Source organism: Pagrus major, chromosome 9 (genome assembly GCF_040436345.1).
Source record: "Pagrus major chromosome 9, Pma_NU_1.0".
NCBI classification, from domain to species: Eukaryota; Metazoa; Chordata; class Actinopteri; order Spariformes; family Sparidae; genus Pagrus; species Pagrus major.
Window position 1 is genome coordinate 12,183,178 of NC_133223.1, and position 142,510 is coordinate 12,325,687.

The 142,510-nt window shown below is 41.1% G+C and overlaps 11 protein-coding genes across 19 annotated transcripts in view; 7 read left to right on the top strand and 4 right to left on the bottom strand.

Annotated features, from left to right (window-relative positions):
* Positions 1–4,717: 4,717 nt before the first annotated feature.
* Positions 4,718–5,647, bottom strand: kctd12.1 (potassium channel tetramerisation domain containing 12.1). Its single transcript, XM_073474146.1, has one exon. The coding sequence runs from the start codon at positions 5,645–5,647 to the stop codon at positions 4,781–4,783; it is 867 nt and encodes a 288-aa protein (XP_073330247.1). The 3' UTR covers positions 4,718–4,780.
* A 2,690-nt stretch (positions 5,648–8,337) lies between these two features.
* acod1 (aconitate decarboxylase 1) lies at positions 8,338–12,428 on the top strand. Its single transcript, XM_073474145.1, has 5 exons — positions 8,338–8,372; positions 8,561–8,722; positions 9,070–9,159; positions 9,264–9,463; positions 10,649–12,428. Exons 1-5 carry the CDS (start codon positions 8,361–8,363, stop codon positions 11,604–11,606), a joined length of 1,422 nt encoding a protein of 473 aa, XP_073330246.1. The 5' UTR covers positions 8,338–8,360; the 3' UTR covers positions 11,607–12,428.
* On the bottom strand, positions 11,728–14,655 carry LOC141002756 (glutamine amidotransferase-like class 1 domain-containing protein 3, mitochondrial). Its single transcript, XM_073474147.1, has 4 exons — positions 14,426–14,655; positions 13,290–13,461; positions 12,920–13,118; positions 11,728–12,241 (listed from the first exon to the last, which is right to left on the bottom strand). The coding sequence occupies exons 1-4, from the start codon at positions 14,618–14,620 to the stop codon at positions 12,046–12,048; spliced, it is 762 nt and encodes a 253-aa protein (XP_073330248.1). The 5' UTR covers positions 14,621–14,655; the 3' UTR covers positions 11,728–12,045.
* A 552-nt stretch (positions 14,656–15,207) lies between these two features.
* cln5 (CLN5 intracellular trafficking protein) lies at positions 15,208–18,665 on the top strand. The gene is made up of 4 exons (XM_073473553.1): positions 15,208–15,436; positions 16,281–16,455; positions 17,417–17,642; positions 18,016–18,665. The coding sequence occupies exons 1-4, from the start codon at positions 15,333–15,335 to the stop codon at positions 18,501–18,503; spliced, it is 993 nt and encodes a 330-aa protein (XP_073329654.1). The 5' UTR covers positions 15,208–15,332; the 3' UTR covers positions 18,504–18,665.
* A 1,273-nt stretch (positions 18,666–19,938) lies between these two features.
* fbxl3a (F-box and leucine-rich repeat protein 3a) lies at positions 19,939–27,297 on the bottom strand. The gene is made up of 5 exons (XM_073473449.1): positions 27,062–27,297; positions 25,572–25,950; positions 25,337–25,459; positions 24,164–24,335; positions 19,939–23,639 (listed from the first exon to the last, which is right to left on the bottom strand). The coding sequence occupies exons 2-5, from the start codon at positions 25,947–25,949 to the stop codon at positions 22,999–23,001; spliced, it is 1,314 nt and encodes a 437-aa protein (XP_073329550.1). The 5' UTR covers position 25,950; positions 27,062–27,297; the 3' UTR covers positions 19,939–22,998.
* A 690-nt stretch (positions 27,298–27,987) lies between these two features.
* mycbp2 (MYC binding protein 2) lies at positions 27,988–92,644 on the bottom strand. 8 transcript variants are annotated; one of them, XM_073473424.1, is made up of 84 exons: positions 91,992–92,644; positions 89,648–89,723; positions 82,199–82,414; positions 80,375–80,528; positions 79,995–80,191; positions 78,473–78,715; positions 76,959–77,030; positions 76,605–76,701; positions 76,419–76,492; positions 74,555–74,693; positions 74,294–74,370; positions 72,505–72,709; positions 72,220–72,384; positions 71,868–72,026; positions 71,554–71,758; positions 70,766–70,911; positions 70,151–70,261; positions 69,697–69,801; positions 66,550–66,669; positions 65,957–66,038; positions 65,456–65,573; positions 64,903–65,261; positions 64,524–64,696; positions 63,823–63,948; positions 63,436–63,563; positions 62,938–63,029; positions 62,680–62,814; positions 62,422–62,505; positions 62,222–62,318; positions 61,938–62,130; positions 61,473–61,747; positions 60,959–61,180; positions 60,625–60,816; positions 58,711–58,917; positions 58,469–58,606; positions 58,127–58,305; positions 57,880–58,022; positions 57,685–57,785; positions 57,368–57,586; positions 57,017–57,239; positions 55,873–55,991; positions 55,577–55,664; positions 55,401–55,450; positions 55,125–55,297; positions 54,829–54,973; positions 54,439–54,645; positions 53,788–53,843; positions 53,597–53,712; positions 53,399–53,496; positions 52,133–52,249; positions 51,337–51,477; positions 48,352–48,576; positions 47,196–47,328; positions 46,987–47,112; positions 43,002–43,181; positions 41,151–41,255; positions 38,804–40,441; positions 38,096–38,265; positions 37,719–37,966; positions 37,439–37,606; positions 36,761–36,918; positions 36,464–36,663; positions 36,068–36,217; positions 35,812–35,972; positions 35,366–35,522; positions 35,028–35,252; positions 34,804–34,869; positions 34,122–34,361; positions 33,902–33,991; positions 33,719–33,799; positions 33,372–33,638; positions 32,898–33,181; positions 32,685–32,781; positions 32,410–32,529; positions 32,196–32,297; positions 31,964–32,092; positions 31,737–31,869; positions 31,548–31,651; positions 30,903–31,091; positions 30,697–30,804; positions 30,230–30,439; positions 30,045–30,152; positions 29,481–29,646; positions 27,988–29,342 (listed from the first exon to the last, which is right to left on the bottom strand). In XM_073473424.1, the coding sequence occupies exons 1-84, from the start codon at positions 92,261–92,263 to the stop codon at positions 29,227–29,229; spliced, it is 14,283 nt and encodes a 4,760-aa protein (XP_073329525.1). In that variant the 5' UTR covers positions 92,264–92,644; the 3' UTR covers positions 27,988–29,226. The 8 variants fall into 8 exon arrangements, with proteins under 8 accessions (XP_073329525.1, XP_073329518.1, XP_073329522.1 ...); XM_073473417.1 differs by lacking the exon at positions 41,151–41,255; XM_073473421.1 differs by lacking the exon at positions 41,151–41,255 and having other exon boundaries at positions 48,541–48,576; positions 61,893–62,130.
* Positions 92,645–107,661: 15,017 nt separating this feature from the next.
* slain1a (SLAIN motif family, member 1a) lies at positions 107,662–118,935 on the top strand. Its single transcript, XM_073474104.1, has 9 exons — positions 107,662–108,190; positions 109,725–109,861; positions 112,694–112,810; positions 114,596–114,706; positions 114,933–115,082; positions 116,123–116,452; positions 117,740–117,928; positions 118,105–118,441; positions 118,841–118,935. The coding sequence occupies exons 1-9, from the start codon at positions 107,736–107,738 to the stop codon at positions 118,914–118,916; spliced, it is 1,902 nt and encodes a 633-aa protein (XP_073330205.1). The 5' UTR covers positions 107,662–107,735; the 3' UTR covers positions 118,917–118,935.
* Positions 118,936–121,150: 2,215 nt separating this feature from the next.
* On the top strand, positions 121,151–121,892 carry LOC141001956 (p53-induced death domain-containing protein 1). Its single transcript, XM_073473120.1, has 3 exons — positions 121,151–121,171; positions 121,254–121,417; positions 121,658–121,892. The coding sequence occupies exons 1-3, from the start codon at positions 121,151–121,153 to the stop codon at positions 121,890–121,892; spliced, it is 420 nt and encodes a 139-aa protein (XP_073329221.1).
* A 1,692-nt stretch (positions 121,893–123,584) lies between these two features.
* kbtbd7 (kelch repeat and BTB (POZ) domain containing 7) lies at positions 123,585–128,326 on the top strand. The gene has a single exon (XM_073474353.1). The coding sequence runs from the start codon at positions 123,932–123,934 to the stop codon at positions 125,801–125,803; it is 1,872 nt and encodes a 623-aa protein (XP_073330454.1). The 5' UTR covers positions 123,585–123,931; the 3' UTR covers positions 125,804–128,326.
* Positions 128,327–129,712: 1,386 nt separating this feature from the next.
* On the top strand, positions 129,713–132,865 carry LOC141002341 (ras-related protein Rab-33B). 2 transcript variants are annotated; one of them, XM_073473641.1, is made up of 2 exons: positions 129,713–129,996; positions 131,562–132,865. In XM_073473641.1, the coding sequence occupies exons 1-2, from the start codon at positions 129,739–129,741 to the stop codon at positions 132,000–132,002; spliced, it is 699 nt and encodes a 232-aa protein (XP_073329742.1). In that variant the 5' UTR covers positions 129,713–129,738; the 3' UTR covers positions 132,003–132,865. The 2 variants fall into 2 exon arrangements, with proteins under 2 accessions (XP_073329742.1, XP_073329743.1); XM_073473642.1 differs by having other exon boundaries at positions 131,568–132,865.
* Positions 132,866–134,807: 1,942 nt separating this feature from the next.
* katnal1 (katanin p60 subunit A-like 1) overlaps positions 134,808–142,510 on the top strand; it is a 13,161-nt gene continuing 5,458 nt past the window's right edge. Inside the window, exons 1-7 of the mRNA XM_073473035.1 lie at positions 134,808–134,871; positions 135,399–135,572; positions 136,586–136,746; positions 137,513–137,681; positions 137,777–137,904; positions 138,010–138,115; positions 142,460–142,510. The exon at positions 142,460–142,510 is cut by the window's right edge and continues 108 nt beyond it. Coding sequence (XP_073329136.1) covers positions 134,866–134,871; positions 135,399–135,572; positions 136,586–136,746; positions 137,513–137,681; positions 137,777–137,904; positions 138,010–138,115; positions 142,460–142,510 — 795 coding nt within the window. The 5' untranslated portion in view covers positions 134,808–134,865. The remainder of the gene's footprint in view (positions 134,872–135,398; positions 135,573–136,585; positions 136,747–137,512; positions 137,682–137,776; positions 137,905–138,009; positions 138,116–142,459) is intronic.

Sequence of the window (142,510 nt, forward strand, 5' to 3'; positions counted from 1 at the left end):
CAAACAGTCCTGATCCACTAAGGTTCATGTCGGGGAGCTCGATGTGGAGCATGCGCACAGAGAGTACAAATAGTACAAATAGAGATAAGAATATGAGAAAGGAACAAACAGTGACTATCAAAAGTCAATATTCTCTCAGTCTTGCTATTTCCCTCCAGTCCTTGATTCACTTTGTCTCAGAGCTTCCTTCTTTTGTTCTTTGTTATCCCAAAATCACTCACACTGAAAAACCTGACAACCCATTTATTGCATTTCCTGAAAGGTTACACAGTCACAGGAATTTCAAGTAATTGTCAGTAATTTGTTTGTGTTTAGGTTACGACAGTATCATTTTATAACATTCACATTACTCCTTTGTTTCTTTTCCCAATTAGCAGTTTCAATACCAATTACATTCATATTGCTTGTTCTGTTTTCTTTCTATTTTTCCTCATATATATTCAGTAACAGGCCAATTAAATAATACATGCACAGTCAGAACAATACACTCACTCACACTCACTAGTATATGCAAATAATTGCCTTTTAAATATCTGTGACTAAACAACAGACAAGTATAGCCTGAATGAAGATAAAAATGTATAAAATTACACTGGAGTTTGTAATTACAAAATGCCTTGAATCCAAGCAGGCTCTCATTCTGAATTTTTTTATCACTTCATTCAAATTATAGATAACAAGCGTCCCGAGGGAGGTATGAAATCCTGCTCTCTCTTAACTGCCTCAAATGTATTCATTTCTACAAGTGCACAATGGGATTTCGAATGCATGTGCTGCAACAGCTTGAACAATTTGTTCAGCAATGAAAGACAGCCCTCGCTGCCAATGTTCGAGTGGGTTTCCTCCCACAGTCCACAGACATGCATTGCTTGTGCGGTACTGTGTGTAAATGTGGGTGTGAGTCAGTGATTGTTGATCATCTGTGATGGACCGATGACTGATCTAGTCCTGCGTTCGGTCCAATGGAAGCTGGTGCAGACAACAACAGAGTAATTATTACTGTCTCGTGTGTAAACATCAAAGACATTTAATAGAAGCTCCTGGGCCTGTTTTCAGATTTTAATATTATCAAAGTCTGGAGAGAACTGGATCATACCTCGGTTTGGCTCGGCAGTTATTCAAATTCAAATCTCAAGATCACTAAATGTATTAATCCTTTGAACACAGTAAGAAACGTAATCCATCACAAAATGGATTGTTTGGACATATTTTATGAGACAGCTTGTGTTTGAGCTGATTGACTCATCTTCTGATTATTGTCTCTCTTTTCAAGGATTTAACACATTTATTTAAAGCAAAAAGATCAGCTTGTCGAACATGTAACTTCGAACTCAACAAAGAATAATTTACATATGTGAAGGCGTGTGACAATGTCTTGGAGATTGATTTATAATGCCAGACACATTTGAGTCTACAGTATCGAGAGTAATATTACTGTGAGGACTCATCTCAGTTACTGCAGCAGTGTGTCATCCGTCTGGATTATGCAGCGTCAACCTGCATTGTCATTTAGATTGACACAAGTTTTCCTGTTTCATCTGTACATCCCACTCAAAGAAGCCACCAGTGAATCTGAGCCTTTGTTGAAATACTGAAACAAATGTTAGGTCTTAATAGAACATGCCTCCCTAATGCTCGCGCTTGACACAAGGTGAGTGCCAAGAAATCAACATCAACACAAAGTTGCAGTGTATAAACTCCTGCTTAACTTAATAGTCCTAAAACCATTTTGATAGTATACTGAGTTGTAATAGGGAAAACAGTTCCTCTATAATTTTGAACCATCTCAAGAGCCAGTGGTAAGAGGAAACACGCAACCAGGGAACAGACTTTGGCACCGGAGCGCTCTCCATTGAGTGAATGGCTGTTGTTCACTCTTGTTTTACCTTGGTTTCTATCACTCTGACTCTTTGCCGTCTTTGCCGCCGAGTTTCCACAGTTATTTTCACTTGTTCCACCAAAACAATGCCTCTTCCTGTTTCGGTTGCCAAGTGCAGACTTGCTTCCTCTGTGCCATAATACAACCTTCATTTTTGCAGGCAATGTCAAGCCCGGTGGGCAGGCCGTGGAAGTGAGGTTTATAGGGAACCAACCTATATGCGAATGGTGTCTTTTTTTCTTTTTTTTTTTACAACCATTACACTGTGCAATTAGTATTGACTTCAGAATGATAAGTAGAAGCAAAAAAGTTGTCTATTACCAGTTTAGGTGCTAACTAACTGCTAGCTAGCCCTGCAGCAAGCTGGACTGGGAGTTTGGAGCATTGTCAGGGGTGTGTTCGTGTTTACGCTGCTAGCACAGGTGCTTTAGACCGCTGGAAGGACGAGGTTTTCTGGCCCAGAACGGGGAATGCTAGCGGGGAGCGTCGTTGGAACGGGAACCAGAACTGGAGCTGGGCGAGCGAGCAACCGTACCAGCTTCAACAGCCTCAACAGATATCATAGCAAATGGAAGGGACAGAAGGACGCTGACAGTGGAAGCTAAGAAGAGTAAAGTAGGAACGACAAGTAGTAAGAGGTCGAACGAGAGTAAATCTCAGACTGGCTTTTAATCGTTTTCAGTCGCAACATAAAAGGCTGATGGACAGATGACGAGCTGGGCTTCTCCTGTTGGAGTAGCAGCTAATATTAGCTGGCTTACTACATCTTGCGTTGTTGCACTTGCTTGATGCTGTATTAGCAAAATTGTGGACCCCACGGCCACACATAGTGTAGCTCGTGCCAAGGACAAGATGATCTCCAAAGGCCCCCCAGCAGATTATTTTAAGGGTTAGAGGGCACCTCGCCCCATCATGACCCAGTTTTAGATCATATGTAACACAAACGCACATGTACAGCTGTCCATATTTACAACAGTGGTGTATAAGTAATTCTTCTCGATCCACTAATGTATTATTTTTAAATGAACTTGTCAGAGTGGCTCAAGCCCGAGTTTACAGCGTTTTTATGTCCAGACTCAGTCAAAGTTGTGCCATGTCCATTTCTAAGTTACTTGTTGAAGTATTCTTAGTGTGCAGCCTATTTAAAGGGAGCCAAGTTAACTTTTTTGGAAAAGCTTACCAGTTAGGCATTTTTCACTCCAGATATTGTGACTTGCCAAACACAGAAAAGCACGGTGTCATTAACTATGGCTCTGTTGTTTTCAAGTCTCCCATGACAGTGTCATAGAGCCAGCATGCACAATACCAGGACAGAGAAACTGGAGCATCTAAATGGAATCCAGCCATCGTTACATTTATTATTGTGGATTGTCAAAATTGTCTTCAATCTAGATATTTGCCTGTTATTAAACATATTTTGAGTCATGTATGATCCCCAAACAGATCACTGTCCAAAACATATTTAGTGTTCCTGTCCCATCAGCGCACTCCAAGCCAAACTGAACCAGCCTGATGTGTTCAGCATGTGAAACCTGAAGATGTTCCCTCTGGGAGGATGTCCCCGGACCCCTACAGTGGTTACATCACTGCCTCTGGTCAATCAGCCCCTTGATGTGCTATAATCCCACCAATGGCTCTAAATGTGAAGCCTTATTTCATGTGTGTTTTTAATCCAGGGCTGGCTGGCTGTACACTATGCAGTCAAATGATTCTGCTCTCCCAGCAGAGGTGCACCAATCCGCTCTCCATTCATCCCGAGTCCCTGGCAGACTGGACCCTCCTATTTGTGTGCAGCTGGACCCTTTCATTATTTACACTTGAAATGATAATGACATCATGTGTGCACAGCTGCACTATTTGCATCCACGCAGCATGCAGCTGAATTCGTGTGACAAAATGGATATGCGGAAGCCGTTCCTCCGACAATATTTACATGCTCACTATATCCAGACGTGGAGGTTTTCTGCTTGTGTGATTTAATAACAGGGCGACGCTGAATAGAAAATAGACAGGATGCTTTAAAATGACAGTGCACAGGAGCGATAGATTAAGTCAGAGCCAAGGAAAGTTTGTGGTCAGGACTTTATAAGTCAGTGAGGAGTATAGACACATTACCGCCATTCACATTTCACTTCTGTGTAGCTCCTCCTGGGTAAAAACAGTGTGACAGATTTTTTGTTTCAGTGCCATGATGGGCTGAGGTTTCCCTGGTAGGGCCTCTCTCTTTGATTCCCCGCTGAGTAAAGTTTAAAAGGCTGGAGGCAGATGAATGCCACTATTTTGTCATTCTGTTCACTTTGTGCAGATGTGAGGCAGATGATAGGATGATTGGCAAAAGGGCTGAGAATAATAGAGAGATTTTATTTCATCTGAACAGGTTTAACAAATACAACTCTACCAAGCAAGCACATACACTTACAATCATGTCAGTGATAGAACTGCTCATAAGAACCTATTATAGATAATACAAAACCTGGCCGAACATGTGAAGCCTAGAAGTCACAATGACACTGAATACTGGTTGCTGCTTGTCTCTTCTCGGATCCCGCTCCATCCACACAGCACTGAGTCAGATATGACTGAAACATTGACATGCACAGCTATGAGATGGCATCTTGTTGGTGGTCTCCACGCAGTAGGACTTTGGATGATGCTCTTCGCAATTTGAACATCACATTTTCATGATCTTCTCACGACAGAAGAAGAAGAAGAAGTAGAATATGTTCAGGGGCATTTAGACACTGCTGTTATCTGACTATTCTTAGAATAATGGGTCCACATTTTGCAGTGGCTCCTGGCCACTGGCAACCACTCAACACAGCAAATGCAATACTGTTTAAAGACATTCCCCTCTAGATTATGAAATGTCTATTTACATCAACGTGACATGTTTGCTGTTTGTTATTCCCGACAGAAGACGTACTCAGTGTAGCTTGTCCATATTTTGTCCTCGTTGGGATCATTGCTGGTGTAGGCGCAGGTGCCTGTGGAGCTGCAGGCCACCATGTGGAAGCCCGCCTCTGTCAGCTTGTCAAAAGCCTGCTCTAGAAAATTATACTTGAGATAGTACCGGGATGTGTATCTCTCCGGTGGCCTGTCCGGGTCTCTGCTCTCGTTCAGCGTGTCTCCAAACACTTCTTTGGCGAGAGACGTCTTCCCGCAAACCGTGATGCGCGCCACTCTCCTGAATTTGGCGTCGGTCTGGATGTCTCTGCCAATGGTGTACGAGCCGCGGTATCCCACCGTGATGTAGCCCGACTTTCTGGAGTCCAGTGATGGGGAGCGCATGGCCCCGCTGACCGACATGGTGCGTAAAGTCTCCACGGCGCCGGAGGAGCCGCACTGCAGCGCGCCTTCCTCCGTGTCACTCTGGCTGATCTCCTCGCTGATTGAATTGTCCTTACTCACACGGGGGCTGAGGCGTTTGGCGAGGTCCCGCAGCTGGAAAAAGTCCGCCTCCCTCTGCAGTCGACTCTTCTCGGGGAAGTAGTCCGGGAGCACCAAGTTCAGGTCTCGGAGATAGTCTAGGATGTAGCGGAACAAGAAGCCGTCCCTGTCCAAGAAGAAGCGCCCCTTGCTGTCTCTCGCCAACTCCTTGGGTGTCTTCTTGCTGAACATGGTCCACAGCAGCGAGTCTGGGACGGCGATGAGAGTTTTGTGTCTGGTCACATAAACCTGTCCGCCGACATTCAGCTCGATAATCTCTGAAAACGGAGAACAAGAGTCGCCGCAGTTGGACCCTCCGCGCTCTGTGTCGGCCAGTGCCATCTTCCTCTGAGAGCCGCTGCACTGATGTGGGATCAGTGGGAGCACTGAGCAGCCAAGTGGCAGCGGCTTGTTTATGAAGCCTGGACTCACCACGTGCGTGAGTGCGCGTGCGTGACGGGGGGGAGGGGGGGGGGTGGTGACCGTTAAATTGACATTCAACTATAACATGACTGTGTTGCCTAAAACATAGGCACACTGTCTCTGTACAGCGCTCTCTCTCTATGTATCTGCCTGTGTGTGTGTGTGTGTGTGTGTGTGTGTGTGTGTGTGTGTGTGTGTGTGTGTAGAGAGAGAGAGAGAGAGAGAGAGAGGGAGAGATGGGGAGCAAATCCATATGTTCTCCTCCAGCATCACTTAAAGCAAGCACCCACGTTCGATTATGTGTCATTTGTTTTGTTTGTTTTTTTGTCATGTCTGTCATCAGTATAAATGTAGCCCACCCCCTGATGAGTATTTAATTAATCAAATGTGATGAAAACCAACTATATTTAGATTTGTTTTAACATAGCCCATAGGGAGACACACAACCAGAAAACATACAGCTGGACAGGGTGAATGTTTGAATCAGGAAATGGTTGGAAAATATGGAAAGAGTGACACCCATTGCAACTGTGATGGAAATGCAGCCATCTACCACACACTCTCTCTCTCTCACACACGCACACACACACACAGAGAGAGAGAGAGAGAGAGAGAGAGAGAGAGAGAGAGTCTTAACTCTGAAAGAGCCCTTTGAAGAAATGAGGACTGGCAACAAAGGCTCTCTCTTTAAATCAAACTGGTGCTCACAGTTAGTTTGAGGTACAAAGGGAGGGAGGGAGGGAGTATTTCTACTTTGTACTTCTGCATGACATCCATTCCCTGAACGAACTAACTAACTAACTAGAAAGGTAATTCGACCAAGTCTACACATTAAAGTATCTTTACAGGTCTTGAGGAGTACTGCTGCATATGTGGAAAAACGCAGCGTAAAGTATTTAGTGGCTTCAGAGGAAGCTGCATGTGATATGCATCTAAATCTAAATTGCCTCCAGTGATGTCCCTCAGTGACCAAGTTGCCTTGTTGTAATGTAGGCACCAGGATTTGAAAGGCCTAACACTGTTGGACTCGTTATGGACAGTTTAAAAACAAATCCTTGTGAGGACAGGCCTCATGTCCACATTTTAGAAGAAGACTTTGGTGAGATAGGGTGATTCTGGGACAAAACAAGTTTTAGATGTTAAAAAAATAAAGAATCTTGATTAAATATATTTATTTTTATTTGAAATGCCACACAATGTTGTGGATACGAATGATACACACGCACACACACAGTCAGATAACCGACACACAATGATGTATCATCTCTACTGCCCTATAAATTACTTTGCATCCAGTGAGGTGATTTGCATCTGCAGTTTGTGGTTTATTACTGTACTTTAATATAATCTGTATAACGTGTCATTAACAACAGTAAGTTGGGGAAGTTGGGGAACGTTACTAAGGTGAAACCTAAACCTAAGGTGAATAAAACTACAAAACATGACCACTCTGTGAACATTTCTGCCTGAGTAATGTAGATAGTTTTTTTTTAATTTGTCATGGTGGTTGTTTTACAATGAGCAAAGCAACTCCCATGATCCCATAGTACTTCTGTCTTTTGTTTTGTTTTGATTGAGAGGTCCCCGAGCAGACTAAAAAAACCATAGACCACTGGAGAGGAGGCGTCTCGACAATATCTATTGAGGCTATAGAGCACATAAATTAAAGAAAAAATCAGAAAAAGCTAAAGGTTCTTTATTTCTCTATCTGTATTCTTGGAAGGCCAGCATTTTGTTAATAAGAGCAAATGGGGTGCTCCTTTAGTTGCCAGGGGTTGCTTGTAAAAGCTTATTAATTATCTCAACTAAACTAACCTAAACGATAAAAATCGACATGCTAAGGAGGAAACTAGACAGCCACATAGGATTGTAAGAGTGTGTGATGCTGACAGTCAGTCAATCAGCTGTTGCCACATCTGTCGGAGTTGTGTGGGTGCATCTGACATTAAAGGTCAGTAACCATGTGTTGTTGAGTTGCCAAGTTGTTTTCATTATTTTCCCAGCTGTTGAGGGACAGACATCCATCAAGTGATTGTCGCGAGTGATTTGTTTGAGACTTGTGTCATCCTGTTCAAAACTTCCAATAGCGAGGAGCAGAATTTCCATCATCTCAAAAAGAAACCGATTGTGAAAGACAGAAGATAATTGCTTTGTCTGAGTCAGTGATTTGACCCTCATACTGTTATATAAAATAAATTCTCACAGTCCCACAGGCTTAGAATGACCAACAAAAATACAGCAAGGGTTCACTGTGATGCTTTTTATTTTTAATTATGTGGTTTCCCTTATAACACACAGGTCTATTCTTTTTTAATAACTTTTCTGTCTCAAAGAGAACCAACATAGGTTGTTTTATACTTATTTGATACCTGAAGCTGCATTTAGCTTTCAAGCTCAAGCATGTGTAATTAAAACAATGTATAAACAGGAGATTTTGCAAATTTGCCAGAATGAGCAAGAGAAGAGAAAGTGAAAGACGAAGTCCAGTCATTGTGAAACTCCTGACTCCTCATCACAATGTTTTTTTGCCACTATGGAAATTTGGAAAAAAGGCCTTCAGATGGTGAAATGTCCTATAAAAGGCTCTTGAACTACAATGTTTTGCCACTCGAAGACATTGTTGAGCTGCAACATGCTACGCAAGGTATCACTGTTTTCTATTCATACTTGAATACAATTTTTTTCGGTATATGAGATTAAATTTAGATGCCTTTTGGAGAGTATTTTTGCGTTTAAAGACAAATCTCTAGTAACCCTTTAACTCCTCAGCCTGGTTATATAGGCCTACTGTCTCTGTCTTTTAGACTGACTGGCCCTGTTTCACCTTTCCAGGGTATTACAGAGAGCTTTGGAGCTGCTATCCATGGCCTCAGCACCACTCAGCTGACAGATGGTGTGATTAACAGGAGCAAAAGGATGATGCTGGACAACCTGGGTGTTGGTCTGTTAGGAACCAGGACAGCTGTCTTCAACAAGGTTCTCAAGTACAGCCAGGTAAGGTAGAATACCGGAGTGGAGTGGAGGTATATACTCAGTATCTCTTTTTATTAGTGTTGATTTGTGATCATCATCAAATCCATATTTCTTTGGCCTCATCAGAAGTTGTCTGTGCTGATCTGAAAACTAAAGTACTTAGCGACTAATTGAATAAGTATGACCCACTGTTGTGCATTAATTTCCTTGTTTACATTATTAGTCTGCTTCCTGTGTTTCTTCAATAAGCCAATTAGTTGATATAATCTCTTTCATGCTGCTATTTGTTCATAATTGTGTTTGTGATAATTGGCTTGTATTCATAATGAGTTGCACACTTATCCTCATATGAATCTGTCTGATTGCAGATGTTTTCGTCAGAGGAGAGGAGCAGTGTTTGGGGTAAATCAGAGATAACTCTTCCTCCTCCTTATGCTGCATTTGTCAATGGCGTTGCGGTAAGCTTGGTCAAAAAATGCTTCATATTACATAGAAACCATAAAGAACACATGGTGGTGGTTGGACCTCTGATTATCTGTTCTGACACATTGTTTGGTAATAGGTTCACTCCATGGATTTTGACGACACTTGGCACCCTGCGACTCATCCCTCAGGAGCTGTGTTGCCGGCCCTGCTGGCCCTGGCAGAGTCACTGCCCAGCCGGCCCTCTGGTCTGGACCTGCTGCTGGCCTTCAACGTTGGCATCGAGGTGCAGGGCAGACTCATGAGGTTCTCCAAAGAGGCCTACAATATCCCTGAAAGGTGAGATATATGAACCAACATCAGACTGTTCTGGATAATGTGCACATTTTGTGTCCAATTGTAAATTAATGTAGTGGGAAATATTACAGTGTTAAAGGGTTGTTTCACCCAAATTACAAAAAGTAAAACACCTACCTCTTGTGGCACCTAGCCATGTAGATAGTCTTGGTTTTATCTGAGGTTTTAGAGGTGGAGTGGGTCAATAGATTCGAGACTGTGGTATTCACAGTACTGGAAAATTACATTTAAAGGTATAATATGTAACATTGTAACAACAAATGTCCACAAATGACTAGATGGTGGTTGTTCATCAATATAGGATCCCATGATCATACGCTACTTCACATCATCAAAGTACACTACTCAAAATTAGTTCGGAATATTTTAGTGTTTAACTTTAGTGTTTATTCTGTGACTGACATTTTATTTTGTGTTATGTGAATATTCTTGGTCCCCAAAAATAATGCGACACATTTAATTTGACTTTCCCATATCCCAATAACCCTAACTAATTTTGAGTGGGGTACTTTTGTTACTGTTTGCATTGAGAGCTGCAAAATATATAAACATATAAATATGTCTCCATTCTGACTTTCCACTGTCAACAGTTTTCTTAGAGATTTTCAATAGAAAGTAGTTCCGATAAAAAAAAAATATATAGTCACGGTGGATATGGATTATACCAAAAAAGACAAGCTGGTGTTTTTCAAGTTGTTCTAATATAATTTCATTATGCTGTGTGCACTACAAGCAATGCAAGTAGAAATAGAAAGATAAATGTCTCAAAATCTGGACAGAAAGTATGTGGAAAAAAGTTGTGTAATACATTATTTTTTTGTTATGACCCCTTTAATGTCCAAAAGCTCTGAGTAGTGGTTATTCTCAATTAACCTACCTGAAAAAATGTCCATTACAAGTTCTGTCAGACCCAAGGTGATGTCCTCAAACTGCTTGTTTCGTTGTCTAAACCCAACAGTCTATTATCACATAAGACAAAGAAAAATAAAAGCCCACACTCACCTTTGAGAAACTGGAGCCAGTAAAGGTTGGCATTTGTTTATAATATAACATAATTAATGTGTAATCATTTCGGCTCTTTAACAGAACCTCAAACAATCTGTTATTAAACTCCAGTAGAAACTAATGTTTTTGGTCATCTTTCCTCCTCTTTCCCGACACTCTCAGATTCCACCCTCCCAGTGTTGTTGGTGTGATGGGCAGTGCTGCAGCCTCAGCTAAGCTCCTGGCTCTGTCTCCTGCACAGTGTTGTCATGCTCTGGCTATTGCAGCCTCCTCAGCTGGAGCTCCTTTGGCCAACGCTGCCACACAAACCAAACCTCTCCATATTGGAAACGCTGCTCGGAGAGGCCTGGAGGCCGCTCAGCTGGCTCAGCTGGGCCTGGAGGGGAATCCGGCCATTCTGGATATGGACCGTGGGTTTGGGGTTTACTATAAGGACTACAGTCCTTCAGTGATGGCAGATTTAGCTCCTGGTGACTTTAAATGGATTCTGGAGGATCAGGATGTGGCCTTCAAACGCATCCCTGCTCATCTGGGGATGCACTGGGTTGTGGATGCTGCACTGGCAGCCCGCACAAAGCTTGAAAATACAGTCGGGAACTTTGACCTGAACCAGATCAGGCAGGTCACGCTTCGAGTGCCTCCATCCAAGTACGTTGACTGCCCCTTGCCTGCCACAGAGCACCAAGCCAGGCACTCGTTCCAGTTCAACGCCTGCTCAGCCCTGCTGGACAACAAAGTGACAGTGTCTTCCTACAATGAAGCTCAGATTAACCGCCCTGCTCTGAAGGAGCTCCTGTCAAAAGTCAGGGTGGAGACCCCTGAAGTTAACACACCCAGCTTTGACAAGATGTACTGTGAGGTGGAGCTGGAAACACAGGGGCAGAGTTTTATGGCCAGATGTGATACCTTTTATGGCCACTGGAGGAAGCCACTGAGTCAGAGGGACCTGGTGGAGAAGTTCAGTGTTAATGCTTCCTCAGTGTTGTGCACAGAGGGGGTGGAGGGTGTGATTGATGTGATAGGAGACATTGAGAGAGTGAGAGAAAGCTCTATCTTGAGTTCATATCTGAGAATGACGAGTAGTGAACACAAGCAGTTTTACAGCTCAAGGATGTTGTGATTATACAGTGTCTGATGAAGCCAGAGTACAGAGTGTGTTTATCCGTGTGAAGCCATTTCATATTTTAAACTTTCACAAGAATGTAAATATTTTATACTCAAAATAAAGTGGACTGAAAGAGTGAACTTTAACTTTTTATTGCACTTTTTTGTACAATACCATACCTGCTGTTGTTTTTCTAAAATGTGATCAACAATGACACTGATCCACTGCATCAGAACATAATCCAGTAAGATTGAGCTAAACAGAGATTATTGCAAAATAAATCAGACCATATGATGCAAACTTCTACTACAAACATGTATAACTGGAAGTGCTTTTGATCAAACAGTTACTGTCACATCATTTAGTTCAGCAGGCAGCTACGATCAAGCTCACTGAAGCGGCAGTCCCTCATTCTTTTCTTTCTGTTTCCACCATCTTTTGAGCATCAGTGGAATCAAGCGAGCTTCAGCACGTCCTTCACCATCGCTCCGATTCCGTCAAATATCTCGTGTATCGGAGCGTTGCACATGAAGGCCGAGGTGGTGACCAGCTTGTTCTTCTCGTCCACGTGGCTCTCGCTGACGCTCTTACTCACGTGCTTGCAGCCCAACTGGTTGATGGCGTCTGCAGTGCCAGTAGTATCGGGGTACCTGAGAGGAAAAGAAAGAGGCACCACATAATGATTCGCTGCTTGAAGAGACTCAGAGGTTTATTTCTCACGTACACAAACAGTAGAGAGCAGTGACATTAGTAATTCACTGTAAATTAAAGATGATAAACCATAGATATGTTAAAATCACAATTTTAAGTCTAACCATACAATAAAATGATTTTATTCCGAATGTGTTGGCTCTTCTCATTCTGTTGACACGTAAACGATAATTAAAGTTTGTTACAAAATTTCAGGCTACGAAAATAAAGATCCAGCAGTTTAGACAAATAACTTTATTTGGAAATAAAACAGAAAGTAAGTACAACTAATCTCTCATTACACAGGAAAACTATAATAAGCTCTGTAGGACTTCTTGGCCTTGTTGTCATCTTAACAATTAACTTGGTGTGAACACTTCAGTCCGAGATACGGGTTTGCACTATGCTAGGAGTGGCTAATGTAGCCTGGAGCCCTCAGCCTCAAGCACAGACGAGGTGCAGGCTACATAGAACTTTTTCATTTTCAAACTTGTTGTCAAACTCGGACTCAAATGACATTACTTCATACTTCACCAGATTTTGTTCAGCTCCAAAAGGCTTTATACAACTGCTTTTACAAATGCAAAGTACTCCCCAAGACCTGCAAACTCATATCTGTAGTGCTCAATTAGACTCACTTGTCATCCTTCTCGACACCGACAGTGACCTCACAGCCGGGAAACACCTTGGCAGCCAGAACAGGTGAGATGCAGCAGAGGCCGATGGGTTTACCCTCAGTGTGGAACGCCTGCAGGGCGGCCTTGACCTCGTCATTAACAGAGCAGTCCTTCCCCTGCACTGCCCAGGTACAGAGGTTCTTCGCTGCCCCAAAACCGCCTACAAGACGTGGGAGAAATAAGATGAATTTATTCAATGATCACATGGACAAAAGTGTAAGTTTAGTAATGAAGTTTAAGTTGTTCAAGCATTCCTAGGTGGATTAAGGGGCAAATAATTTTGGTCAGGAAAATCAATGGTTAAATGGCTATGGTGTTGTTGAGTCCAAACCTGGGAATATAACAGCATCGTGGTCTTTGACACTGAGTTCAGACAGATCCTGAATGTTTCCACGGGCCAGTCGAGCACTTTCCACCAGCACGTTTCTCTTCTCCTCAGACGGTTCTCCTTTCAGGTGGTTCACCACGTGCATCTGGTCAATGTTGGGGGCAAACATGTTTACCTGCAGACGATAAAGAAGAAGGTGAGGACTCAGTTCATGATACACAAAAACAAAAACACCATACACCCATTAGGACAGCAACTAATGATACGTTTGAACATCTTTTGTTGATAAAATGGCCATCATAACATGACTTTACAAACTGGACAAAGTTGCCTGGTTTCTTATTGGACAGCTGTAACCAGAGAATGTTTAAATACATTTACTTCAAAAATAATCACCAACATTCTTTTCAATTACTTAACAACATTGATTAACTGATAAATCACCTTATTGTTTAGGCAGAAGACTCAAGAGCTCTGCTTAATGCACACATATCCATACGTTATATGCTTCATTTTACACATCACAGATATAGAAAACAGCTGTGACACACAGGCATCGCAGAGCTATGACGGGATAGAATATCTTTTATGGTAATCCTTGCAATAAGTCTCAGTTAGTCCATTCAAATGTGGTTATATTGCAAAGTTGCAGTCTTTTCAGTATAAACTCCACCTTTGGTTTTGCTGGAAAGTTTCCTTGCTCAGCTGCAGCAGAGGGATGGTAACACTTCATAATGAAACCCCACTAAATACCTACTGGGTTTGTCTAACTCAGACTGCTGAAGCTGCTTACCTTAAGATAAATTTAAGATATTCCCTCAAAATGTACATACAGTGTGGGCAGGTGGATACTGTTGTAAACTCATCCTTTAAAGGCCTTACAGCCGTGCACAATGTGTGTAACTTCACTGATCAGACTCAGAGTCAAACAATGTGGAAGTCAGTTCTCAAGTTCCCCAAAAAATGAATTTATATTTACTTATACTATATTTGCATCCTACAGTTTTATTGTATCAGACCACATTAAGAGCTAACTTCCTGATCATGAGGTTGTGGGGTGTATCTCTCTCTCACACACAACTACAAACACACACACACTATACGCAGCACTTGTAGACCTAAGCTGTGTGTGGACTTACACTCGCACCTCCTCTGCTCAGGTGGACCAGAACAGCGGAGGCCTCGTGGATCTCACTGCCGTCATACACTCCGCAGCCCGCCAACACCACAGCCACGCGCTTCCCCATCTGTGTGGAGTAGTAACTGAGCCTGACTGCCTGAGCTGTCCTGGATGTCAGCAGTGTACGTCCGCTGTGGTGCAGCAGGGTGAGCATGGCGGACTGTCAGCGGAGAGGACGGCGTCTTCTTCTTCTGCGTTCACGGCGCTTTGATTCAGGCTCGTCGGTGCTTCAGCGCCATCTTGTGTGTGAACCTGAGCACTGCAGCGAGGCCTGCTGATGTTTCTGACATTAGATATTAAGTAAGATATAAGTAGTAATAACTAGTTTAAATTATTTCAATTTCAGTTACAGATGATACTCTTCAATCTGTTAAATTAGTTATCCATCTATTTAGCCAATTTTTTATTTAAAATAAAAAATAAGTCCTTATTATGTATTATTATATAATTATATACTTATTATTATGTACTGTACATGTGACAAAATCATATAGATAGTCAGCCAAGTAAATACACTAAGTAAATTATTAAAATAATTTAATATTTATAATCATTAGTATACAAAACATAAGATAGTAAAAACAAATTTTTTTTCAGTTGAAAAATGAAAATCAATCTGATTTGAAATCTGATTTATTCGTTCATTAACCATCATGTACGTATTTTTTTATTGACTTATTTACTTATATTTATTTCCTCATAAGGCTCGATGTCTTTCACATGAATAACTCCCCTCATGTGATTTCGTCTCATCAACAAAAGCACGTGACCAGCAATGAGGAAGTCAGCGCAGAGAGGAAGGATCATGGGCGGAGGACTGTCTCTGTAACGTCTGCTGCTCTGTCGTCTGTGTCCGAGGCTTCAGCATGACTCACATGGAGGCTGCTCTGTGTTTAAGCCTGCTCCTGTTTCTTCATGTCGTGGCTCAGTTCAGGAGTTATGGACAGCAGCAGTGGCCCGTCCCCTACAGGTATGAAGACAGACAGTAAACAAACTTCTCCATGCTGAGTCTGCTCTGTAACTTGAAGTCATGTGAGAGACTCCTGCCCTAACTTCAGACTGACTGAGTCTTAAAACGTTATTGTTTTCTCATGTTTTATTATCGTTCTTTGTTTTCCTCCAAATCAGCCAGTGTTACGGATGCTTCAACTTCCCTGAACTGTTAATCAGACAGTGAATGTCAGACACAATCTGTGTACTGTCCCTTTAATTAACAGATCTTTAGCTGATCTGAGCACAGTTTACTAAGTTATGGCCGGTGCGTTCACATGACTCCTGGAACTTTGGAAATCTACTTTTCTTGTTATCTAGTTTTGAATTTCATAGAAGTGTTTTGTACAACACCAGTGAAGAATTAAGAGCACAACTGTAGGCATTGATCATGACTTTTGATGAAATGACAGTCATGATTGATTGACACAAGGCAGACACGTCACATGACACAACCATAGACATTTCCCGATCTACACAATAAATAAAGAAAAAGAGACATAATCTTCTGTTGTGGGTGTGTGGGATTCGTCTTTCGTCTTCTATTAGTCTTATCTGTAAAAAACAATATGCTGGGACTGATTAAACCTGAACTAACATGGACAAATTCTTGCCATTTGTCAGATTTACAAACCCTTTTACCTGTTTCTTTTTATTTTAAGACCTCATTGGACATGGTCTAGATTGTCAGTGCACTAAAGCTGGGCAAATCTGAACTGAACAGGACCCCTGTGACTTAATGCTGACTAACCATGTAACAAAAAAGTGGGTGTAGTGGTATAAACTCTCCCCGGTGCTGTCTGCATCCCTTATGTCATCCACAGGCGGTTTGATCGTCGCCCTGACGTGGACTCTTACTGTGAAGCTCTCTTCCCGTTCTGTCCCACTGGAGACCGAGACGGACGGATTCCCTACATGAGAGACAGCGACGTCATCTCAGTTTATCGACTGCAAACGCCTGTGTGGGAATTCAAGTATGGAGATTTGTTGGGGAAATTTGTAAGTACATTTATCTCCTTATTGTGAATTAGGGCTGCAACAAGTGATTATTTTCACAATTGATTGATTAAATGTTTAGTCTATAAAATGTTAAACAATTGTGAAAAATGCTGATTACAATTTCCCAGAGCCCAAAGTGACGTCTTCAAACAGCCCACAACCCCCAAATTATTTACTGTCATAAATGAACTACATAAATGAAATAAAAAACAGCAAATCCTCACATTTAAGAAGCTGGAACCAGCACGTTTGACATTTTTCCTTAAATAACGATGGAGAGATTAATCAATTATCAAAATACTTGCCTATGAATTTACTCTCTACTGGTAAAAATAAAATGGTAATTCTGTTGTTAGATACATAATCTTTGTGTTGACTGATAAAGTCTGAATTATATTGGCTTTGCGTATATTGTACTTCAGGATAAAATTACAAAAAATGTTTAACATTTTTGTACTTTTTTGGCTGTTTTGATGAAATACATTGTTGAATGGGTTTTAAAAAATCATAATTGAGTATTTCATCCTGTGGTCACTATAGTTTTTGTCACTTAAAAAAAAAAGATAAAATCTTCAGAACTAAATGTGCTCTCCAAGGAGTAAAACAGCCATCATTAGCGCAAAGAGTCTTTGTGTTAATAATTCTGAGATTAAGATGACTATACTACTATGCTGCTGCAGGTGGTTGAACAGGTTATATCTGACAAAGATGTGTAATTAAATATAGTAAGGCTGTTAATATGGAAGTGCAACTTACGACTGTATTCATAGAGTCACAGCTGTACACCCCTCTGCATGTCCACACACTGAGGCTGCGGTTACAGTATTTCTTAGATTAAATCACCTGGTCCTGGTGGCCCCCTGCCCTGCAGGTTTTGGACCCTTCTCGTCTAAATTTGGCATACATCTTTCCATGTAAACACAGCTTGAGAGTAAATATTATGTCTGTGTTTGATTCACAGCATATCATGCATGATGCCGTTGGGTTCAGCAGTTCAGAGACGGGCGCCAACTTCACCATGGAGTGGTATGAGCTGTTTCAGCTGGGTAACTGCACCTTCCCTCACCTCAGACCTGAGGAGAACGCACCGTTCTGGTGCAACCAGGGGGCTGCCTGCTTCTTTGAAGGCATCGATGACTTACACTGGTCACAAAATGGCACCTTGGAGAAACTGGGAGAGATCACAGGTAAGGCTTTACAGGTACAGTTTTGTATTTTTACTCATAGAGGTCAACAGAAAGTATAAATACAGTATGAGTGGATTTGTTTCAGAGCTTATGCTCTGTCATCTTGGCTTGTGATATTACAGATGGGAAGCGTTTCCTGTGTAGCTTCAGTCTGTTATAGTTTTGCTGTACATCCCATTGTTGTCCTTAAACTAATAAAAACACTTCAATGAGCGACACTTCACTATTTTTATCGCGTCTTTGTCTCCACACAGCAGTATTGTGACTTCTTTAATCTCAGCCAGAAAAAACATTTTCACCCTCCCTTTGTTGGATTTCCTCGGATCGACACTTGCCAGTTCTGGTACATAATTGTTTTTCTTTCCTTCTCCAGGGAACCAATTTAATGACATGGCCCAGTGGGTCCAGGACGACAACGAGACAGGGATCTACTACGAGACATGGACAGTTCGCTCTGACCCCAGCCCTAACGCCACAGTGTGGTTCGAGTCTTACGACTGCTCCCAGTTTGTCCACCGCACATACAGGAAACTGACTGAGCTCGGAGCCAAACTGTCCAGCAGAACTCAAACAAACTACACCAAGATCTACCTGTTCAGCGGGGAACCCACCTACCTGGGCAACGACAGCGCCATATTTGGACAGCCTGCCCTGAAGAATCTGGCAACGGACATCCGGAAATTTTACCACCCGTTCAGACCGCACCAGTCATTTAAAGACTTTGCCTTCAGTCTGTTGGAGGCGTACAAGAAGGTGGTGTTGGACAAGAGCTTCTACCTCTACTACAACTTTGAGTACTGGCATCTGCCGATGAAGCCTCCGTACGTGCAGATTACATATGAAGAGGTGCCTTTGCCCTAAAATCAAACTTTAATTACAGTGTTTTCATCAAGGCCTGCAAATTTTCATTAATAATTAATCTGTTTTGTTTTGTTTTGTTGTTTTTCTTTATGATTAAAGGATTGTCCAAAAGCCAGACATGAACATAAATAAAAATATAATAATAATAATAATAAAAAAAAAGTCAGGGTGTGAATTTCATTCTATACACTGAGAAAACACTCATCACAAGGTCCATTTAGTACCGATTCTGGGGCTTTCAACCACATCACATACACTTAAAGGTGCCCTGTGTGGTCTTCTTGTAAACAAAGTTCTGTTTACATGTAGTGTTTCTCACCTAAATGCAATGTGATCATCCTCGAGGCATGTCAAACATGTTTAATGCATTCCCTTCCTTATAAAACATTTGTGATGCTATTTTTCAAAATATTTTCAGCTGTGCATCGTTTACATGTTTTTTTAGCTTGCAGTCTTCTTCCCGGCCTTTGTTGGTGAATTCCTGCATTTGAACCTTTTATTACAAAATGGACAAGAAGTCATCAGGGTGCTCTCTGCTCTTTTTGTTGATCATTCTTTCCAGGGATGTGATCTGAGTCTATATCCATCAAATAGCCCGTGGCTATAGCCTATAGATAGTTAGGCCAATATTTGGCCCATCCCACATTGAAAGGGGTGAATGGATGAATTAGTCATAAGTAAAATGATTAAATAGATGTAAGTTGTCTTACCTACACGCACGATTATTGTAAAACTCACGAGCAGCTCACATCTGCAGCTGTTTGTCTCTGTTCAGTGGTCTACTGAGGGCCATTTTCAAGCTCCGGTTTTCTACAGTAATCCAGTGATCCAATAGTTTTTCAACAAGATCAGTTTTCCAGAAACGCTTTCCAGCAATTTAATTCTCCAAGAGTTAGCTTTCCAGAGTTTTGGGTTTTCAACAGGTCAACTCTTCGTCCAAGTCCAAGTGGAAAGTGAGATATCAGAATGTCTGCAGCCCTCAAATGACCTCTGCTGAGTCATCATTCTGTCTCCATGACATTTACTTATACACATGCTGCATGTTAGTGAGCAAGTCACAGAAAATATTCAGTTTTACTCATACTTGTGAAATATATTTTCATTTTGTTTATACTTGTATGTTTTTTTTTCTTTCAGCGATTTGTTTCCAACTGTTTGTTTTTCCGTTTGTTACAGTTGAGCTGCTGTGTAGCAACATGGAAACCATTAGGCTAGTTTCTGTTTTCTTACACTCTGAGTCATAATTACACTGACTCAGCAATACTCATTCCAAAACAGACCTGTCTGTGACATTAAAAACACAATTGAGAGAGACACAGAGAGTGCGGCGAGAGATTAAATACACTAACAAAAGATATCAGTTGACCAACTTCGTTCCACTCATTCCATCTCAGAAAAAGAGTTGTAGATTTGCAGAAATGAAAGATGCAAAGAGTACATTCACAAGTTTTTATTACCGGTATAAGATCACAAGTCTAAAACAATAATCTTAATTTCAAGACAGGTGACCAGTAAAGCAAAGTAGACAAAGCATTTGCCATACAGAAGCAAAACTAAAGGACAGTATTGTCACCACCAGTTAACTCCTAATAAAACTCACTGGAGGACTCTCTGAACAAATGAGGTTAAAACAGCTGCATTTCAGTGAAACACCTTGAACTCATCCAGCTGAATTTTCCAATAAAGACAACAGGAAAATGATTCAAACCAGTATTGAGACACAACCTTCACTTTAGAGCTGCGGCCACTGCAACCGTTTAATGCACTGCACAAATCATGAAAAATAATCAGGAGATATGTTACTGTACCACTGAGATGCTAATGTACATGAGCACAGACTATCAGCACAGGACTGTACCTCAGTGATAAGAGACCGAGACCATCGGTAGACCATGTTAGTTCAGTCCAATCAGAAGAAGAGTTTGCACTTCCTGCAGTAAGTGTGACAGTTTAAGTCTACATGAAATGTCTCAATACAACATGAATAAAAGGAATCAGGTCTGAGTTATCTACAGATCCTGTTGGCATGCAAGGTTGTCCAAAAGTTTTTCCACCACCGATAACTTGTGGAAATACATATTTTGTCAATTTATGTCTTAAACACAGATATATAGCTTTTAATGACTTACGTCAAAAGATTTGATCATGATTTTGCTAACAATTAGTCATTATGTAGCACACCTTTAAAACATTTCTGCATATTTTTACAATCTATCTTATTCTAGCTTTTTAAAATTGATCCCAGTTATGTCTTCTGATGTTAAATCAACTTTCATATTAGATTTTTTTTTATTATTATATAAAGCTGGTCAGTAAGATTTAGGCTTTTTGTTAAAATCTCTCCTTTGCATTGATTAATGATTGCAGAAGTGGACTGAAAACTTTTGGACCCCCTGCACGCAACAAACCCATAGTGACCGAGGTGGAAGCGTCCTTATCTTGCTGCTGGTCTGCTTGCTGGTTATAGTGATTGCTTCTTTTGCATAACTGAAACACACAAATTCATTACAAAAGCAGTATCCATATCAATAAATTACACAGCTCATCTTCTTTAGTAACTACAGTATGAAAAAGATCCATCTAGTAAAGGATAACTCGCACTCTGGTTTTATAAAAGACACGAGCCGTCGGTTAAGGAAACTTCAAACCCTGACAGAGGGCGAAATAAAGAAATAAGTACATTTCTATTCGTAATAATCAAACACACAGCGTTTTATATACAGATGCATTTGACTTCCTTCTTAAAGGAAAAAAGTTTGTTTCACTCGTCTGACTTGCCAAATCTCTCACGGCTGACATGAATGGATGTGTTGAACAGGAGGGCGAGCGGTTTCTGCAAAGATGTGTTTGTAATGACAAGATGAATATTGCTTCCTTTCCTGTTTATGTACGATGTGGTGACACAATACAGAGGAAACGTGGGCTAATAGGAGGGCAGATATTCACGATGGGTTTAGAGCTTGAACAGGCAAATAGCAGAAGATACAAATGAAACCTATTTAGGAAATATAATTTATTGCACCTGAGACACAAAGTGTTCCCGACGTGCATTGTAAGCTAACAGCTGCAGAGACTAGTCTATAGATTTATTATTAAGCATTCTGATCACGAAGGTTGGATACTTTCCAATATCCTCCTCCAAATTCAGATATTTCTGTGCACTATCTATATTTACAGTTATTTCTCTTTTTGTAATCAGTAATTATAGCTTTATTACTTCAATATGCTGTCCTCGGTATCTGATTCAACAGAGCCTCAGTACAGTGTAAATAATCGGCATTAGAATCTCGGTCCAACTGAAAAAAGTATTATAGTATTATAAAGATTGTTTCGTTGCTTTCATGAGGGCAGAAGAACTTAGTTCGTCCTGACTGTCATTTGGTTTTCATTTAAGGTGCTAATGAGATCTGTGACTGTACACAAACCTTATTTATACAAAAGACTGAGAAATTGTCAAGCCAATTGATGCGTGATGCAGGAAAGAAAAATATCCGCATGACTTGGAGAAAATACAAATCAATGACGTTAATCAACACTGTACAAGTTCACATCACAAAGATAGAGACCTATATACACATTTATGGTTCTCTCCTGGCGAACTTCAAACATTTCCCACAATCACGATTTTATGTTTTTCGATGCTTGATTGAGGTCTGGCGAGGAGGAAAAGCAACATGACGTCAACTCTACTGCTGCTCTTTGTGTTTAAATTAGTTTAAAATTAGGTGGAGGACCCAGCCACTCTCCTGCAAAATTTAAGTGAATCCCCCCACCCCCCTCCCCTTGACAATACCTGACAAAACATCTTCTGTCACATACTATATACAAATAACATTGCAGCGGTTCGGAAACTTCCAATGTTGTATTTTGTTAGAGTGCAGAGCTGCTATCTCAAACTGGATTTAAGTAGGCCAAGTGGTAGTGTAACAACATGCAATTGTGCATCTAATCGTCCCAAATTACTCCACCATGTTAAAAAGCATTAAAACACACACTCACATCTGCATACGTGTATACACACAAACATACACACCCACAATCGCACACACACCTCTCATCATAATATAGATTATCATTACCAGGCTACAATGTCCATATAACTCTATAAGCAATTATAAAAACATCACTTTTCAGTCAAATATTTCCACCTGCGCTGGTCTGTGAGGGGATTGTTAAATATGTGAAGAAGCTGGCCTGGCGAGTTCTGTCTCCGGATTAGGCAAAGCAGGAATCCACAGTCCAGTTTGAAGAGAACAGGCAGAGATTTCTGCGGTGTTTGCATGACATGTTAACATTGTGTCGCACTCAGGTGCCACATTACATCCCGGCTCTGCCCTGCACGCAGGAGTTCAGCAAGTTTATGCCCCCCATGTTGGCACCACACATTCCACTACAGCTGAGCATTTAAAGGCTTTTCAAAGCAAACATGGTGGCCATGAAAGTTCCACGCCTCAAACTTGACAGACTGAACTCCATGTGCCCCTTTGGCTTCACTTTACCAGGTCGGCATCATGTCTGGGAACCATACTCGGCCTAGGTGCTTTGAAACCTCCCAGTGGATCTCATCCAGGGTGTATTTGTGATCTGGGATCAGCACCTCCTCCATGATGGACAGCTGGGAGAGCCTCCGGCCACACATCTTGACAAACTCCACAAAAGCACTACAGGAAACCTCGCACTCGCCCAGGCCGATGGCTGACAGCTGGTTGCAGTGCTTTGCGATGCGGATCAGCTCCTCATCCAGAGGACGCAGGCCATTGGCGCACACCACCAGCTCCACCAGACGAGGGCAGTGGAGGCCAACGCGGCCCAACACCTCCTTACTGACCGAGCGACCAAAGTAGAGGTGTGTGACGGGGATCTCGTCGTTAAAGAAAGGGCCAAACTCGTCCTCATAGAGGAAGAAGTACATAACCAGGTTGAATTTAGGCGAGTGTCGCACCATGGCATCCCAGCTGCTCTTCTTGATGGTGTGGAAGTGCTGGCCAGGATTCTCGCTCACCACATCAATCCGCAGGTGTTCCAGGTGGACGTGTTTCTCAGAGGAGAGGGCCAGCAGGAGTTCATCACTCAGGAGGTGGTAGTTCAATGCGAGCTCTCTCAGCCCGTGACACTGGTCTGCCACACACAGGATCCCTGCAAACATGGACAGATTTTTTATTTTTTTTAAAATCCAACTAATCATGAAATCCAGTCTTTTATTTTCTAAAAAGGATTTAAAAAATCCTGGAAACATGCTCCTAAGAAATTGAAAGTCTACTATAATCGCCAGTTGCAGCTGAATCATTATCATAGCTAATGATTGAAACAGTTCCAGGAAAATGCATGCAAGAAACAGCCACATAACAGTTCATTCATAATATATCATGCAATGTCTGACAGTCCACTACATGAAATAAATTCACTGTATGAGGACAGACAAGAAAATTACAGGCAGTAAATAAGCCACTGGATGGAAACACTAACTGCCTCGTGACACAGAAAAAGAAATCGAAAACATTTGACTGAAAAGGCAAAAATAGACATGGCTTGAAAATATTTTTGTTTTGAATATTATCCCACAATAATAATCAAAACAAAAGTAAGAAAAAAACATGACCAGGCTGCTTCCTCTTAGCTTAAACAATGACCACGTTCTAGAGTCTTTCCACCCATTTTACCTGCTGGGGAGACGTGAGGGCAGCTGCTCATCTTCAGCAGCTTCAGGGTGTCACTGTTATTGGCCACCAGCACCTTCAGAGATGGATCATCCACTGGCGTGTCGTCAATCTTCAGCGAAGACAATGATTTGGAGTTGACGAACACTACAGTCAGAGCTGAGATGAAATGAGACTGTGGAAGGACAAAGATGATACAATGAATTAAAATGCTGTCAGAAGACCTTCTGAAGTGGCTACCAGGATGGCAGGTCTCAGCTTTGAATGTTTAGCCTTTATGAGTTACCTTTCGTTGGCATTTTTCCTGGCAACATAGTTTTGAATACCTAGTTAAAAAAGGATTCATAAAGTAATTATATTTTCTATATTACAGCACTACTGCAGCCATTTTGCCTTTTTGTTTGTTTTTGCTTTCTACTTTGTAAGGGGAACAGCGGGATAATGTTTCATCTTAGTCCAAACTACACTACAGCGGTGGTGAACTGAGATAATTAGCAGACCAGTCTGCGTTTTCCACTAAAGATGCGCCAGTGTTTCCAGTCCGAAGTTCCAGAGCAAGTGAGGTGGAGGCTACGTGACTCTCTAGTGTGGTATTATTATCCAATTCAGTCATAGGACACTTTTGTGCTTGAGAGTCTGTGAAGGATATTGAGTAGCGGAGAGAGAATCCTCCTGCATTTTGAACAGCACATCTGCAGTGTTGGGTCCCTTCAGCCTGGCAGCTTCTGGACATTTTTCCTTTTGTTTACATGCTTTTGGTGTTGAACATGGCAGGATGTAACGTCACGAGCGGTTGTGGTGGTTTCTTGCTATCTCCTGTGTTTTACATGTTAATAGCTAGGTATTTCTGTGGTATTTCATCCTATCTCAGACTGCAGCCAGAGAGACAAAATAACATCCTGTGCCCTTCGGAGGCCTGAAAAGTAATAACATCCTTGGCTATGCATGCGAACAAAGACTTCTGCTTTTCAGTCCCATCCTCAGATGGGAAGAGAATTTAAAAACTATGCTATTAGTTTAACCAATTATTAACACGCTTAGCCACAGTTTTAAGGATAGAAATGTGCAAAGGCATTAGAAACATGTTATTAAATTAAATAGATCCTAATTTCCTTGTAAATCTGAAGAACAGGATGCTATAAAGACCCAGAGCCCTCAGGTTTATGTTAATTATACCTTTGGAACCTCCATGAAGCTGGGCCTGGCTGTAGAGATGAGCCCCAAGGTCTTCAGCGAGCAATTCACCAACTGTGAAAGAATGTCACATGCTGCCTCTGCAGACTCTGTACTACTGTCCACCTGGCAAGTACAAACAAAGACTCAATGTCATTTGAGGAACATAAAATAACATTTTTAACCAGATGGTGCTAAGCATATTTTGACACAGACAAAACAGCTTTTCCACCCCTACCTTGAAGCTGACATACTGCAGGTGGTTGGAGTGCCTCTTTATGATCTGTTTGATGAGGTCTGGATGTGTGGCTTTCAGGTAAGAGCTGGCTGGCTGGTTAAGCTCAAACTCAAAGCACCTCCACAGCTCCGGCATGTGGAAAGCCTGGTTCCACCCACGGCACACTTGAGAGGCATAAGCCCGATCCAGCAGTGGAAGGTACTGGAAGATGTGTAGCAGGAGTTCCTGAGGCAGTCTTGCCCATTCACTGTCTGGGGACCCGCTGGCCACCCCTGCCTCAGAGTCCTCGGTCTGCTTCCGCACCTTCTTGCAAACCTCCGGTGAGCTGTTACTGGAGGAGCTGTTGCCTCCCTCCTCTCCTCCTTTCATACGCTTCATCCTGAGAAAGAGATAACAAGCTTGTTATGGCCAAACAATACAAAACACAGAGATATTTAATTAAGCATCAAAATTATTTGACTTGTGATAAATGGCTTTCAATGACGTGATCTGAGATCTAGAACAGGTCCTAACGGTCGCTTGGCTATGGTTTGTCTGCTCTAAACACCAGTCCTCTCTTAATCGATCCCCCCTTTCAAGAATAGATACACATTAACTCATCCTGGTAAAGGGTTTGTATTGCTTGATCTCTCCCAACCTTGATAAATCTAGCACTACCCCAGTTAAACTACTGGTTGATGTGTTTTTAAAGACTTTATTTCACAAAATGACCAAATATTCAGCCTTTTAATGAGAAAGTTACAACTTTAGAAACCCCTACACTTTGATTATAATCAAACCTTATATGTCTTTTATAATTGAGACCATACTTTCGCTTGTAACCTGAATGTATGCAGGTCTGTGTGTTCCCTTGCTGCATTTAAATGTAATATACTGCAGCACTGTATCAACTGTATGACAAAACTTAGGTGAAGTTATTTTGTTTTTGTAATTGTTTTCCTTGAGTGTGTACGTATCCCTCTCTGGTGGTTAGGCGTATATATTTTAAAAGACAAAAGAGGGAATGATCAATATGAGTTATTCCTTTCTCTCAGTAAACATAGGGTTATTAAATTACACTGTATGGTCATATTTGCCATTGAATCGTGTCTGTTATTTGATACGACGTTAACTTATATTAGCCGGAGGCCACACTAAACCATTAATATATCGGTATTACAAGCAGGACAAGTCACTTAATTCAGTATTAATTAGCCGACGTTGCATCTTGTCTTGCTCGGGTAACACTGAATGAACAAGAAACTACTTACATTACTCGCTAAGTTAGCTAACGCGTTGACAGCGTCACTTAAGGTAAGCGTTAGCTTAGCTAGCGAGGTTTCACGTTAAATTTACAAGAACGTGTAGCAAATGCTAGCTATCAAGCAAACTCGTGGTAGAAATATGTTAATATTCAAGACTTTATTTATAGAATGACCCAAAGCTCATTTCATACTCTGATATTTGCTAGTTTGACAACCACAGCTAGCAAGTTCGGCCACCCACCGTACCTTGTTGTTTACACTCAGCTAGCTAACTAGCTGTTAGCAGGAAAATCCGACAACTGATATGACACTTCAGCCCGGGCCCACGCTGGAAAAGCTCATTCGCACCAACAAAATAATACGCATCGGAGAACAATAACCAATCCGTCTGACGATAGAGAAGATATGAGAGAGGTTTTCAATGAAGAAACAGCCACAGTCTGGTACCTTCGCTCGGCTGACCCAATTCTTTCGCGGGAGTTACTGCCCCCCTAAACCTGAAATGGCGAAGTGTTGTTGTGACAGCAGCGGTGCACCATGGGAAATGCAATGCGAAATGGCTGTTGGTAAAGATCGTCCGTGATAGAAGGATGCCTCACACGACAGTCAAAAAACTGAATGCACAGATCACGTCCTGAATTGAAAGACTCAACTTTGCTGATTTGCTGATTTTCTCTGACTCAGTTTTCTTTTTGACCTTTTTATGATTTGTACATTTTCTTTGATTATGGTGTATCAACTTTATATATAAATTATATATATAAGAATCTGTTTATGAATGCACTAATATTCTCTTGTACTAGAATACATTTCAGCTATAAGTCTCTCCCGTTCAAAATTGTTCTTAACGAAACAAAAAACAAAAACACATTGCTGTCAAGCCTTGCACACACATTGTAGACCAATCACAGGGTTTATTTTGCAATTTAGTGTGACCTGACTGAATTTGTTATCAGTTTGGAACCAGGAAATAAATGGGAGAGTAACACATCGTTGTATTTTTATAGTCTCTGGTGAAATGCACTCGAAATTTTAACTTTCGATTTAAGTGTTTACAGAAACTACATGCATCACTTAAGTCTCGATTTGACACCACCATCATCGTCGTCAATCTAAAGTTATCAGAGGTCAACAGCTACAATTTCACCACTCATTGAAAAATGACACGTGTATACTTTGCGAAACAGAGAACCTGGTTTATTACCATTCAACTCCATCCACCACAGATATTACAGAGCAGATTCACAAGTATTAAGCTTTTTTTATATAACAGCAGCTGCTTTTTTTCCACACTCTGTTCCCCTGACCCCCAAATCCCCCTGCCTCCTAATAGGGAAAAGCATTACAGGTGCACAATTTATTTGGTGTGAAGACTGGCCCCTCCAATCATTCAGCTGTAATCAGTCTCACTGCGAGGTTTTTTGTTTGTTTTTGTATTCATGTAGGATTTGGTACTCTTTTTTTTTTTTTGACTGAGCTGCTAACAGGATTTACATCCACCTTCATTCACTGCAGGCGCCAGGCTCCTCCTTCTCATTTCCAGACAACAGAAGAGATCTGACATTTAGAAGAGGGGGAATTACGACTGTCTACTGTATAAAAATGTACAGTGGCTTTATTGACATACATTCCATAGGTTAAACAGCTGCAAAATAGGAGGCACACCCAGTATTGCACTTCATTAAAAGTTCTGGCTCAAAACATAACCCAGAATATCAAACAAAACTGAAGTGAAGAGTAGCAACTTCGGAATACAGCTATTTTGAATAGTATTATATATACAAGATTAGATAAATCGTACACTATTTTCCTCCCAAACATAATATTCTTAACAGTCTTATCCACCAACTTGTCTTTTTTTGTCCGTCAACCCATGATGCACTTGACAGTGGAGAATACTGTACAAGATTACGAAAAAAAGTTTACATACAACAATATTTTAAATTCATAGTTAGGAAGCTGGAAATACGGCCTGTTCCTTTTTTTCTTTTTTTTAAAACCCACGCTGATCCACAGTTGCTTTTAAGCAAATTTATTTCCTATTCAATGTTTAATCAGTTACACTTCAGTGATCAGGAGGTGTGCAACGTCTATAGAAGCCGAGGGAATACAACGGCCGCATGCAAACACGTCACAAGTTATTTTCTTTTTTTTCTTCTTTTTTAAAATTCTATTGTTCTTTTTTCCCATTCAGGTTTCTCTGAATCCAAAAAAGCCTCAGCTTGTTTTCGTTGCAGAGCCTGGATACCGATGTTGGTAGAAGAGCAGACCTGAGGACTCTTGGCGTAGAGCAGAAACCCGGTCCAGTGTCCAGGAGACTTGACGATGCAAGAGTCGAGTTTCATGGCTGGGCCTCAGCAGCAGCCAGAAATCACAGTAGACAAACTGGTTTTCAGTGAAAGTTTTGTTGTTTAGAAGGTGTGGGCATTTCTGCACACCCCACAGCCAAGGGCAAACTCCTCCCCTGTTGGTGGGTGAACTACATGCAAAGGGCACTCAGTACCCTCCAGCTGTTTGCCTTTGGGCCCTGTGATAGAAAGGACAAAAACAACATATCACTTATGTTTTTCCTGTAGTTATTTCTGGCTGGTATTTCCTGTCAGTCATGCACTCTGAATAATTTAACATTTTCCAGTAGAGTGGAGTCAGTAGAATGGTTAAGCACCTGCAGGACAATGGGGCAGCTCCTCTTTGGGGACACTGGTCATCCTCTGGAAGTCATCATGGCAGGCGTTGCAGAAGTGTGTGGTGCCAAAGCAGAAGAAAACAGCCACCGAGCAGCAGTACCGGCATTTATACTCCAGGAAGTCTGTGCCATGCTTGGAGCACATCTGGTGAGAAATATAGTTTCAACATCATCATCATTTTTGTGTTAATAGTTCAGATAATCACCATTTTTAAAGGATCAGTTAATGCATATTGGGACATATTCTCATTTACTTTCTTGCCCAAAGTGAGATGAGAAGATGTATACCTCACAGTGATGACAAGACTCAGGGAAGTCACTGCTCCCGGTCAAGAAACTAACATTAAACATGTTTTGTAACCTTCAGACAGAGTTAGGCTAGCCATTTCCAGCCAGTGTGCTGTGCTGTGCTAAGCTAATTGGCTGCTAATTCCATTTTCATATTTAGCATACAGCAAGAAACAGAATATGTGTATTCCCCAAAATTATTGCTGTAAACTGTCCATAGTAATGTCAGGATCCCCACAGTCATCATTTACCCACCTGAGCCCTGGAGACATCTGAGCATGCTCCACAGATCAGCTCACTGGGGTCGTAGTCATCTCCCTGTCCTGCCTCAGCATCACAGCGTGCCTCGCCCCCAAAATAGGCCTGGAAATAAGGCCAATCATTAATTCTCAAACCCCTAAACAACATTTGAATGAAAAATGACTTTGTTTATATGGTACCTTCTTGCACTTGTAGCAGACATAGTATGCATATCTGTTCATGGCAAAGCCTGCAGGGTCATTGTGGAAACGTGCTCCTGGTGTAGTTATTGCCTCACTCTTATGCAGACCCTCATACTCCAGCCTCATCAGAGCCTTCCTTCTCACATCTTCGTAGAGCTCCTTAATCGGGTCGAGCAGGTCTTTGATCACTGAGTGATTGATTTTGTTCTGGAGACAGACAATGGAACAAACAAACCACGTTTATAAATAAAGTGCTGTTGAGGGACTGTTGGTGTATGTGTCATTTCACAAAGATGACAGTAAACAAAACAGTCAGTCTGTGTGGGAAATGCACACGGTAGACAGAGCTTCTTGAACAAAGCATTTAGTCAAACTGAGCTCAATCAACTTCAAGGCGTGGTGGAAACGGTTTTCAGCCTCTTTGTTGCCAGCTTAATCTGTTAAATCAGAGGTTCAGGTCTTACCTTGCAAATGGGACACAGCATAAACCCAAACGTGATCCGGGGCCCAAGCCAGCGATTTTCAAGAACACGACGAGTACACTGAAGGTGGAACACATGAGTGCAGTCCAGCTGAGAAAAGAACAAAGAGTTGGACATTAAATGATTAAAATCTGAAGTGAAACGCTTTCTGTTAATGGACAACACTTCTATTTTTAGAGCTAGTGTACCTGTACTGCAGGGGCAGCAGAGAGAGCCTCTGTGAAGCAGATCATACACATGTCATCTGCGTCCTGTTTCAGACAGCCGGTGTTCTTGTCACAGCCGTGCAGACATGGCAGGCAGCTCTCCTCATTCTTGACTCCTCCACAGGGGTGTCCACAAGGATGAGTTTTACTGCAGGCCAGTTTAGCATATTCCTGAGGGACACAACATGAGGGACACTGATGAGGATTTGGAACCACAGTGAAATACATACTTTACTACACAACTCTACATTGCTTGTGTAAGTATTTGTTCCTCTCTGCAGTGGGTGGTCAACACCTCATCCATTATTTGAGGCTCAGCACAGACTACTCTTTTTGAAGCAATCAAGGAAGTTTCTCAAAGGAGGAGATGCTTCATCTCAGCAAATATTATAAATATTCTAGAAAAATGTTTCCACTCAGCAGAACAACAAATAAAAAAATCCTTAGGTCCAAGAATAGAATCTATGCATCTGCCTTTTGAATTATAGCAAAACGGTAAAGCATAAAATATATTTTGAATTGATAAACTTTGTTCTTATTGTGTTTGTATAGTCTGATATTGTCTTTGTATACTAGTGTATATGCTGTATGTATTTTGGTAAAACAAAAAATGATGATGGTAAGTACCTGGCAGTCTGGGTCTGAGCAGACACTGCCCACTGCAGACAGCTCGGTTCCATTCCTCGTACCACAGAACCTACAGGCGTCTGAGCTGCTGGAGGCTGGTTTACCTGCAAAAACAATAGATGTGTCAGAGTAGAAATAATTGCATCAGGAGAAGCCATGAAGCCCTTTGGTAAAATCCAAAAATTTTACCTGTGTGCTCTCTGAACTCCACCATAGCCTTCATCGTCTTAGAGTCTGCCAGAGCCATGAGCCAGAATAGCTTGGTCCTCCCACAGCCTTCATGGAGATCCACCTTTATGGCTTCCTCCTCCTCCTTGAACACCTGAAAGCAGCCACGAAGAGAAGATTAAACACCAGTTCACCAGGAAAAGAACCATCATGCTAACAAAATGGAATGTGTGTCGACCAACACTAACCTGTCTCTGGTGAGAGCGTGTGCGTCGGTGGAGGTGAAGGAAGCGGTCACAGTCGGTGCAGAGGTTGCCACACATGTTGCACAGGATGATGGCTGCGGTCTCACCATCATCATGGTTGTCACACATGGGCTGTGGTGAGAAGAAAAGGAAATACATTTATTGATTCTTATTTATTCTTTTAAATATCAGTTATTTATTTATATACATTATCACTCTTTTATATCATACTCACCATCTGCTTCTGCTGTCCATCTTTGCCCATCCAGCGACCAGAGGACAGCCTGTCCACATGGTCCTGGTCCAGCACACACAGTGAAGCTAAGGCCAGCCACAGCTAAGAGACAGACAGAAAGGGATATAGTATAAGAATAATTAATAACCACAATCTGTAAACATAGATACCAGATATAGATAGGCGTTGTGTATGATGATAGTTGAATCCATACCCTTGTGGTGGCAATACAGCGTACAGGAGACCGATGCTCCTCCTCCATTTTGGTTAGGGCTATGATGGTCTCAGCTATCGCATTTTTGGTGACTCTGGACCAAGAATCTGAAAGGTGGCCCTAAACACAGCAAATGACCGTCTTAGAGGTATTTTCCAACGCATACAACACATGAACGCATGGAATTTATGACAAAGATGACAAATGTGGCTCCATTTCAAATTAGGCTCGCAGAGAGTTTAAAGAAAAGACAGTTTAAAAAAATGGGAACTTACAGCTGCCATGTCTTTAACCAGCTTAATGATGATCTCTGCTATCTGAGGAGGAGTGGAGCCTTTCATCCACCAGTGGCTCTCCCCTCTGCGGATGTAGCTGAGCACGACAGAGAGGGGGTAAGAAGTATAAGGATCAAAGAAAACTGCCATTTACCACAAACTGAATCTATGCAAATTTGTTTTATAACTTTGTCTTAGCAGGAACTAACTCACCTGGAGTTGAAGATCATGGGTAGGGTGACAGTGGTGACCCCTTTACCAGCGGCCATGCCTGCAGTGCCAGAGATGGTGGTGCCTTTGGCTTTCAGCTGCACAGTGAGGGCTTTTGCGATGCAGCCCAGGAACATGTCAAGGATGCAGAGCTTGTTCCAGTCACCCTTTTCTGTGGAGTGGATGATGTCACTGATGTCTGCTGGCGGCAGAGCCTTCACCCCGATGATGCTGGCAAGTCGCACTGGTGTAACCTCTGGAAGGACGCGTCTGAGCAATGATGTGACCTGAGGTGAGGTAAGATGAGATAGCAAACAGGAACATAATTTGTACAGTGTCATGTTTATACATGCACTCAAACCACATATTTATTTAAATGGATGAGTCTTGGCAAGAAAACTCCACGTGGTACCATTAATTACTCAACTGTACATGACTAAAACTCTGAGTTGAGCGTGTGTGTGTTCCCTTGCTCACCTGTCTCTGTACTCTGGGGGAAGCCGTGTGCAGCAGAGAAAACAGGTCTTGCATTAGTGTTAGCTGCTGAGCGAGGTATTGGCGGCCGACATTGGAGCCACTGAGAGCCAGGACCATGGACAGGAGCTCAAAGCAGTAGGCGTCTGACGAGGCATCATCGTCACTGGGCTGCGAGTTAGCATTCTCTTTGCTGGAGATGGCGTGCTCCCATTCCTCCCTCACACGTGTGGCCTCCATACGGATGGCCTGGACGATGTGCGCACACACCTGGAAATGAAAACACGCATAAGGTTAGAGGGCTGCAATTGTAATACCTCATCCTGTTAAATGCTATGAGGACTATTTACCTGTTTCTGGAGGTTGGTCAGTTTGCTCCTGCTGAAAATGATTCCCACCATGTGCTCTTTAAGGTCTGCATCAGATGGCACCTATTCATAAAAAAATGTAAAAAAGGTAAAACATTAGGTTAAAGGTCACTTTATATTTGAGTCAGTTAAACTGAACATTTTTCACAGTGTGACAGTGCAGACCTTGTCTTCTCCCTCGGGTGATGAAAGCAGGTTTTTCTCCTCCTGTTCTGGAGTCGGCTCTGCATCTCCACAGATAAGTTTTCCAAAGACCTTAATGAACAAAACAAAGTAGAAATATTAAAACTTCCAAGAGACTCCAGCTTTTTGCACCAAATATGTGAAATGTGTAAATTGTAAAGGTTTCAAACAGACAGTACAGTATGGTAACAGTTAGACAGACCTGTGAGGTGATGAGGCGAAACACTCGGAGAGTCTCGGCCTCACAGTTCTTCTGCTGGGCCATGCTGGCTGAGATCTGTCCCAGAATCTTGATGCTCTCACCCTCTTTCCAGCCGAGGACCTTCACCTGACGCACCCTCAGGGTGTTCTCCGGACCTTTCAGTTCCACCTTGATCACATGATGATCCCCTCCAGGGAGCTCACTTGTCACCCAGCCCATGTGACGTGAGTCGAGGTCAACCTTGAAAAATCATTTGGATGTTCACACTGTTCACCACATGTAAATCTGAAGTGTATTGTAATGCTAGATCAACCAAGGTGCACTCTATTAAAACAATGCATTAATTGAATACCTTTTGATATTTTGATACTATTGTTTCTCCACAAAATGTAACCATTAACCACATTTAACCATAACAATTATGATTTGGAGAGGAGAAAAAGGTGTGTAAATATAAAGAGCTTTAGATGGCACAGAACACAGACAGCACAGAAAGGCCACAGACCATCTGTGATGTGTTTTGTAAATAGCTTTGATGAAAGTGGATCAGATTTGGTTGCATTCAAATGCTCAAGACCTAGTGTGTTAATATTTAACAGACTCTTTAAATAGCACACTTTACAGCACAAAGTATACTGATTAAACTGTTGTCTGACACCACTGCTGAAGAAGCTGATCATACCTGTTTGATTCTGCAGAGATCCTCTATTGCTTTTCCACACAGGAATGTCACTGATGTGACTTTGTTCTGTAGATATGACAGAGGAAGACATTAATTTACTGAAATCCATCAGACAACGCTTATAAATACATTACAATTATCAATTTGATTAATGCATTTATACTATGACAAGCAGTGTTTTATCCCCCACACAATCTAAATGCCTGGTTTGCTGATGCCCTTACCCCGATGTCTCTGGAGTTGTCCACATGAACAGACACGTTGGAGGCGTTAATGCCTTTCACACAGCTGATGGTGATGCTCTTGGTTTTGTTCTTGTCTTCGTCTCCAGATTCCCAGAAGGTCTCCGTGGAGCCGTCTGTTAAGCTGCCAATCATGGCAGGACGGCTGGATGTCTTGATGTCTACTACACTGGTCAGGTCTTTTAGACAGGTCACCAGGCACAGATCCTGTCATCACACAGAGATATATCAGGTTAGTGCATGTCATATACACAGGTCCAAACTGTATTTACCAACAGAAGACAGATGTGATTTGTAAATGAATGTGGATGTATTCTTGCCTGGCTAATTGCTTCGTAGCCTGACTGCACACTGATGTTGAAGCTCTCCTCGCTGTCTCCATCATCTGACTTAGACAAGATGTTGTTGATGTGATGGAAAACATTGCTCTGGTGGAGGAACTGGTGGTCGGACTGCTTGAACTTGAGACTCCAGCACCTGAAAGAATACGTCGGCAAGTTACAATCCCATTATATACACATGAAGCTCACAAAAGGCAAAAGTGCAAAAGAGGTCGTGACAATTTCAATTATGATGTAAATTATTACTTGCCAACTTATTGTTCACATTGTAACATCACAATGAGCAGTACTTTAATTAAGAAAACATGTCAAAGCTGAAACCTAGGACACGATCCCTAACACGAATTAGTATAAATTGAAGTCAATCCATCTAAAAATGTTGGTAAAGGGGTAGGTATAATTTTTCAGTCATTCAGAAACTGTACCTGAGCGCCATCTGCTGAAGTGAGCTGCCACTAGGAAGTGACATCATTAGGTCAGAGATGGTCTGAAGGAGGCGGTGGAAGGTGTGGGGTAGAGGATGAGCCGCCTCCCCGGCAATTACAATGTCTGACAGAGGGTGCTCACAAACGCCAAGGTCTCTCTCCTGTAGGATGCAGAGTGGAGATGTTCATGAGAAAAAGATGCAACAACAAAGCAAACATAATGCTGCATGCTTCTTGACATTTAACCACTTATTACCTGTTCCACGATTTCTTTGTTTCCCTTGTTCTCATCTTCTTCTTCATCCTCAGGCTCAAAGGGTGATGGGGTGAGAGATGCTACAAAATGCCAAAGGATGTCGTGCAGGGAGGTGGTCTGGATCACATTGCACAGCAGCCAGTTGAATGCCTGACGGAGACATCAAGGGAAAAAAACATTCTAATTAGTCTAACCTTTATTATACACAAACAATGCAAGAGTGCAACTTAAGTCTTGAAGCTAATTAGGTCCAAAAAAATGTTATAAATTATTTAGCAATATCCAGACAACTATTTGCCTATAACCCCGAGTCACTGCTCTATAAATAACAATAATTAGCTGAGACTGAGCTCTGAGTTTCAGGGAGAGACTGTATTACAGGCTAATCATCAGTACCTCCATGGCAAACACCCTGCAGGCAGACTTCCTCAGTGCGTGCCTCATGGCCACCTCGAGGCCCTCCAGGTCGTGGTGCTGGATAACAAAAGCCAGGACAGGCCACTGGAAGTTCCTCTCCCCCTTACTGAGAGAGCCGTGGGCTGAGATCAGCCTGGAGAGCTCAGGAGATGGGTGTCGTAGCAGGGAAGACCCCACCTCTGTATGAGGGACAGAGCAGGTTGGTATTACAGATGATGCATCACTTACCCTGAAGTATCACTAATCACTTCTCAGATGATGACTACATGTGCTTACCTGCATCACCACTGTGGACCCTGCGTCTGGGGACGGCTTTGACCCGGGCTGGAGAAGGTGAGTGTTGCTTGTCGTACTCAGATGCTACGACCGAGTAAGACCTCTGAAACACCGTACGCTTCGCCGTGTCGCTGTCTGTGATTGGACTGGTCTCGAGACTAAATGAGAGCCCATAGACAACAAACCATCACAGTTTAAATAGAGTGCCAGAATAAGGGATTTTTCTTCTGTAGCAAATGCGGAAATATGTTTGCTGACAAAACAACGGCCCATATGTTTTCATACCACTGAGAGGACTTTATGTTATGTAACAGCAAAAGGGACACAATCAACCACTTAAATACTTCATACCAGTTACATTTTATTGGTTTGAAAAAGCACTTAGACCAAATCAATGGTATTTTATGGTACCCTGTACTGTATAAGATGAGGCTGGTGATAATAACAAGGCAAAACAAGCCACATTATCAGAACTAAATGCTTGCTGTCAAACTTGCTCTGCCATGAACATTCATAAGTGTGGAAAAAGAACTTCAACATATGAAAAAGTAATGGCAACCTGATCTGCCAGGGCTCAAGCTTAAATTGTGTCTGAAAAATATCAGTAACTACAAGTAACAGCTGCAATTTGTAAGCATGCAATTAAGGGAAAGTCGAAGTAACTAAAACACGTGTTACCTGGGGGGCATTGATTTCATGTTGCTCTCTGGTTCCTCAAACACATTGGGACAGGCGTCGGGGGTGACTGAAATGTAGGGCGCAGGAACAGATGTTGAGCGCAAATACCTCATTTCATCTTGGAAGAGGTTATCGTCCTGGTAGCCTCCAAAGTTCTCAGTGTGTTGCCTGAGAAATGAGAAGAGAGTGGGAGTGGCTCAAATCATTGTTCCAGCACATGTTACTGTAAGGTTTTATTGCCTATGAAAGACAACCTGTTATTAACTGAGCTGTTAGCTACCTGGCTAGAGTCTGAAGGTAGAGGCAGCCCATTTTATTGGGGAGTTCGTCCGACACACCCTCCTTGAGGCTGGGAAGCAGCTGGGAGTGCAGGGGCCGGGGAGGGTGGTGGCACAGCATGCTGGGCTCGGCAGCACTGCTGAGGGACAGCAGGAACAAAGCGTTGGCCCGAATCACCTGGTGGGCCTCCATAGTGGGCAGCGCTCGGGGAGTCTTCACCTGCAGGGGTTTCTTCCTGGATTGCTTCACCTGGCAAGGAACATACAAATTGTTTTTTAACTGAAGTCTAAGAAATCAGAATGACGTAAAAAAAAAAAAAAAAAAAAATTGCTTCGCGAACACATATTCCAGCACTAAAGCCTTGCAGCAGGAGGCTACCTTTTCCCTGGCGGCAGTCTGTTTCTCTCTCAGGTATTTCTCCCTGCAGCGATCACACACCAGGTACCAGGTGCTGCCTCCAATGCCTCCATCTCCACAGTTCCCAGCCCAACCACCACAGAAGTGGCCAATGCTGTTGTAGCCCTGGCCTCCAGCATAGCGGCCACAACCTGCCAAGGAAATGCCAAGGAGGGATGTTTAAGGCACAAATTATATTTTGGAAGGTTATAAGTCACTTTAATCAAAATGTCAAGTAAAACATACTTAAAGGGGCGGGCAATCTGGTAAAAAAAAATCATAACATCACAATCTATTTGATCACAATCATGATCTAAATTGTGATCATGATCTTTTTCACAATTTTGAATTTTCCTGTAGATTGTAGCCAGACTTGAAATCTCTTGGCACATCCTCCTCATCCGCCATTCCACTAGCGATAAAATCAAGTTGTATTATTTATTTACTAAATGTCACCCAAGGAAGAGCCACATGAACCATTTTGTCCAATCAGCATAGAGGACAGGTAAGAGTAAGAGGACATTAAATACCACAATCTCTATATAATCTCTATAATTGGCCTGAAGAGTAGATTGTTGATGCCTTCAAGATCAATCACAATCTAAAATCGTCAGATTGCCCACCCCCCTACTGATATACAAAGAGATTTTTCAAAATGACAGAACTAACCAGAACCTCCTGTATTCTTACCTGGGTGAGCCTGTCTCATATGGTAGGTGACAGGGTAAGGGTGAGACTCCCCACATAGCTCACAGATGGTGTCTTTCTCAGGTCCACCCATGGCGAGCTGTGCCATCTCTCCAAACAGATTCCCTCTTGGACGCACCTCTGCCTTCTCCCTTTTCTTCTTCTCCTTCTTCGCCTTTTTATTGTCTTTCTCATGTTCCTTCTTTTTCAGGATGGCACTGGAGCCCGGGCTGGGGAAGATCATGTTCTGAGTCGCTGCCTTGATGGTGGCCATAGAAATGTCCTCCCAGAATGCCACCAGGTGTTGTAACGTTAACGGCAAGATTGACTTTGCCCTCATAGAGGGATGAGAAGTCGTCTCATAGGAAATGGCATCTCCTTTGCCGTCCTCACACTTCTCTGGCAGTGGAGGTTCTTTCAGCATGGAGAGCACCTTGTTTTTGTTGATGCTTCCCATTTTGGAGATGTCTGGCCCATGTGGAGCAATATTAAACATGTTAAGTGCAGAGGAAATCTCTAAGGAGTGGCGGTTCTTCAACTTGCTCTCCTTCTCCTCAGCACCCTGTCCTCCCAGGGAGCTGCGGATGGGGGCGTGCTCTTTGGTTAAGTCTGGGTTGAACTTGAGGAAGGAGGAGCAGGCCATGGCATCATGGACAATACCTTCATGCCACAGGAATGCAGCAAAGACTGCTCGCGCACATTCAGCTACGGAGGGTGACATGGCCTGTTTGGCAGGTTCCGTGACCCGTGATGTACTCTCACCTTTAAACAGAGGCCCAGATTTGTCCTTCTTAGGGCGTGTGTGTCGACTGGAGGTTTTGCGGCTGACTTTGGGTGACGAGCGGCCCTCTATTTCCTCTTTGACAGGGGCTTTGCCAATGCTAAAGTGCACCTTGCATGATCCTTCCTCAGCATTACGTACCTCCACATTCTCATCATTGCCATCCTCATTGGTTAGGAGAGCACTGGAGGTGCACACCTCCACTACTTCACTGTGGAGGTTCTCTTGGGTCACATGTGGAGAGGGAACACGGTTCTCTGCATTATTGCTCACTCCTTTATTTGGATCTTTAGGAGACAGTTTAGGTTTGGGAGAGGTAGACCTGCCCCTGAGTGGCTCTGTAAGTGGAACCTTCTTCTTTCTAAGCGTGTCTGGGTCCAGAGTGTATGAATCTGATTTGGACCTTTCTCTGGGAGGGTCCAGCCGGGCTTTGGAGGAAGGGCTAACTTTAGGTGGCAGGTTTTTGTCATGGTGGGTCGACGACGAGTGCTGGGACGAGGTGCTGGAGGGGCTAGACCTGCCTGAAGAGGATACGCCTTTCTGTTTGGGAGAGGAGGAGCGAGAGCCAGGGTTCGGGGAGTCAGCCCGAAGTCCAGGGGTTCTCCCATCGGCCTTTAGGGCCTGCAGGGTGTTGTGATTGGGCGAGTGAGAGCGGCTGTGCGAGTCGGACCTCAGTTTGGCCGTGTCTGAGCGCAGGATGAGGGCTTCACTGGCTGAGAGTCCACCCTCCCCTGTCTTGACCCGGCTCTGTTCAGATGAGCGGCTTCCCCGACTCTCTTGTTTTGGCAAGCGATTCTCCTGGCGGTGTTTGGAGGCTGGGGACATGGGGCGTGCGCCGGGCATCAGGTTCCCTCGCTCACCTAAACGTTAATCATTTTAAACACAGTTACACTACAGAAAAGGACTAAATCAGTGGTAAGAGTGTAACCATTTAACTCTAGGCACAACATTCAAGACCTGAGTGAAATAAAAAATGTAATGTTAAAAATATAAGGTAAAATGAAATGAAGGGCAGAAAAGACAGAAGTCTCAAAGGTGAAGGATGTTAAATGTTGTAAAGCTAATGCCGGTGAGTGATATATTTTCTTAAAAAGCAAACTTTGCCTTTACTAGCTGGGTGTTTCTCCCACAGCTTTGTCTGTCTTTTACCAGACAAACTCTGACATGAATGAAAACAGCTTGTGGACCATGGAAGAGCTGATGACAAATGGATTCCAGCCCAGTCCTGACCTCTCCTACCAACACTGGATCTAGTGGTAGTGGTAACTACCACTAGAGTCACCCTTGGAGTCAAGAGCATTGAATGTCCACCTACTGTTAAACTGAACATTAAATTAATGCTCATATGTGTCAATCATCAACCTTTCATCAAACTATAATATTGTGTTTAGCCATGTCCTACTTTAGTACACAGTTTTAAGGTTAGCTCTAACACAAGATGCCCAAAATGTTTTCCACAAGTTACCATACAAATACTCTTTGTTCATCACAGAACAGGCTGTTTTTTTATTGACTTCCTACCCACCCTCTCTTCAGTCTGAGGGAGGCATGCATGCTGTGATTACCCACCCTTTTGCCTTAGAGCGACAGATGAGAGAGCAGTACCATGCCCAGCCACGGACACACTGCTTTTGTGCACACGCTCGCGAGAAGCAAGGCTGCGCGATGAACCATCTACAGCGGAGCAGGTAAACGAACAAGGCATGGAATGCAAGGGGGGGCCACCACAGAGAGAAAGAAAGGAAGCATAAAGAGGCAATGGGGTCAAGAATTTGAAGTAGAAAGAAGCAAAAGGACATGTTAAAGTGATGGGAAGATCAACAGAGAGGCAGAAAAACTCAGAGACATGAAGACATGAACACTTAGATTAGAAAAGAGAATTACTGAGCCCTGGAGGTGTTCTATGCACTACGTGGTATTTTGTGCTCTCAAAATGTTTTGGCAGAAATAGAAAAAAATATTCATAATTATGTTTTCATTAATGTGTTATATCCTTAAACTAAGAATCATCATATTTTTATTACCTTAGAATGAGCCTTTTATATCTACAAAGGGAGCGGTCCACAGTGTTGCACCACCATGTTTCTACAGTAGCCCAGAATGGACAAAACAAACTGCCATGGAGAGGGGTATTGAGTTGGTTGCAATCTGCTACCTCACCACTGGATGCAACTGAATCTTACACACTGGACATTTACTATCATGTGTATTTTGCCGCCCTCTCATCGTGTAGAGGGCGGCAAACACCTTTGGCATGCTGCATTCAGTCAGCTGGAGATTTAAAGAAGACTGCAAAGAAAACATCTATGAAAAACTCCAGAACCCTCAGTCTCATCAAGGGTTTTATGGCAAAACAGTGTGTTATTCTGTAAAATAGGTTTATAAGTCCTCAGAGATAACACAGGGTTGTTATAACAGCCAAATTCCAAACAGCCAAGTGTATCCACATATCTCAGCCCAAGATAAAAAAAAAAAAGAACTGTGTAAAATCCCAGTGATCCATTGTGAGTGTGAAAGATACATGCACGTCGCGACTGATAGCATTAAAGGAGGTGTGCTTACGTGAGAGCAAAAATTTTTTATTTTTTATTTTTTTCCAAGACACCTCCCGGGCTCCACAAGACATAGACAAACAGGTACAAAATATAACATGTAGAGAGAGTAGCAATACAGACGAAAAGACCAACAGAAAGAAAGAGAGCTTTACAGGCTGAAACATTGACAAACATAGAAACAGATACTTTGGTTCCCGTTCTGAGTTAATCTCTTTTAAAATGTGGCATTTTGTATTTGAATTATCCAGTGAAAGTACGTACTATTAGTAGGTGTTACGTGTATTATTGTGACTTGGATGATATTTCTAGAAGACTACTATTTAGACTACTGTTTATATTTGCAGTGAAGCTCTGGGCTGGTTGAGGCAGAAAATGAAACAAGTTGTTAATAAAAAAGGATGAAAATGCAGATCTAAAGTTAAAGCAGCAAGGAAGATGATGAGGAAGAGAAGAAAAAGCTGACTTAACAAGAGAGCAAGCAAAAAATTAAGCAAATCAGCTTATTACTTAGCACATGGCAAAATATACCTTTTAACAAGACGTTTAGTCTAGTATTTAAGTTTGAAATCTTGTTTTCAAAAACAAATTAATGTGTATCAATGCGTACATTTTTTAAGGTGATATCACCTGATTTGTTTTTTAGAAACAAGATTTAAACATTGAATAAAAGATATGTTGGCTTGTTAAGGATATTTCAGCACCGTAGAACATAACTGCACTGTTATGTGTCACACGTCACTCCTGCCCTCCTCACAAAATCCAAAAAGTAGTATGAATACAGAACAAATTAGAAAAACAAAAAGTTGGGAGGAAAAGGATCAACACCTGTGCAAGCAAGCGCTGTCAGAAAGCAGGACAGACTTACTCAGAAGCTGTGGTTGTGGCTGAGACAGTTGGGAGGGGGATTGTCCAAACACAAATGGGCTGTGGACAAGGGAGGAGGAGGGAGGAGGTTGGGCGGCTTGCTCAAATACGGAGGAGGAGGGAGCTGCTGAGAGGAAGGGCCCAGACTGAATGGAATTCAGTATGGCACTCAACCGGTCACCTGCAAACATGGAGACAGAGGATGGGGAGAAACTACAGCTTATGCTATGGTTTGAGGTTTCCAAAGGGGGGGAGGATCATTCAGAGTTTAATTTCTATCAGTCATTTTGTCATCTCCCACAATGTCACAGCTGTGCGAAATGGGAGGAGCTGTTTTGAGCCATCAGGGTCCCAGAAGTTTGGTAATCATTTTCTGTATTGACAGTGCTAGAAGATTAGCAGTAGGAGCACTCCAAATGCTTGGATGGGCATCCCAAAGGTGAGCAATGGAGTCAGAGACCCTCTGGTCCTACTGTATGATTAAAAAGTCCAAAGGTACAGCAACTCCCAAGAAACGTCTGGTACGAAATATTATATTTTTTATTATTTCAAAAATAGGTAATTTTACTCTTATCTATAGTGTTATTAAGTTTTAGAGGACTGAATCAGCTGTAGCGAAAAATACATTTGAAAAATTCAACAGCAGTGTCTCTTTCCAGAAATCATGACCCAGTTACTCAAGATAATCCACAGACCTTGCTATGAGCAGTTTCATGCAGGAACTATTATCTTTCTGTATCACTGCGCAGGAAAAAAACGTGCATCTACTCATGGATGAGAAGCTAGCTAACTAAGCTAATTTAGCATGCAAACATTACAACTCAGCCGAGGAGGATGCCATAAATGTCTACATCCAGCGCTGTCATAAGTATAAGCCTCTCGTCCATGACAGAGAGATCCTTGAGATGCACGTTTCCTTCTGTATGGTAGAAAGAACGCAGTTCCCACATGAAACTGCACACAACAAGAGCTGTGGATTATGTTGAGTAACCAGGCCATGATTTCTGGAAAGAGACATTGCTTTTGAGTTTTTCAAATGTATTTTTTTGGTGCTTTGAGCATCAAAAGCCGAGTGCCATTTAGTTCTATTATATTCAAGAGAAGGCTGCTATCTCCAAAAGTCTGCAACTCATACCAAAACAATAGAAATGGATAAATAGTACTACAGTTAAATAGAGAAACGTGTATTTTTGTCAATACATTAAGCTGTTAAAAATAGATTCCTTTTAGATCATGTGTCAATGGTAGACAAATCCAGTAGCTATGGTGTAGTAGTGTTTTGTCTTCATTTGCGATGACAAAGCGTGCTGCTACAGCTCTGACTGGCACCTCTGACTGGCTTTATCCTCGGAGCAATGTCAGCTGAGGCTCATGGGTAGTGTACTATTTTTAGTGATTCGACATATACTGACAAAAAAAAGCAGAGTTATTTTCCCAGGTGAATGTTTGCTTGGATGCTCATTCAACAAGCTAAGGTAAAGGAAAAGACATGTGTTCATGTTTGCACGTTAGATAAGAAAACTTTAGCAGGAAAGCTAATATGAGTTGCTCAAAGTTTGTATATGTATAAATTTCTCACTTTAATTTCTTTTCTTTATTTTCTTAAAGGGGACAGGTATTTACAGAGTACATTCATCTGCTGTAGCAGACAAAAATGTTGTTATTTTACTTCAGTTGGAGTTTAATACTACTCTTTATTATTGTTAACTTATCTAAGAAAGTCTTGAGTTTCTATGTTGAGGAGCAATGACAATATCATAACCAGAAAAAAACAGGGTGTCGAAAAATACTTCATAGAACCAGCGGCTCCTCCCATTTCGCAACTCTATTTGGGGAAAGGATGTACAGAGGGAGGGGCAGAGAGGGGTCTCTATCAAGAGTCACTCTTTAAAAAAGCCTGTGTGGCCTCATCAGACGTCTCAAAAACTTTTGCTGGGAGAAATTTGACCTTTCTCTACATACTGTATATTGAGCTGACACTGTATCAGTCATCATTCAAAAATCTCCCACCGTCTTGACATAACCAGATGCAAAACCCAGTCATTATGTCATTTTGAGAGAATATAAAATATAAAATGTAGGTTTCTGAGGAGACATTTTGAAGTCTGGAGTTTACGTCCATTTTATCAGTTGTTGGAGCCAGAAATGGGAGGCTGCCTCAGGGAAGGCAAGATGGAAAAAAATCAACCACCACGGCTGAATACTGAAGTCTGAGAGACCTGTCAATGAGGCTGCTCTCCAAGCTGCTCAAAGAGCTTTGGCACACATTGGCATATCAAGCTGACCAGTCTGAAGGTGAGCCATTTATAATGCTGCCTCACAGCATGATGTATCCATCACACAGGTGGCAAGTGATGCATGAGCTTGAGTTGCAAAGGCCTGCAACCTCCTAAGGGGACTTGCAAACATTCACCATGCTTGTGGTAGTTCAGTGTTCAGAGGGGTTCCCATTCAGGATACATGTGCTTAACATCTTGCAAAATGTATGCACTCTGGGGCAGAGAGGTCATCTGGTATAAAAAGAACCTTGCTTTGATGCAACCAAGAAGCATTTGAGATGGACTGCTACCTGGTTGCTTAAAGGAGGAGGTGCAGAAAAGGTATAAATGAATCCATCTCTCCATGTCAGAAACATAGACTTTACTTCTCCCAAGTGTAACCACATCAATGAGTGGTCTGTGGAAGAAGCCACCTACAGGGTCTATCTGTGTTGTTGCCAGCCAAAGTGACAATGAAATGAATCATTGTTCTTCTTGTCAGAGATGTCTGCAGTCATACAGAAGGCTAAAAAGCCAGTAACATTCTGTGTAGCAAACAGATTCAGGTGCACTTTCATCACCCTCCGGAATGGAGAAGGCACAGCTTAGCATTTGGTGCATTTGAAGACATTTGGAGGCCATCAGATTTGTGTTCTGCCCAACAAAGACACATTCTTTGTCTTCTACAGTAGCAGGAAGCCCTGTGATAGCAAGAGAGACAACTTTACAGCTTTACCATGGTCCTCTGATTAGCATGGCCGAATGTCTCAACAGGTCAGCCTCCTTTTTCAAGTAGTGAGAAAGAGTTAAGCCGTTTGAAAGACAATTGACACAGCATCAGCATGATATTCAGGCAGAAAGATACACAGACACATTTGGGGCCAGCCAATCTTTGATGGTTGAGCAGAACTGATGAGTTCATTCAGGTGATGTTTTCAGTATACAACCATATTTTTAAGAAAACAATGATTATGTAAATGATTCAATGTGTTTTCTAGAGGACTAAATTAAGGCAACAAAGGGTAAAGGGTGAAATCACAGACATGTAATCAGGGCCAGTTATCAGTGTTGGACTAGCCCACAGTACCCCAACTAAATGCACTCCATTATAGTCCAAATGAACCAAAGCACATCGACTGGCCCACGCACGCACACACACACACACACACACACATACACACACAGAGGCATATGCCTGACATTGCAAAGATGTTAGGCATGAAATAACAATAGTAGACACAATAAAAAGCATGCATAAATAAAAAGAGATGAGAGATAAGTGACTGATGGCAACTGTGATTCTAAAGAGATTGACTGACCCATACTGGATCACATATACCTGGATGCAGTGGATGCACTGCTATTAAAAAGGTCAAGAGATTTGTAATTCCCTATAGTTTTGAATAAAAGAAGAAATTGGGTGTGCTATATTGACGTAACTGCATAACCAAAGATGTGAAAATGTCTACACTTATCAGTCCAAAGCATGTGGAGATGTCAAATAGAGTGTATATAAAATAAAAGCACGGAAGAGTCAAGACAAAGGTGCAGAGTGGAGTCAGTGGTGAGGTATACATCAGTAACCTTTGACTAAAGCCTGAGGACTCAAATGAACAGCACAAAGTGGATGTTGTAAGCAAAGTGATATGCAGATTAGGGATATGGTTATTATGTTATTATTGTGTTATTTTATCTCTTCAAACCTACTCTACGCCACGTTAACCTCACCTTTGTTGTTGGAAATGCCATAGTCAAAGCCCTGCGCTCCATTTGAAGTTGTGGCTCTGTTGAAGGCCTGCACAGAGAAAGGGCTGGGTGGTGGGGTCTGCGCCCCATGTTCAAGCAGTACTTGTTCTATGAGAGCAAATTAAATTATGTTATCTTACAATTTATCACATTTTGATGTTCACAAATGTTCCCCATTGAGCGTGGCTTACCGTCATCATGGCGAAGGTACTGATTCCCACCACGGTCTCTGGCCAATGACCAGGCTTCTCCTTCATCACTCTCACAGAACTCCACTACACTGTTCTTATCCAGCTGTACCCAGGTCCCCTCTGAGTTGACCACCTGATACACAAACAACACTCTTTATCCATACTCACACACACTCAACACATGTCACACACTGCACATTCACAAAACCCTCAACTATCAGAAAAACAGTCATTTTCCATATCAACCCCAGTCGATCCATGTTATTACCGCACAGACAAAACCATGACACAAACTCTACTACAGTAGATCACTAACATGCAAACATTCAATTCATCTGATTAACACATACAGTATCCACAGCAGTAGATCACATGAATTTGATTTTGTGCATCAGCAGACACTGCGGGACAAAACTGATGTAGCTAAAATAAAATAAAAACTTACTATAAGAAAGTCTTATTGAAAGGTAAATGCATTGGGGGTTGTTTTGTCTCAATTCCCTGAAATATTATCGTTTTGGAAAAACAGACATATAGATGTAAGTATTAGTATGTGCAGGCTGCACCTCTCAGATCCAGACAAGGCATTCCAGTACAGGCTCAGAGAGGAAAACTATTGAACAGCATGACACACCACAGCAGCCAAAGATGGGTCTTATCCAAAAGAAGGAGGGCTCCACTCATCACCAGGCCAAAGTACAAAGTATCAAAGTACCAAGTTATTAAAAGTGCAAGAAAGATACAGTCAAGGCAAAGAAAGGCTCCAGCATGGTGTGATCAGACTTCCACTGAGAAGCCTTGAGGCAGCTGAATATGACATCCTGAAACTGCAATGGATTTGTAAAACTTGAATTAGTAAGTCAGGAAGCACGCAAAAATGTTGCAGCCACAGGAGTTGATAAGACCTCAGCGAGCGGAAAGACACAGAACACACCCACACCCAGAAGCACCTGATGTATTTTCCCATTAGAGAAAGAGATTACATCCTTTACATTCAAAATCAGATCAGTTTAGGAAAAAAAGAGGGAACTCTAATCTCTGAGAATTAAGGCCAAAATCTACTAACATTCGCTAAATTACATTATGTGATCTAAACAGACTGATTTATCAAATCCTGCCACAAAAAAACATTGCATTATTTGGGGTGAGTGCGTACCTCGCCTATGGCCTTGACCTTGTTGCCAAGTACTAACATTCCAATGGGGATACCCCTAAGGTTTGGGCAGCTTCTGATGTTGTGACCAGAGGGGCCGGTCTTCACTACCTTATAAAGCCCCGGGCCGCCGCCCTGCCCTGCCCTGTTCTGCACCCGAATGGGGGCCTCGTGGGAAGGGCAGCTGCTCACCTCCTTAACGTTCTCCTCCGACTGGCCCCTGACCTCCTGCAAGAGGTAAGAGCATGGATTAGAGCCAGAGTACAGTAACACGGCAAAAGGCTGCAAAAATTTAAAAGACCAGGACCAGGCTCACACCACTAAGTCCTGAAATATTACGGTGAAGTACTAGCAGTATCACAGGGAGATGTCATAAAAGAGAATGTATGCTTTGGCAACAGACCCTGTATAAATAAAATCTGAATAAATATGCCTAATCTTCATATTAACAGAAGATTGGGCCTTTATCCAAAATGGACCCTTGCTCATTTATGATATCAAGCATTTATGGATAAAGAGGCCCCTGGACATGTGTTATTCAAATCCTTAAAGCATTAGACATTTAGGGAATTACTTACTTTCTCCCCAAGAGTTAAATGAGAAGATTGATACCACTCATATGTATTTCTTTGCTGGGTGTGTAAATTACTTGAGCCTTGTTGTTACTGTTCCTAACAAATAAACAGTCCAGCATGAAAACCCCACAAAACCACAGCCTGATAGTTCTACATTTTTTTTGTTTTTTTGTGCAGGTAAAACAAGCAAGATATAATGTTTTAATCAGTGAACTTTAGGGGTGCTGGACTTTGTTATGAAACAGAGTCAACCTAGCTTTTTATCTGGGTTTTCAGTCTCAGTTAATACAGCTAGCTGGTTAGATCAGCTAAGCATATTTATATTTACTCTTCACTTACTTAATATCTACTGGACAGATATGACAGTGGTATCAACCTTATCTGACTCTTGGCAGAAGGAAAATAAGCATTATTTCCTAAAACTTTAAAACTATTCCTGTAGACTACTTTGAGAGGCTGTGTCGTGCTCAGATGACATACTCTTGTTTTACAATTACTAGATATCACCTGACACAGATAACTGTAAACCTATATAGACTTCCATCCTCTTAAGTTCAACATCCATTCAACATTGTAGTGATGCAGTTAAATGACCAATACATAATGGACCTACTCATAATAAGTAGAATGGCTGGTTCGTTTCATACAGTCTGAAGGGAGGCATGCTATGAAACACAAGGATACAGGACTATACTGTATACCACAAGCCTTATAAACAGGACCTCATGCAACAGACTGCTGGACATTAGTATTTCAACCCCATGCAACATACAAGCTTGAACAGCAATTACTTAAAAACTCCAAAATGTGATCACTGCAGGAGTCTATGGGACAATAGCGGCTGATATACTACCATCAAAATTAAACAAAACAGACATCCATGCAACTGTGGTTCGACCTCTTATGTCTGATGTAACACTGTGGGAGGACTACATAGTCACAAGGGGTTCAAGAGGACAAGTAGAGTAACAAATGGATGATAAACTATGGGGCATTCAAGCTATTTATCCCTCCTTCATACAACTCACCTGTGGCGGGAATATAGTTAAGGGAGTCCATGACAAAAAGCCGATATCCCTGACTCCTTGGCTAGCGTTAAAGACATTCTGAGCAACAGATCGTGAGACAGTCAAGAAACAGTAGACGACTCGAGTGAGGAGAGAAAACAGAATGGGGGAATACGCTCATGTATTTTTTTGGAAGAAAAAAAAAATGTTTTGGCTTGGCTCCTCTGGAATTTCCAGCATCAGAGGTTATTTGAGAAGGTGAGAAAGAGAAGACAGAATCTGACTGGTGTCAGACAGGCCAGTTAGAGAAATCGTGGAGCACTGATAAAAGGGGGCCATGACGAACTGCGAATACAGGCAAAGCCTGTCAAATGCTTGAACACTTTACAGAAAGTGTAAGATCAAATGTATCAAAATATACAAAACCCAGTTGCAGGGGCAAAACAAAAAAGAATTGATAGTTCACTCCAAACACCACAGGGTCATTTTTTCCAAATCTATGACCACATGAGAGACATATAAAGAAGAAACTTCCAAAAAAATTCTGCACTTGGATGATGTAGTGTGTCATGCTGTTCAGACAGAGACCTTACATGGAAGCCTTGTAGCACCTAAAGCATCCCAATGCATAGGTGGAATTGTAGAGCAATAGAGGTACAATTTCCCATTAAACTTTTTGTGGACCTGTGATTGCTTCATGACAGAAAACCACCTGGAGATTAACATCCGATCGTTGAGATACTTTCCCTGTTACTGCAATATTCATGTCTTAAATTACACCCGGTCACAGTCCTAATTTGATTCTGCATGTAATGGCGGTTTTTGTGGCATGGAGCAAAATGCAAGAGGAACCCTTATCATCACATGCTGGGGTGTGTGAGTGTTCATGAATTGTGAGTGAGGGACAATGAGGAAAAGAAGACTGAACAGTGCAGACTAACCAACTTTACCACAGGTTGAAATTGCTCCTTTACTACTTTTTTCATTGTCTGTCAATTCCTGCATTGGGGTTCATGTGAAGGCACTAAACATAAACTACCTAGGCGTGTAAGCATTTACAAGTGTTGCTGGTCACGTCATGGTGAACCTTTTTTCTTTAAACATGAGTTAATGCATGCACGCTCCCATCTGCTGTTCCGTTGCACAGCGTGTTAGTGAAAGTTTCATACTCAGTGTAGCTCAAATAGATGTTTCATGCAAGAAAACACCCCAACAGTTAATGAAGTTCTCAGTTTACCATGCTTCGAGTGCATTTGGGGAGCAGGTGCCAAACACTAGAATCCTCAAAAAACCATTACTGTACACAACAAAGATGATCTCTGAGCTTTTTCCCCAAATGAACAGCACAGGAGCCTCTGTCATTATTAAACTGGGACAGACTGCTCAGCAGGCCGCCTTCTACTTACGTCGGCTGGGACCAGGAGGCTCCTGCCCAGGTGCTGGTTAAAAGAGAGGCACCAGGCTTCAGTGTACCCATTCATGCTGGGAACATACTTCTTTACTGTTTCATCATTGAGCCTGAGCCACACACCATCATCATTGTGGATCTACGGGAAAACAAGCAACAGAGCAGAGCCATGCCGTCCTGTTACTATGGAAACAGGATGGGCAGCGCCCTCACACACACACACACACACACAACACCTCTGAGGCTGCAGGAAAGTCTCAACTCTAATTAGAGGAGGGTAAATTTGGGTAACAGCAGCTAAGACATGTCAGAAATGTCACTAGTGCTGTTACTTAAGGGCAGATAGTGTGCAATACTATACTGAATATGGTTTGCATTACAGAACAACCATTGAGTAAATGCTTCAAGTGCTACAATTTAAATTTTGGATTTAAATGCATTACATCTTTCCAATTTATGGTGCAGGCATTCAAGCCTTTCGTGTAGCCTCAAAGTGTCTTGCAAGAGTATGAAGCAAAATAAAGTAAGAGCAACAAATTTATAAGCTTTGAAAGTAAGTAGTTATTATTTAGAGAGGTTATAACATATAATACAAAGGATCAATCAAAGAGGACTCAGAACTACTTAAAACTATTAATCTAGACAAAAAAAAATATAGGATTACGAAGTTTATGATTATATCTTACTGATTTAAAGAACAGACAAGGAAATAGAGTAAAAGTGGATAGTGCTCTAGCTAGTATACTTATATAGCGTAACATAAGCATAATTCTTCCTGGTCTAGAGTCAATTACCTCGTCAATGAAAGTGATGGTGCCATTGACATGCACTATGCCTATCTGTTCGCTCTGCAGGGAGGGGTGACTACGCACACGCAGGCCTGCGCTGTCCTTGGACACAAATTTGCGGACCTGAGAGAAGCAGAGGGGAGATGGAGACCGTGAGCGGCAGGAGCAAAGAATAGAAAGAAAATGAAGACAAGAAGTGCAGCAGGAGTTGAAAGAAGAAGAAGCAGGACACGTTGACAGTGGGAGATTGCTTGCGTTAACCCACACAGAGCCTGCTTTCAAGTACACGCATAGAAAGAGCGAAAGATGAGGAAACTTTAGGAGCCCTGTTTTCTGCAGCACCAGCTGGATGAAGTTAGTCATGATCTTGCTGTCTTCATCTAAATTTATACTGGTGCATGGAAAACATTGAGCTCTATAGGCAGTGCTAACCTAAAGCACGTTTGCTTGTTTCCCCATTATGGATTACAAAATAAGAAATTCCACAAGTTTCACAAAAATGATGATGACTCCAACCTTCCTTATGTCAGTTTGATGCATTATCTCCATTTGAAGTCATTTCCAATCACTCTTTTGATGACCCTTACTCATATTAAAAAAATAATCAATGCAGTTTGAATAGATGACAGGGCTAACATACAGTATCTGCACTAAGTCTCAAAATGACTCATAAACAAACTAACCACGATCAGCCTTAGCACAATATGTGACCTCATCATATTATGTGCAACGCGTTCACAAACAGCTGCTTATTTATGCATTCAACAAAGTAAAGCAACATCACACTGTCCTCTGTCTTACCACCTGACAAACCTAAAGGAGGTCAAAGCCTGGTACTGCTACTCTTTGTCTCCCCAAAAAACGTCTGAATTTGTTTCCTTTTTTATTTTAAATGCCCATCGTGTTGCACTGGAGAGAAGCTGACAATCAGTTTATGCTTTCTATCGACGAATGCTTGTTCTGTTTGTCAGACCAGCAAACCAAATCAAGGAGGTGAAAAAGCTAAAAGCAGCATTAAGTTGTAAATGAGATGTCTATTCTCAATGAGAAGCTTTTTGTTTCTGTGTTCGTGTCCAAAGACTGTTTAATGTAGCTTTTAGGATCAAGTTTATTTGAGTGGTTATAGTTACAAATCGGTGTTGACAGGACAGGACAAATTATCTCTGGTCTCTGTTGAGTTGTATTTGATGGGTGATTGCAAGCATGCATGCAGTTCATAGGTGTGTTTATGTGCATGTTCATGCCCCTGTTGGTTATTCAAAAAGAGCTCACCTTGCTAGGCTGAGGTTCAGCCTTTGGTTTGACCATCTGAGTGCCAGGTGGAATCATGCCTTTGGGGGGGTCTTTGACTTCTACCTCCAAACCAGCATCTAAAAGAAAATAACATTTCCAGCTTAGCTCACTTGTTCATACTGAGGCCTTTACATTACTGAGGACAAGTGTGTTGTTCCTCAAATGCTTTTGAAATACCTATTTCAATGCCATCAATGGTGACGTGGATTGTATAGAGGCCCACAGCTCCTGGAGTCCAGTTGGCGCTGTAGGTTCCATCAGTGTTGGCACGAATCAGCATGTTCTCACTGGGTCTGTGAGGGAAATGATCAGTAGGTAGATTGTATTGCACTGGAAAATGTGTTTTGTGTCTGCATGACGTCACTTACCTCTTTGGGGTGGGGGAAGCAAAGCGCAGTTCTTCAAATGAGTAGTTCTCATATGCCTGAAAAAAACAAACAAACAAAAAAAAAACAGCACACGTATTAATCAACAAAAACATTGTCTACCAAAATATAGTACAATTTTACAATTACAGAAAGGGCAAGCATTGTGATGTTCCCTAAATAAACACTGTACTTATTACCAGGTCTATAACGTTTATCACAGTCCTATGGAATAGATTCTGTTTCTACATAATTCTGCCATTTTTTTCACTTGTCTTGTATCTTCCTCAGTGTTACCTCACTGCTATTCAATTCATTTGTTCTCCATGACTTCATTCAGTTGATTTAATCTCCTTTTTGTCCTTTCTGATTAAATTTTAAATTATTCCATTTCACCAAGTTCAACACACAAAAGAAACAGCTATAAACCAGCTATTAAAAATGCGAACGGCTCACATGTTAGTATCGTTAAATACAACCAAAGAGAAGAATAGTAACTGTACTATTGACATGTCTACACTGCATTTCCTTTAAGGCCCACAGGTTGGCATGCACGCAACAGATCTGATAATGAACAGCTCCCCCTTGTGGAACATCTGCAGTCCTCTAAATGAATAAACAAGTGAGCTTGTCAGTCAGTTACATGAGGCTGACCTTCATCATGGTGATAGCAATGTATCGAGCCTCTTTCACAATCATGGGCTCGTACGTGGCCTCCAGTTTGGGCATTGGCAATCCTCCGAAGGTTAGGTCAGGGCCAGAAGATGATGGTGAGGAGCTTCCAGGTAGCCGCTGCAGCTTTTTCACATTCTCAGGCTGCATCGACTTCTTCTGTGACACAGGAACAGCCTTCACCTCCACCTGGACACGTAGGCAATAAGAAACACAAGTCAGAGGCTTTGGCTGGCAAGTAAGAACTTAGAAACTACTTTGAAATAGTCAAAATAATTTCATGTTCATTCAATGTCATTTCATTTCTGTAAAATATTTATCTTTTTATCTTTATTATTTTATCTTGGAAGTAGAAAAGCCAGTTATCTTGACCTTCATGTTAGGAACATGCACCACATCTCCATACTGGTCTTTGGTCTGTACGACCACAGTGGCTGGCCATCCACAGCGTATGTCATCTTTGTTCAGGATCAGAGATGTTTTCTGGGGGTCTGCGTAGGAGTCTGGCTGCAGCCACCTAGATGGGAGCAAGGTCAAATGGAGAGAGACAGGTTGGAAAATCACTTATTGTAATGCAATCCTCAACTGCAGGGACAAAGCTAAAAGAAGATTTACAACCAACAGATATTTCAAAATGGAAAATGCTCAGTTGTATTAGTAGCATTCACCTGGCAAGACGTCCTCCACTAGAGCTCTGTACACAGGTGATGAAGTCCTCAAGGAAAGAGTGCTCATTGGTTTGAAGGTGCAGGGGCAGATTTCCCTCCAGGGCCTCTAGGATGGTGGGGGAGTGAGACAAGGCCAGGCCCTTCCCCAGGATCCCTGAGTGGGACTTACACACCTGGGTGAGATCAAAGGAGATAAGAATCAATGAAGGAACATTTCTGGAGTGATATAAAGACCAAAATGAGTGAGGACATCTCTGAATTTAAGATATGCCTCACCTGAAGAGAGGCTTCCTCAAGAATCTCGAGATCTTCCTCCAGTTCATTACCTTAAATTAAAAAAAGATCGAAATAACAGATGAATGGTTTACTCAAGAGGTTATACAGTCTTAATTTGCCTTTAGCACACAACTTGTATCATGGATTCATAGAAAAGCAGATTTGCTCGTCCATACCTATAGGGAGGGCCAGGTCTTTCTTCATCAGAGCTGCAGCACACACACTGCCCAGGTAGGCTAATTCTTTCTCAAGCAAGATGAGACCCTGAAATGTCCATACTGCTATGTCAGGAAGGTAATGTAACATTCAACATTTATTCTGCCTGGACCAAGTCACAAACTTAACATTTACATATTACATTCAGAATTCATTACAGCCACGAGATCTAACAAATCTCAGACACAAACACTAAGACAGGTGGAAGGCCTGGCTGTTACACAACTAACAAAATAATATATAAGTGTTTCTGTACCTCATCAGGACCAGGGTTGAATTCATATCCCACAGCCACACACTTGAAGCCATAAAAGCAAGCTTTCTCATCTTTAACGTAGTCTGAGGCTGTTTCCAGTGAGAACAAAACCTCATTTCCTGAAAGTAGAGAGGACAGAAACATAGAAGATGTAAAGAGTAACAGGCGGTCAGAGTTCTGCGGGCAAACATTGGTAAACTAATGGCAGTCTGCTTTGGTAAGTGGCTCAGTAAAGCATCATTAAGGTGATTAATGCACATATGAGAACATTTAAGATCAATGAAGTAGAACTTGGCTGCAATAATAACTATTGGGTTTAGAATAGTTTGCTGCTCATTCACACCTGATTTAATCTACACCATACTACACGTTTTATCATAAATAATGCTAGTGATGTCATATTTAACACATTAATGTATTGGCAGAAGAAAGGTCTTCGTCTGCTTTTCTTGTTTGTCACAGATTCTGCCTTTCTTGGCTTTCTGTCACCACAGTGCAGGCAACTTTGGGTATTTTGTTCCCTCAGTTCCACCTTGAGGTGTGTAGCACATTATCCCGGACTGTGTGTGCTTTTCATTTTGCTAACGTGTCTCCTTGCTTTCCAAACTTGCGTCTCTGCTCCTCCCAGCAAGGATTTGTGAGATGTGAGGAAGAGACACACATGAGGGAAGCAAGGAGACACCCGTGTTTCCTCGCTCTATGCTATAGAGCCTAAGAAGAAGTGCTGCTGCCTTACAGGCCTCATGTGGGCATGTAAGTTGTATGGGACATGCTAGACAAATATATGATCTTCATTGCAGAGCTATAAGGTAATAGACGAAGCCACTGAAATACATGCTCACATTTCTGACTCTGTGCTGAGTCTCAATCAAATGTGATGGGCATTCAGGTATTCAAGCTAATGTCATGATTGGCAGGGCATTGAGATTAATCAAAAACAGCTGTAATAGCAATCTTTTCTAGTTAAAGTTTTTTTTCTTTTTTTACTCCAACTATAGCATATTGCGTCATCTTAGTCCCTTGGCTTTTGGAAGTTGAGGATTTATTTTGATTCTGTTTTCTGTCAAAACAACACTGTCAACACACTGGAACACTGTAACGTTTGTAACTGTCGATAAATGTCCAACTGCTCAGCCTCTCGTACCTGGCAGCACTAGCACAGTGGTTGGCCAGCCTGTGGAGCCTGAGAACTTCTTGAGCTCAGTCCAGGTGTTGATGGTGTCATGGATCAAAGGTTTGCCCCCCAGGCTAGACAGGTGGAGGGTACGGCTGGGGATGAGCAGACGAAGGACATCCTCTGGTTGTGCAGTCCCACACTGTGGATCAAACTCGATGGTGGTCCAGCGGACACAGTCTGGGAAAGTTACCTGAGGCAAGGTGAGATGGAGCACGAATAGTTTAGACTTTTATATTTATAATTATATTTGTGTCTCTCTGTCACTTTTTCAGATGTAAGTTACTCACTCAGAAGTTAGCTTTCCAAAGGATAACTTACCCTGTATTGTGTGACGCCAGCTTGTTTATAAGGGTGGTCACTCTCAATTACTGCGTAGTGGTTTGAGGTGGTACAGGCTGACAGGCCCTGCTCAGGCTGGTTGCCAGTCGTGCTGTCTGTTGACTGGTTGGGATTGAAGGTGGGTGGGGCGTATTTTTGGTTGAGGGCAGAAACAGCAGGTAGCAGCTCCTGAACGAGCACAAAAACCTCTACAGCAGCCTGTATGAGAGGAGACATTTCACCACAATGCTACATCAGGGAAAGACCATTTACAAAGAATAAATGAAGATGAAGGGTTTGATGGTTTAATGTCTTACCTTTGGGACAGACGCAGCCACAGGGCCGATGTAGGCCAGGATAAGGGGCAAGAGCATGGAGAACAGGCTGGAGGAACTCAACAGCTCAGGAATATCATCGACTGGAGATAATTAAGGACAGGTTAAATGCATATGATTAAATACAAATGGATCCACAGGAGTTTTGCAATACAGCTACAAGTTTGTTGTGCTTACCATCGACAGCAAAAGCTCTGTGGAGAAGGTCCTTTGCAGCTCTGACCACAGCACTGACCACAGACAGAGCCCTGCTACAGTTCTTGTCCTCCTCATTGGCTTTGCTCAGGAGCTGAGACTGGAGATCCCCATCGTACTCACTCCTTCAGCCACAAGAAAAAAACAAAAAAATAAAATATAGAATAAGAATAAGAAAAAAGAAATACTTTAGAGATTGGATGTTACAAAATGCTGATTTTGTGTTTACCTGTAGTATAGAATCTGTGGGATCTGTCCTCTGGTCTGGTTGGTCCCATTGCTACTCAAGCTGCAGGTGCTGAAGGTGAAGGACACACCATCAGAGCACTGCACTGTGGTCATCCCTCCATCGCCATTGGCTGTCCGGCTGCCGTAGTTTCGCAATCGCACAGCATATTTGACCCCCTCCTGCAACAGAATACATTCATCAGTGAGACTACATGCATTTTAACCAATCCAGCACACAGTTGTATAAAGACACTAAAGAAAATAGTTACAGCATGTCACATCCTAGCATTTGTATCCAACAAAAAATCATATGCATATATTATTGTCTTGAGACCCTGTGTACCTTGAGTGGCACGGCCTTGTCCAGGCGAATCTCAGCAATATCACTGGGAGAATCATCAGTGCTGTAGGTGCCCTTCACCAACTCTAGTGACGTCCACCTGTGAGAATGTGCTGAGTCCCCTGGGTGCTCTGTCTGTGCCTGAAGGTTGAGGGATAAAAAGTTTGTAAAAATGTAATGAAATTGAAAATAAATTTTTAAAAATCCAATCAAATATGAGCTGAAAATTATTTATATTTACTTACGTCATCAGCCAGAACCTCTAGTTCATACTCATGGATTCCCCCTCCTCCGTAGACACAGACGCCCACCAGCACAACGCCTGGCTTGTCCACTGTCAGACAGATGGCATCCGGAGAGCCATTGCCTGTGTTCCAACTCCGGCCCTGGCTTGTTTTGGTGAAACGGTTAGGAGATGCTTTCACTGAATGGAGTGAGTTCAGCCCATCAACCTAATAAGCAAAAACACAACAACAGATGTAGCCAAACAGCTCAAACCTATTACATAACCACATGGGGCTTATTAACACATTTGAGGAGGAAGACTGCAAAGTTTTGCAGCAAATATTAGCAAACGACAAACGTTCTACATCCTCTAAATAATGATTGTCCTAAGTCAAAAGCAGTATGCAGGCCATCAGGTGGCAATCTTGAGCACAAAGCGTAAAACAGCAATTCATTTCAAACACTTCTGTACAAGTAATGCAATGTCATTTAATGTGAAGGTCAGTAATGTCTTTTAATTAGAGACAAAATAAAAACAATTATCTGAGATTTGGGATGCAACGGATCACAAAAGACACAGTTTGGATAGTTATCATGGTTTTGAGTCACGGACCAGCACATTTTCGAAACAACCAAAAAAATAGTAATAAATACATTTTAAAATGTGCTACTTTGGTTGTAATGTAGCCGCCTGTCTCTGTCTGTATTCACCACTCTGTAGTCTCACTCATATCCCACCCACAGCACTATCTTATTGGTTACATGTTACAAATAGCCTTTCAACATGTAGAACTACTGTGCCACAGATGGGCAAAGAAATTGAGCTGCTCGAGTAAGCGAGCAGAGTTCTGTCGAAGAAAAGGCAGCAGATACTGCTGAAATTGAAGTAAACGTCACAATCTTATGATCTGTTTTTATGATGACAAGCAGGCCCAGTTTCCCAGTTACACCACTGGAAATGACCATGGTTACAGCCTATAGGATTTCACTTCAAACTGACAGCTTTTAAAGCGCTAATTTCACTATAGAGTAAAACACAGCACACATCTGCTATCTTTGCACTGCGAGTCTGCATTGAGATTTAGGTAATTATTACTTGAAAAAGTAACAGTGGCAGTAAAACTGTATTTCACACTGTGATGGTTAGATTTGCAAATGAATCCACGGTTCACATGCGTGCCAAACTGGGGGGGGTCGATGTGAATCAAGAATCACCTACACTTAGTTACACCACTATCTGAAATAAGAACATCTTGTGTTTGGAGCGTGTTAATACAAACTGTTACTATTTATATCAGCCTGCTGACTAAAGAGAGCCAGACACAACTGCAGAGGGACCTATCCAGGTGCTCTGGGGAGGAAGAGCTGTTTCCCTGACAGCAGACTGGAGAGAAAAAAAGTGCCCAGTGTCGGTCACTATGGCAACGAGAGCTTGAAGTCCTGACTGCAGTACATGAGTATGCGTGTGAACAGAGAGAGTGATGATAATTAAATGAAGAGTGTGGCGGGGGGGGTGACGGGTGACGGATATCTCTCCCATCCACTCAATGACTCAGCATACTATACAAAAACAACAAAGAAAATCCATTTTCCTCCTTTGTGCTGCTGATTCTTTTGGCAACAGTAAAAACACCAGCTTGTTCCAAGCAAAAGCATGAAAAAGCAGGAAAGACATGTTATCTCGTCAACAGATCTCATCTACAACTTATAGGCCTGTACTCTGATGAATCTGATTTTAAAGGAATTTGAAGCGAGACAACAGAGACAACAGAGGTCAACAACAAAGACACCGCAGGTGACAATTTTTTTTACATTCCTGAAACAAAAAGCTCCATAAGAGCACCTCAGGACACTAAACCCTGAGGCCCTACACACATGTCTTATGTGTGTTTGTTTGTTTGGATGCATGCCAATATTAGTGGGAGTGAAGTTACCTCGGAGCCCAGGGCAGATGCAGTGAGCTCAGAGACAATGGAGGCCAGCAGACCACAGGTGTTGGAGACCAGGTGTGGCGAGAATAGCTCCACCTCCTTCCTCAAACTCTTTCTCACCGGCAGCACCACAATCACCAGCATCTTCTCCAGCACCTCCCGGAAACTGGTCATTCCCATCAGGTTCTCCTCCGTCTATGGGAGTAATAAATGGGAAAAATACATGCCAACATGTTCTCCGTCTGTCATACATTTCCTGGGTCGCAGGCTGCACCCATGTCCACCATTTTTGAAGTGATGACACCTGATGTAAAATTTATGACATGAAAAAACTCACATGGCTTAGCTTCTCCATATGGGCCACCAGGAGGGGGAAGCGGTGAGCAAGGGCAGAGTCATTCTCTGTGCTGACTTGCTTGACCAGTGAACGCAACAGCACCTCCCCATCGTACGCAATGGGCAGGATGGATGTCAGCTTGACAGAGGTGTTGCAGAGAGCGGACATGACAGCCGCCAACAGACGACTGCTGGATGTTCGAAAGTTGGCCTCAGCAATGTCCTAAAAAATACAGAGGAATACAGAGAAATTAATCTCTTATTATTTGAACATTTTCTACAATTTTCATTTAACAACGTAAGTCTAAGACTTCTTAGGAAGTTATGGATTTGAAACATGTGAACTGAATTTTAAAACTCTCTTGACCATCTTTGTAGCTTAAATAACTGGTGGATAACTATAAAGAAAATTATCAACTATTTTGATAATAAATGCTCATTGACTTTTTATACATTAAACCAAACTACACGTATTTATAACTTCTTCTACAATGACACGGTCTGCTGTCACTGACCTGGTCCAGGCAGTTGAGCAGGTCACAGAGGCAGGCCCACTGCAGAGCCGGGGTTGGGTAGAAAGAGTGGAAGCAGGCAGTGAAGGTGTTGTGGCACTCCTGCAGCACAGCTTCCAGCAGGGTTAAAGGCTGAGACAAGTAGCCCTGGGGGTCATTGTCCAGCTTGGTCAGGCAGTTGTCCATCCCTTCTGACAGGATCTTCTTCAACAGGCTGCGTGTCTTTCCCACGCATTCTGCCAGCTTGCTTGACTCCTCCACTACAGCTTTAGTGCTGGCTGGAAATCAAAGAAAAAGGGAGATAACTATTTGAGACATAGAAGTATCGAACAACACATACATGTTTCATTCTCAAATAAATGTAAGGATGAATATTGTCAACAGTTTTTCACCAAGATACTGTAGTTACTTTTTGCAACTCACTATATTGCCATTGACTGACTGCTGAGAACTTCTCTGTGTTCCTACCGGCAATGGGGAAGATCTCACAGATGTAGACCCTGAGCAGGCGGAGGCAGCACGTGCCAACAAAGCGCAGTCTCTCCAGGTCCAGCAGAGTGGCTGTGTACTGAAAGCCCTTCAGCCCTCGCAGCTCCTCCACACCCAAAACCAAGGTGGTCCAGCTCCAGTGGAGGATACTCAGCAGAGACTCAAAACACTCCTACAGAGAGACAGACGAAGACAGGAAACACATAGTACTGTAAAAATCAGAGCAGGTAAAACACTATTCAAAACACAGAAACAATACTCACCACTGAGACTGTTCGAGCGAATGAGCGTTTAAGAATATGGACTGGTTCACTGGTCTGCTGTTTCCCTTTAGATGCATTGCCATCATTTGAGGGAAGCCTAAAGTTAAAATATAAAGAAGCAATTAGAACAATTTATTTGAAAAGCATAAATATAAAATAGCTAGCATCACTGATTATAAAATGCAAGAAATGTTCCTTACCTGTAAAGTAGCTGTGGTATTTGACCCGCATTAACATCTGTACCGTTGTTTGACTTCTTAGAGCTTTTGAACTGAAAGACCACACTGAAAGGGAAAAACAAAAAGACAAGTTAATGGGTTGTAACTATTATTCAAATCAAAACATTATATACATTATATAACATCAAACATGACCAAATGACACATCAAAATTTGTAAGCAGTAATAATTTATTATTTATAATTTAGAGTACTATCTATATTGTGAAATCAGTTTTACCCATCATCAGTAGTAATGGTAGCCTGTCCATGGGAGCCACAGTCACTGCTGGGACCAGACACTCGAGCCCACGCCACATACCACCAGCCCAGCTGCAGTAGCACTGGCTCATCAAACATCATGGCATATTTCTCCCTACAATTAAAAAAAGAAATATAAGATAATAGCCATGAATATGGAGACCATATAATTGCAGAAGTTCTTTGCAAGCAATAGTTGTGATAACTATGGGCAAACACAGAAATCTATAAAACTCACCTGGCAGCACAGTCATAGGCCAGAACGTCTGTCTCTGCCAATAGATCACCATCTGTCTCATGGTCACCACCGTCAGGTCCCAGCTCAAAAAGCTGCACAACAACAGAACAGAGTTAACAGATTGTTAACACCTGTAATTTGAGGCCACGATTCCATTTAAACAATTAGTGGTACTTGATTAGTTTTAGGAAATGTATGTATTACAATGCAATTAATTCAAGCTTTGCTTTGTTTATGGTCAGAAAACTTTGTTTAACTTGTTCTGTAATGTTTTTGGTGAGATACTTTGTAAGATTTCCAGCAAAAAACTGAGTAATATTCCAATTCATAACCCAGGTGCAACTATAACTTGGTTCATTAGATATACCTGTGTAGATATTTGCAGCAGCACATTAACTATTGATTAAGTGTCACTCATGGCACAAAGCAAGTGACTCAAATTATGGCCATGACAGAAAAAGAAAAATGCCTGAAATGGAGCATCACCGGACGGCTCACCTTGATCTTAGCAGTGTATTCCCCTCGTCCCCCGAACAGGCCCAGCCCACCCAGCAGGATGTCTGCATCAGCACAGAAGCGGATGGCCTCCACAGAGTGGGCCGAGTAGCCCCAGCCACCACCGTGACCTACAACATCACACATGGGATCAATACACATGTGCAAGGAACACAAAAGTTGTTTTAACCACTTTGGTTGTTTGTAAAGAGGATGTTAACTGATCTGAACTGATTATTTATGTTTCACATATTCTGCAGCTTTGACTTTAAAGAAAACAATTTAGTCTAGGTTAATCTAATCACAGGCCAAAACACATAAATGCCAAATGTTTCCCCTGGTTACTTCATACATCATTTACTATGTATGCTGTACAAAGAACCCACTTACTCTCAAAGCGGTTCACCACACTGTAGTCCTCCTTGGAGTAGACCTTCATCACTGCCTGGGTTTCTTCCTCGGCGCTGGCTACACCCATCTTCAGCTCTTGCATGGCTGCCAGCGTATCTAGGCAACCTAAGTGGATAACCCAGTATACTTCCTCTTAGTATTTCTCCTTGATTGAAATTCATAACTTAGCATTCCTATAGACAATTAATCACATGGAAGACTAAAATCCAAGAGAAAATCTGTCTCTCAATTTTCCCAAGAATGAAAGAGAACTGATGAGAGAATGGAAAGTATTAAATTTGTGCTTCCCAAGAAAGAATATAAGAATTATTTGAATTTCACCTTTGGCACAGCAAAATGAAAAATGTATAATTACTATTTAAGTTGAAGGCTCCACAGAACCTTTCCATATGTCAACATATGGTAATTGTATAAACATTGACAAAAACACAAGTTTTAAAATAAATAATAAAAATAAATAATCTTTCAAACAGGGCTCAGAATGATGAGCTACAGATGATTCAATGAACAGCAATGAAATTAAATTACTGACATTACACATCTGCCCTGAAGAGACACAGATATCTGCATTGTCCATCTTCATTTGTTGTGCAATTATGTACATATTCATAAGACACCAAGACATTCATAAAAAATTAATATGACCAAAGACTGCAGACAGGCTGATGCAGGAGGGTTACCAAGAATGTGGAGGGCTCCATGAGAGCGAGTAGTGGTTGCATGTGATCCTGAGGGCAATGCAAGTTCTGGACTGAGGATGCTACAGCGAGCCTGTAGATCTGTAGCAGAGGGCATCCTGGCATCAGCTATCACTGCATTGTAGCACAGCATCTCTCTTGAGATTGGCAAGAACCTATAAGCATGAAGAGGACCACAGGACACAGGGAAGGTGTTAAAAATCAAAAGTGACAAGTCACAAGCTTAACTGTAGGTTATTTTAACTCAGTCTTAAAACTTGGGGTTAACAGTGCACAATTTAGTACATGGTTACATGGCAGGTTAACCAAAGTTAAACCAAACTGTGTGCATTTTATTGTTCTGTATAAACCTTGAACTGACCTCCATATGACATCATACACAGGGTCCAGACACAGGCCAAATCCTTGCAGGTCCTCTTGTTCAGAGTCATTGAAGGTCCTGCAGCTTCCATCCATTTTGTTGATAAGCAAGCATTTAAATGGAGGCGGTTCAGACACAGAGGAGGGCACAAGGCCAATGATGTGTTTGCTGGCAAAGATCTCTGAAGTAGCTAGGACATGAGAGTTGATAAGAGCCTCATCGATCCGCAGAAACGTTTGGTCTCCGCTGGCACCAATCCAGGTAGCCTTTCGTCCATATTTGGCACCAATGTTAGGCATGGGAGATGGCTTGGCATTCCAGTAGGGCATGTCTAGGATGGGCCGGCCAAGCTGCCCTTTCTGAAAAACAAGGAGATACATATTCACTCTCTGGAGCAGTTTATGGCCAGTTATATCAAAACAGGTGTAAAGCAATGAACATTTAAAGCATCACTGTGAGGGTAAATAATGACGTTTCAGATTTCAACAAGAATTCTGTGCCTTTTAGAAAAGCAACTGATTACATATTGCATCATGGACAATGTTTTTCTTACCGAGAAGCTGCCAAATGTAAACACCTGCCCATCCACGAGGAGAACAGCTGTGTGGTTACTGCCTGCCGTCACCTGTACACTGGGACCTGGAAGTGCCTGCACCAGAGTTGGAGAACCCCTAGCAGGTAGAAACATCTAGTTTAGGTTGTGTGTCCACGTACCGTATGGTCTATTTATGTTTACAATTAAATTCAAAATGATAAAGTAATACTTTGGCCTCACATTTCTCTCATCTTACTCGAAAAACTGGGCTGAATTACTATAACAAATGCTGGCTTGTAGTACCCACAACAAGTAGCTAGCCTTCCTAAACACACATCTAACATCAACAAACATTGCGTTGCCCCTTCCTGGTCGTTAGAATTATGGGTATTGCAGTATGTCACATAGTCTTTCACACTAGGCATTTAGACTGATCTGTCACTCTTGTTAGCATCACTTAATGTGTATAAGACAGTAAAATGCCTGTATTTTATTTCAACATAAACAGTAATGAAGTACCTGGAGTTGACATCTCCGTGTCCGAGCTGCCCATGTTGACCGTAACCAAACGTGTAGACATCTCCATTCTCCATCAGTACCACTGTAATGCAACATAATCATGAATACTATTTTCATATTCTTTTTACTTCTACATCAGTTGCTCGTTAGAAGTTTCAAAAGGTTGTCTACAGGTATAAGACACTTTAATTTTATATTTTTAAGACCTTTTCAAGACAATCTTTAACCAAATTTAAGACTGACAAATCATCATTTTTCTTATTCAAGCAGTAGTATAAATGTGATCCTGTGCAAAGGTAGGTTATAAGTAGAAATATGGTTTTAGAGTAAGTTAGGTTAATACACATTTTGCCAAGAGGTGAGTGCAATTATGAAGAAAAAAGACAGTATTAGGTTCAGTGGTAGGTAAAGATTTTAACATCCGAGGATGTCTTTCACTCAGAGGAGCTTGACTCATTTTGAGAAAAAAGAAATTATAAGATGGATAAATTAAATAAGATAAACTGCTTTTGGCAATTCAAACCTCACAAATTACATTTTAACAATTTTTAAGGTCTTATATTTATAAAATTTAATTTAAGAAATGAACCTACCCGAGTGGTGAAAACCGCAGCTGACCTGCACAGCTCGCAGTTCGCAGTCAAATCTCACTGCCCCTGGAGGGTAGGTGGTGATTTTGCTGGCATCCTTCTCTCCACGCTCGCTGCTACCGTCTACAAGGCAAACACTCAAGTCAGCACATTTGACTCGAAAACAGGGAGAGAGAGTGAGGTTAACTGTCAACTTCAGACCGCAGAGGTGGACGTCTCTGCACAGTCCTGGAAAACGGAGCTGGAGGGAAAAGAGGATTCAAAAGAAACAGGGAGAAGGGGGAAAAGCATGCGAAACAGAAACAAGGGAAAAACACCTCTACAACAGAAAGGCTTTTGGCAACCAGTCCCATTACAGATGGACAGATGGTTTGTTTAGCATATAATTTGATTTTCATTTTATCATCCGTCTGTGTTCAATGAGGAAGAGGAAAACTGGTTTACCCTGAGCCCTGTTTAAGAGGTCACGGCTGTGGTGTGTGAGTGGACAAAGTTGGATAGAGACCCATGCATTGCAGCAAATATAATGACTGTCAATACCTTTTTGGACCAGGAACCAGCTCATTGTGGTTTACCTCTGTAACTGAGGCCAGCCAGATGAGCTTAAGGTTTCAATACTTCACAGAAAATGGCTCATGGTCCAAACATTCACAAGGGAGGGTTGAAAGTTAAGCTCAATGTCAGTGAAAAAACAGAAGTGCTCTAAAAAGACATCCAAAGCACACTTAGTTTATCTGGAGGTCACAGACGGAAACACCAGTATTGTCGCTGAGAGGACTTGGAGCAGCCTTTCATCCTCATTAGTGTAAACGCATAAAAACGGAGGCTCAGGGGAGGTACCCCAATAACCTAGTCCTACGACTTTGTGTCAGTCACAATGAATGGTTCCGCAAAATGAAAATTATTCAGCAAAGTAGAACAGCCTCAATGTCTGACTAGGAAACCACTCATGCTCTGAAATAGAGTACACTGCATCACTGTTTCCACGAATAACAGTGGAACAATAAAACAAGCCACTTATCCTTAACAATGAGTTTCTATGAGGAAGGTGATTAAATATTACATGTTAAATGGATGCTTAGTATCATCAAGGGCACAATACTAGACCCCCAAACTGAGGACTAGCCAAAATTATCCACCAGCAGTTTCAGACCTGCAATTCCACTTCAACCGGCACTAACAATCGGCGAGAAATGCAGCAGCAGCCAAGACAGGCAGATGTGCACAATGTACAGACAGAAACACCAGCTGTTTTTGTAGATTTTTGCAGGCAAATACAATTTATTTTTTAAAGAGACTGAGTGTTTGAAATTTTATATTTTATATTTTTGTTAACCTAAATGGTGTAATTTGTAGGAAATGGCCAAATCCTAAGATGGCTCCAAAACTACAGGGGACAGCATAACCGCTTACTGCTTCTCAGTTTACTGGTCAGTGTGGCTATCTTTGGCTGGCGCGACAACCTGCCATTAGCAAGTAGCTCTGTTAGCCATGGACCTAAGTGGTCCTATAGAGTGGTGTAGCTATGACATATTTTTCTAGGCTAACTAGATAGTTAGCATCGGCCTTGTTCCCTTGACAAAAAGCTTATGAGATTTCTTTTCTTAAAAATTGGAATATCGCAGAAAATAAGCTCCGTGGCAAACACAAATTTATGATGGTTACAGGTTTTGTTCAGCAAGATGATGTATTTTATGTTGTGGAAAAAAATGTGTAAATATCTTAAGCCCGTGGTAACCACAGACCTTATTTCAGGCATTTAACCAAAAACCAATAAAAAAAAACTCAGACTTCGAGACATGCAATAATCGATTTGATTTGATTTCTAGGCTCTAGAACTACAAACTACGCCACTCTGTTAGCTGACAGGGTTCATCGCAGGCAATGAGGTTCAGCAGCCTCCCAGTGAACATGGCTGGACAACAGACTGGGACTGAATATAGCCTCTGTCACTGATGGTTGCCAGTTTGAAGACAGGGGATACACTACAAAAAAAACTACAAACTATGAGGCCTAGGCTCATATTATTCCCTCTTACAGTACAGAGTGGTATTATATGAAAGGAAAGGATGGGCTGGGGTTAGCTGACTTCAGTAGATGTCTCTGCAACACTGTACACAAAAGTCTTTGACATCATGTCCATAGTGTTGTTTCTTCACATTCTGTTGATAATGTGGGCTAATTTTCTAATGTTTTAAACTATTCTGGCCATATCTTACAAATTTCTCCTTTAAATTATTTTGTTCTGAATATTGTTAATTGTACAGAAAGAGTTCAGAAGGCATCATCGTCATCGTGTTTCCCCCTTCTGGTTTCTTTGGAAAGAAATAAGCTTGGCTGGGCTGAGATTCTGTGGACAAAACAAAAGAAGTAACCTACAAATACAGGTTGACTGTGTTCTGTTGTTGCTGAATCATAAATGTGAAACTGATATTATTTAGATATCAGATGTTCATTGATTAAATAGTTAGCTTCATAAAAGTAACTGCAGACAATGAACACGTGGCCTGAAAAACTTCACAGATGTTTAAATGTTTATGAGTGATTTCTAAGCACCAAGGGAAGCTTCACATCTAAAATATGTATTTTAAAAATAACAATCCTGCTTCCTTCCACCTGAGTCATATCTGTCAGCTTGTCATTTATCAAATCTTGCTCTCCCCAGTGTCGCTCGCTGTTTCGTCTGCTTGAAATGCTGCTGTGTGACAAAATCAGCTGCTATGGGAGTGATCCAGTTAGACAAGGACATGGATTTCTGTTTAGGTGTAAACAATAGCAGTGGGTAGAGCAGGCATCCTACTCACATAATTAGAACTGTTAAACTGGAAAATGAGTCAGCATAGCAGACCAAATCTTAATTGTAACCTCAGCATTTGCTATGCTCACAACGCAACATTAAATTAATCAAATGGAACCAGCCTGTTGAGATTGTTCTTTGACCCGGCCTAAAGGTTCACAGTCATTTCCCCACTGTGAGTCACAGCGAGTCCTTCTTGCCAACAGGCTACACTGATTGTTACCATGAGACCTGGTGACGGCATAAGAATCCTGCCGTCAAAGAGTGAGAGAGGAGGTGGACGGGACAGCCAGACTGGGAGATGAGTCAAAGGGGTGTCTCTGCACCCGTTGAGTTAGTGAAGACCATAGTACCTTTGTGCTTGTCCCGTTTATGCCTTAGTGCCTGAAGGGGTCTTATTCTGGCTAGGGCCTGCTCACGCTGGTTCATAAAAATGGGACCAGGAAAAACAAGGGGGCCTGGGGGAGAAAGAAACTTTCACATGCATGCACAATGCTGACAAATGGGAAAGAACACATGATAATACTACACCACAACAATGCACACACGCTGGAAAATAATTACGACACAAGCAAGGGGGAAGTCACCAAGGCACAACACCCAAGCTCACTCAGCGCCTGAAAGTTATTCAAAACTAAAAAAGAGATGGACATTCTGTTTGTAGCTTCACCCTATTCATTAACCTCCACTCCCACCTCTCACTCTCCCTGAGCCTGTGTTTGAGTCTCTATCACAGAAACTTAACTTCAATAAGCAGGAAAAAAACAGCTATTTCCTGGACACACTCAGTTTAGCCCTGCTCCATACCTCTGCCCTCCTCCAGCCTGTGTCGCCGATTGATCCTCTGTCGTTTCTCCTCCTGGCGGATCTGAATGTGCTCCTCAATGTTCACTCCTGGAGGGGGAGGGACAGGCACAGCTGAAAACACATAAGGCCCCAGGTACAGGCAGCCCAGACAGGATGATGGAGGAGGAGGGAAGACGGAGCAGAGCAGAACAAAACAAGACACACATCAATGAATGATGGAGAGACGTGATGGAGAAGCAATGACTCTGCACAATACGAGAATAAAACAAAAGGATGAGCAATGACAATTGTGCGAAACACTGCATCCAAGCAAATGCGACAGACAGTGTGATATGTGTGGCACAAGCAGCACACTGGCATAGCTGAGAAGGACATAAACTGCAGCCTGCACACATCCCTGCTCAAGACATTCATGAATTCTGCTCAAATATTGAGTATCCAACACACTGCAAACCACTGAAATTTGGAATTTCACATATAGGCATGAGATTTTTACTTTGGCTTTCAGCAAAATTAAAACAATGTGAGTGGTGACACAGGTGAGATGTTAATATTGTATGAATGACAGCGCAAAACAAGGTAGCATGAAGTCATTTAAGACATCAGTTGTCATACCTAGCAGGAGGTCCAGTGGAATCATCTCCTTCACAGCATCAAAGATGCCTCTCTGTCTAGCCTCTTGACCATCCAGCTCCCTGGCACAGGCCTTGCAACAGCCACACGCTGAGCAGCCAGACTCTCCAGACCCACAGCCACAGATACTGGTTGGTAGACGCAAACACACAGACAGAAAAAATATTCACATTACATTCACATAAGCCAGGTTTCCATCTAGAAAGTATCAAGATTTTAACAAAAAAATTAGAAAATCAGCAAAAGAAATGTGAATGAGAGCTTGTTCCCATCCACTACCTTTATGTGATTTGGTGTGAGTGATATGAGTTGGTTAATCGAGGTAATTGAGATAGGCAGTAGGTGGTGCCAATTCTAACTAAGACAGGGACAGTCAAACCTCAAATGGTGTAAAGTAGGGAAAAACTACGGAAATATGACATTTCAGTCAGGTTACGTCAGATCTGTGTGGTTTCTTTTTTTGCCTCCTCAGTGGATCAAAAACAGCTGATCAGTCATGTGTGTTAAATCTTGCTACGTCAGAACTTATCCAGAAGACGTGCTTCAATCGTCCACTAAGTGCATCAACTTTATAAAAAAAATGTAAAAAAGAAGAAAAAAAAAGAAAGCAAAAATGATCTCAGGCGGAAAAACTTTTTTCCAAAATTGAGGGAATTTTTGGTTTTCATTTATGTTGTTTCCATCAACCTTTTGTAATGCGATGATAAACAGAAGTGCTGCAGATATTGTCATGACCACCTTCACCTCTTCCAGAGTTTGTGTAGTCTTACCCTCCTGGTACTCTGTCCGGCCGTCCACTGCTGACACAGCTGGCACCGTAGCCAGTGCAGTCTCCACACACTGTGCACACCATGCACTGGTCCAGCTTCCACTTGTGCATGCCTGGCTGGCACATCATGCTCTTTTCTTCCTTCTCTTCTAGCTCATCCTCCAGGTCTTCATCCATGGCTGTGGCCATGCTCTCCACACCAAAAGCTACAAAAAACAAACACAATGCCATCAGACTGAGCAATAGCACAAAAGACAATGTAAGTGTAGATAAGACAGTATGTTGTTACGTGTTTTTGTTTGTCCATCTGCTCACCTTTCCCTGCCTGGCTCATAGATCCAGTGTCTCTGCCACACTGGCCTTTGTTATTCACCCCAAATGTCCACACTTCACCGCTCTTGGTCAGAACACATGTATGGGCCTTGCCCATGGCAACCTGAGTTACAAAGTGACCTTTTAGGTCTGTCACCTGGCCTGTGGAGAAGAAAGTAGGATTATGATCAAAGTGAATAACATGGCTTCAAACTGTGAAATATTTATAGACAAATAAATGTTTCTTCTTAAAAGTGTTTCATCTGTCATTTTCAAAGGAATGAAACTACTGAAATATCTCAGAAAAATTCCCTCAAGTTGAGAATTTGAAATAGCCCTGTCCCAGTTAACTCACAGGTGCTGTCACTGTAAATAGCATCTTTGCCAAACATGTAGAGCTCCCCATCCTTGGTGACAATGCTGCTGCTGCCATTGTTACAGGCAGTATACACCGCTGTCTTGGTCTCCAATTTGATCATCTTCTTGGGCTTGTAAGGTTTGGGCTGTCTGCGACTTTTAGCTGCAACGGAAAATAACAGACATGACCTTCATAACTGAGGTGGCTTTGATTTCAGAGTGAGACAAAGGTCAAATAGAATCAATTGTTGAGTTGTTTTCAGACAGTTTGAAATCATCTTACTGGACTCTCCATCCTCTCCCTTGCTGGCAGAGCCTGTAAAGAACACACTTCCATCTTCAGCCACTAGCAATGCATGAGAACCATCATGGCCGACTGAGAACTGAGCGATCTTGGGCGACTTTGTAACGGGCAATTCCACCCATTTCCCTGCTGACGGGCCACCCTGCTTTATACCCAGGCTCTGGTACTTTCCTGTGTAGTAAATCTGTGAGGGTAAGATGAGGAAAGATGATCAACACAACAGTTTTCTCATAGTGGTCATTTCTGAGGAACTAAGGATCTATAGTTTTTCCATTTTGTGGCAAAAGCTTAGCAAGGGTTAATTTGTTTCGTTCTGTGGCAGCCAACAACCCTGCTACACCAACACAGTGTTCCTAGTGAAACAAATAAGGACCCTCTGTTTATTGACAGTATTTTAGTCTGAACACAGCCTTGTCCCATGTGCACGGCACTTTAGCAATTCAAACAGCAACTTGTGATGGTACATGCACAAAGGCTGCTTCTGGAGGTGAGAGAGTTTTTATAACTCAAATCATTTGACATGCACTTTACAAATTACACAATTGCACAGCATTGTATGCAGAGACAACAGTAGCTTCTAAACCACTAACAGATGGTCTTTGACTCCTTTCCTAGTATCACATGTCTGGCATAATGTCCAGCCCAACTGATGAGTGAACTTTGTGCCAAGATACAGGTCATCTGCTCCTATTTTTACCCATCCAGCCGGCCTGGGTTAGGGTAATCTGCAGATAAAGAGTGCTGTGAGATTAGGGCCTCTACACAGACTCAGAAATGTGCAACAAGCAACTGCCCTGGACTGTTATCTATAAAAGAAGCACACTGCACCACACCTACAGTACCTTCGCACACACAACCACACCCTCCACACACCCAAACAAAGCACATAGTGAGCATTCTCATCTTACTAACACAGCTTGGATAAAAATGTGAAATGTGCGTCCTAACAGTGATTTGACCGACTTTGATCGATTACAAACACCCTGCAATCTAACTCTGAGTCAAGTAATATACAGAGTTGATTCCTCCAAAAGCCTCCCTATGCAGACAAACATAACATCTATGTGGTTTACTCTACCACCATTCAGATTTGTTAGCACTTTATACACTTTGTGTATGTTCCCCTATATTACTTGATTAACAACAACTCTTCACTCTCAGTGGGCCCTGGTGGGTTTTCCTGGAGGTAGACATTATACTGCAGGCCAGAGCCACTGCTTAGCTGGGTGAAATACTCTAATCACTTCCAGTTAGTTAAGCACGTACGTCCCTTTACAAGCTCGGGGTGCATATAACCACTAACAAGAGTAGGGTCCAGAGCACAATAAACAGTGCAAAGACATTAAGAGATACAAAAAAAACATAAAAAACAGCTCCCTCGTTCTGTATTAATTTTTTTTTTTAAAGACGATTTAGCTCAGAGGGTCATCAAATGTTTCCAAAACAACAAGACAAGTCTTATTGTTATGCTTATTATAGCCTGATCCAAGGAAAATCTGACTAGCTAACGACACACAGATGTTATGAACTAACTAAGGGAATGTAAATTTAGTACAATGGGCTTCATGTGGCCAGTGTGACACAGAAGGAAGAAAAATCATGGCTTAACGCAATTAATTTAGAGCCTTTTCCCTAGGTTCACCCTCTAAAGTGTAGGGCCTATCATTAGCAAGACAAAAGCTGTTAGAGCTCAGCGGTCGAATCTGTTCCAACTTTCATTTTTCTTCAACATCTTAGGCACAAAAACAGAGATGATGTTCGCTCTCACCTTTCCCGAGGCAGTTTTCATCAGAGCAAACTCCCTGCCTGCTCCGAGCAATGCTGCCTCTTCATCAAAGCCTGTGCCTGAGAGAACAACATAGTATTTAGAGACAAATACGCAATGAGACAAGGTTGTAAAGTATGCTTGTTTTTTTTATACCTTTTTGTGTTTGAACAAATTCCAACCTTGTCTTTACATACAAAATGATCTTGTAGCAGGTGTATGTATGCATATGAAGACATCATGCACATATTTTATACCACTCACTGATGATGTGCAGATCCTTCTCGAGGTCAAAGAGAGAGATGCCGCAGGCGTGCAGACATTTCCTTGCCAGCTTTAGCTGCAGTTCCTGCTGCAGGGCCGGGTCTGAGCTCATAGTATAGATCCGCACCACAAAACCATCCTGCAGGAGTCAGGGCCAACAGGAGGAATTGCTGTTTAGTTTCATGATACCTAACAATGTTAGGACGCAAAAAGCCCCCAATTTATTGAAAACATTTCCCCACTTCACCTATGAATAAATCAAGCGCTTAAAGGAGCAGTTCAAACTTTAAAGACATACAGTTATTCACATTTTTGCCTGTGTAAGTGCATGTGCATGTTTTGGTATAATTGGGAATAAAGTAAGTCATTACAAATGGGCCTCACATCCCAACAACTGTTGCCGCAATATGTTTGGGGGTGTGGGGTGTTTTTTATATTAGTGGCTATAGTAATTTAAAACCCAGCCATGTCAGTGTAAATAGCATATCCATTTATCTTAACAACACCAAGAAGGATGTGACACCTATCGACAACTCGTGCTCAATGCAGAGCACATGACAGATGATGAAACAGTCTGAGATATAGGTTAGTCAGACTGCAGTGGATGTGGCTGAGAGGGACAATTTACAGGATAGGAACAAACTGGTATATAAAAAAAGGATGAAGGGTAGCATGGTGTTGGTCTGGTTTCTACTGCGTGGTAATGATGACACTGTAATGACACTCTAGAGCAGCTGAGCACATGTGCCACTCAAATCATTTATTAAGTCCCTCTATTCTCTGGCCAGTACCACCCCCGACTTTTCCGCCTTACATGGTACTTTCTTTATCTGACTATCCCCTTAACCTCGTCTAGTTTACTGACACCATCATCTTCTTCCCAGCATCTGAAACCCCCACATTGTGCATCTCAAGTGGTTTCCCTCAACCGTTAAGTGGTCTGTGCAGTGGTTGCATTTGCTTGCTGCTCACTTAAAATGCATGCAACTTCTTAGGTCTCCCCAATCACCCACACACACAGTGTCCCACCCCCTTGATTAGCCTAGAAACTGCTATTCGGGAGGAAGGCGAGCTGCAACGGCAGATATATGGATTTCACATCTCCCCCTCCCCCACTGACATTACAGAGTGCTTATGCAGATAACTGCTTGAGAGATTAAGCTCTCGGGAGAATACCCACATCTGGTGCCACTGCCCTCACTGCCACGCCCACATATACACAACACACTCACACACATATAAACATAGACAGAGTCGCCCCCCACCCCTCTGTGGCACAGCTGGTGATCAGCTGAGGACCCTTCAAAGTGAGACTGGGGCCTCAGCAGCAGGGGCAGTGACAGATGCTTCACTGGGCACGACTACCCTCATTTTAACTAACAAAAGATTTGGTTTTCATGAAAGAAACAACACATTTTAGAAGAGATCTTATTTAGTTGCACTAGATAAAAAATAAGACAAATGAGCAGGAGATTGTTTAATTGTACTGGTGTGTGTGTATAAATGACTGATGACAAGTGAGATGACCACACACAAACATGGTCTGCATTTCTTTCAGCTCACAAAAGCTCACTGACAAACACCTCTGAGACTGAAATTGACAGTCCAGTATGAAATGAAATTTAACAGCACTATAATCTCATATATAAAGATAAATGAGTAATGATGAATCTCCATTGTCTTTCCAGCAGACATAGGCAGTACAGCATAGTTTTTTTCTTAGTTCAGCTTTACACATAGGGGAGACCCTGAAAACATTGAGGATTTTCCCCTCTGGCGCCCATTTAATATCAAAATTTCAGTTTAAGAGCGATGTGGTTATTGTCATGATGATGAGGAGCTTTAGCCTCAAAATTAAACTTACATCTTTGCAGGCTGCAATCTGGTTGATATACTCTCCGTCTGTGAAGATGATGTTTTGTCCATCTGAATGTTGACCTGGAAAGAGCAGCAAAGTGAATATACTCAATATTTTGTTTGTTGGAATATTGATGACTTATCTTCCGTGAGATGTTTTTAAACAAGGCAACAAGAAGTGTTTTCTTTGCACCTGGCATGATGACAGTTCCCTCAGGCTCCAGAGTCTCGGGGTTGATCTTGATGGCCGACATAGTGTGGTTACTTGTGTCCCGATACAACAAGTATCCCTGAGGAGACAACACAAACACTGAAGGACTCTCTTCAAGCCTTACAGCTCACTTAGACATAATTTTCATAATGATGAAGATGACACTGTATTTAAACAATTTATTAATACTCTCAATGTTAAACTAAGCAGTGATGACAAATAACCAACATCACTGGAGTCATATGGAGGTCTAAGTTTATATGTGACCTGAAGATTTTACATAATCAAAGCCACTTCACTGTAATGTATGTGAGGAGCATCTTGATGGAGACCTACCTGAGCAAAGCCCAGCCATGATCTCTTCTCCTTTCGATTCCTGATACGAGATGTTGAGTTGTACACATGGCCCTGTGAGGCGTTGATAACACAAGAAGACAATTATAAACACTGACAAACTTTAATTTAATGTTGGCAGATGAAAATCAGCAGACGACTACAAACACTGGCATTTGATTTTGGCAATTAATCTCTTAAAAGCAAGAGTATTCTGTTTTACAGCAAAATCGTGGCTGTTTACTAGCATGCTTCTCTAATGCAAACACAGAACTACTACTGTTGCTTGCTGCCTACATTGAATTGAGAAATGCTGTGCTGTAAATTGTGTCTTTATGTTTAAACTTGATTTCATCACATGATCCCATGCAAAAAAGTCCATTCAGATTTAAAAATCTAATCTGAGCAGACAAGAGCTACTGAGCTACTAGAGCCTATTGATAGCAAGTGTCCTGCTTTCTTGCATACATCAGCTGCCAGTCTATCAGGTACACCTAGCAGAGAGGTGATTATACAGACAGGTGCTTTTGTTCTTAAGTCTACCATCATTGATATGAATGGGTTGGACAGAATAATAGAAACACCTGTCAGTAGAATGTGGCACAGTTCAACAGCAACACAAACTCCATTTTAAAATAGTTTCATCAAAAAAAAAGGAACATTATAACCTTCATGATGTGAGGATTTACGTAGGACTGTTCTATTAGACTGCATTAGTTTTAGCTCAGCATTCATAAACAACTGGCGTCTGAGAGTATACATAGTTGGTGTCCTGTGATAACTATGCATTTCTTAATCGTCAACTATGCCTGAGCCAAGAAAAACCTGTCCTTGAAGCATTCTGACAGTACAATTTTACATAATTAACTTTAACTGTTTATTTATCTAGAATATTTTCCCAACCCATATAGGAGCACTTAATCCTTCAGTTTATCTGAAAATGTCTATGTCACTGAACTTGGAGATATGTGGTTATCACTCGACAGCAGAGTATGTGACCTGTGCAGAAGGATTTTGGATGGATCCCAGACCAGATTTTTTTTTTTTCTCATCTACTGCTCCATCTCGCCCCAGTTTCACTCCACTCACACCATGAGATGGAACTTGAAGAATGCCAAACCCAAAATGCATCTGTGTATTGTCACAAGCTGCTGCAAGCTCAACAACTAAGGTTTACAAGAGAAGTCATACAGGTGTACTACTCCTGTTACACTAAAAGATGAATCTGTTGAGCTCATGTTTTATTTTGCAGATTAGTCCAGCTAGTGTTTAAACTGAAATTAAAATGCAATGTAGATTTCTTTTAGGGGGGAGTGAGCGGTGACTGATTTGAGTGGAGCGTGATGAAATCTGAGTTAAGCACAGAGCGATATTAAGCAGAGCAGCCTGGAGCTGATTTGAGCAGGGGAGCGGTCAGGACGAACAGCTCCGTGAGCAAGGAGGGGACATTCTCATGGCTCCACTCGCCAACATTCTCTGCTCAACAGTGACAACATGCATCTTTCTGTGCTACATACCCTAACAGTGCCACTGTATCCAGAGCCCACTTTGTAGAGTCCATCCTTGCAGAGCAAGTACAGGAAGGAACCATCAGTCTGCAGGAGACAGCGCTCGTCCTCGTCAATGGCCACCTCTTTCAGGACCCACTTGTTCATCAGGGCTGCACGTTTGATGCCATTCCCAAACCAATCCTGGATTTGAATCTTTCCAACCAGGACAGCTTGTACACTCCTCTGTAGTGCGTTCAGTATGGTGGGCACCTGGTGAGATTGTGGAAGACAAAGAGGGTGCTGAAAGAGTGCAGGACTGCCAACTTCTAATATTACATAATGGAGTATATATTGAGAAGTAGATCACGCATGGGGGGAACTGGCTACCGAGTTTCTTTGTTGCTAATCAAGTCAACTTCTCATATTAGTGGCTCAAACTGTGGTGAATGTACCAGCACATTGGCCCTCTTCTTAATTTGCCTGAATGTATTTTCACACACACATTTCCACGGCAGGTATAACACACACGTCGCTGATCTCACGGTTCTCACACACGCAAACAAACACAAAGGCATGTGCAGTACATAAGCCCACACTTCCCATCTGCCCTCCTTCCATTGTGATGATTCACAGTCCAATCAATGCCTAAAGGATGAGCAACCAGGAAAACAAAACACACACACACACACACACACACACACACAGGCCTGCGTCTGTGGGGGATAAAGTCCCTCTGCAGCTCTGGTCAAGCGTAGGAATTTTATTCATATACCGGTAAAGGTGAAACAATTTACGGTCACAAAGCCTGCACACAAAGTACTTACTGTCTAAGTTACAGTTTTAGTTTTTGAAAGCAGAAGCAATGAAATCGTAGAAAGAAACAGCGAGAGAAGAGAGAGAGGACACGCTAAAGATCTAGAGATGGAAGCAAACAGAAGACCAGCTAATTGGGGTAGGAACGCAGGAAGGGTAACATAATCAAACAGGAGAATCAGAGTGGCTTGACATTTTCCAAAACTCAATTTGCACTGTCCAGACACTCCCATGAGTCTCTCTGCTCAGAGGAAATGCATGGAGGAGCCAGAGGTTACTTTATCCTTCTAAAAAGCACTTTGGCGATCTAAAGCATTTCTACAAGTCTGAAGGAAAAACTTGGATAATAGATGGGTAGAAATTTCTTGTTGGAGGTGGTTTGGAAAACATGACAATTAAAATTGAATTGGTATAACAGAACGATGTCATTTCAGCTAGTGTTTCACTGCATACAAGAATAAGGATCACCTGGAATTCCTCTTCCCATATAAAGATGTTTGTTTAGTATAGGGCAGTAATCTGAACAGGTGGTCAGCACACAAGATAAGATCTGATGATCTATAGTTAGTTGTGTAAGGAAAGCCTTACACGTGCAAATAACAGCTTGGACTGACTCACTCATATTTAACTTATTTCATCATTTGTTTTTCATATGAATGACAGAGAAGCAAAATAAAGATGAAGAAAACAGTCAAATCACCAAACGTAGTCTAATTTCTCTAAATTTGTTAATTACCTGTATCGTCTGGCAGGCATGGCTGCCATTGTTGGTGAGGATGGCAGAGACGGCCTGCAGGATTTTGCCGGTGTCACCCCAGGCCACCACCAGACTGAAGAGGCAAGCACAGGACAGAGCAGTGATGGCCTGTCCTGTTGGATCATTCGGCCCTGTGCTGCGGACTGTGGTCTCCAAAAGCAACTGGAAAAGAGACTCTGAGGAAGCATACACGTGGACGGCAGGTTAGATATTTGTATTTGTATTTCTGTATGTAAGGCTGAAATAAATATTCAAAATAATATACAATATAATGCAGTCCAATGCAACACAGCAAAGTGATCATTAGACTGTTCACATGCACCTAATAAACTCTTCTGCGTGTGTATTTTCAGCCTTACCTAGGACATCAGGAGGCTCGGTCTGAAAGCCTTCAGGCTGTTGTCCCTGCAGCATGTCCAACAAGGCCTGCAGGCTACGCAGGCACAGTGAGGGGTGAGAGAACCGTGTCTCTTTTATCAGCTCAAATACCCCACACAGGCCAATGCCAATGATCTGCACATACACACAGCATATTTGTATGAGCTAATGAACACCATGATGTCACACCACAGTCCGAGTGTAGCTGGACTACAAACACAATTAATAAACAGACTTTTGGGAAGGACGTTTTCTTTGAATAGCATGGCATCATCCTACAGTACAACAACCTACATTTAGCTGGGGGCCCACAGTATGTACTGTTACTTCCACTTCAACATCCCCTATTTACATTAGGAATATAGACAGACCCACTTGAGTGCATGGAGAAGGGAGGAAGGCAAAGGAGTTTGGCCTAGAAAAGGATGTCATTCTCTCTCTCAGTATGGCTTGTTAGTGATTCAAATAATGCTTTAATGTGCCTTCATATCTCAGTGAAGAACTTGGATTGCAACAGTGAATTGAAAACTAAGCATCAGTGTACAACTAATAACATAACAAGACATGTACAATACTGTGCACAAAAAAGGAGTACAGATTAACAAAAAATAGACATTCTAGTCTTTTCTATTGTAGCTTCTTAGATTATGTAACTGACATTATACTTTGTGAGGGCTTACAGGCATTTGGTCAGTGTTACTTTTTTTAAACACACACACACACACACACACACACACACACACACACAGGCTTAGTAGCAACTGTAATTAAACTGAAAGTAAAACTAAATCTACCCAAAATATTATATCAACAGTTGCCAATTTATTTTGGATGATAAGTTTGCCGTTATAAAAATTCTAAATTAAACCTATCCATCTGTGCAAAGTCCAGTATTTAACTGCTAACCAACATGCACAATGTGCACATAACACAAACTAAAATCAACATACAATCCTCTAAACAGCCACACACATGGCAAATTCATAAAATTGTACAATAACTGTGCTGTCACACTGTAGAAAGGTTTGTCCTGTTGTAGAGAGCCTCAGATAAAGGAAAGTGGGGCATAATGCAGGTAATTTCTGTAGCCTAATCCTAACTTGTGTTGTACAATTTATGTTCAGCTCATTAATGGTGCCCCAGCTGCCTCCCTTAGATGACAAGCTCACATGTAAGACCTCAGATTTGTTATTGTGCTATTATAAGGCAGAAGCCTTTTCCAAAGTCAGTGAACATCCTTTACTTCCCTCCTTAATTCTACCATTTATGGCATAGACAGAAAATAAAATTTGACACATTGCCTCCCATTTACTTTGGTGTCGTATTTTATCCTCTATTTTATGTTATCAAAGAATGGGCTATAGGCCAGTTTACTGACAGAGCAATAGGGTCATAGGTAATGCAGTAGGCATCCAAATGTAAACAGTCAACTTAGCTTATAGACGGCAAATTAGAAAATTGTATTCATTACTGATTGATAGTATTTAATTTTTTCCCACATGCAAAAAAATGTTTAGATTTCAAATACAACTGACAGCCTTGCTATGGAGTAACAAAGACAAACCAATAGGCTCACAGAGTAGTAGAGGGATTTGGGGTAACAGAGCAGAGGCTATAATCCTCACATGATGGGCGTTTCAAATCTATGTTAAAGTGTCTTCAATTATCAAACAATAAAAAGGACACAAGCCCAGAGAGATACAGGATTGTTGCATCCCGAAGATAAAGAGCAAAGGCTGGCTCTCGCCTTGATACCGTGCGCTGCTACCACCACATAAGCAGCCAATTCTACCCCCTGCTCATACCTTTGGCAGCTTCACGGCTGGCTCGCGGTACTCTTCTTCCTCCTCACTGTCTGAGTCCCCACTCTGCACCGAGCTCCTGGAAGCCAGCGCCAGGGAGGCCTCTCTCTGCTGCCAGTCCAGCACACAGTGCCGTACATTGCAGTAGACGTTGAATGCAGATGGGTTGCTGTGCAGCTTGATGTCCGGCACACAGAGGGCTCCATCTAGACTCTCGGCCTGCAGAAAAACAGAGAGTAGTGGAAGTTCAGTCAGGAAAACCTTTTCTCAGTATTTTCTTAGTATCATCTGGTGCATCATAATACATTCACACACAGATCAATGCCAATTCTTTATGAGTATGTCACATTGTAAAGAGTTGCATTCAGGTGTGTTTACCGTACTATCTTGTGGACAAAAGTGGTGACTGTATATTAAGAGAGCTGCAAGCATGTTTTAATTAGATCTCTATGGAGGTGATCAGTTTTTGTACTAATCATGGGCTTCAACTTTTAGTCATCATAGTGCCACTTGGTCAGGACCAAAGCTCAAAGTGACATATTGCTGCATTTTGGGTCCTGTTTGATGTTACTGCCGTATTTATAACAGGAGTTGTAAACAGTATATCACATGGGCAGGCAATTCATGCATTCATTGTGGTTTGTTTCCCTCGGCTGTTCATGACTCATGCAGGTGCTTAAAGCAGGAAGTTTCAGTGTAAGGCCATTAATGGCACGCCTAACCAAAGTCCCTACAGACCACAATCAGTGGTGTAATTCCTCATTCAGCTTTACGAGGAAAAATCAGTTCTGAGAGGCAAATCTAAACCTAAGGGACTTGAGCCAGATGCTAGCTGTTGCATTTGACGAGAAACAAAATTATATAAGGTTTGAATTGAAAAACGTCCGTGAACACAGTTAGTCTTTAAGCAGCCAATTCTGTCACTTGTCCTCCTGTCTAGTTGGTGACACCGTTGTGACATGAAGTGACTCCTACTTTTGCTTTGACTCCTCAGGGAGCTCACTTTTAACACACTGGGCTTGGCAAGTGTTTACCCATTTCAAGATCAGCTCAGCACAGCTATCAGTGTTACAAAATGGCTTACCCAACATTTTACATAACTACTGCAGAATATTTAAAGTAAAACTTGAACACAGCATTGACATATTATCACCTTCTACATATGATTTTTTTAAACATTAATATCACAGCAAACTAGGGGTGTCACGATTTCAATCCTAAATCAACTTACCAACTACTTGTGTGTGTCCGAAGGAGATAAAAACCTAACCCTCCTTTAGTAAGTTTTTTGTTTACTGGTGGGGGAAAATTAACTGAACAGAACTGATAACATTGCCAGAGATACTTTATTGATTTGTTCGGGAAGATGATTAACTTGGGACAGATTTGAGAAACTGAACTTTGAAACAAACTGAATTTCTATCTTTTGTTGTTTATTGTTAAATTCCCAAAAATGTGGTATTGTTTGTTGAACTCTGGAATCTTTATATTTGGTGACTATTATTAGAACCTGTCTAATACTAACCTGGAAAAAGTCACCAGGATTAAGTCAAACAACTGTTGTAAAATACACCTATTTTTATAAAGAAGAATTTGAAAATTTAAATAACAGTAGTCAGGGCATGAAACCATTGGTTGATCTTCACAAATCAAGACTCAATGGCTGAACCGTCAGTGCTTAAAAATAAATGTTTAAGCTGAAAATCATTCAGCTGCCTGCTACAGGCTACAGCAGAAAACGACATTATGAGAGCGGTAAAAATGAACCAAAAAAGGTAATTTACAGACCAGCTAAACAATGCGCTGAAACTCATTTTAAAGCTCAGGGTAAATTTGGGTCATAATTCTCTAGGTTCAACACTAGGAGCAACCCTTTTCAATTTTTTGAATGTTCTAGAAATAAAGCCTCTACAATGATAGAAACCTGAACATTGTAAGTAGAAGTCCTGTCAAGAAGGACTCCTAAACTAGTATATTACATTGTTCTTTTTGTCTAGAACCTCTGGCGTACCGTCCTTTTGTTGTGTATTTGTGTTGTGTTTGGTCTTTTCCTTTATTTGTTTTTGTAACCAAAATGTAAATTAAAAAAAACAAAACACAGGCATTCCCTTTCACTTTCTTTTCACATTGTCATTTGACCGTTTTGTATGTAAAATGTTGGTTATAGCCTCTTTAATGGTCATTTTAGGGGCTTTAGTTATTGGGCTTGTTTTGTATTGCTTTACTGTATACTAAGAGGAGTTTGCAAGATGAACATACATTTATATATCCATATATACATTATATAATTTATAATAATCTGAGTCTACCCTCAGTGATATAAATGAAGTGGACAAAATAAGAACATTCAATTAAAAATAAAATAATTACAGCAAAGGTTCAGCACTTGACTCAAAATAACCCTTTTGATTAGTATGAAACTACACTCTACAGAGAACTTGATAGGCTAACTAACTGATTAGCTTTCTGTGGCCCACCAAGCAAGGCATTTTTAACTACAGTCCTGAGGTAACCTCTAGAGAACCCTATTGATCGATTGTGCTTCTCTTGCAGTGTTGCGCTTTTGGCATCACAATCACAGAGGGTGATGTCATCTATTTGGGGAGAGAGGTCATTCATTCTCAGCTCAGACCAGTGGGGAGGATATTAGCTGCACTCTCATCTAACAGGACTGTCTAATGCTCTCCTGCCTTGTTGCTAAAGTAGCATTTGTGACAAAGTGACTGTACAGCTTTCACAACAGAGCACACTGCCTGGAAAGAGCACTTCAAATGAAACCCAGAGATGCTATAATAACCCAAACTTATAAAGCAAGGGAAAGAAAATGCGTTTGTTGGGAGATGACAGAAAAACACAAGGGTGGAGTAGAGACAACATGCAACATCTTGAAGCTGGGCCTTTGAGATAGGATGATCAGCATTTATGGCCAATACGTACAAGATTAGTTGCTTCCTACTAAGATTCTGCTGGTTGATTTGTCTAATAATAGATTGCCTCCATTGTTTAGAAGCAGGTGAAGTCTAATAGTCACTTGATTAAATATTATTGCAATAACAAGAGTCTTTGTTACATAACATAAGGGAGTAGTATTGTTAAATTTGGAAGTCACAAGTAAACAAAAGGGTAGCCCTAACACAACAATCTGAAACACAGAATTGAAACCCAATGTTGCTCAAAAATAAAATACGTACTAAAGCAGCTGTGCACACAATTAACACACAATTAAATCAAACTTTGTTGTGTCTTTGTCTGTGCTACTATTATCATTATCTAAAGCAAAGATATCCTGACTTTTAAGTCCATAGCTCCAAAAATTGTTGGATCTTGCAATTTCTAACATGCCACTCCAGAGTATTTCGACTGACCCTTCCTGTCTGCTATACGCCCAAGTGTTTCCCACTCTACACCTCCATTTTAATGTTACTGATGTTTACAATCAGGGACAGCGTCCCTTTTAATACAGTTACAGCTATGTTACGTGTGATTGGTTAAATTCGCAAACAGAACATGAAGCAGCAGAAACATGGTCCTCACAGTGCAAGTGAAAATTGTAATTGACAGGTTTCACAAGTGCTGACAGTTCCCAATTTAAAACTGAACAAATCATCATGAAGTTGTCATTAAAATAGACACCTTCAAGCATCGTGTCATTATGCACTTAAGTATAGGCAGATACAAATATGCAAACCTCAATGACCTGCTGATGTTTTGTGGTTTCTTCTCATTTTGTAATAGCGCAAACCCATAACGTAAACATGCTGTTCATCTGGCGGTTTCTTTTGTGTTCCTGTCTGCACTTCACTGCTGATTTGATGACTGTCTAAGAGCTTTGGAGAAGGCTGCTATAGAGACCCTGACCACACTCAGACAGTTAAGCATTTCAAACTGCTGGCTTTATGGAAAAATAAGAAGAAAAAAAAAAGGAATAAAAGTTGTGTCTTCGAAAAGCAGAGGCTCAAGTGGAGAGGGATTTAGTTTGCATCACCACATTACATGAATAAATATGATCATAATATTATCAGCAGGAGACTATTTTAAATCATTTATTCATCTAATAATACCTCACTATTTTAAAGACAGACCACGTCTTTCCAAAGTCTCAGACCTTTGACAACACAAAATCACTCCTCGACCCCATGCCTCGGGCTAGGTGCTTATTATTAGGTGTAGGGGCACCTGTGGGATTACATGCAAGAATCCTCCAAGACTCTTCTAACCATCTGATTAAAAAGAATGAAAAGATTATCAGCTCCTTTCCCAGGTTGCAATGGTGTTTCCTATTCAGGTAACTAGTGGCTACCATCTTTTATTTGGATAAGGAAACAGTCACAGTGAGTTAAGTCTTTTGCAATCACGCAGCAGACAAAAAGTCCTTGAGGATTCTAGAAATACCTTCAGAACAGCAGAAAGTTTTTTCGTGAGACACCTTCTGGGTTCCCCAAACACTGCAGTGTGTTTAGCTTTCTTAGAAAAGGATGCTTAGCTCTGTGGCTTGAAACTAACACCAATGCCAAGAGGCACAAACCCGGGTTAGCCGTCACACTGAACAAAAGCAATTAACTTAGATTAGTCTAAGAAAAAGTTAGTATCTAAAAAATTAGATGCTTTACAATCTTATTTTACTTGATCGACCCATTTATTCTGCAGTGTACCTTCTCCTCATACACACACCATTGTTCTCTGTCATATCTATTTCATAATTCAGCTTTTAGTGCACTACAGATTGTGAGTACATCATATTAAATTTGGTCTCCTAGAAATGATGTTCATACACAGCTATTCTGCATTAGACATTATGGCAATATTTAGTTTAAATACGGTAATTAGTGTGACATACAGTATATAAAGTACAATAAAAAGCAAGGATATGCATATCAGGGTGGTGGAGGGGCACATGAGCACTTCACTTCAACACCAGCATCCATGATTGAATCTCTTCACATACACGACAGTTTAGACATTTTTATTTTTTGATCATGACCACAGCCTTTTGCTAATTGGTTTAAGCTGCATAAGCTTCCAAAGCACCAATATCATTGGAATAACATGCTGAAATTGACCAAATTATGTTTTGCAGACACTAAAATATGAATATTCTGATATTAGAGCTGGGTATTGCCTCTTTTGATTCAAATTAATTCAATGTCGATTCTGTTATTTCAGTTCCAATACCAATTTTGCTTGGATATGAAAGTAATTCTGAGAAATTTAATGCTGTAAACTGTATAAGGATCCCTCTAGCCTGGTGCATTATTCAAAATATTGAAAGGAATGGACTACTGTTCTGATTTTGGTATGTAATTATTAAAAATGCCGTGAAAGAACAAGAAAGTAATGACTGATGTAGGTGTAGATGTATTTCAACAAAGGAAAATGAGAGAAAAAAGAAACTTTCATATTTTAACAACCTTTTTGGCCATTCAAGTATAGATTTCTGATTTTATGAGGTGCATTTAAGTCCCTTCAGAGATTTACTCGCCAAATGGAAAATCTACGCACATTTGGCAGTTGGTGGTTATTAATTTCAGACCCTGACATGCATCCACAGGAAAAGGCATATATCAAAAGATGGATCTCAGGATTTTATTAATTGATATCGGATCATTCAACTGGAGATCGACTTGAATCGGAAAATCTATTTTTTCAAACCTAGCCATAGCTGATACACTGAATAAGAGAGTAATCCATGTGATCAAATTTAGTCTTAAATGTATCTTGCTAATGCAGAAAAGTTGTAGGGGACGCCACTGATTATTATTTTTATTATTCTTAAATTTTCTGTTAAATACAGCATCCAGTACAATATATTTAGCCGACATATACCATATTCATATAAATATCTCATTTCTTCAGTGTAAAGGTGAGATGAATGGTGATTTCATTCATCGATGACAACAGCCTGAATTACTTATTTAGTATCTTGTCCTCAGTTTAAAATAAAAAAATTGGCACAGGTGCACCACTGTTGTCAAGTAGATTTAATAGATTATTTAGACATTACATCGATTTTTTGATGTTATTTCAATGAATGTGTAATTTTGCATAATTACATTGATATTATAATTATAGTTTTTGAAAAAGAAACATTTCACATCTGCTCATACACACCATCTTCATTAGGATGATGAGTGTTTATGCTCTGCCTTTTGTTTCGACTCCACTTTCACATGTTCATAAGCACAAGGCAGACAAAAGGAGAGACACTTTCAAACCACACTCTTGTCTGACTATGACGGTGTGAGAGGCTTAACATAGCAAAAGTGAGTACTACACGTACAAATACAGCATGACTGCCCATGTAACTGCCCACGTTATTATGCCCGTTTGTCAGCCAACCTTGCCAACCATTCCATTCTCTGTCTCTGTAGTGTATTTTCTGTTGTTCCACATCAACTCACTGACCAAGTCAACCTGAAGAGAACTGAACTGACTAGCCAAGTGCATGCTGAATTTCCTGTCTAGGATAGTTTGAGGTGAAAGATGATAGAGTAGTAGAGCCTCTGCATGTCTTCTACCTTCACATTAGCTGTTTATGCTTTTGCCTGCCAGTTTGCTGGAAAAAAATCTGTGTAATAAAGTGAATCCAAACACGGACTAACAATGTTACAGACCAACCATAGGGCAGGCTGCTCTCTCACTCTCAGAGAAAAACAGCAAGATTAATATATTATCATAGTGGAATATATTTGTTGTTATAACTTGAGGATCAACTAGTCAGCCTATGTTGTACATGCAAAGTCTACAGCAGAAGCAAAAACACAACCACATCCACTGATGCAGACTGGGTTCCCTCTTCGGATGAAGGAGATGGAGGCAGGCAAACCGTTGCCGTGGAGATGAGGAACACATTAGGTCGCTCGGCAACAGGCCATCGTGCACAAGCCAGAGCCACTCCCGTGTGTCTCGCATTGTGTCGATCCACCTCTCTGGCTTCATATGTGGACAGGCTTCCTGGCACCTGACCAGCCGAGCCAATGAAAATATTGCTTCTGCCAACCACCTTCAGGATTGCAGAGAATCTAACCTTATCTTTAATCTTATCCTCAATCTGCCTCACTCATTCAAACAAGCTGTAAAGATTTATCAGTGCATAGCAAAGGCTGTGACAGTTGCAAATTAAAACTGCCAGTCAAATAGTTATTAAAATGAGCAGAATACAAATATTAAATTATGTCTATGAAATGCTTTATGGGTACTGAGAGTATTAGGCATAACTATGCCCCACTAACAAACATAGCACCTACTTGTGATGTTAAACGGCAATAATTTACATTGTGTGGCGTTATATTATTATTATTTTATATATTTTTAAATGGTTTAAAAACAGCAATTTTACAATGTAGCTTTGGCCTTACAACTCCTCTGAACATATCTATTAAATACCCAAATATAAACACAGCCATGTGGATGAACAGTTGTTATATTGTGTAACAATTGGTTATTGTCTCTTACCTTTGTTCTTGATTTGACTTTTGACTTGACCTTCTGTCGCCTTTTCAGTTTCTTCTTACTCAAAGCCTTCTTTCCCCTGAAAGAATATGGTGATTACTCAGTATTGCAAATTAAACTGTATACTTAAGCAATGTTTACACTCAAAAAATAGCATAACATTCAAGAAATTTTCTTTTCATCCGACCACAAGCTTTATTAAAAATATGATGATGTGAGTAGAAGGGCGGCAAGGCTTCTTGTCATTAACACATTAATCTTCAGGCCAGTCATGAAGTTGGAAAAAAAATTACACACAAATAATTTGTTCTTTTGTTTAGCGATTACAGTTCTGAATCCATCCCAGGAGTCTTTAATGAGACACTCGGTTTCACTTTCTCACCCTTGCAGAGAAAGTCTACATCTTATGCAGCTGGCAAAGCACACGCTTTGAAGTGCAGGATCCCCAACTTAACTGTCAGAGGTGTAGCAGTTGTCACCATATTCAGTGTTACTCATCCTGACAAACAGCCCCAAAACACGCATAAGTTTGGTTTTGCTAAAATTCCAGAAATGCTTTTGAACTCTCTCTGATATCAGTGCTTTGCGCCGGCTTTTTGTGATAAATCTCACTTGCAAATCAGGCTGCCAATGCCAATGCTAGGGACCACAAATAGAGTTACAACTAAAAACAGAAAGGCACTTCATGAATTAATTATCATTATTACTCACTGCTAGATACGGAAAATCGATTCATGTTAAATCTGCCGTTGATCGGGTGTTTAGAAAGTGCTGATACATTAATTCTGTATTCTGTACCTAAAATACAGGTTTGGAGTAGCTTTATTTTGTCACTCATGTGTGCAACTGAATACTGATTTCTAATAACTTGTCACTGTACAAAAGTAGCTTCAAGCTCTTCTTGAGCACACAGTAATGGGCTGGGCAAATCAACCGGATAGGGATGTCTGTCTGATATTTACCATAGGAGGCAAATATCAACAAATCCAATCCATTTGCTTCAAGGGGCGCCCCAAACACTTCCTACAAGCTTGCATGTGTCTAAAGTACAAGCTGCATCTCATACAAGCAAGGTATTTTGCTATGAAAGAGAAATTGGTGTCAAATGCGATGGTAGTTCAAAGTAACATGACAAATCTGGATAGCTTGAAGTAAAGACATGAATTCATGAGTTGCTTATGAAAACACTGGTGCGTTTATACTAATGTTGGACACTTCAACGGCATATTGGTCGATGTCTAAAGCTGGCATTGCAAATGTGGGGCTGAAAACAACAAATGAGTTTGTGAGGGAGGATGCTGCAATCACCCAGCTACTCAGTCTACAACCTGACTGACTGACTGACTAGAATGACGTAACTGTATTACCCGCTTCTGCCAGAAAAGCAAATGAGTTCAACCACCTCCCATTCCCAACACATCCTCTCCCATACATGCCAAACGTTTAAAAAAAAGCAATTTTGTGTATAGGAGCAAAATGCTACATTTACTATGTGTTTAAATAATTATCTGATCATTATCAAGTCCACGTTTCTTGAAAAATAAATCGCTGGTTTACGTTGAAGTAACCTGGGGAAGGGCTGATGCTCCTCAACGTCAGATAACGTTAGCTAACGTTAGCCATCGGAACAGTGACGCCGTTGGGCCTAAATACACACCGCTCACTACATTCAATTACATTAAATGGCAAGTGGGACGTGAAATATGGCGACAACCCAGGCAGCGATTGTTTGAAAACAGTTAACAAAACGATCAAATAAAGCGTTGAACGAGCAGGACGTGTGTTTACGTTTAGCTGGCTCCGGTAGCAGCTAACGTTATCGCTCAAAACAAATTGACAAACTGCTGTCATGCCAGCTAGCCAGCTAGCTTGTTATGGATGTAGCTAAGCCGATAGTGCACATTTTCCAATCGTTATGACCTAGTTGTATAGTGATTTTATTTCAGTGACAATGTGTCAACGTTGAACGATAATAATGTCCACAGCACCCAGAGTGCAAACCACTGGCGCAAGGGTGAACCAAAGTAACGTTAGCTTAGCTGGCTCACATAAGCTAGGGAAGTCAAAACCAAAATGCTACCTAGCAAGCTGACCCCCGCAAGACACTGCACCCAAATTATGGAGTTCCTGGCAGTATTGTATGTAGTCAAAACAATGACTTAAATGACACAAGTCTGGCTGGCTCAAAAACCATAAATAACAATTCACTTAACCTCGCTGAAGCTGATGTTAACTGGCGTACCGCTAGGGAAGGGTTAATGTTAGGGTCGTTAGCTCAGTTAGCCCCACAAATGACAGACCAACATCTACCATATCTGACGTTATATTTCTCACGTTAGATACTCACCTCCCTTGATTTATCCCTTGCTCTTTATCATTGATAGCGGTGGTATAAATCCGCCTGTATCTTTCGGCCAAAGCTCGCCCTGAGAGTAAAAGCTGGTACCGAGTCCGACAATCCGACTGGGCTCCGGGTGTCGGACAAGAACCCATTCCCGAACCAATGGTGGAGAGATCGGCTCCTGCTCCAGAAATGACCCTGACACCCAGCCCCATCGACGGCGATGAGGAGGGCAGAATCCCTCCACCGGCGGCCGCTGCCGCAGCAGCACACATCATCGTTTTGGAGAACAATGCATATATCACACAAAAGATACCACAGCTAGATAATATCTAGCTATCAGATGCAATCCACTTGTCATTAAATCCACCACATGTCACATTATTTGTCCATTCCAAGTTGCAGAAATACCACAATTAGCATCCACGGTCCCCAGTTATTATAAGCGCAAATTGTAGCCAATCTGGTGGTGCAACAACGTATGGTCTTCCGATCCGGCCACAGCGTCAACACGGTGCTCGTCTCCCGAAAATATATCTTCTCAAGCCATAATACGTTTTCTCGTGAAACAGCAGAAACGCCAGCATTAATTTCCCAGAATCGTCTTGTCGTGTTTTATTCGTTCCTTAAATATTTCTTGACCCCAGAGAGGCAGCACCCTCAGTTGGGCTGCCATCTTAGCTCCATCATCCCTCCCCTCCCTGCCGGAGTCTTGCGTCGCTAGCATGCCGGGATATTTTCATAGCACTAAAACCGGGCGATGCTATCATTGATTTATTTCAACAGTTACCTCCCCGTATCACTTATTCTGACATATAGTTTTTGTTTCGTTTTTTAAAACTCACATAAAACTCGACAGTAGTGGAGGTGCAGTGGCTTTATATACAGAAGGCAGCAGCAGAGGCTGTTTTGCACACTGTGCACAGTTGGAATCAGGACATTTAATTTGTTGAGGTCCATCCAGGGCCCCTCCCAGTTTGATCTGAAATTGATAGATACTCTTGAAAGATGAAATCCTGTTCCATGTCTCCTCTGCTTTCACCTTTAAAAAAGTGTTTTTTTAAATTTTATGGTTTGTAATTTCTTCTCTGCCGAGCCTACTGTCATTTACAAGCCATTTACTACTGTTCCATAAATAGCAGCTGGTAGTAATGTTGAGTGTGACTATTGTAGTTCCCTCTTCAGTGACCACTGTGCAACTGTGAAATGATGTTCTTTTTAAACATCTAATTAGTTTGCACATGGACGGCCGCTACCCTCTGATTAAATCTTTGTGGCACTGGGGTCTCTTTATCACTGAGCAGGCCCGAGCGACATTGCTCTACCTACCTACAACATAAGATGGCCCTCTTGTGTCTTATGCATATGCATCCTATAGATGATATGACTCACGCCTGGTGAGACAGCAGATGGACTATGCTTATTTATGCCTAATAAATCAAATTGCGTCGGAATACCGAAATGCCTCAGTAATGCAACATGCAGATTATAATCATAGTAATAAGTGCATTTTCACCTTCTGACAGGGGCAAGGGTGCAGGAGGAGCAGGAATACTGCAGGAGGAAATTGGGAGACACTGCCAGGTGTAAACAGCCTCTGTGTGTTGGGTAACATCAGTCAAAATTGCAGTAAAGGCCAAAACAGACTGCAATGCACAGACAGGCACAGAAAACAAGTGCAGGCAGTGCATATTTTACAGAAATGTAGGCTACATACCGGTTATATGTCACTCATGCATGTATGTCTGACTGTGCACATGTGCCAACATGTTTTTTTATCAAGTCAGTTTCCAAAATGCTCCATTCTGCTTTTTTCCCCTACTGTAAAAACTTGTATTTGATGTCATCCCTTTTAAAAAGGTGGTACAAATGTATGTGCATATGGATACGCATGTACAATTATTGTGTGTGAGAGAGAGAGAGAGAGAGAGGGGGAAATAGGGAAAGAGATTTACACAGGCCCTAGTGGTGCTTTATTGGCTGCGAGGCATCGCAATCGCCCAATGACAAGAGAGGGGTCGGTCTACAGTCTCTTCTCATAGCAACCCAGGAAGCATTCAGAGATTATCATGTGCAGTGCCAGAGTGCCAGCTTGTGTCAGTGATGACAACTGAAGAAAAATGTATTAACTTAAAACTGACTGACTGTCATATTAGGATTTCAGTATGAAATATTGGAAATAAAAAGCAGCTCAGTTAAAGTCTATCATAGATGCAGAATCACAAACCCCTGACGTCTCTGGCCCTCCTTTTTCTGGTGGTAATGGCGTAGAAGGTTATAAACAGAGGATGAGTTAGTATGGAATTGTGTAACCTGAACATGTAGCCGCATCCAGAGGCTGCTCATTTAACCCCTGGTTGTCTCACCTCGGGCCTGCTGGGACAAATGAAGGGAGGGGGGGGTGAGATATCTAGGCCAAGAAGATGCCATAGGTCAGGCAAGAGTATGACAAGCGGGAGCTGAACTGGCTGAGATGAATTCTGGTTGGTATACACAGGTCCAGGAACTGGGTTTGGGTTGGAGTGATTTGAAAGTGTGTCAGTGTCATCAGTTGTCCTGACACAATGTGTTCAGAAAGATTGCCGTGATGATGTTCATAAATGAGGGCAGAATTTATTTCTGTGTCAGTTTATATCTCTGTGGAAATGAAGTACACATACATTTTTAAGCTGTTGTGTCTTGACTTTCACACTCGATCTCTTTCACACACCAAAATAGAGCAGGTTGCACTCATTTCTGCTGCTTTGATTAACTGAGTGTAAAATGATCGGGTCATGTATTGCCTTGGGCCACATGGTATATTTATTTATTTTTAGTAATAGACGTGCACAACAAGTTTTGTCATTTCCTCATTACAACTCCATCGCCACCCAGTGTTAGTCACTGCCCTTTGAATTTATGCATTCACAAAGAGGGCAGGAGCTTATGGTTGACTGCAGCAATTCATTTCAGGACGTCCCGTCATTCCATTCCACTGTTAGAGACGCTACCGTGAACGCATAGCTTCACAAGCTACCGACCACTTCAGACGTTGAACCACAGCAAAGCCACCCCAGGCAAGAGAGAAATCTAGACATAAAGTAGTTCAGATTACTTTGTAAAAAATGAACAAATTGACAATTTAAATGTGATAAGAATGTATAACACTGTATATTACTAAAAGGAGCTTAGTGCAAAAGGCGTCCACTTGTTTACAGTTTGCATACTACAAAATAAATAAAAACCTATTCATGGGAACGTGCAAGAAATGCCAGCTTTCAATTGAGAAGCAATGGTTAAATAAAAATAAATAAAATCCACTCCTTTTATAGCCCCAAATTGTTTGTAGTTCCAGGATTTAACTAAACAAAAAGTCAGTAATGGAAAGTAACTAACTTCAAGTACTCAAGTACTTAAGTAAAATTTTGAGGTACCTGTACCTTACCTTACTTTAATATCTCCATTACTCCAACGCAGAAAAATGCTGAATACTGGATCTGATAATCAGTCAGGTGATAATCAGTCGACCCTTGTAGTATAATGTACTTTTACTTGTATTTTTCTTTTTTTACTTTTGATACTTAAGTACATTTGATATGAAAAATCTAGATACTAGACTTTTACTCAAGTACTTTTCCTGTGGATGAATTTCACTTTTACCAGAATAATGTTTTAACACAATATCTTTACTCAAGTATGACTTTTGTGTGCTTTTTTACAAAACTGCATATAGTTCAGGACTCCTAAGGTCCATTTCTTAATGACAACAATATCAAAATGCTAAACTTCATCTTGATTGTAGTTATTTTGTTACTTGAAGTTGTTGGGTTTTTTTTTATTTGTTTCCTTTAAAATGGGATATTCTGTTGATGCCAAATGATAACCTTTACCTGTTGACAGTAGTAGTTTGATCACTGCAGAATGATCTGCATTCCTTTCATACTGTCATTGTTACTAGGAGGGGTTCATCTCTCAGTATCACGTTGTCACACCCCTGTGCGTTATGCACCTTGCATACCTTTGGACATCCAAGACATGACACTCCCAATAGTGGCGCTCCAAGTCACAGTCACAGAGAAGATGAGATTCATAGCGCCACTCTGATTGTCACTTTTATATGCACTCCTGATGATTTAGATGTCTACTTATCAAAGATATCTCCTCTAACTGTTATAACTGTCTCCCTAAACAGGCAATCCCCTTTGGATGGCACTACAGATGGCTTTGTCTTAACTATTATGATTATACATGATATTAAATGCCATTTATTAGACGTTTCATTCAGAGTTTCACTCCTTACAGCTGCAGGCCATCAGTGGCCACTTACTTAGTTAAGAAAAGTGCAATATAAATCAAGTTTATATTATTATTAGTATTACTTGTGTGATATGTGACCATCCTTATGTTGAAGTTTCTTTATGACAGGACATTGAAGGTCTAATTCGTCCGAGATATAATGACATTTATTGGACCTCAGTGAGAAAGGATAAATCCTTTAACTGGAGACTGAAAATCTCTTCTTTTCTTGGCATACATGTGTAAAGTGCAAAGTCTACTGTCAGCCAGGTATTGTATTAAAAGTCAACCAGATATTAAAACATAGTTAAAATGCAGGATAATAATTTGGAGAGAGCTTTACTATTCAATAGTGTCTACATTCAATCATAATCCATCGAGTTCAAGGGTACTGTAGGTTAAAGAAACATACAGTCCCGCACCCACTCTGACACCAAAGTTGACTTGCAGGTCCGTCAGCACTCCACCCAAATCCATATTTCTTTCAACTCACAAACAAACAGCTGAACAATTATCAAGTCATGAAAAGCAGAGTCTGTTGGAAACAGAGCGTAGTTTCTGACTGTCGTCTAAAGCCACTCCCTTTGGTGGCCTTGGTATCTCCTCCCTTAAGGTTAAAAGGAGAGGGAGTGACAAGGGTGTGATTGTAAAGCGTAGAGTAATAGACAGGTGTTAAGACCTGAGCTTTAGTGAGTTTGTCTATCCAGCGAGGCGCAACGCTTACTGTGGAGGTACGTACCCCGACTCTTTCTCAATCCTTTGTCAGTTTCAGATTTACTCTAATATTTATGTGTAGTGATATTTTAGAGAGGTTTTAATTGTGCCCAGAGAGAAATATAATGATTTTATGTTAGAGGTCTATGAAGGTGTAATCTTGGAAAAGGATAAAATGAAACATTTTGTCAGGTAGGATTATGCATCGATGTAACAGAACTTTTTAGGTAGCTTTACTGTGAGGAATTAAATACATGTCTTACCGCTCTGGGATTTCATGTCCCAGCTTGCTGTTAACTCTGACTGCTTATAATGAACGTTACACCTGGAAAATCAATGGTGCATAACAAACATTAGTGATTTGTATTTTTTAGGTGCCAACCTGTACATTTGGAACAGCACTTTCTGTCTTGATAGAGTTTTCATTCTACATGATGAACTTATCTGATCAATGATCTGGTCTGCTTTGTAATAATACATTAAACCCACATTTTTAAAGCTTCCTGTATAAATAGCCTACGAACAAGACCTGATTTCAGAGGCGGTGTGTTATTAGACAGTAAATTTGGATTGTATACTATATAATCTTCTGGAGCAAATTTTTAAATCTTTCAGTCTCACGAGGCTCCAAATTGTTATCAAAATGAGTTTATTTGAAAGTGATCAATAATCTCAACAGTATTTAAAGCTCCAAGACAAGTTCTGTTTTAGCTCTTTTCCCCCCCCCGTGACATCTGCCACACAGACTTGTCAAAATACTTCACACAAGCCAAAATAATACAGAAAAATCAACAACATTAAACACACTCTTTCTAGACTAACTAGCACTCATCAGGTGGTTACATTGTGTGGCTGATAAGGAGATAAGTGCATTCAGGGTTAGGGTTAGGGTTAGGGTTTTCCCTCACAGATGTTAGATACTAGCCTCAAGGCTGCTGATATGAAAGTGCTTTGTGCTAGAGCGTGCATGACATGTAGTCGAAAGGGCACAATCTTTATCATCAGTGGCTAATGGCATGTCACCGCTACGCCCCTCTGCTTTTGCTGACAATGGTGTGTTTAGAGAGGGTGTGTTATGGAGGGTGGGTGTGTCTTGTCAGCACAGATCTAGACAAACCAGTTTAGGGCTTAATCAGTGAGTCTGGGGTTGAGAATGATCATGAGAATGTTCATAATGAGCACGACACAAATATCTTGTGAATAAAAGCACTGATTCCCAAGCTTGAGTTTGCATGTGTGCTGATCTCAGGTCAAACTTCACCACAGAACATGTACCGTATGACAGGTCTTAGCCCACACTGCCACCCAGTGGGTTATGTGCTGTAGTTTCATTATGTGATGAAGTTTCTTGTTCTTTCACACTTACAGGTCAAGTTACAAGATGAGCAGGTACACAAGTACAAGTAAGTATTGACAAATATCAAATAATACAGTATATTTATAACCTGTATCTCAGAAATTTGATCCTTAATATTTCCTTTCATCTCTCATATTTATTTTACCTTTATTTCAATTCATTATTATTCATTGCACAATAGACTTTTGGCATAGCGACCACTTTGCTTTACCACAATTGCAGAGTGGCAGATCAGTCAATCAATCAATTAGTACAATTCAAAGTGCTTTATACATGACTAAACAAGCTGATAATAAGACAGTACAAACGCAAACAGTAAAACCTTTTGTCTATAACACACGAGGAATAGACTATTATTATATAGATTAAAATAGATGAAAACAGTCATATAGATAAAAGGCAATAAAAGATAATAGAAAACTCAGCAAAATGTGCTCAATGAATAATAACCATTAAAAAAAAAATTATAAAAAAGATTAAAATTCAAGGAAACAATATAAATATGTGTAATACAATTATCAAAATCCACACATGTTGATTAGTATATATTTTATAGGCACTGTTAGGTCTTTACCTGCTTAAAAGGTGTGTATCCGCTTTGAATATATAACTGGAGACACTCAAGTTTTATTTGACTTTTGTTTGCAGCCAAGAGCAGCAGTCTCCTCCAAGACAACAGCTGGATCAAAAAAAACGTGGATGAGGATGAGGACATCGAGTAAGTCACTAGAAACCTATTGGCCAGAACACAGATACAATACCCCACACTGCCCAGTGGACTTACATACACACATATATTTTTAGAATTTCTTTCAATATATTTTATTGTCAATTTTCTATTTTCTATTTATACTTCTAAACTTGCAGAACTTGCTTTTTATCTTTCTTTATACTTTTCTGCTTTTTATGTTTGTTGTTATGCAACAAAATTCAAAGGCAACTTCCTCGTAGTTGAAAAGCTACTTGGCACAAAAACTGATGCTGGTTCACACCTAGGAAATGGCAGAACTGTTGGGTGTGACTTGTAATCCACATCTCATTTTACATTCATCTTGAAAAAAGCAGCGTCCTTCCGCATTCCTTTCACAAGTCACAGTGTTGAGTCATCTGTTATTGTATGCGTAAAATAATTTGTTCTTTTTTCCTTCATCAGCCGAGACCCAAACTTTGGCAGAGCTGTTCTGAGCCGGAGCCAATACAGATCCAATGAAAATCTTGTGGGGTAAAACAAACAATTACTTAACTAAAGGACATAATAGTTTGGTGTAATGTGAATAATAATTTAAGTCATTAATTGTTTAACTTATTGTAATAAATTTGTCTTTGTTCATAGTTCCGATGCTGATAAAGTTAATTCCACCTCTACATCTGTGCAGGCTCTCACCAAGAGGTATTATTATTAACATTTAGGTCTCTTTTTATTACATTTAAGAATTTATTAAAGATGAAAATCATGTTAGCAGTTGTATAAAACATGCTTCAATAAGCAGACTGTGACAATTATTTTCATTGTGATACTTGTCATTGCAGATTCAGTTCAAGTCAGGACGAGCTGAGGGACAGGTTGGTACAGTTTACATACAGTGTTATAATCTGACAGTACAGAACAGTAACTATGTTTAATTTTCATGTTTGCTCCAATCCTTGTACCCAGTCCCACACATCAATAAATACAATGTGCAGTTTTGTATTCATCACGCATTTTTGTACATTTGTTTTGTATTACTCCTCCTTCAGGACCACAACCACCACCGTGACCAAGGACGGGACCACTGAGACCATCACCACCAGGTAGAGATCATACTGCATTAATCTGTTAACATCTTATCACACATTGAGTGTATGTTCTTTTAACGACCGCTGGGTCTTTCTTGCAGATCCACCGTGGTTGGTTCTCCCACCCAGACGTTCACTGAACGGGTCAAGTCTTCAAGCAAAGGGTAAAAATATACTCAGAAACTTTTCTTGATTAGAAGGTGCAAAAAACTCAAAATATTCCATTACAAAAACAAAGGCATGCATTCAAAATTTAGTACAGAAGTATCATCGGAAAAATGGACTTAAAGTCAAAAATAAAAGTTGTATTGGAAAAGGATGGCCCCTGTGAGTCGTGTTAAAGCATCATTAGGTAACTTTTTTACCCTAAACTAACAGCTTCAAAATCATTTTGATGGTACAGTGTCTTATAATAGGGTGAATGGTGTTCAACACATAACATTGTTATGACGCAATGAGTTTTGTTTGTAGTTGGCACCTACATTACATCTGACAAATTGTTACAGACTTGGGATTTATATTTATGACAGTAGTGTCACACTCTACTCCACTCAAACTGTGGGGGGTGCCAAATCACATAAAATCTCCATTTCTACTTGATGCTACTTTAACTCAAAGTTTGAAGGTAAGACTTGTGTACTTCCATGCTGTGCTATTGCTATTTATACTTAAATGAACAATTTGAATACCTTTTCCACCACTTATTGTTGTAATTAGTCAAAGTGGAGCTAGTTTTTAATTGTTATACAATACTTTGGTCCAGCGGTTCCAAGTGAGACAGTTAATGGGGTAGAGAAAAAAAATCACATTTAGATACACAAAATTTATATTTATTGTTTTAACTCTTTGATTTTTTTTTTAATGTGAAATATAAGATCATGATGCCTCATGGGCCTTTGACAATTTAAATTAAATACATGAAACCATATGGGAAGTTGAGAAGGGGAAATGTGTCTACACTGGACACTGGATAGTAAGATATGAGCACACTGTGTTGTTACAGAGCTGTAATATTTAGATTTTATTAAAGATATAAACTCTTTTTTTTAACTTTTTTCACACAGGACAAAATACTCAACCTACTCGCCTACCAGAACAACCAAAGTGACTGAGACAACCGTTAGCAGCAAAGAGTAAGATGTTGTCTGATTATAAAAAACCTATAAAAAAGATTAAATTAGAGTAGATTTTAAATCTACACTAATTTAACTTCTTATTTTGTGCAGCAGGGAGGACAAACTTGTCGACACACTCATCCCCTCGACTATCGAGGATGACAAAGAGAGGTGATATTTTCATCCATCAAGCCTAGAAAATGATTGATATTGATCATTACACTAGGAAACCAGTGATTAGGCGCTGTGAACATTTTTATTATTTTTTATTTATTTTTTATTTTTTGCAGCAAAACAGCTGTCTCCACTACTGAGACTGTGATAGATAAGAGCACCGACACCAAGTGAGTTTCATCTCATATTGGGTATAATACAGTACAGCCTGTATACTATCTTAGTGACGGTATATTCAAGTTTGTCAGCTGAAAGTACTTTCACTTTTTTTTAATAAATAATATTAAGGATAGGTTTTGGTGATAGTCTTTATGTCTTTTTGTCAATTATACCCCATCAAAATACAAAAACCACAATGAATTGTTGATCCTACCAACAAGTCAAGCCTGAAATTTCGTACTCCTCTGTGCCATAGACCTGCATTATTGTCAAAAACATGTAAGAACACATATGTGGGGTTTAAGCACTGGGTGACATGTTTCTTTATTTCAAACAACATGGGCAGTGTGAATTATTTTCAGTAAATCTCATAATCAATACATAAAAGAGCACCAAATGTGTATTAATTCGTCACTGAAAATAGTCCCCAACAAAAGCACCATTTACCCCTATTTGAGTAATGTTACCACTACAGTGCTCCGCTGATTGTGAAAGAACTGAACCTTTATCAATAGGAAGCAATGGGCTTCAAGCTGTCAATACGTACTGAGAGACGGACTAGACTAGAGAATAATAGAGTAAACTTAACTTTAGTTAAATGAGGATATCCTCTATAAACCGCAATGTCATCGAGCCCTTACATAATGAATATTCGTCTCTACCTCTGGAGACATTAAGCTAATTGAAGGCCCAGATGTGTGTGACTGGTGTGTCAGTGTATAGTGTGTATAGTGTGGTCTTGTGTCTTCTAGCCATAGGGCTAGGGTACCAGTGGAAAGATATAACAATTACATTCTAGGTAATATTATCCTGACAGTATTGGTTTCTTTTTTTCCATTTTCAAATGTAACTTTTGAAAGAACAAATAACAAAATGCTCCTTTCGGAAATGAAAGCTTTAAATTTACTTTAATTTTTAAAGTAATAATAATAATAATAATAAAACACCCTACCTCAATTTAATACTCTCAAATCACTGACAATTTAATCTGTTCTTCTGTGCAGTTCAGAGGACAACTTTTACAAACCACTGGATGATTTCTCACTCGCAGACAGGTGATATTTTTATTCATCAAGCCTATACATAATAAATTATGTTGAAAATGACACCAAGAAGTCAGCAATTGCATACCGTGATAATAAGGTATATTTTCTTTTTTCCAGTAACACTGTTGAGACTGTGACAGTGAGAAGCAGTGCTGATGGGTGAGTTACTGCAGGACAACTTTTACTCACTAACAGCAAATTAAAAACCATATAGTCCTAAAAATATTGTCTTGTTTTTTCAGAGACAGTGTTACAACTACAACAACAACAAGGACATCCTCGATGTAAGATAAATCAATAATTTATACTCTTAAAAACAAGGATTGCACTCGTAACTGGGGTATATTCAAAATATTGTTGTCTTCACAGGGCTGAGGATGACCTGTATGACACCCTCCTGCCTAAATCCATTACATCTCCTGTCAGGTGAGATGTCTCAGTGAATAACTTTTAACAAAGCACACAACCTTCTTATTTTCCTATGGGTCAAACATCACACTTATTGTCTCTGCAGTACCAGCATCAGGAAGAGAGAGGTAGTCTCAGTGGAGAGCAGCAGAGTGTAAGTGCTGGAAATAAATGACTGAGATTATTATGCAATAGTTCTTTGTATGTGCGTTAGAGCTACAGTTCTTTTTTCTGACATTGTCCTTTGTGCCATTTAGAGAAAGCCCAACTCTCATCATCGAGTCTTCACCGTCCTTCACCCGCAGAACCGGCAGGTAAGTTTAAACATGCTGCGCAATGAACCTAAAACTGATGAGCTGACAACTCAGACCCTTCAGCGAGTCTAGTCAGATAGGATGGGGTTGAGATGCCTCCTTAAGAACATTATTTACAGAGAAAGTACTGTGTGTACTGTATGATTGTCTGTAAATGCACATAAAAATACTAGCTTTTTAGCTTTTTTAAAATTGATTTGTCATTTACAGTGACTTAAATAAAATCTTTGTAAAAGTCCAGGCTGATCTAAATAGGCTACTTTAGCATAATGAAGTCTAACTTTTAAAGGTTTAGGCCTCAAACAAAAGAAACAAACAAACAATATTTCAGGTCTTTTACAATATAAAGAGAGTTCATGACTAGATATTCCTCACAATTATTTTTCAATTGGTAGATGTACTTTTTCAACTTTGATTGATTTTTACATATCAACATACAAGACTGAGAGTCTAAAGTCATGCTAGCGCCTCTGTGGTGATGTAGGCTACCTTGGACCAACAGCGCTTTGAGCTAAATGCTAACGTCAACATGCTAACATGCTCAGAATTACAAAGCTAACGTGTTGCTGTTAAGTAGGTTTAATGTTTACCATGTTCGCGATCATAATTTTGTGTGTTTGCATGCTAACCTTTGCTAATTAGCAATAAACACAAAGCACAGTTTAGGCTAATGGCAATACCATTAGCATAATTTTGTACGTATTTAGTCTAATATTGACAAGTTTTATTGAAACAATTAATATAATGAAAATAGTGCTTGTGATACCCAAATTATAACATGTTATCTGAATTGTAACGGCATCATAAAGATCAAAATAAATATACAAATAAAAGAAATGTCTGCTACCATATCCAACTCATTCCTGACACACAGCTACAGCTCGTATACTGAGGAAATTCCTTCCACCCGCACCACCTCCTACTCCATCAGTTCCCTGCCTGGGTAATCATTTGACTTTTACAAACATGTGATTATATTCAAACACACTCTTCTTGCAGGGTTGTCTCTGCACACAACCAAATGAAAATGTGGCTGCAGTCTTTATATTATCACTAACCTGCTCTGTTTGCTCACACAGCGATGACTACAGCAGCAGCGAGCATACAAGCTACTCTTACACCAGACCAGACTCCAGGTATGAAGCAAAGCAAACTAAGACCAAAAATAATGATTTTCCTTTTCATTCTCTCTGATGATACAGAAAGTTAGAAATATTTTACCTCACATGTGATCTGTGGTTCATTTTGTCTCTGTATAGTTATGAGTACAGCGGTACCAGCAGCCCCTCCACCTACAGAAAATCGTACAAGAGCAGCAGGTATTCGATTATATTAAATATGGCTGGATTTAATATTGGCGTACAAAGGTTATATGAAAATAAAGCAAGACTTGAGGAGGCTTGTAGAAACTGATAACTGTGTAATTTCACTGCAGGTCGGATGGAATTCTTTCAGAGTCACCCTTCTCCAGATCCTCCGTCAAGAGTGTTTACGTATCTTCTGAGAGGTACGAAAAATGGGACGACATTCTCTCTTGACCTTGGAAAAATAAGTTTACAAAAAACAAGACTAAGAGTTTACAGTCATACCAGCAGTTCTGCGTTGCTGTCCTTAGGCACAACACTGCTTTGAGCTTAATGCTAACGTCAGCATGCTAACATGCTCGGAAATGACTAAAATGCTGATGTTAAGCAGGTATAATGTTTGCCATGTTCACAATCATTATTTAGTGTGTTAGCATGCAACACCTAAGAGTGGTGGGTGAAGTAATGGACTACTTTTGACCTGATGGTGGTGCTACATGAAAAGTTGAGGGGTTACCAAAGTTATTGCAATTCATCCTGAGGGGGGCATAAATTTTCATGGCAATCCATCCAACAGCTGTTGAGAAATCTAATTCAAAATCATAAATGGCAACGTCAGGGTGGCACTATAGGGAAAAGTCTGGATAACCAAAGTCTTTGGGATCGTCCTCTGGGAACCATGAATATCTATCACATTTTGTGGCAATCATTCAATGGTCATGCTGTTTTAGTAAAAGCCAAAAATGTAAACCTGCTAGTGGCAATAGAGGAAAAGTCGGGGGGGGGGGCAACAAAGGCATAGGGTTCACTATCTGGGGACCAAGTATCTGTACAAACTTTCACGCCAGCCCATCCAATAATGTTGAGTTATAGTTCAGTCATCCCTTGAGCCATCCTGCATCCCTTCAAATCTCAACTCAAGGTCCACTTAATTGCTTTTTCCTACCCATATATAGTTTGAAGCATGGGCTAAGATTTACTTATTTAATCATTTATTTGCCAAACTACTGTTTCCAAGGTCGAGACTGAACTTAGAATACTGTATCTGATGATGTTCTTTTAGCTAATATACTGTAATAAACTTCTGTCTAATATAGGACATTGCTTGATAAAGAGCTGTGCTCCTACTGCCGCAAGCCGTTCACTGGTGATGCCAAGATGGTCCTGGATGACATGAAGATCAACTGCCACGCTACCTGCTTGAAGGTGAGCAGATACCTTTAGTCTCTCCTTCCATAAAAGTCAGCTAATAGTTGTTGAATTAGTATTTAAATACAGTGCGTAAGTTAATCAGTTATAATGCATCATACTTTTAAAAGGGATGATATATGTTGTGAATTAAATCTTAAAGCCTCTGCCGACCCAAAATCCAACCCTGTGGCTGTTTTTTATTATGTTGCCTGATTAAACCTCTTCTTTCAGTAAATGAACTTAGATTTCGCCTCTAGCAGCAACATGTTATCATGAAGCGCACAGCTGACCGCTCAGCGTGTCTCTTCCCTCATGTTGGTGTTTGTTTGTGTTGGGCAGTGTGAGGTGTGTAACGGCACTCTGGGTCATATGAAAGCTGGGGACTGCCTGTGGATCTACAAACGCATGGTACACTGCGAGAACTGCTTCGACGTCACCAGAGGTACAAACATGTTTTTAGGAAAAAGTTTACCTCCAGTTTTACATCTTCATTAAAGTCAAAATCCAATTCATAAGAGTGTATATGTATTTGTTCATTTTGTTTGCTGAAAAATAATGAAAACACTTTGAATTTAACTGGTATTTTTGTCCCCACAGAAAAGTGGCGTCGCTGAGTTTTCCACAAACCTTCATTGGAGACATAATCACATAATTTAAAAGTGGATTACTGTTATCAGTATGTTTTGGTGACACGGGTTCTATTGTACTAAAAGATGTCAGTGCTTTATCTGGGTGTTTTGACAAATGAAAGTTATGAATATGAGTTTTAGTAACATGCACACACTATTGCAGCTAGTTGTAACTGTTGACATTGTGATATTACTGTCTCTGTACCTACCCTTCCTTTTTTTTCTTCTTTTTTATTTTTTACAAATTTGAGAAAGCTGATATTCTTTAAAGTCGGCATCCTTCAGGGTGACTCTTGTGTGTAAACGTGATGCATTTTTAGGGCCGGGGGCTTTTTCTTTGTGCAATAAAGACAATCAATATATCTTTATCTGAAACCCTTTTGTATGAATGTGTCAATTCTTATGGTGTTTAGTTGCCCTGTTCTTCGTTCATTTCATATTTACTTTTAATTATTCATTTGTATGAATAGTGATATGATTATTTTTCTCTCTATAGTGTCATAAAATTTACCATTACTAGAATAAAATAGGATAAAGATGATGTATTGTTTTTTTTAACAGAATATAATTTCTCAAATTCTTCTAATTGACCTGAAACTCTGCGGTAATTATTGAACTGATAATACTTCATTTTGATCAAACAAAATGTTAAATAAATATTTTTAAAAGATTATCTTTAATTTTGAGGAAATACCCATCTTAATATCATATTATAAAATGTGTTGTGTTTATTGTATGTATTCTATATTATAGTATATCAAGTGTGGAATCCAAAATGTCTACAGGCTGTACTTGTGTTTTATTTTAACTTATTTACAGCCAGCTTAAGTGGCTCCTGAGGGGACTCTGGTGTTTGGGATAGGGGACAGGCTCATGCCCTCAGTACTTCTAATGAGTTAGGTGTGTGTGTCATCAACTGTGGATCATCTTAATAACACAAACATGAACGTCAAAGAGAAGCAAATACTCTTTACAGCCAGTGTGTGTGTGTGTGTGTGTGTGTGTGTGTGTTGAAGGCGCCCATAATAAATACTTCCTCAGCAGTGGTGTGATGGGAGTTGAACTCCAAGCTGCTGACCAATCAGAAGCAGGCTGAGCAGTCATCCCAGCAGCAGCAGCAGCAGCAGCAGCATCAGTGTGTGTATCTGTGTGTGTGTGAGTGTGAGTGTGTGTATGAGTGTGTGTATAGTAGCTACAAACGGGGGGATCTGGACACCCTCTCTCAATTGAATAGGACCCTCTGCAGGCAGGCCGTGCTTTTTACCTCTCTCAATGTGCTTTTTACCAAATGGAAGCAGAGGTGTTGAGCCCCCAGATGATGGCAGACGTCAATGGCAACAATAAAATCACCAACGCGGAGCTGGAGGTGTTAAAGCTTCAGGAGCTGGTCCGAAAATTGGAGAAGCAAAACGAACAATTGCGCACGAGAGCGAACGCTGTAAACAATTGCTCCGTCGGCCCTCATCTCCAGACCTCGTTGTCGTGTCTGCACGGAGGTACGTCGTGTCCGACTGACAATTTCTCCACGAAATATGGCATTTCGAGCCCGACACAGTCGCATCCGTGTGCCCTGGGATCCAGAGGAGGTTCGGTCGAGGAGCCGTTCGCCTATTTTCAGCCGAGCTCGGTGTCTCCTGACGCCGCTGGGGAGGACAGCGGCGCCGCTGGAGCCACAACTGTTTTGGATGAGGTTGAGATTTTGGACCTGAACGTCGTCCTCCCTGTCGGAGAGCCTGATAGCTGGTAACTACTCTGTGTTTGCATCAACCACCTTACTGCAGCCACGTATGTGTGAATGTCCAGTGATAAAGCAGCTTGTTTGTCACAACACAGGCCACAGGGTTGTCAACTAGCCACAGTTGTGTGACATCATGTGTAACGTTACTCTCTTATTGATCCATCTCCCAGTGGATTATACTTGCAGACGCAAGAAAAAGAACAAAAACAGATTTGACTCAAGGTATTGACATCCCAGAATGCACTGTGCGTGCATGCATGCATAGGTATCTACCCAGACAGCAGTGTGGGATGAAATTAGAAACAATGACCCCCTTCAGTGATCAAACAGCTCGGCTTTGTGTGTTGTGTTGAGCCCCAGGCTGAACTACTTTGAAGCTCTGTATCTGCTGACTTAGGTAGCACACACACACACACACACACACACACACACTGACTACTGAACCGTTTGCAGCTTTATGTATCAGATGTGATGATGTGGAAAAATGTAGCACACAGCCGAATGCAGCACTGATGGGATCCAGCATCAGTGTTGGTATATCTACACTCCGTTTAACATCAGTAATTGACCCACAAGTCGGTGTAACACTGAGGCCTGGTTGCAGGATGAAATGTCAGTTGTTCTTGGTTCATATTCCTCCTCTAGGACACAGAAGTGACACATCATTTTTTTTTTTTTTTTTTACAATCCAGGACTCTGTCACTCCAGTGTAGCATCGTCACTCACACATATATTTTTGGTTTATTGATTTATTTTATAATAGCAAAATTCAGAATCTTTTAGTCTGGCTGAGGCCCAATAGTGAATTTCAGTAGTCTGGTTTTTGTTTCTCTATTAACTGAGTCATCGTTTGATGTAGAAAATGTCAGGAAAGTGTGAAAATGTCCCTACTATAATTTCCCAGAGCTCAAAGTACCATCTTCAAATTAATTTTCTGTTATCTGACATTCAATGTGGTATCATATATGATGAAGACACAGTAAATCCCCATGCTTGGAAGCTGAAACCAGAGATATTTTGGCATTTTTTTGACCAAAACAGTGATTCAGTTAACCAAATAACTGATTTATTCCTGGTTAATCCTTTGTTGCTTTTCTAATCTAATAATTGATTCATTGTTTCAGTGTTAAAAATATCTACCGCCCACAATGATCATCACAAACAGTCCTGTGCCTCTCTGCATCACTGTGCTGGATGAAGCTGTCAGCTCTTGAATTTTTATTTTACACTGTTTGTTTCATAGTTTATGTTATTGGCAATAAAATGACAATTGCTCCTTATGGAAATTTTGAACTTCAAGGGTGTATTGGCATTTGGATTTTATGAGAATCACTCCCTTCACACAGTCATGTTATTGTTATGAATTGTCCTTGCCTCACTGGGCTACGCATCTAAGAAATACTGCCGCTGTCAAACTCGTCGCTCATATACAGTAAAGCAGCCTCCAGCTTCCTTTACTCCACTTCTCTATAAAGCAGCAATATGAGCTATGCTGTAAAGGCGTCAGGACTAAACTGTGGGTTGTGCTTTGCCTTTCAGGCTGTATGTGAGTCCCAAAGCCAGGCTGCATGGTGCGAGTATCCTCAGCCCTCTCCAGTGGTGCAGGCAGGTACTGGACCGCCCGGGGCCCGAGGTGGAGCTGGCTAAGATGACCCTCTGTCACAGACTGGACCAAGGTACAGTGTATTTACCGCTCAGATTAATGGCCTTCATCTGTGGCCACATCTGGACATCTGTCACTCTGTTGCTGCTGACATGTGATCATAAGCTGTGTGACACATTTCTCACACAAAATGTCTCCACGTGCAGCAGGATTTCTGCAGCAGCTTCTGAGCCGTGGGAGTGTTTCTCTGCACATGGCTCATTCGTTTCCAACCATTTGACCATTAACTCACTCTGTTTAAATTAATGGCTTTTAAAGTACCAGAGCCCACTTCCCACAGAGTGATTATGTCTGTGGTAGCTGGAAGGACTCCCATTTACACCTAGCAGTATCTCTACACAACAATTAAGATCAGTTTAAGGGACTTTCTACTTCACTTATAGAAAAAAACATCCATTTGGAGGAAGTCATGCTGAGCTGTTGGATGGCATTACTCTACATTAAGTAGAAAGCAGGTGATGATTATGAAGCTGTGGTAAAAAGCACCATTTCACTGCACCACAAACAAATGTATTTTCCACCCTCGACTTTTTCAGGTAATGTTAAACAAACACATTTAACAGAAAACAAAACATTTTAAAATTCAAATGTATGGAAAGAAACCTTTTAAGTCTGATGATAGTATTGATGCCACTCTCATGTCTCACATGTTCAAAATGTAGCTGGATCCTAGAGCCAGTTAGCTTAGCTTAGCATATAGACTGGAAACAGGGGGAAACAGGTAGCCTGTCAGGTATCCAGTGGAGACTCCAGGAAGTCAATGCTCCCAGCCAATAAATTGTCATCTTTACACTTTGGTTGTGGTACTTCTCAAGGTGCTTTCTATGTGGATTTTGAAGCGTCTGCAAGAGCCAGGCTAGCTGTTCGCCCCTGTTTCCAGTCTTTATGCTAAGATAAGCTAACCAGCTACCAGCTCCAGCTTAGTATTGAACAGACGAACATTAAAGTGGTATCAATTTTCATACATCAGTTCATACATTTAGCCATAAACTTTAGTTTCTTTGTTTTTTCAGTTTTCAGTCACAGTTTACTTAGGTTTAGGCAAAAAACCCACTTGGTTAGGTTTATGTTTCGATAATATACTAATTATAATATAATATACCTGAACATTTACATGGATCACCTAGTAATCAGTAATAATATAATTATTAAGCTCCCTGTATACATGGTATTAACATTATCCATGTTTTCTGATGGCCCATGCTGATGGTTCCGGTATTTGACTCATCCACATCCAGCAAATGTGTCATTTCTGTATCGCCTGAGTCACTTTAGGTTTTAGCTAACCTCAGACTTTCATTTTCATTTGAGCATGTAGACTATTTTTGACATTTATCATCCATTTACTAAACTAAACACTACAAATTGAAGACCCACCTGTGCTCATGCCTGGATATTGTGTTTGCCACAATATCCTGGTTTCTAAGCATTTTCTTCACCACAAGGATATGATGATTATAACAAGAAACACATAACCAGGATACTACAAAAATCCTTCATAAGCAGGATACTAGTGTGCTACTGAATGACATTTGCTACTGGACCCAGTTTTATATTCGGCACTTAACAGTTTCTACACTTGTGCGCAGGGATATGGTTGCCATAGAAACCGTGCTTACATTAACTGGGTTTTTGAGGCCGATTTGCCCAGCACACGCTCCTCAAACAGCCTGTACAAGAGACTCTTGTACTGTTGCACACATACTGTGTTGACGTGTCTGTGTGTGCTTTGATTTCAAGAGTTCTGTGTTCAGTTATGCTCATGTTGTGGATCTGTTGTTTCCAAACTGTGATTCAATAATGCAGATTTGTTAGTGTTTGTTTGGATGCCCATTAGTGTGTGTGTGTGTGTGTGTGTACGGTTCAAGGTTCTCTTCTTTTTCTAAAGCAGTATTCAGTGGAGGTTGGCTCTCCTCATCTGGGTCATGAATACATCCTTGTCCCTGAGCTCCAGTAGCTGTTGTTTGTCTAACTTGCCGTGAATGCTAGTTTTATCCAGTAGTGGTTGAGCCTAATTGTGTCAGGAATGCCAAATGCTGCACTCTGTCAGGTGTGTGCCTCTCTGACTACTAATCAGTGGGGGTGAACTCAGTGTTTACACACTGAACACACATTATCTAACCTCAGTCATGTTATTCCATGCCAAGTTTACTCACTGCTAGTCAGCAATAATTAGTGAAAAAGAAAAGGACTACTAATTGTCAATTATCAAGGCTTTACAGATTGTTAATACACTGTCAAAAAGGACAACATTTGAGCTGAGAGACAAAACCTGGCAACCCAAAATCAAAGGGTTGTCCAGCTTTCCATGGCAGTGGTCTACTACTGATCTTTAAACTTAGTTAATTATATTTTAACTATTGTTTTAGCCATTGAAATATAAACGTATAAACCGTAATGAAAGAATGTATTACGACATTATGATATTATGTTGTATCATGACATTAATACAGCAGGAAAAAAAAACAGATTTAAGCAGTATAAACGTTACCTCCACGTCCCAAAGTAGACCGTAGTAGATCTAATTCTGATTTTGGGAATGGGATGTAGCCTACATGCACAATCCCTGCTTATCCGAAGATCCCTCCAAAAAAAATCTGTAGTTTAGCCCAATAAGCTTCTGCAGTAAGCTTAAACCTCGTCTTACTGTATCAGCCTCTTCTGTCCGAGCCGTGACCGAATCATTTAAAACATCAATACTGATCTGTAAAAAGCAGATTAACATTTGGCCAGAGCGAGTTCAGATATAATCGATGCAGTGGCTGTATGCGTGTGGGTGTGAGAGTGTGTGTTACATGATAAAGCAATCAGACTAACATGTCCTCCGCTACAATCTTGTGTCCAGCTAAGCGGAGGCGTGGAGTCTCCTCCGTTCGTCCATACAGCTGCATAGAGGGGCTCTCCACCCTCAGCTGCCCCGTCCTGCCTTACTCTAAGTCTGCTGCACTAATCGAGTCCCCAGGTAACACAACTATATACTACACATGCATGTAACTCCTGCTAACCAGTCAGTAACGTGACATCTAATGGGCTTCTGAGGATCATTTAGATTAGTAACATACTCTAATTTTTTTTTGTGGCTTAATTAGGGCTAATTAGTTAATTAATATGGTTAATTAGGGACAGGCCTTAACTTAATTGATTGTTTTCACACATCTAAAGATGGCTGTAGGTGACCAAGTAGAAAAAAGACCCAATATTTCACTGAGGTGACCTTAGCAAGAGAAAAAAATGCTGCTGATTTTGGCATCTGTTTTTAAGGAGATTAATCCAAATGACTTAGATAATTCTCTGGTCAGCAGGTCACATGTTGTACTTAAAATATCACAGCACATACTGGATGTATTGGCACAAATTGTGTCTGCCATAATCAGGTCAAAATACCTGCAGCGCTAATGACATTTCTATGAGCCTCGGGTGTACTCTATGTTTGGTGTTAATGTTTGCATGCTAACATGCTAAGCTCAGAAAATGAGCATGGTAAGCATGACCTGCTAACTGTCTGCATGCTAATGTTGTCATTATGAGCATGTTAGCAGGCTGACGTTAGCATCAAAGAGCTGCTAGTATATCTGTAGACTCTCAGCTGTGTTCATTTTTATTTAACCAGGGTAGATTCACTGAGCGCTGTCTCTATTTTTGGAACACCCTTCTCTACATTCACACAGTCACACTGGGAAACTGCCTCGTACAATACATCACAGAACAGTGCTGCTTTATCATTTTTCCCAACCCATGCTATCATGCTGCCCAAGCCCACTTATTTAAAGGTGCACCATGTAAGGATTTTAGTTTAAAACATTTGAAAAATGAGTTAAAATTAACAACAGAATGTGAAGAAATAATAGCTTTGAAATTGTGTCAAAGATGTCTGTGTTGTGTTTCCTCTATATCTGCTGAAGTTAGCATGCTAACCAGCTATCTCTAGTCCATCCTGTCTTGTAATTCCCCTTTGACCTTAAAAGCAATAGTCTGAGAGGATAGTTCAGGCCTCTGGAGGTGGGCACAGATTGGTGCCCAACATCCCTATCACGCCTCTCCAGCTACATGCCCCTCCAAACCCCCTGTGTTAGCAGTGCAAACAAAGGCAACACTCTCCTGGAGTCCGGATCGCTAGCTGCACCGCTAACTGAGCTAACTAGATAACGGCTGCTACAGTATGTGCAGTATAGTATATGCTGCCCCCTATTTGTTTAGATTATGAATTCAACAGGTGGCCAATTCTTACGTGTTGCACCTTTAACCGTCAGGTCACTGCTGCCCTCTTTCTAAAATCTAACAACATAACCAAAAAACAATTAACAGAAATGTTAACAGAATGTGCAGATGATGGCTAATGAGCTAACTTTATGGCTTAGCATTTAAAGTCTAAAAAAACTTGAGACATAACTCTTTCCTCTAACGTCATAGTCCAATGCTCCATTTCAGACCCAAAGCAATAAGTACACAGAGCCAAAAGCATCTGTTGCTTCCAAAATACTTCTGGAGCTCACTGTATAAACATAACCCAGATTCTTAAACAACCTGTTAGTTGCAGTTTAAAATCAGATTACAAGGAAGAGATTATAAGATCATACCCTCAGACAGATGGAGATAAGCAGGCTAAAACTCAAAAAGAAAAACCCCTTGGCCTGTTCCTCCATATTTTATATGTCAGTGAGTGCAGGTTGAACTTTAATTTGCCTTTTAGGCTGGTGGTCAGTGATTGAATCTTCTCTCTCTTTTATTGTGATTTTCTCCTTTCAAGCCCCATTGCCATCATCAGGTCAGTCTTATCTCCAGCCAACTCTTCCACTCAGGCCCACCTGCAGCCTCAGTGACAGAGCGCCCACCTTCCTATCAAACTCCACTCTCCACAGTAAGACCTCACTGACACTATTTCTTCTCTGCTCTGTCATTCATTTTCCTTCTGCAGTTTTATCTGGTGTGACTCACCGTCCATCTGTAATTATTAAATGTCACTTCTATAATGGAAAATGTCTCCTTGAGTTCTTGTTGTTGTTGTTGAAATCTGCAGTTATTTTTCTTGGCCATAGAAAGTGAAATATCTCATTGATATAGATGTGGCTCTCCTGTGGTTTTAGATGTGGGTCGTCGGCACGCTGCCGTCAGCCCCCAGTCTTCCCTGGACAGTGAGGTGGGTGTGTCAGAGCTGGAGGATGACACCATCTCGATGAGCTACAAACTGCAGGACATGACAGATGTGGAGGTCATGGCACGACTTCAGGAGGAGAGTGAGTCGACAGTCTTCATCTTTTATGCAGGACAGGGGGTAGAGAAAACAGTATAACTGATGAAAAAGGACCTATGGTTCACAGTAAAGAAATCACCCCTGCAAATACTGCAACAAGTCCCTGTCATAGTACATTGCATGCAAATAAATAGTTGAATAATTTATTTTCCCCCATTACACTAAATATATATGATTTTCTTGTTGCTTAGTCTTGTCTAAGTGTTTGTTTTGACAGTGCAGTTTGTCTGGGTTTGGTTATGATTTTTGAGTTTGCCATGATTATCAGGTGCTTCATTTTTAGGGTTGGTGGTTTGATTCCTGACACCTCCTAGCAGAGTCCTTGAGCAATACACTGAACCCTCCGCTACCCTGAATATGCATGTGGGAGAGTGCGAGGAATCTTGTATCGAATTCTGTGATTATTTATTATTTATTAACGATTGATTGATTTTTATTTTGATCATGTAAAAACATCATGTTTTATCTCATCGTGTCTTCAAATAATTTTTAACTGATGCACACTGATCTGGACTCTGTTAGTCGCAGTATTTGTGTATGTTACAGAAAGTCCCTCTTCCAGAAGAGTAAACATAATTTTATTTCCATCTTGTATGAAGCAATTTGACAATTGCCTCTTTATAAAAAAAAAATATTGATTGTGTGCTGTTGTACTCACAGTTTACTTAAAGACCTGATGTAATACAAGTGAACGACATCCAAACACATGATGAATTACTGATTCATAGCCTTATGAAGAGGCTGAAATGGATCACTACTTTGCTGATGTGTTTTAAAGTCAAGATAAACGTTTGACCTTTGAACAGTTGAACTTCAGTATGCAGTCGTATCTTGATATGCCATCATTTTGTTAAATTATGCAGGAGATTTCAGGAAAAACCTCTCTGCTTCAGTCTGATCTGGATTCAGTACCTGAATAATGGATGAGGGGCGCCTCCGGGAGGAAATGTATAGTATCATATAGTATAGGAGGTTCAGATTCAGGTTTTCCACAGATAAAAGCATTGATCTGTCACCCTGTAGGTCTCCGACAGGACTACGCCTCTACCTCAGCCACAGCCAGTCGTCGCAGCTCCAGCTTCTCCTTACACTCCATCAGACGCAATGAGATGGATCTTGAGGAGGAGGATGAGGAGGACGAGGGCTATGACCAGCTCCCTCCTCCCCAGCCTCGACTGTTCCGCACAGGTTCTATGCAGCGGGGCAGCCTGCCCCACTCTCACACCTTCTCCAGTATCAGAGACTGCAGACGCAGCTCAGCCGCCCCTCAGTTTTCACTCAGCGGCCTCTCGCAGTACTCTGGACCCTCCAGCCTGACCACAGACACACACACAGCATACAGGAATAGCACAGGTGAGTGTTTAATGAAGTCCTTGTCCACTCGAAGTTGTGAGATCACTTCATAAATATACTCCTGAATAACAACATGACTGCAAGGGTTCGGATTTTTATTGAAATGGCCCAGTTCAGACTGAAAGCACCTTGACTGAATTACCCACATTCAAGACATCCCTAATTTCTGACCAGACAATTCTTTATGTGCCAAGAAGGATTTAAAGAGTGCTCTTGGTTACAGGATTTAAAAAGCTTCCTCAGTTAGGGTCAGTGGGTTAGTGTACTCTGTTCTATCAGTTGCATGAAGTGGCTGCATTGCATGACTGACTGATTTTGGGGCTTTCACATGCCATGCATGGCGTGCAGTTTAATTAAGTGAGAAGGAGTATGAATAGTTTTAGAAATGTTTGCAAGATTTATATTTTGCTTTCTCGCCAAAATTTAGACGAGGAGGTTAATACCACTCCGATGTCTGTACAGTAAATTTAAAGCTACAGCCAGCAGCTGTTAGCTTACCTTAGCATACAGACGAGAAACAGAGGGGAGCAGTTAGCCTGGCTCTATTCAAAGGTAGCAAAATCCACCTACTGTACCAGCAGCTCTAAAGCTCATAATCAACACGTAATATTTTGTTTTTTTCATTCATACAAAAACTGATCGTGAAATGACAAGTTGTAGTTTTACAGGAGGTTATGTGCAGGATTATTTCTTGGCTGGAAGCAGTGACTTTCGTATCCCGCAAAATGTTAAAAGGATAAATATACAACATTCACTAGGGCACCAGCGTCTCAGACCAAAACAAATGTGCACGTTGTTAACTCACTAAGGTTGTGGAAAAATTAACATTTGAACACACACTGCTCATGAAATTCTGATTAAATGGTACAAATAGGCAGTGAATATGAAATATGGATGAAGATTGTGTCACTGCAAAGCCTGTTTCTCACCCCAAATGTTTTCAGAAACATATTTTAGTGTACTATGAAAAGGTTTCATGTTGAAAGAGGACGAAGGGAGGACAGAGAAAGACTTGCATGCACGCGCAGCTGGCCTGCCTACCAAAACAAAGTACAGAGAAGCTCAGATCACAACAAACACAGAGGGAATGTGACTTCATTCTCTGTTCAGGATTCCATTACTCCACCCGTGACACAAGCACATAGTTGTTTACTGCTATATTAATGTTCATAATTTTATATATTTAACTTTTAAATAATTCCTCTAATGTTGGAAATGTGAGGCAAGAACTCCAAACGGAGTCGACACCTACCATACCTGATCTGGTTTGTTGCTATGGTTGCATAGACAAGCTACGGCGAAGCATGCCCAACCTGATCCGAGCTCCCAGCATGCCCAGTGTTCCCAGTATTCCATGCCTGGCTTCCCCCATCAATCCACCCTCCCACGGCCCCTCCTCCTTGCCAACGATATCCTCCCTCCGGAGCAGCCAGAGCTTTGACTCGTCCAGTGGGCTCGCACGACTCCAGTCCTCCAGTAAGACTCTTTTCTTCATGTCTATGAATAAATCAGCCATACACGGCTCATTTTTATTCATGAGTGAATGTAGAGCACTGTTTTCTGAAGGCAACAGCATTCCAAATGCAGTATTTTAAACTGAGTCACTGATTTTAGACTCACTTTTATCTGACTGTCCTCTTGCTGTGTATCAGTTCCCTCCCCAGGGCAGCTCAGTCAGCGGGTCCAGAGCGTTGGGAACTTCCCCACCACTCCACGACACCCACTAAAAGCAACAGCCTACGTAAGCCCCACCGTGCAGCAGGGCCCCCCTTCCACCCCCCTGTCCACCTCTATCAGTCTGCACTCCATCCCCAGCAGTGCCGCACTGCCTCAGCCCCTCAAACCCAGCAGCAGCAGTTTGGTACTGCAGCCCCTAAAAGCCAGCACCAACCAATCAGCTGTCCCGCGCAGCTCCCTTCCTCGCCCCGCCTCCTTTGTCGGAACAAGTGGAGTTCCTCGTGCCGGCAAAATCACCCAACCAACACGCAGGTAAGGGCAGATAGACTGGACATATACACTATGGATGTAGTTCACATATTTGGTTTATATTTTTCAAGTCATTTTTCAAGCAACAATGCCAAATATCTGATTGTTCCCAGTTCTCATTGTTGAATTTGCTGCTTGCCTTGCTAAGCCATGGATAAATGGCTGATTGAATAATGGAAAAAATAATTGGGAGAATAATTAATAGGAAGATAATCATTATTTGCAGTAGTATGACATTGGGACAGAGCGCAGGTGTTTAAACATTTACACTGATTGTCCTGAGGGAGGTGCTGTAGTTAAATTTCAAGCTAACTCAGTCTGTTTATGATAGTAGATGATACCTCTTTTTATTTTATGTGATTAATTTGGGTATTGATTTGGTCTGTTTCTCTCCGTCTGCAGTTTGCTGACTCCTCCAAAGAGCCTGGCTGCCCTGAGTGCCCTGAGGGACGGCAGCTGGAAAGACGGCTGCTACTGAACCCAAATAAACTGACGCTCAAGAGGTGCACAGGGTAACACTGCATGGGACCCAACTGATTGAAAATTTTGCCGTCAGGAGGGCCCGGTCTTGGGCTGTGACCCAAGAGAGTGACTGTTAACATTTCTAAAAGGCACTACTCTTCACTGAAGGACAAAGTAGTGAGTGAAACCAGTATGGGTCCAGCAGGCTGGATCTTTACCTTACTACCTGCAGACTGACACACTATGAATCAACCTGGCAATATTCTGATAATAAGTTGTTAAATGTGAACTGGATCTTCTTTGATATGTGTTTTTTGAGTTGTCATTGTGGATAGTTAAGGCTTTCATTCAACAGAATGAAAATTTCTCTCCAGTTGAAAGATTAGAACTAAATAGGCCACGCTTTTGTACATGCTTTTAATGATTTCATATGACTAATTTTTCGATTATTCATTTTTGTCGGTCTGTGGCGTCAGATATGAAGTTGAACCTTTTGTTACATCCCGTGCCTGTTTGAAAAGTAGTGAAATTCATGTCAGTTATATTTATTGGCTGGACCTCGCAGCACTTTTATCAGTATTATGATTAACACGTTAAAATAAATTATCTGCTTTGTTCCTTAAGTATGGCATTATGTTGAAGTAAGTGTACACACAGTATCTTTTAGCTTCTTCCTTTCCATTATTGTTTACATGAGAGCTGAGATTTTTTAACGTTCTCTGGTAAACATAATCGCTGCAATGATATTGCACATAGAGCCCTGATGCTTTTTATGGATGACAAGAATTTAAAGAGGAGGTGAGTTTTTAAAGTGAATAAAAGCCTTTCAAAATATTTTTGCATTTTCACTGTCTGTCTTGAATATATTTGGTTCATTTGGTGGTTTAAAGAAAATCAAGAAAGTTAATTTCTCACAGGGATTAACAGCAATGATCAACTGCAGATGGCATTGTTACTCTGCTGTGCACAGTGACAGGCTGACATCATTATGTACTGATAGTTGCCATTAATAGATGTCATTTTTGAATAAGTGAATGACTTATTTATTTGTTTTTTTAAAAGGAACAGGTGATGTTAAATGCACAATATGTAATTTCTGGCGCTAGGGGTTTCTCAATCACAACAAAAGATGTAAGTAGTGTGGGATCATGGGAGTTGCTGTCTTGCTGCAACCACTGCTGCATGTGACTCAGGCAGAAATCAGGTTCAGACAAGGTAATGTATTAAACTTTTATTCACATTATAATTAGTCATGTTCACAGACTTCCTTCGTCACTCTGATGCATCATCTGATGTTTTACCAGAAGTTCTAGCGACAAGTGACTAAATGAAGTGCACTGTTACCTTGAGTGAATGTACAGATTTCTCTGGGTTTAAACATTGTTGGAAATATTTGGGATAATGTTGATGTCAACAAAATATATAACAAAGGTCTAGACGTTTCTAGACATTTTAATGCAGAAATGTTTCATATTATATCTTTAAAAGACTGATGTTTTTACAAAGCATCGTTGTAAACGTGCAGATGCAGAAATTAGATGAACTTCTTAGTCTGACTAAAAACATAGAACATTGGTCACCAGTTTGTCTAAACAGACTAATTTTATGAGGCAAGATGCTCAATTGAAAATGCATTTGTCCAAAGGCAAATACTTGATTTTTACATGATACAATTGTGAAGCTTATCACATTCCACTAAATTGCCCAAGGTATGTAAAACAATTAAGGCAGTGGGGGCCTGAAGGTGAAGTGCCTTGAGCAAACAGCATTCTCTTTGTGAAATTATCCTGGTGAATTAAAATACAATAAATACAACAGATTCAAAACAACAGGAAACACATCCACACTCTGCTAATGTACAATTACAAACAAGGTTAATTACTGATAAGCCATATTGAGTCCTGCAAAAAAGGACTTGAATCTAATTTTAGCACAGTACATTTGTTTACCAGGTAGCAGGTGAGAGTGGTTTAAGCTGACATGTTATCACTACAGGGGACCCTGGAGCCAAAGTGACTAATGTTTAACAGATTAGTATGTTGATGATGAATCTCCACAGTAACACTCAGACCACGCTCATTTGTGGCACACTGTAGCTCGGGGTAAGTGAATTCAATCTCTGCCTACTATAAGGAATCGTGGACTGTAAATGTATGTTTAATATATATATATGTATCTTTGTAAAATAGGTTTATGAAGGCAGTTACTTAGAGTGTGACTTGCACTGCTGATCTTTTGGAATTTGAGATAATGCCCAACAAAGCCCAAGAGGTATGTGTAATCTGTTTTCATTTTCACCGTCATGTATCTTCGATCAACAAAGACAGTTGTTGATGGTGATGTTTTTTTTTAGGATGCTGTGATTAACCTGAAAACACTGCAGGAGATATCCAGCCAGCTCGGTTTTGAGTGGACAGTTTTGGCGTACGAGCTTGGCTTCAACAGAACTGAGATAGGCCGGTTCCACACCAAATCTACAGAGAAGAGTGTCCAGGCTAGGAACATGCTGGAAAGCTGGTAACGTGTGTGCATGTGTGTTTACCTTAATGCTGATGTAAAATGTAGTCACTGCCAGCATACAGATACTGTATATTGTAATTTTAATAACAAGGATATCACCATGGGGGTAATCTAGATTTTTCTTTGGTCTACTGGGCTTTGACTTTCAGGCTTTCTACGCACTGTAGAGCCTGAAACTGATCTCCTGTTCACATCTTCAGTCTCAAATGTTTCTCAGATGTCCATCCTTATCTACAGGTATGAGAAATCATGGGATAAGCCCAATAAGACCAAGCTGTTGCAAGATGGACTGGAGCAAGCAGGCAGACGGGACCTGGCTGAGAGGCTGCGCTGCCTCCACTGGGGCCACCAGAAGCTAAGCCAAAGGGTTGAGCTGCCCTCCGCCTTCCCCTTCATCATCACAGTCCACAAGACCATTCACAACCAGGACGCACTACGCAGGATCAACGACCTCAACCGTAGATACACTTAAAGCTGGGTCTAAATGCACATAGCTGTGGTTACGTTCATAGTATAGAAGTAGGCTACACGGCACAGTAATCTGATATAAATGTGCTTAGTGTCACTGAACAAGCAAATGAGAGCCATGTATATAGTCATTCCACCTTTTGTCTTGTACAACATTTAAGCTTTGTAATAAAGATGAAAAACATTTTGGAACCATCTTAAATTCCTTTTATTCCAGTAAAATGACAATTTTGTCATAAATCTTGAAATGACTTATTTTGTCCAAAGAACAGTACAAAATGTAAAGCTATTCAATTTACAGTGATGTTAAAAAAAAGAGTTTGACTTGTATGTGTGATACATAACAGAAATGACAAATTATCTAAATTATTGTTGATTAATTTAATAAATCGACTTATTGCTTCTATTTCTAAGAGTAGCTGGCACTTGGGTTGTGGTAAGATCGGTTATATACATACAAGGATTCTGACTCGTGCATGAATAAAAAAAGAAGCATAGGCATAAGACAACAAAAAAAAAAAAAAACAAAGCTAGATAAGCAATCTATAACCTATAAAAAACCTTTATAGATATGAACAGCAGTGGACAACATATATCTATATGCAAGTCAGCTGTTACCGTGAACAGTAAGGTTGTGGTATGACTGCTACTTTATATGGGTTACAAGTAGGCTAATGAAAGTGTGCTTGGTTGAGCGAGAACACTGGAACAGGATTGTATGGTTGACATAATAAGTGACGCTTTATAGAGAGGTGGTTTGTGTGGTCTAATACCCTGATAAAGGGGTACTATTTTTAGCGTGCAGTGTGAATATAAAAATGCAGTAGAATTTGAAAGTGAAGTGAATTTTTGATGTTGCAGCAGGAACTGCATACAGACATCACATGGATGATTAGTTCATGAGTATGATGGCATGTTTGGTTGTTTTGCTCTGTGCAATCTATCAGCGGGGAGAAACAATGGCAGAGACTTTGTATTCCAGGTGTGGTGGGAATGTATGAATTTGAATATTAATTGCAAATGGGTTTAACTCATCACTTTAGTCACAGGAGTTGTTAATAACGACAACAGCAACAACAACAACAATATTAATAATGTAAGATTTGCATTTGATAAACTTTATTACCATCATTATTATTTTATTTTTTATGTTATTGTTGACTTATTATTTTTGACTTGAACAAATCTACTTTTCAAATTTGTTATAAATACTATGCTTGTAAAATTTACATTTTAAAAGTAAAAATTCATTCTGATTTAATAATAATATAATAACAATTATACTAATTTTAAAGAAAACTGACGAAAAAAAAATAATTTTAACATTTCAAATTAATCCCGATCAACCAACCTAATTCGACCCAGTTATACTGACCAATCAGAGAGGTGCCTTTCTTAGCAAGGTTGTATGAGCGAGAGCGGAAGCCATCCAAATTTGCTTCAAAGTAAAAGTCAATCGTTCCCATTTTGGGTCAAGAGGACAAATTTAAGAAGTGGAAAGTGGTAAAAGTGAAGACTGGCACCGAAACAATGTGAGGTCTTATTAGTTTAGATATACAGTGAAAAAAGAGGTAAACCCGTGCAACACTTTTACATGAAATGGGGCTTTATTTTGGTAACTTCTCCCGGATATGTAGTCCCGACCCCGGCCGAAGCCAGTGTTATTTTACGAGCTCCCTGACTGTCTGCTCCACTCAAAACAGATGACAGCGTTGACCAGAAAAATCAAGGAAAATTGACACTACTACAACAGTGACTCTCGGGGTATAATTTGTAGAGTATAAATGTAGAGTAAGTCGACATTATGGTCATTTGGGGACCGAGAAGTGCTGGCTTTCAGACACACAGGCGACCGTTCAGCTGCTAAATCGCTGGTAATGTATTTTTCACCGCGTACAGCGTCTGATTGTGTTTGATAAACGGATGTGTCAGCATCAGCGCACGGACCCCTCCGCGTTACTGAGCATGTAAACCGCCTGACAGCAGGTTATTTCAGACCTTCGACGACGTAAAACGGCAAATTGCTCACTTGGAGTTGCAGCAATGGCTTCGGCGCTGAGTTGCTTCAGCGGTCCCGAGGTGTTGGAGGACGTGGACCACGCTCGGGGTTTGATGAAAGAGCTGAAATTTCTGTACGACTGCCGGCTGCTCGGGGACGTCACTATCGGGGTCGAGTGTGAAGAGGAGTCGCTGGAGCCCGGCGGAGAGTCGGCCAGAGGTGACATTGACCAACTTTTCCTGTGTAGCCGCAACGTCCTGGCCGCAGCCAGCCCGTACTTCAAAAGCATGTTCACCGGGGGGTTGAACGAGAGCATGCAGGAGAGAGTGGTCATCCGAGGGGTGGACGCTGAGTCCATGTCCGTCATCATCGACTATTGTTACACGGGCAGGGTGACCATCACGGAGAGCAACGTCCAGAGGCTGTACGCAGCGGCCAACATGCTTCAGCTGGAGTACATCAGGAAAGCCTGCTCTGGGTTCATGTCAAGGAGGCTGGACCTCTCCAACTGTGTGGGCATACTGAAGTTTGCAGACACTTATGACAATCCTGAATTGAAGGAGAATGCACAAGCTTTCATAGCTAAGAACTTCAACCAGGTGTGTAATGGAGGAGAGCTGTGCGAGCTGGATTTGAAGCAGCTGAAGGAGTTGCTGTCCCTCAACACTCTGGACGTGGACTGTGAAAGGAAGGTGTGCTCAGCTGCTTTGCAGTGGATAGAGGCCAATGCACCGCAGAAAAGAGAGGATGCACTGCAGGCACTGACGTGTGTGCGCTGGAACCTGTTTGCAGAGAAGGACAAGTGTTACCTGGAGGGCCTCATGGCGAGACCTTTAATTGAGAAATACCTTGCATCTTTCTTCCACAGGTCCGCCGAGGACAGCTGTGAAATGTCTGCAACTCTGGACGCACCAAAACACAGAATAGGTGTGAGTGCAAAAGAGATGATTCTCTTCTTCGGTCTACCCAACGATAACATAATGTGCTGCGACCCTTACTCAGAGGACTTGTATTTCATGGCTCCTCCTTTACAAGACCTGAGCAGTCAGGATTATAAACGGTCCACCATGGAGTCCTTAATCGCCTGTGCTTCACCTGAAAACAACTTGTTCCTAGCCTCCCACCTCTCTAAACACTTCTGGCTGTACAACCCTGTGCTCAACAGCTGGCAGGAGCTGGCAGAGAGACCACTGGGGAGGATACACTCTGGGATGGGCTATCTCAATGGCCATGTGTACCTCCTGGGTGGCAGAAATCCAGTGACAGACGCCCGACTGAAGGAGGTTGAGTGTTACAGCGTCCAGAGGAACCAGTGGACGTTTGTGGCTCCTCTGCCTCATTCTTTGGGTAAAATGCAGGTGGTGGCACTAAATGACCATTTGTATGTGGTGAATAAAAGGAGAATGCTTTGCTACGATCCCAAGAGGAACCGCTGGCGCCACTGTGGCTCACTGAGAAGGGACAAGCTTCACAAGGCCTGCGTGTTTCAGGACCAGATCATCTGTGTGTGTGACATCCCTGTGGTGAAAGCCTACAGCCCCACCAGGGGGGAATGGAAGAGGTTGGGTGACATTCCCATTGACAGCCGTGCTCTAAATTACCAGGTGATCCAGCATAACAACAAGTTGCTCCTCCTCACTCAGACTTTACTGCAGCACAACAAAAACAGGGTCCTTATCCATGAATACGACCCAGCCAGGGACACCTGGAAGAATGTCATGGCTGTGTATGTGTCCACCTTTGGGCCCGTGTATGTTTCAACACGCGTGTACCCTGCATGCCTGGGCTCTGCACACAGCTTCTCTACAGAGGAGGACGACGACAGCGGCTCAAGTGCCGACTGGGACTTTGATGGGTTAACAGACGCAGACTCAGACTCTGGCAGCTCAAGCTCATTCTCAGACGAGAACTGGTGATGGAAATGTGTCATTGTGTCAAAGAAAAGTTTAACTTATTTATAATGAAATGGGTTTTAACAGGGTTCTGTCTGCCAGGAGAGGTCACAGATCCAGGTTCAGTTTCGTATTAAAGCCAGTCATTTACAGTAGAAGCCATCACAATCTGGCTATAGACCCTTTCCATGGCAGACATTTTGACTCGCCAAAGCAGGGAAAAGCACAGGTGGAATTAATGTTGGCTGCATTCCATTTAGCTCATTAATGTTATTGGTCACACCTGTGCTTTTCCTTCTTTGACAAGTCAAAATGTCTGCCGTGATAAGGGTCTATTGTTTGAGAGACGAGGGCTTTGTTCTTCAATTTGTATCACGTCCTGACAGTCTGATGTCGGAGAGAGTCTTGTTTACACAATTACTCAAGACAAATATATGATGGAACCATAAATGTGCAGCAGTAGGTGCCCCTGTAGAGCGGATGATCTGCCTTCATAATTTAGCACATCATTAAGGGAGGGTACTCCAGAGATGTAGCATGACACCTCAATGTAATTTGGGGAACTGGTGAGAGGCAGATTAACAAAGATGAAAATTGATGCTTTAAATGCTTTAGAAACACATAATCCTACAGTTCCCAGAATGCACTGGTTTCCAAACTGAGGACGGATGCACAAGACCAGAGGGAAAATGCAGAATGAGACTTCAGCCCATAGCACCAACAATTTAGACTTGAAACACAGGTGTTCCTCATACGATAATTAATTGCTGGAACTGAGCCATCTTTAATGTTATTACTTCCATCTGTGCTTTTCCTGCTGTGACAAGTTGAAATGTCTGCTGGGAAAAAGGGTCTGTGAATTTAATTAATAAGGCTATCAAGATCCATGTAGAAAGCAAAATGACATTTAAAATACAAGATTAAAGGACTTCTGACAGGGTGGAAAAGAAAAAACTGGTGATGCTCGTCCAGCGAACACATTGATCGAAGCCAAAATGCAAAGATGCCCATTCTTACTCTTGAGTTCACCGTCTATAGACAAGGTATTTTTCAATCCTAGTCCCATGGCCCCCCTGCCCTGCATGTTTAAGATGTCTCCCTGCCCCAACACACCTGATTCAAATGAACGGGTTGTTATCAGGCTTCAGCTGAATTTGTTGACGAGCTGATCATTTGAATCTGGTGTGTTGGAGAAGGGAAACATCTAAAACATGCAGGGCAGGAGGCCCCCAGGAATAGGATTGGAAACACACTGATATAGCAGAAGAGCTTTGTGTCTTTTAACGTCTCAGTTAGCTACATTTTCCAGATTCTTAGGGAGGCATAACAAAACCACTTCCATAATGCAACTTATTGCTTTTTTTTGTCAGAACTTTCCTTCTTGGTAAACACCCACATTGTTTCCACTCCTGGTTTGCAAAGCAGCAGGAATTTCTCTATACTTGACAATGCTCTTCCAGAGCTCCAAACGACATAATAGGTAAAACTTTGCACTCCAGCTGACTAGTACATTGACTGTGACATGTTTAATTGGTGCAAGGCCCCTTTAATGCTTGTGTAAGATTAAGAGTTTTGTGACAGAAATATTTGCTCATATCGTTTTATTTAGCTTGAATAGAATAGCACACCTGCTTATGATTGGTATTAAATCATGACTGACTCTCGGGACGTCAGGCAGCTCAAGTGCCTCATGTTTATGACAAACAACTGGTCATTTACAGGGCTTAAAAATGGCTGTCCTCTTTTCTGTTGTCGGTGCACACAAAGACGTCACACGCTGCCGGTGTTGTGAAAACTACAGTATGAAAAGTAGAAGCCAATGCACTGTACGCTCACTCAGGTTTAGGCTTCAGCCTGTATGCCATGATTGACTTGATTGATTTTTTTTTTTTTTGATGTAGTGAAATAAGGCGGTTTTGGTGACAAATGATAAATTTTATGAAATTTATTTTATTGAGTGTATGTGTGTGTTTTCTTATCTATATTTTTTTTGTAACTTAACATTTATTTTACAATTAGGAATCAAAATTCAAGTGTTTTAAGTATTTTTGGTCCTGATGAATTGTTTTAGTTGAAGGACATTTTGTCTGCATGTATAAAAAAAAACTGTTTGGAAGCCATTGTCCTCCCCAGCCACCCCATACACTCAGTTACCAGTTTGTTAGCTTTATGGAAACACATTTTTAATTTGTAACATTTTTTCAGTATACAATGCAATAACTCTGTACAGCTTCCAAAATGAAGCTGTATGAAAACATCTGTAAAGGTTTCAACAAACGCTGAACATTAAAACCTTTGTGAATGTAGTTTACTACAAGGCTGTTGAATGGGATTGGATTAGCTTTAGCTAAGTGTAGCGACCTAATAAACTGGTAAATGAGTGTAGCTCCTGCTGCTATCTGTCTTTATGATGGATAGAAGTGATATACTAACTTGTGTGTGTGTGTGCGTGTGTGAGAAGGTGAGGAGTGATTGGCTGTGCTAACACTCATGATGTGGATTATAAAGCTGTTGTGGTGTATGTGTCAAATAAACATCTGCATCTGATGTAGAGGAGCATTTGTGTGGTTGTTTGTTGTTTTCAGTAAGTGCACTTAGCACATGAGGTAGAAACCATTTTATACAGTTGATGGTGCCCAATACAAGATTCTGAGGTGCTGATAAGACGGTGTTTATATTGTCACTGCATGTTGAAACTGAAGGATACAGGGGAGGAATGAAGATGAGAGCATCTGTGAATATTGAGAGCTTAATGAGGTGTACTGTATATGGTCTTTATTTCAGGTTTTGCAACAAGCACTGTTTTTAAAGGGTAACCCCCTATTTTTTCTCATTAAAGTGTGTTTACAGGTCTTGGGGAGTGTTACTGCATATATGGTAAAAGTAGTATAAAGCCTTTTTGTAGCTCCAGAGGAAGCTGCATGTGATCTGATAAAATGCCTGTAGCGGTGTCACTCAGTGGCTAAGTTGCATTGTGGGTAATGTAGCATCGGGTTTTGAAAAGGAAGAGGAATGCAGGGAATAAAAATGGTGATATCGCTGGTTTTACGGTATCAATTTTGATCTTTTTTTTAAACTGTCCATAGGAGAGCAAAGCTCGCCCAGTGGACTGCTTTTCAAAACGTGGCACCTACATTACCCACAATGCAGTGCAATTTGGAGTTACCCTTTAGAAGTTCGAATAGCACTTTTGGATTTGATAAGAATTGGGGCATTTTCTTCCTGTATTATTTCCACAGCTCTGAATAGGAGGGGGAAAATAGCCTGTGATAGACTTAAAAAAGGCTAATAGTTTATGTGCATATATGATGTATTTATGTGCTGAGTCTGACATAAGTCTACAGTGTGTTAGCTGAGACAAATTGGCACATAAATATAGATTCTGTTTTTGTTAATGTTTGTTTATATTTGTATATTATGTATATATTGAAGTTATGTGAGGCTGTGTGCATACATCTATTTAATTCCCATTGTTGGATATCTGCTGGATGCATATGTGTATGAGGTGGATATATTGTGCTGTTTGAGGGCGGGTATGCATATTGTGTGGGTTTTTTTTTGTTGATTAATGTGTCTTAATTATCCCATAACTTGCATGTAAATGAACAGACACAATAAACATTTATTGATTTATTCATTTCAAATAATTAAAACATAATAATAAATACAGTAAAGATAATGCATTTTTTAGGCCATTATTTCAAGAACCCGTTACTTTGTATTGTTTAGTGGACTTATTCATGTAAAGAGGTGTAGAAACCAAAATATATATGTTGGTTATTGAAGAATGTCCCAAATAAAACAGAAGAATTAGAAACATAATGTAGAAATGTGGCTGCAATGGTAAATAACGGTGACGCTGTCTCATCCGTGACACATTTTCCACCGACACCCATTGGTCTCTCAAGTTCTCGCGATGTTTCGGCGCCGCTCACATCTAGACCGCGAGAAGATGAGCGATGGCAATAGAAAACAAACCTGGGGACGAATTTGACACCGTTTTCAGTCAAAATGACTCTTTAGAGCTCGCGTCGCACCGCGATTATGAGCCTGCACAGGCTCGCATCTTCAAGTTAATCGTCATTGGAGATTCAAACGTGGGGAAGACGTGTTTGACTTACAGATTCTGCGGGGGAACTTTCCTGAAAAACCCGGAGGCAACGATCGGGGTCGATTTCAGAGAGAGGACGCTGGATCTCGATGGGGAGATCATCAAGGTGAGAGGACACCTATGTTTTAATGCTTTTAATGTGACACACGCACCTCGGTTTCCTGCTAGATTAACGAGGCCGTGTGTCTGAGCTGCGGCTCATTAGTGGACACAGAGGAGAGGCTGACCTGGAGCCTGTTGTCTGACTTCTGTGCGAGGTGATGGCACCGCTACAACAGACAGGCCTACCTCTTTAAAATGACCAGCTGCAGGGCTACACACCATCACACCATGAGATCATCACTTCATATAGTAGACAGACATTAAGCGCCTAGAAGAGGAGGTGGCCTGTACAGCAAAAGGGGAACACATGTTATTTTTTTTTTTTTTTTTTATACACAATACCCACAAACAAGCTTTATAACAGCAGACATTTTGACTTGTCACAGATGGGAAACCACAGTGTGACAGTAAGCCAGCATGCACACAGTACCAGGACCCTGAACCTGATGCTACTAAATGGAATCCAGCCATTATTAATGAAAATGAGTTGCACCTGTGCCTAACACTGTGATCTATATTGGAAAAATGCACTTCTCTCTGTCTCCAAGGCTCCAGTGATACTCATACTAAAAGACCAAAACCATCAAGGAATCTGTCCAATAAGTATTGTCTATGCATATCTTATTCCTCATTGAGCCTTTACAAGGTGACATGTTCCTTCAACACTACACAGAGTCAATCCCACCATATGTCCTCAATAATGCACCACAATTGTAATTATCTTTTCACGATTCAAGATCATTAAACAACCAGAATTGTACAACAAAATGATCAAGGACTTTTCTTTATTCTGCTCAAATAAACAAGTTTTATAAATGGATGATTTGGATCCCAACAAATGCACCATGTACTCCTGTTTGAGTAATGTTTGCTAAAAACAACATTGCTCAGCTTTTTTTTTTAGAAAATTAGACAGTCTTTTGCAGAAATGAAGCTCTGCGTTTGTGATTGATTACTTAAGACTTTGTCCCACCTCCCATCCCAAAGTGTCAGTATTTGACGAGTTGGGAATGGGACTCAAAAATAAACTTTTCTTACAAATAGGACCTTTTAAAGATCCCCACCATACATGCACAATAACACATCCAAAATGTACTCTCTATGTACTGTCTGCAGGGAAAAAATGTAGAACTACCACTTAAAACTTCTTCTTCCTCATAAAAACAATCTATAATATATGAATATGCAGTTATTTTTCATTTTACAAGTTTACCTACTGGACAAAATGTCTCCTACTTCTCTGTTAAGTCCATTCTCAGGGTATGTGAACTGGAGACTTCAAGTTCCCACATCACACTTGTGTGTGCTGTATATTGGACTGTGTTTGGCTTACAAGCTATTTATGATGTCACAAATCATGCTCGTAGGCCCGGCCTCTTAAAATCAGATTTTGTGATCATTCAGCGATGAATGTAAAAAAAAGTCTAGTGTCAAACTCTGCACATACATCATTCTACACAGTGACGCTCAAACATTCAACTGTAGGAACAAGAAGACAAACACACTTCTGGCTGAAGGGGGACTTTAAATATTATTTAGTCATATCAGTATCTATTTCTGCTGTGTCAGTTGCAGATCTGGGACACGGCCGGTCAGGAGCGCTTCAGGAAGAGCATGGTGGAGCACTACTACCGCAGCGTCCATGCGGTCATCTTCGTGTACGACGTGACCAGCCTCTCCTCCTTCGAGAGCATCCCCGAGTGGATTGAGGAGTGCCGCCGACACTCTGTGGGGCCCATGGTGCCGCGCATCATGGTGGGCAACAAGTGTGACCTGAGGGACCGCCGGGAGGTCCCCACCTCAACTGCACAGCGTCTTGCTGACAGCTACAACTTCCCACTGTTTGAGACTTCAGCCAAAGACCCTGCTGAGAGGGACAATGTTGATGCTATCTTTCTGACTCTGGCTTATAGACTCAAGAGCCACAAACCCATGAGACTGAAGCAGCTGAGCGAGAGCAGGCAGCTGTGGGACCAGAGAGAGCGGGAAGCAGGAACTTGTGAATGCTGAGGTCACCTCCGTCCTATATGAATGTACTCGGAGTGTAAGAAGGTCATCACGGCCTTCAGGAACAGCAATGGTGCTGAGAGAAGCAGCGTTTCTTCTTGACAACGCCACTGAATTCTTATGATCATGAGTCAGAAACGTCCCATTTTGTTACCCTTTTCCCTGCCTGATGTAAGGCACTGTTAGAGACAGTATGGGCCTTTAAGTTTGCACAATATTAAATCAACATTTCAGTGAAATGCATGAATGGATATGGAGGTATGCCAAACATTTGTAGCTCAAACTGCACTTAAAAATCACTTTGATTCAAAAAAACAAAGCATTACAGAGTGTACTCTAGTACCTAGACTAATTATATGCAATCAGCTGTCTAGTAGCACTACAACTTATCTACACTATTCAATGCAGACAGTTTATTTAGAGACAAAATAGATCAATGTAAATAAAGGGACCAAGAAAGTAAATTGAAACTGTGAACAAAACTGTGCAATCATTTTCTAAAAGATGACTCAAAGTGATATTTCAGTTCGTAGAAAATACAAATGCAGCATGAGTTTTGGTGCTGTTGCTAAATGTGTGTTACTCAAATATAAATATGAACATAACGAGCTTTGTGTCAGATCATTCTTGTACACAACAGGAGAGAGCTCAGCTATGATAAAAATGCAAATACATAGTTTACTTGAAATGCACGAGTGAATACTTGCTCAGTGATCTTGTTACACCGGATAGTATCAATGGCGTGAGGCAAAATCTCGACTGATACTTTTGTTGCATGTGTACAATAATGCAAACACCTTCTAACACTATGGAGATTTGTGACAATGTGAGGCTGCAAATCAATAAAAGTGGTTTTACCAATACAATTTCTGAGATTTCTTTTGTGTCTTTATGTGCATATAAATGCTTACGCACAATGAACGATGAAATAATACATCATTTTATTTTAAATGTGTTTCATTGGTTTACATTAAAGGTGCAATATGTAAGAATTATAGTTTAACGCAGTCAATAGTGAAGTAAAATTATCATCAGAATGTGAAGAAAAAATTTATTTGACGTTATGTCAAAGGTGTTTCTGTATTGTATTGCAGAGATATCTACTGAAGTTAGCATGCTAACCAGCTAGCCGGGCCTGAAAACCTCTTTTGCTCATGTTTCGAAGGTCCTGTGCTAGCAGTGTAAACACCAGCACTTCAGCTAGCGTCATGGCTAACCGAGCTATCAAGCTACAAGTAGCTAAATAGAATACAGTTAGCAGCCTCTGGTGACATGTTGTCCTGTTTGTTGAAGTTCTTACATGTTGCACGCTGAACTTCATGCTTGATCCGTCCATTCAGCCAACATGGACAAGAAGACCTTCAAGTGTTCTGAAACACATTGGACATCGTACATTTATAATCCATTTACACTTGGTAAACTTGATTTTCTGGTGAAGATAATGAAATATGATTGAGAGCTCCAGAACAGCTCAAAAGGGACCTTGTGCTGAGCTCGTCTCTCCAGCTTCATGGTTTCAAATATGTGACTGGATTTTAGCGGCGACCAGCGGCCAAACCGTGCATAGCTGTAACCGTTGTGAGACGTTCGCGAAATCCTGTAAAGTAGCAAACGCTCTTGTTCACAGTATGTGCTGCCAACTGGTCATGTTAACGTAGCAAATAATGCAATTCCGAAAGGAGATCACACTTCTTATGCATCAACAAAACAAATGTGATAGCGACACGTTGCTGCAGTAAAGACATATATACGTAGACGACGCACAGATGTGGCAGGTCTGCCCTGTAAACAAATACAAGTAGAAGTGACAACTGTGGGTTTCCTGAATAAAGAGCACTGACGTTTACATTTAACTAATTTTGATGAATTGTTTTAATATTTAGTGATCTATATTAATTTAAGTACTAATAATAGCAATCACTGAGACAAAAAAATCTGCAAATCAAAATAAGACATTGCAACTGGCAGTGAGTCTGCTTTCTTTTCTTTTAGCAGTAAAGTGATATACTCCATGACAGAACATTATAGACATTTATTTTATTGTATACAATAACGTTTCATGGTAAAAGAAGAAAAAAAATTGCAGTAGGCTACTATAATAAATATGCACAATATATTGTTTTCTACATTTTGTGTGATCAATATCATGTGAGGACTAAGTGGTAAAATTCAAGATTAATTACTTATTTGTTCCTAGGGAAATTTAGTGGACATAAAGGCTGCCACATAAAAAATACATACACTTGGTGCAGTAACAGACATAAGGGTCAGAATGTTTAAAGGACCATACCAGTGTTACTACATGTCACTGTCTTCTGTCAGCTTGTTTAATTTAATTTAGCTTTAAATATGGACAAATGACTTGCATAATATATGGTGCATATTTATAATAGTAGCCTACTGCAACTTTTATTTTGATTTTTTTTTACCATGAAATGTTATTATGTTGTTAATTTGAAAACAAAACAAAAAATGTGTCTCAATGATTGCCATTATTAGTACTTAAATGAATATAAATCACTGAATATAATAACAATTCATCAAAATGAGTTAAATGTAAACGTCAGTGCTTTTTATTCAGAAAACCCACAGTTGAATCTACTTGTATTTGTTTACAGGGCAGACCTGCCACATCCAACATGGCGGACGCGCTGACGTACCGCGGCAACAATGCGGCGTCAACGTTTATATGTCTATGGTCCCGACCATCACGTAGCAGGATTGTCATTTTTACCAGCTCGCCGCGAATGCAGCACAGTAATCGAGCCGCCTGTATTCCTCACACGGCGTCTCTCTGCGGCCATGGTAACACTTTCCTCAATACAGGACCTCTGATTCAAACTAACAGCACAAACAAGTGCTTTTCATGCAGGTATGACTATTATTTCCACGCTTTATTCGCTGTTAAAGAATATAACTGAGCTTGTGGCTCGGCTGCTATTGTCTTCATGCACATTTAACACATGCTGGGAGGATTAAGGCGCGTTTACGTTATTTATTGCAACACGATTCGTATTGTTTTCTGTCTGTGGCCTAGCGGCAAGCTAGCAAGGCTAACGTCGACAAGATGACAGAGCGTGGGCAAGAAAATTAGTTGATTTAAACAAGGGCTTGATTTAACAGTCAGGTGCACTGTCTGCGACCAATCTAAAATCACAGTCCCTGACATTAGCTAGCGTAACCAACATGGCTTTTACCGGGTATAGTGCAATATCTGATAGATAACTGACTTCCACAGAGCTGCACCGTCCTGTAATGACTAACCTAGGTCTTACAATATGATAACATGGCTTTGACCTAGTTTAAAACGTTGTAGTTAACTAGCCGACATTAACAGTGCTTCTGTCCTCAGTCATTGTAGTTTACGTTAGCGTGCTTGTTGTCTCCCTCGCCGTACAGCTGCTATTCACCATGAATCTGGCAGAGATATGTGACAACGCCAAGAAGGGCCGGGAGTATGCTCTGCTGGGGAACTATGACTCCTCCGTTGTGTACTACCAGGGCGTCATTCAGCAGATCCATAAGCACTGTCAGTCCCTCAGAGACCCTGCTCTCAAAGTCAAGTGGCAACAGGTGAGTTCCCACCCCCCCACCCCCCCCCCCACCCCACCCCACACACACACACACACACACCTACACACACCTGATCATACCATTCATACAGCAGTGATCAAACCTTCATACCTATAACTGCAGGTCAGCGCTACACATGTTTGAGATAGTCAATCAACATTAGAAGTACTAATAGGTGAAGTGCATAACATTGATTATGTTGTTACAATGCAGTGTTCTGCTGGGAAGCCAAGGGTCCTGGTGTTTTCCAGATCCAAATCTTCAAGCATCTGTTGGGCGTGCCGGAACAGGTCCGATCCATGGATATCCCACAATAGATCGGACTTGACTCTGACCTGTCGGGACATAGGACCTCTGTGTGGGCTTGCACGAGGGTGTTGGTGGTGGTGGATCCTATGAGTCCTGTTGGCTATGATTTTGGGCCTCCATGGATCAGACTTGTTCCGGCACATTTTCACAGATGCTTGATTGAATTCAGATCTGGGAAAGTTTGAGGCCAACTCGACACCTTGAGCTCTTTTTCACGTTCCTCTGGGCTGCTCCTAAGCTGTTTTTGCAGTGTGGCAGGGCACATTGTCCTGCTGCGGTGACCACTAATCTCCGGGAGTGCCGTTGCCATGTGGGGGTGTGTACTTGGTTTCGCTCCACCTTTTAGTCCTGTTAATGTTGTGGCAGGTCGGTGTATTCTTCCACGGTTTGGTCAGTTACATTTTCCATGATTTGTTGATTTGGTAACCTCTTCCGTTTGTCCCCTCTCGCCCGTCCATTTCTTATTTTCTCTAAATAGTTTTGGTGACACGTATTATTTTTTTTGTATTCATTGTTTTTTATTCATTGCTGGCATTTTTATATTTATTATCCATTGACCTCTGTCTCTATAACCTAAATAAACATTAACGCCTTACTGCTTGCTTTTTTTTACCACAGCATCTATACACATCAAGTCCTGTATTTTCATTAGGGTGTTCTGTGATGCCGTGCTGACACAGCACTCTCCTTCTGTTTGCGACCAGGTCAGGCAGGAACTGACTGAAGAGTATGAGCAGGTCAAAGACATCATGGGAACGCTCGAGAGCTTCAAGTCAGAGAAGCCAGTTGACATCCTAGCCCCTCAGTCTGAGGAGAGACCTGAAGATCCAGCAGTGTGGCCTCCTCCCATCCCTGCAGAACACAGGTGTGTGTGTGTGTGTGTGTGTGTGTGTGTGTGTGTGTGTGTGTGTGTGTGTGTGTGTGTGTGTGTGGAAGTAACATTTTTGATCCAAATGCGGGTCTACCATTATGAAAAAAGCTTCATCAAGCTGTTCGTCCTGTCAGTTGAAACATACAGGGGAAGTTTTCAGTGTGTGTGCTTGCAAAAATAAAATTTAGCTGAAGTAATAGTGCAGGTAACATTTATACTGTGTGGGTCACAATTTGTTCTTGAAGAGACCGGGGAATCGATGATATAATAAATTGTAATAAACAATACAAATACACAGATTCCTGTATTTTATGTTACAGTTACATGAATGAGAATGAACTAGGATCCTCAACATCATCAACATCTTAGCCTGTGTGGGGGTTATTCCAGTGTGATTTCTTTATTTCACTTGCTGAGGGGCCACCTATGATCCAGGGGACTTCTTGACATTCTGTCAGAAGTCATTACTGATAGTACCCACAAAGTCTGCGGAACAAAACAGCTCTATAAGGAAGCACTTTGAAGTACAAAGAGACATATTTTGCATTATCAGTTTTATCTTTAGCAGCACGCAGTGTGACTCACTATCTGGTCATTAAAGGGGACATCAACCTCCACAGAGACTGTGGGAATGTTGGCACACAATGTTAGTACTATTATCTCCCCACTGAAAATGATTTAAGATGTTTCTGTCTGCAGTTATGTCCTACTATTACCTCTTTGTGTGTGTGTGTGTGTGTGTGTGTGTGTGTGTGTGTAGGAATCCTGTTGCAGTAAAGCGCCCCAACAGTGCAGTGAAACAGCAGAGGAAGGAGTCCCCCGGTTTGCAGCATCGAGGGGCAGGGCCAGGAGGCCGCGGCCAGGCCAACCCAAAATCTGACCGGCCGGGATTCAGAGATGCCCGAGGCACAAAGGCCAAAGACGATAAGGTCAGACTACAGCAGTTTGATTTGATTGTTGGACGAATAGAACTTAAAAAAGCGTTCTGTACTTTTAATCCCTTTTCTTCTTTTTCCTTTATCAGGGAAAGAAAGGGGCTGGAGACGGAGCAGGGGATGTAGAGCAGAAGAAGTTTGACAGCACAGGATATGACAGCGACCTGGTGGACTCACTGGAGAGAGATATTGTGTCCCGTAACCCAAACGTTCACTGGTACGGTAGCATATACAGAGTCTTACATACTCCTTTATTATACGTTTTGCTGCGGGGGAAGTTTGTATCACAGCACTGTGACCTAATTCTTTGGATGCACTGTAGGGAGGACATTGCTGATCTGGAAGATGCAAAGAAGCTGCTGAGAGAAGCAGTGGTTTTGCCCATGTGGATGCCTGACTTCTTTAAGGGCATTCGTCGCCCCTGGAAGGTTCAAATACACACACACATACACACACACACACACACACTCACTTACATACTCTCTGAGCGGTATGCATTACTTGAATGTGTTTTTTGAAATGACTCAGAACTCACAGAGATAAACAGAGAAAAAAAGGGAAAAGTAATGTATGTAATCATGTGTAAACACGCTAATACAGTATAATGTATGATATGACGCAACACATATTTCCTCTGTTACCTCATTAGTAATTAAGTGATTAATTTATCGTTCTACATTGATGGGGGGGGTTTTTCACAAAGGTGAGAATTTCCATATTACACTGACATACGTCACAGCTGTGCCTTCATCTAATCTAAGTAACAGATACCAAGACGGCATCAGTGTCATCATAAATGTTAATGTATGTAGTCTTTCACAGGCAGGTTGCTCAACAGGGCTGGGAATTGATAAGATTTGATTGATGTCGATGCCATAACCAACTCTGCTTATCATTCTGATTCTTTATTGATTCCCTTGTTGATTCCTCAATTAAATTTTTCTGCATGGAAGTCTACACAGGCTTTAAGCTCCAACATAACTGTTTTATAATCTCTGAGTCTGAACAAACTGATAGATGAGTTGAGATGGCTGTAGCCTGGGTGAGCCTAAGCAGTTCAGCAACGCAGCCGTCACTCACTGCTCACGCAGGATATGTGTCTCAGCCTTGAGAGCTAATTGTAGCAACGGTCTGTCATAATTTTGAAATGGATAAAATGAGAGAATATTTGAACAGCATTCCTTTTCATTCAGGTTTTCTTATTCAAAGAAAACAACTGTGAGGCCACAATATTTAGCCTTGGTAATGAACATGCTACTCATTTAGGAAGCCACGGCACTCGTGCGTGCGATTGTCAAATACATGACATTCCTGGAATATAAGCCCATGTTGCATAGAAAAGTGTTGCAGCATATTGCTGGTTTTTCCACCCTTACCTGACATATTAACTGACATTATAACTGACACTGATGTGATCATTCTTCATGAAATAAAGCCACGCTTTGGACTATTTCTTCCTCTCCACCATGCCCCCTCTTGTTCGACGCAGCAGTTGACGACATTTTTTGCAATTATTAACTGTCAGAAAAATTTGAGAAAAGGACTTGAGAAGCTTGGAGGTATATGATTCTGATTGATCAGACAATTTGGAACCAGTTCTCAGCTAGAACAGGCTCTCAATTCCCATCCTGAGGAATTAAAATATTGAGAAAAATATCGTCTGGCTTCTAACGTGAATTTCTCCCAGTTTTAATTGTTCTGCTATGACAAATAATGAATGAATTACACCTGCTCAGGGAAGTGTACATTTTAAGATCCATCTTAACTTTACTTTGGAACTAACTTGTTTGCAACCTTTTTCTACAAAGTATAAATGTATAGCTATATTTGAACCTGGTACAACAGCTGGCTGTCCTTTCACAACTTGGTTTGTACATCTTTTTAAAATTCAAGCACTCCCCCATCAGGTCGATCGCCTTGGTGCAGTTTGTGCATTATGCCTACCTTTCTGTGGCTCATATTCAAAGCCATTTTAATATATTTTTATTGGCCAGCAAGCCAATTTAAACAATGGATTATGTTAAAAATCAAGCATTTTTCAAGAAATATACTTGAGTTTAAGCATATTCCTAACTTTGTAAACAAAACAGTTAAAATTAAGCATTCTCCAAACTTTGTACAAACCCTGTAATGTGAATGTTTATGTGTTAGATGCATCTTTCTAACATTTTCCTTGTGTCTGCGCAGTAATGCTGCCTCTCAGCATCTATGTACATGACTCTGCTGAATAGTCAGTTAGTTTTCTTCTGTACCAGCCTCGGTTGAACTTGATCATGTGAAGCCTCTTCCCCTCAGGCCGGCCATGTGAGGGTCAAGTTTTTAGAGCAGCACAGTGACTTTCATTTGTGGAAAAATGCACGCATAATTGAACTCTTCAGTTAGACGGCAGCAAAATTAAACATTAATACATTAGTTATCGCAAAAATACATTAGTTCATCACTGATGTGTTGGCACTCGCGTAAGCTGAAGGTATTTGATCCATCACAGTTGACATTTAGTACAGAGGTCTGTGCAGCTCTGTTTTGTCAATCCTTGCCTGTAGGATTCTGACTATTCCTGAACATAAACGGCAGGTGAGCCATCCCACCGCCACCTGCCCCTGCTGAGATTATGATCAATCCTGCCTGCACCACTGTTTTATTTTGAAAGTCTTTCTGCCCCGTCCTGCAGGGAATATAAAACCCATTAACCCGTATGGATTCTGTCACAGTGGGGACTACAAGTACATTCAAATGTTTGCGGGTCGTGTGATTTATGCAATCTCCATAGCAACAGACAGAAACCAGATGCAGAAATGTCAGACATCACAGCGGCTGTGACAGTTTACAGAAGAGATTTGCATCAGAGATGACAGCTTTGTTCAGTAGTCTTGACATTTAAACATAGGATGTAACAGATTATACAAAAATGAGAACATTTTGTCTGGTTGTATGGGGGTACAGTGGAAGACGATTCATTGAGATGCACGGTCAATAATAACAGCCTCTCATATTGTCATAAATCTGAACACCAGCATTATCTTGAGTCTACAACGGTTGTGGTCTAGTCCCATAATCTTGTTTCTTTCCTCTAATTAAGTGCAGCTCTGACTTTTACAGAAACCCATTGATTAAACAGCTGCAAAGCCAGTTTTTGGATTTAGCTCTCTGTCCAGGTTCCATGAAACCTCAAACATAATCATCACATTCTTCGCAGGACATTCAGGCACGATATTTCAGTGTTTCCTTATATTTACCACTTACATTTGGAGTGACATGGTCCTGGCCAGTTGTATGTCACATTTCATTAATGAAAAAGTGACATCAAGAATCCTTAAACAGACTCACTCTCTTACATAGTCTCTTTCTTGCACTCTTGTACACGTAGATTTCACAGTAAAGAAATATTTTCTGCTGGAAAGATTGCCCTTGCATAGAATTGTGCTGTCTTGAAAAAAAAGGGTTTTTGATTGACATGATTTTGTCTGTACACCATTTAAAAACAAACTATTGAAAGTCTTGATTTTTTATTTTATTTTTTTTTTTAAAGGGCTGTCTTTGCAGTAGAAAGATAGAAATACAGTATATTTGAAATTGTTGCTACTTGACCAGAGAAAACCAAGAAAAAGGGCCGCTTTAAGGGTAGAAAACCTACAACAACCAGGATGCACTGGGCAACAACGGGCCAATAAACACTCCCACTGATGGGTGATGTACTGCGAGTTGGGTGGTGCGTGGTTTCTTCTTGTTGTCCCGTTAGTACACTAAAATATGTTGTTGTAAACATTAAAGGTGAGGGGGCTCTGGGTGCAGGCAGAATTGAGACAAGTTTATCATTTTTTTAGCTAAACCACCAATATTGTCGTGATACAAAGCAGGTTTAATATTGGAAAAGTTTCCCTTTTATCAGGTAACTCAGGGTACTGATTATGCACAAAAAAGGGGGGGAGATGATGTCCATGTTGTTTTTTTATATGCAATGCACTGTATGTTTTGAGTATTCTAAAATGAAAAGGGAGAATAATTGTAGCTGGTAAGCCTGATCACATCTGTAGTTAGTCATGGAGCGGATGCACTCTCGTTTAGCTGTTTTCTCCTGTTTATGAGCACTGTGGATGTAAATGCTTTGCTTCCTTACTTGTTTGTCTATAATGGATGTGAATGACGTCCAGAGTCTGCCGTTATTCATTCCTAAAAATAAAAAATAATTGCTCTTCCAGTCTGAAAGCCTGCTCAGGCTCTGATTCATTTTTGAAAGATGACGTACGTGGGTTCAAATGCAGAGGATTGCCAATAAAATCGCTGTTGTCCAGCATTGTCAAAAGACTCACCGTTCCCACTTGTGAATATTCTGTTTCTGTCAATGAACTCACTTATTTTTTTAATGCATTTATTGCACAATCATCTTCACGTGGCCTGGTTCCAGACCTCTGAATGACTGCACACATCTCCAAGTTTGATCAGCGATTGAATTAGAATTAATAGTGAATGAATGAAGAGAAAACAAAATGACAGTTTAGTCTGATTAAAACATGATTAGAACATAATTCCCAAAGCACCTGAAGTTTGTAACATCTTGTGTGTTACGTGAAATAATTTGCTTAGAATGAACTCATGTACATACATCACCCTACACCCAAGTAAGAAAACCAAAAGAAAAACACAACTTTGACTGGAACCGGCCTGGTCAATGATGACTAGCTTATAGTGAGAAGCTAGGTGCTAGGCTTAGCACTAGGTGTACATGTGTTTGTGTATCTTAGGTTTTAACAGTGTGCAACATTTTGTCTCAGGGTGTGTTAATGGTCGGCCCTCCTGGGACAGGGAAGACCATGTTAGCCAAA

What these genes read in the sequence shown, in the direction of transcription:
- acod1 (XM_073474145.1), top strand. An exon ending in CATTTGTCAATGGCGTTGCG is followed by an intron (nt 9,160 to 9,263) that starts GTAAGCTTGGTC and finishes GTTTGGTAATAG; the next exon opens with GTTCACTCCATGGATTTTGA. An exon ending in GCCTACAATATCCCTGAAAG is followed by an intron (nt 9,464 to 10,648) that starts GTGAGATATATG and finishes CGACACTCTCAG; the next exon opens with ATTCCACCCTCCCAGTGTTG.
- cln5 (XM_073473553.1), top strand. Translation starts at nt 15,333, where the DNA reads ATGACTCACATGGAGGCTGCTCTGTGTTTAAGCCTGCTCCTGTTTCTT. An exon ending in CAGTGGCCCGTCCCCTACAG is followed by an intron (nt 15,437 to 16,280) that starts GTATGAAGACAG and finishes TGTCATCCACAG; the next exon opens with GCGGTTTGATCGTCGCCCTG. An exon ending in GAAACTGGGAGAGATCACAG is followed by an intron (nt 17,643 to 18,015) that starts GTAAGGCTTTAC and finishes TTCCTTCTCCAG; the next exon opens with GGAACCAATTTAATGACATG.
- fbxl3a (XM_073473449.1), bottom strand. Translation starts at nt 25,949, where the DNA reads ATGAAGCGTATGAAAGGAGGAGAGGAGGGAGGCAACAGCTCCTCCAGT. An exon ending in TGCAGTATGTCAGCTTCAAG is followed by an intron (nt 25,460 to 25,571) that starts GTAGGGGTGGAA and finishes TGTACTTGCCAG; the next exon opens with GTGGACAGTAGTACAGAGTC. An exon ending in GCTTCATGGAGGTTCCAAAG is followed by an intron (nt 24,336 to 25,336) that starts GTATAATTAACA and finishes GTCCTTCCACAG; the next exon opens with TCTCATTTCATCTCAGCTCT.
- LOC141001956 (XM_073473120.1), top strand. Translation starts at nt 121,151, where the DNA reads ATGCCCAACAAAGCCCAAGAG. An exon ending in TGCCCAACAAAGCCCAAGAG is followed by an intron (nt 121,172 to 121,253) that starts GTATGTGTAATC and finishes GTTTTTTTTTAG; the next exon opens with GATGCTGTGATTAACCTGAA. An exon ending in AGGAACATGCTGGAAAGCTG is followed by an intron (nt 121,418 to 121,657) that starts GTAACGTGTGTG and finishes CCTTATCTACAG; the next exon opens with GTATGAGAAATCATGGGATA.
- LOC141002756 (XM_073474147.1), bottom strand. Translation starts at nt 14,620, where the DNA reads ATGCTCACCCTGCTGCACCACAGCGGACGTACACTGCTGACATCCAGG. An exon ending in CGATGCTGTTATATTCCCAG is followed by an intron (nt 13,119 to 13,289) that starts GTTTGGACTCAA and finishes CACGTCTTGTAG; the next exon opens with GCGGTTTTGGGGCAGCGAAG. An exon ending in GGTGTCGAGAAGGATGACAA is followed by an intron (nt 12,242 to 12,919) that starts GTGAGTCTAATT and finishes TTTTCCTCTCAG; the next exon opens with GTACCCCGATACTACTGGCA.
- slain1a (XM_073474104.1), top strand. Translation starts at nt 107,736, where the DNA reads ATGGAAGCAGAGGTGTTGAGCCCCCAGATGATGGCAGACGTCAATGGC. An exon ending in ATCAAACTCCACTCTCCACA is followed by an intron (nt 114,707 to 114,932) that starts GTAAGACCTCAC and finishes CTGTGGTTTTAG; the next exon opens with ATGTGGGTCGTCGGCACGCT. An exon ending in ATCACCCAACCAACACGCAG is followed by an intron (nt 118,442 to 118,840) that starts GTAAGGGCAGAT and finishes CTCCGTCTGCAG; the next exon opens with TTTGCTGACTCCTCCAAAGA.
- LOC141002341 (XM_073473641.1), top strand. Translation starts at nt 129,739, where the DNA reads ATGGCAATAGAAAACAAACCTGGGGACGAATTTGACACCGTTTTCAGT. An exon ending in TCGATGGGGAGATCATCAAG is followed by an intron (nt 129,997 to 131,561) that starts GTGAGAGGACAC and finishes CTGCTGTGTCAG; the next exon opens with TTGCAGATCTGGGACACGGC.
- mycbp2 (XM_073473424.1), bottom strand. Translation starts at nt 92,263, where the DNA reads ATGATGTGTGCTGCTGCGGCAGCGGCCGCCGGTGGAGGGATTCTGCCC. An exon ending in AGACCTGGCCCTCCCTATAG is followed by an intron (nt 55,451 to 55,576) that starts GTATGGACGAGC and finishes TTTTAATTTAAG; the next exon opens with GTAATGAACTGGAGGAAGAT. An exon ending in GGAGTTCAGAGAGCACACAG is followed by an intron (nt 31,652 to 31,736) that starts GTAAAATTTTTG and finishes TTGTTTTTGCAG; the next exon opens with GTAAACCAGCCTCCAGCAGC.
- kctd12.1 (XM_073474146.1), bottom strand. Translation starts at nt 5,647, where the DNA reads ATGGCACTGGCCGACACAGAGCGCGGAGGGTCCAACTGCGGCGACTCT.
- kbtbd7 (XM_073474353.1), top strand. Translation starts at nt 123,932, where the DNA reads ATGGCTTCGGCGCTGAGTTGCTTCAGCGGTCCCGAGGTGTTGGAGGAC.